At 43.6% G+C, this 121,896-nt stretch overlaps 5 protein-coding genes and 2 long non-coding RNA genes across 15 annotated transcripts in view; 5 read left to right on the top strand and 2 right to left on the bottom strand.

Moving 5' to 3' along the window:
- The first annotated feature begins 1,046 nt into the window (after window positions 1-1,046).
- Window positions 1,047-6,813, top strand: C9H11orf42 (chromosome 9 C11orf42 homolog). The gene is made up of 3 exons (XM_002822101.5): window positions 1,047-1,217; window positions 5,528-6,326; window positions 6,590-6,813. The coding sequence occupies exons 1-3, from the start codon at window positions 1,146-1,148 to the stop codon at window positions 6,718-6,720; spliced, it is 1,002 nt and encodes a 333-aa protein (XP_002822147.2). The 5' UTR covers window positions 1,047-1,145; the 3' UTR covers window positions 6,721-6,813.
- Window positions 6,814-7,008: 195 nt separating this feature from the next.
- FHIP1B (FHF complex subunit HOOK interacting protein 1B) lies at window positions 7,009-31,449 on the bottom strand. Of its 5 annotated transcripts, none has more exons than XM_024254544.3 (12): window positions 31,316-31,449; window positions 20,064-20,392; window positions 19,295-19,933; window positions 18,765-18,923; window positions 18,486-18,572; window positions 18,117-18,284; window positions 14,635-14,714; window positions 14,222-14,427; window positions 13,036-13,815; window positions 10,406-10,584; window positions 10,084-10,246; window positions 7,009-7,651 (listed from the first exon to the last, which is right to left on the bottom strand). In XM_024254544.3, the coding sequence occupies exons 2-12, from the start codon at window positions 20,199-20,201 to the stop codon at window positions 7,644-7,646; spliced, it is 2,607 nt and encodes an 868-aa protein (XP_024110312.1). In that variant the 5' UTR covers window positions 20,202-20,392; window positions 31,316-31,449; the 3' UTR covers window positions 7,009-7,643.
- Window positions 31,450-31,544: 95 nt separating this feature from the next.
- Window positions 31,545-55,613, top strand: CNGA4 (cyclic nucleotide gated channel subunit alpha 4). Of its 3 annotated transcripts, XM_054524791.2 has the most exons (7): window positions 31,573-31,629; window positions 36,155-36,256; window positions 36,435-36,541; window positions 36,817-37,462; window positions 38,182-38,531; window positions 40,703-41,089; window positions 54,885-55,613. In XM_054524791.2, the coding sequence occupies exons 2-7, from the start codon at window positions 36,213-36,215 to the stop codon at window positions 54,938-54,940; spliced, it is 1,590 nt and encodes a 529-aa protein (XP_054380766.1). In that variant the 5' UTR covers window positions 31,573-31,629; window positions 36,155-36,212; the 3' UTR covers window positions 54,941-55,613. The 3 variants fall into 3 exon arrangements, with proteins under 3 accessions (XP_024111370.2, XP_054380765.1, XP_054380766.1); XM_024255602.3 differs by lacking the exon at window positions 54,885-55,613 and having other exon boundaries at window positions 31,545-36,039; window positions 40,703-42,664; XM_054524790.2 differs by lacking the exon at window positions 54,885-55,613 and having other exon boundaries at window positions 31,568-31,629; window positions 40,703-42,658.
- Window positions 55,614-56,147: 534 nt separating this feature from the next.
- CCKBR (cholecystokinin B receptor) lies at window positions 56,148-68,409 on the top strand. Of its 2 annotated transcripts, NM_001135362.2 has the most exon segments (5): window positions 56,158-56,389; window positions 65,964-66,215; window positions 66,376-66,625; window positions 66,934-67,091; window positions 67,293-68,409. In NM_001135362.2, coding segments are annotated over 2 exon segments (645 nt in total). In that variant the 5' UTR covers window positions 56,158-56,389; window positions 65,964-66,215; window positions 66,376-66,625; window positions 66,934-66,979; the 3' UTR covers window positions 67,826-68,409.
- Window positions 68,410-87,231: 18,822 nt separating this feature from the next.
- On the top strand, window positions 87,232-111,847 carry LOC129048708 (uncharacterized). Its single transcript, XR_008511269.1, has 4 exons — window positions 87,232-87,410; window positions 87,561-87,721; window positions 110,835-110,869; window positions 111,606-111,847. It is a non-coding gene; the product is annotated as an uncharacterized LOC129048708 (long non-coding RNA).
- A 3,045-nt stretch (window positions 111,848-114,892) lies between these two features.
- Window positions 114,893-121,896, top strand: part of LOC129048706 (uncharacterized) — a 21,124-nt gene continuing 14,120 nt past the window's right edge. Inside the window, exon 1 of the long non-coding RNA XR_010135491.1 lies at window positions 114,893-119,977. This is a non-coding gene — a long non-coding RNA (uncharacterized LOC129048706). The remainder of the gene's footprint in view (window positions 119,978-121,896) is intronic.
- The window catches only part of CAVIN3 (caveolae associated protein 3), a 2,841-nt gene continuing 896 nt past the window's right edge, over window positions 119,952-121,896 (bottom strand). The window contains exons 1-2 of one of the 2 annotated variants that reach the window (XM_002822099.5): window positions 121,099-121,896; window positions 119,952-120,570 (exon numbers count right to left, since the gene is read on the bottom strand). The exon at window positions 121,099-121,896 is cut by the window's right edge and continues 896 nt beyond it. In XM_002822099.5, the coding sequence (XP_002822145.1) occupies window positions 120,169-120,570; window positions 121,099-121,482 (786 nt within the window). In that variant the 5' untranslated portion in view covers window positions 121,483-121,896 and the 3' untranslated portion in view covers window positions 119,952-120,168. The other variant, XM_054524789.1, reaches the window with a different exon arrangement.

Genomic DNA, 121,896 nt, shown 5'->3' with positions numbered 1-121,896 from the left:
GCAGGAAGAAATTTTTCCTCAAATTTACCTGGGTAATTCTGGCTTCCTGAAAATTCTTTCGTTACTAAGGCAACATTATCCCAATTATATTCTTACCCTCCACATTGTCACACTGCTCAGCACAGCAACCTCCTACACACACCTGGTTTTCATTGCAATTGCAACCCACCCATTAATAATGGTTTTCAACCTAAGTTATGCATTAAAATTGCCTGAAGAGCTTTCAGAAATTGTGATGCCCAGGCACACCCCAGATCAATTAAATCAGAATCTCTGGCACCAGTAATTGATCCAGGCAACAGTAATTTTTAAGCTCCCAGGCAATTCCAAAGTGCAGCCAAGGCTGGGAACCACTGCTTGGTTCTCAGTATAAGCCCTGATCTATATAGTCATGCATTGCTTAACAACAGGGTATGTTCTGAGAAATGCATCCTTAGGCAATTTTATCATTGCACAAACATCATAGAGTGTACTTACACAAACGTAGATGGTATAGCCTACTACACAGCTAGGCTCTAAGGTATAGCCTATTGCTCTTGGGCTACAAATCTGTACAGCATGTTACTGTAGTGAATACTATAAGAAATTGTAACACAATGGTATTTGTGTATCAAAACATACCTAAACATAGAAAAGGTAAAGTAAAAACATGGCATTATACTCTTATGGTGTCAGACCACTGTCAGTCACATATCATTTTCCAAAACACTGTTATGTGGCTCGTAACTGTATTTCTCCCATGTCCTTTAGGACCCCAATCCAACCTCTCAGAGAAGCATCTGCAGCTAAGATAGTAAATTGCTTCAGAGATGCTGCTGAAGGGAGGAGAGGCCTGATCATGTTTCCTTAAAGAACTCAGACCAAGAACTACACACACACATACACATATACAAACACACCCTAACAGACACCTGCATTTTCTTCCCCTAATGCAGGATGGATAGGTGACTCAAGAGTAAGAATTACAGACTGCAATGAAGCTAGGAAAGTCACTTTCCTCCCCCTATCCAAGGCACAATTATCTAGCAGGACCTCTATGATGTCATGCAGTGGCTTAGGGCCCAAGACCTCAGGTCTCACCTCCCTGGGCCGCCTGGAGTTCCTGCAGCAGCCACTGCCCTGCCCAATCCCTCCCATACCCCACCATGTTGGTGGGTACCCCCAACCTGCTGACACTGGATGAAGCTGATGCCACCTGGACCCTCATCAAGGATAAGGTAGGTAAAGTAAGGAGGCTAAAGAGGAAGTAACGAAGTGTGACCTGCATGGGTCTGAGCAGCTTGTGAGTAGGAAGGAGTGGGAAGCCTGAAAACAATAATAACCAACATTTACTCACTGCTTCCATATGTGCCAGGCACTGCAGTAAAGTTATTGGCACGAACTGCCCCATTTAATGACAACCGCAAAAACAGTAAAAAAGGTTCACTGAAAAGCAATGTATAGGGAATTATGAGCAAAGAGGAGACACGCTAAGTCAGGGGTGAGACAGGAGATCAGGAAGGCTTCCTGGAAAGAGTGACATTCTAGCTAGGCAAGCAGGAGTTATTCACACAAAGAGGAGAGGAGAACCTCACAAATAAAAAGTGCTTAATAAATACCTGAACTAATGAGCATGGGGGTGGTGAGTGTATAGTAATTTAATAGTAATTAAATGTAGAGTATTTGTAAAAACAAGGAGAGGAAAAAGAACAACTCATATTTGAGAACTCCTAATAATCTTCTAGAGCAGAGTTCAAAGAAGCAGTGGTAAAAATAAAGCCAAAGAGATATAGGGGATAGTCTTAGAACCTGGACTTCCTATAGAACCAGCTTCTTATAGAATCTGAACTTTATCTGAAACTCTTTCACAGATCTCCTCCACCTTAACTTCCACAAAATAAGAAATTTGGATTTTGAGGCAAATTTGTATATTTTAAGGAGCAGGACAATCTCAGCTGTATCTGAGTTGCAGATATCCAACAAATCCTACCAAATCACTTTTCAGCTGCAGACTGGAAATTTCAGATTAGAGAATTTAGAATCAGATTCTATGTGATTTGAAGGAAGGTGAATTTAAAACATTCATAGAAGTCAGCCTACCAGGCTTAAAAAAAAAAAATCTTAAAGCAGTGCCTACCACACTCAAAGAAGATTTAATGGCATGCTGCTTCCATTCCAAATAGGGTAGCTGCTTACCACAAAGGCCAGCTTCCCAGGGAAGCAAAAACAGGAGAGCTCAAGGTCTTCCCAAGTATTAGAGCAACTGGTTTCAGCAGTGTAGAAGGTTGGTCCTGGACTAGATCAAGCAGAATTAGACTGAAAATAAACACAGTCTCCCACTATTAGAAATCTATGCCATCTCTGAGTATCAGAAAAACTCACTATCCTATTTAAATTGAAAATTTTCAGGAAAATCGGGGTAGAGATATGCAGGATAAATCACTGGCATTACGGGGCAAATTCAAGGATTAGGTCACCTTTAAGTGACCTGGTTTCCTGTGTCCAAAACCACTGACAGTTTACTGAACATATGGTAAAAACATTTGGCTAAACAGAATGTGGCTCAAGAGCTCCACATTCAGAATTCGAAGCAACCAAGAGATATCTAGGAAAACAATATTCCACCATCGCTTTCCTGGGATGCCCCTGGAAAACCTAAATTTGTGGGCCTAAGGTCCACATAATTTCTATCCAGAAGCAGAAGTTCAGTAGGAGCACATAGTAGTCTTATATAGTGATTCTACCAAGAACACAGTCTCCCTAACAAAGAACCGAGCTCCTTATTTTTCCTATTTTAGGATAACCACTGGGGCTGTCAAGGTTAAAGAGGGTTAGAATTAGGCAACTTAATGCCTGTCAGCATATAGGAAGAGCATATGGGGAATAAAGAGCCTCCAGCTAAACCAGAGATTCACCCTTTTAGCAGAAACTTGGATAATAAGCACCAGGTATTTTAAATGTCACACTCCTATCAGAGGGGCCTCTTCTAGAGACACCCTCATTTGTCTTATTTGTGCAGGATCCTTGACACCAAAGGAGCAGTTAGTGTGAGATTCTGATGTCATGCTTGGTGCCTCTGATTTCATGGTCATGGGGCAAAGCATTGCATCCAAAAATGTCAACCCACCAGTGTTCTGCTCTCTCCTCTGGAAACGCAACTGGTCCTTCTCAGAGCCGCACCCAAAAGGAAGTGTTTTCCAGTGAAGGAAAGGAGAAGGAATGATGGGAAACTGTCCCATGCAGACCACAAAAGAACATCAGAACATTCCTTCAGCCAGACCACAAAAGAACCACAAAAGAACATTCCTTCTGGCTGAACATTCCTTCAGGCTGAACATTCCTTCAGCCAGACCACAAAAGAACCACATTTTTGCAGACCACAGAAGAACATTCCTTCAGCCAGGTGACAAGACAGTAGTCTACAAGCTACCTCAGCTTATCCAAGGTGCAGATGCAACTCCATAGTTAGCTACCTTCCTCTTATGCTAGGAGGCAGTACTTCCAAAACAGCTTTGTAGAAAAAGCAGATCAGCCTTAAGGAGCCACTGGTGAATTCTACCAGAAGGCCAATAAAGAGGGCAATGCCATCAGTAGGGGCACAGATGTGCGAAATTTGGGCCTAGAGGTAGAGAGTAGAGTACAGCACTGTAAGCACTGGGCTCAAATATAAGAGATGCCCAAAGAGGAAATTCTGTGTGCCCTTGCTCCCTAGTAGAGCAGAGAACCAGAAACGTCAGCCACAAAATCCTGAATGGGTTGAAACCGTACTTAAGTACAATTACTAGAGAGGCTCTTATAGGTTTCCCAATTAGTCATGAAATAAACTTTCCAGGGTTACCAACCCCAAAAAGGCCATGACGAAACAAACAAACAAACAAACAAAAAAAAAAAACCACACACACACACACAAGATTAACTAAAATCCCTGAAAGTATACTGTAACTAACATTATAAAGATGAGGCCTCAAATTCCCTACAAGAACTACCCCTTGCAGCTAGGGTAGAAGGTATATACTATGAGGTAAGAGATATGGTATAAGAGTGGACATTCCAAATCTATTTCTGTGTAACCTACTATTGATTAAAGACATCACCCATGTAACCAGTCACCTAAGAAGAATCCTTAAAGATTCTTTTCTCTTTTTCTTGAGACTGTTGAGTGCAGTGGTGCCATCTCGGCTCACTGCAACCTCTACTTCCCAGGTTCAAGCAATTCTTCTGCCTCAGTATCATGAGTAAGTGGGATTACAGGCGTGTGCCACCACACCCTGCTAATTTTTCTAGTTTTAGTAGAGACAGGGTTTCACCATGTTGGTCAGGATGGTCTCCAACTCCTGACCTCAGGTGATCCACCCGTCTCGGCCTCCCAAAGTGCTGGGATTATAGGCATAAGCCAGCGTGCACGGCCGAGGATTCTTTTTTCCCTGCCTCCTAAGTGACCAAGTTCTACTAATTCTATAACCTAAATATCTCTAATATCTTCCCCCACTATTTTAGTTCAGGACCTTATTATGCCTTGCCTGGAGCACTGCAATACTCTTAGCTGATCTATCGCCCCTAATTTTATGCCTTCGTATTAAAAATTAGCTTTCTGGCCAGGCGCGGTGGCTCACGTCTGTAATCTCAACACTTTGGGAGGCCAAGGCAGGCGGACTGCCTGAGCTCAGGAGTTCAAAACCAGCCTGGGCAACAGAGTGAAACCCCATCTCTACTGAAAATACAAAGAACTGGCCAGGTGTGGTGGTGGGTGCCTGTAGTTCCAGCTACTTGGGAGGCTGAGCCAGGACAATCACTTGAACCCAGGAGGCAGAGGTTTCAGTGAGCCGAGATCGCACCACTGTACTCCAGCCTAGGCAACGAAGGAGACTCAACTCAAAAAAAATAAAATAAAAATTAGCTTTCAGAAACACCTGATCCTGTTCCTCCTACCCAGAGCCCTTCAAGCGGCTTCCCACTGCCTTCAGGACAAAACTCACTTGATATACACACAAGCCTTTCATAATCTAGTTCCTGTGTGCCTTTCCCTCCCCATACCATACATACAAGCAATATAAAATTATGTGTTCCTAAATGTGCCCCCCTTGGTTTGTAAATTCAAGTTTTTTCACCGACTGACTCTTATGCCTGAATTGACCATTCTCCTACCTAGATAATTCCTTCAAAACTCAAGTATCACCACCTAGAAACCTCCCTTGATCCTCTTTCTATGAAAGGTAAAGACTGTTCAAGCACTTCTTGTCTCCTTCACACCTTGCTCTCTATTAATATTTTACATAGCAGACTGTTTACATTTTTGTGTTCTCCAGTAGACTAAACTATATTAGGACAAAGACAAAGTCTCATTCTTTTATGTTTTCCCAGTACCTAGATAGTTTGACACACAAACATTCAAGGTGTTGCTGCAGGAGAGCTGGGAGATAGGCAGAAAGCATAAATCTGAACACATTATAGAGATGTAACTGAACAGTGAACCTGGGGGTCAATTTAAAGTAGGCAACCAGTTAACTTCTGACCCTAAGTCCCTGACCTATAAACTGGCCACCTGCAGGTCATCGAGGAGCACTTTGGGCCCAACGCAGTAGCAGTACCTTTCCTGTCAGATGCAGCCTGCTATGACCTACTGGGTGTGCTGGTAAAACAGTCCCGCCCAGCCCATACCCGCCTGGCTTTGCCAGGTCGGCAGGGCCGGAGGGCACTGAAACCAGTGGGGCCACTACCAAGCCTCCTGGAGCAGGCAGGATCTGAGGGTGCCTTCGCCCACTGCACTCGGGAATACTCACCAAATGGCCGAGCAGAGATAGCCTATGAAGAGATGCGAATGTTGGATGGACAGCCCTGCAAGATCCGCCTACATATGGGTGGCCTGCGCAAGAAGGTTGCCTTCCTGTTGCTGCCACCAGGGCAGGTGAGCCTACAGCAGACTCTTCCCTGGCTCCGAAGCACCCACAGCGTCTATGTCATCTACCAGGTCTTCTCTTGTTCCTGGCTGCAGCTGGGGCTGATGTCTACAGCCCGTGAGCCCCAGCTCCTCCGGCTACTTCGGTCATTACCTGTTGCCTTCTCCTGCCTCAAGTTTTCACTGCAGTCTAAGGGCGTGCTGGGACCACAGAAGCCTCTGACTAAAGACCCATTGCCCCATGGGGCCAACTGGGTCAGACCTAACCTCAGCATCATGCCACCTCTGGCCCCCACATCAGCACCTGCTGATACAACTGAAGCTGCTGATGTGCCCCCACCTGTCCCAGCCCCACCTACGCCACCTCCCCAGGAAGGGCCAGAGGGCAAACCCACCAGATTCTCCTACAAGGGCCGAAACCCCTTCCGGAGGGGGCCCCAGATACTGTCAGGTACTACTAGGGGAAATGATGATGAGATGGATGGGAGGGACAAAGTGAAGGAGGGAGAAGGCATGAGAATTAAGTATGTGGGGAATCCATTACTCAGCACAGGGCTCTGGTGAAAGAGATGGAATGAGGGAGCCCGGGGAGGGTGAGATGGAATGAGGAGGCCCTAGTAAGGGGATTGGGATGGCACAGAGGACCAGAGGGAAAAGCTAGGGGGGGGAAAGACCAGCCATGAGTCAAGCTGTGACTATCCCCAACCCTGGCAGAGAACTGGCTCTTCAGCCCCCGCAGCCCTCCACCAGGAGCCCAGGGTGGGGGCCCCAGGGACCCCGACGGGCACTCCATGTCCCTGCCCCTGCTGCAGGGTCTATCCTCGGAGTTCGACAGCGACAACTGAAGCTGAAGCAAAAGATTCCGGGGGCAAAGCCCCCAAGATCTGGCATAGGGGTACTGGTCTCTAATAAACATCAGCTGCTGCTCCCCCAAACCATCCTGGGCCCATGCTGCTTATTCCTTCTGGGATCCAAAGAGGGAAGAGTCCCTTCACCCTCTAAGAGCATAAGGGGTACCTTGAAACCTTGGCAGCAATGTCCTCACCAAAGAGAAAATACTTCTGACCACCTCCCCGCTATGTACAACCTTTTCTGGGGCCCCAGCACCACAAAAAAAGAATGGGAAAGAAAAATGAGCAGAGAATAGAGATTTCCCTTTTATACATATTGCAACAAGTTCTCCATAAAACATTCATCTGAAATAAATTAAAAAGTCCTTTTGCCACTGCCTCCAAACACAAAAAGGAGCCTGTGCGCTAGCCCCAGCCCGGGCCACCCATGGCCCTGATTGTCCATGGAAGAAAGTTAAGGATTGAGGGGCCCACAGCCTGAGATGAGAGGGCCAGATCCTTCCTCTGAAGTCTCCAACAAGAAAGGCGAGGTGACGGCATGAGCCTGGGAGATGGCAGCCAACTCCTTGAGAAATTCAGGGAAAATGACTGCACAGTAGACAGCATTCTTGACTCGAAGAGCCTCACCTTGGCGTTCAGGGGCCCCGCCCCTGGCGGGTAGAACTGGAGTTGAAGCCCCAGGGGAGCCCCCACTTAGGCCAAGTCCTGCTCCGTCTCGCCCAGGCTGAAGGACCAATTGTGCTGCCTGCCGGGCCCTGGTTGGACTGTGTGCATGCCGCAGGAGTAACTCCCCCAAGGATGGCCTCCGGCTCTTCACTGGGAATAAACAGGGGTATCATGAAGGTGCTGGGATCAGGGAACCTCCCTTGGACTGAGAGGGGAGATTCCCCCACCCCCTAGGTTCTTGGACTTCTCCTTTAGGGTTCTGAGGAAATGGAAAAAAGGACAAAATGGACCAGAAATGAACCTCAGGTACCATTTCCTGTCCCATCCCTGAAGTTGACTCTGAGGACTAGAGGACTTCTTTCTCACTCTAACACCAAAAATACTGCCTGCCCAGCTTTTTTCCCTCTATCCAGCCTCTCCACCCAGCCAACCATCCTTCTCAGTCTTCATCAATCAACACTTTAGCCACTTCATTGCCAGTTAAGATCCATTCCTTCTCCATGCCCTCTCACCCTGACGAATTCTCCTATTTCCAATCACTAATCTACCACCACCAAGCTATTTCTCTTCTGTCTATAGCATGCCCTGATTTCATGCTTCCCATCACCCTTCCGAACTAGTCAACCACTTCCCTCTTCCCCAGCCTATCTACAACACCCAACCCACATCCTCTGCTCCTACAATATCCACAGGGGCTATATACGCAATTATAGTTCAGTGACAATTTCATTTCTGTCATACTCTATTGTCCCTCCAAGATCTGCTCTTCACCATTCACCACTTCACCATTCACCAGTCCCTGTCCTGCACCAAAGCCTCTCTCCCACTGGTTGCAGCCAATTTCAAGTCGGCTTAGGCTCAAGTGAGCCATTCAAAACAATGTCCTCTTGCCTCTAACATTCTGCCTAGATTTCTGGGTCTGGATCCATATCTACTATAAAGGCCTAGATCATAATAACAATTCCCATTTCCTATATCTAATACTGGCTACAGAAATACTATACCGATCTATTAAATTTGGCATTCAGAGCCCTTCACAATCAGGCTCACACTCCTTCTACAATTTCTTTTCAAACTCTCCACACCCCACCTTGCTTTTGCATCCACATCTATCATCTTGGAACCCTTCAGGCACTTTTCATGCGCCTGTAGCTCCCTCTGCCTAAATTTTCTTTTCTCCACTTTTTTCATCATTCTACGTGAAATTTTACTATCCCCACTTCTCTAGGAAGCCTCCTCTGATTTGTCTTCCACTGACTCCCAATTTTACTTCCCTTAACTCAACATACTTAATTTATTTCTATGTCTTCTACCTCATACACTAACCTGTGAGCTTAAGGGCTTAGACTGTGTCTTGTCTACCTTGTCCACCTGGCCCCTCTAAAGTGACCCCAGCACCAGAAATGTAGAAGGAAGAAATATTCACAATACTAGACCATGAAGAAACCATGCAAAAGAACTTTATCTGAGACTTCACAGCTGTGCAGTAACTTTTATGGTACTCTCTTCCCAACCCATACACTTTTCTCATTAAGCCTCCATCTCTGCTTTCAGCATATCATTTTGCCTTCTACTTTGATTAGTAAATAAAGAATGATGTGAAATCCCTTTCTCCTCTACACTTCACAACTACATTGGCACATGTCAATTCCTCCTTGCTCTCTGCTCATTTTCCTCAAAGGGAGAAAAACAAAAAGCCTTTTCCTGTCCAAAGTTAATCTTTTTCTATTGCTCTAGATCCCATTACTCCCAACACCTTTAGGACCTTGCTCCTTCTGGTATTACATTCCTCTAGTCACTCTCCAGATTGTACATTCTTTGAAGGCAGAAATTACATCTTGTACCGCCCTGAATTCCCTGTACTAAAGACAATGCCCGGCACACATGGCAAATGTTCAAGATACTTGTTAAGCAAAAAGTCTAGATTTAAAACTTCATAACCATATGTAATTCTTCCTCCTTCCTTATACCACTCACCAAACTCCACCAACACTTCCTTCTCATTTCTGCCTCATTAAATGCTTCCCTTGCATGTCCACTATTCTAATTCAAGCCTCCCTGGTAACTTCTACATTATAGCAGAAGCCTCCTGCTGCTTCCTGACTCTTTTCTCCTAGCTTGACTTCATCTGAGCTAACATACTAATCTCTCCACTTCCAGATTTAGAACTTCCAGTGGTTTTTCACTGCCTAAAACATCCCAACTTCTACTCTGAGAAATTCAGCTCCAGCCAAATCTCTCCAGCCTTACTGCCAATTATTCCACCATCTTTTAAATCCCCTACTCCAACTAAACAGTCCAGGACCTCTCCTGAAAAAAAAAAAAAAAAAAAAAAGATTCCCCACTCCTTTGCCTACCTAAGTCCTACCCATCTTACCCATCTCTCAAGGCCCATGTCAAATGTCATGTCCTTTACTAAGCTGTAATAATATCGCAACCTAGAGACTACTCTGTCCTCTTTATTGTCCCCAAATTCTAGGGTAGTTTTTGCTAGAACTGCTGATCTGACTCTTAATAGATAGAACTATGTTCTATCCCCTGACCAGAAGCCTGAGAACAAACATGAAGACTCAATTTTCTACAACTCTCTAGGTCCTGGCACAACATTTCACTCTTAATAAGAGCTCAATTAACCTGGGTTAATAGGCTATCTAGGGAGGGCAGGTACGGGTGTGGCGGGATAGGCCTCACCTAGGGGATCAGAACGGCGTGGGGCAGGTCCTGCTGCAGGGCCCTCAGCCCAGTCCAACTTGCCACGGGCAATGAGGTACTTCTTGGCTTTGGACAGCAGTGCTGGGAAGTCCTCCTGGGAAGCCGCAAAGTTCTCAATCTTATTCTTCACAGAGCCCAGCACCTATGAAGCACACCTTCATGACATTTCTGAGCAGCTCTAGACTGATACAGTCCTTTCTAGTCCCACTGGGCCTGTTCCCAGCCCACCCAGGGTCACTCCAGCTGCGGGCCTGGCCCACCATGGAGCCTGGACGCACCCATGCATGCATGCATCGCACACCTGCAGCAGGGACTTGACACTGGGCTGGAAGACCATGTTGGTGTTGAGCAGGAAAGAGCGGAGCAGGGGCTGGGGGTGACAGGCCAGCTGGGCCACCAGCCCCGTCAGCAGGAAGTTGACATAGACGGAGTTCTGCAGCATGTTCTCGAGTTTGGCAAAGAGCACAGCCATGAAGGGGCCTGGGTTGGGGGGGAGGTGGGCACAAGGATACAAAGCCTGAACACAATGCACATCGCACGCATTCCTCCCCAAAACAAGAGACCCCCACCAGATGAAAAGTATTTGTATGTCAGCCTCTGGGTATGTTTAAATATCCCATGGCCACTTATTCTGGAGGAAATAAGATGGCAGACACCATATGGACCCACAAGATTCCAGATGCCAGCTTTACACACATTCAAGCTGACGAGCCAGATCTTAGGCTCTGGACTCTGAAAGATCTGGTTTCATTGGCTTTGCCCTTTACTAGTTTGGACAGGTCAAAACTCTCCAAGCCTTAGCTTCCTAGTTCGTAAAATAGGAAAATATACCTACCTCATAAGGTGATAAAGAGGATCAAAGAGTTACCAATATAAAGCATTTAGCCTCAGATCTGGCAAATTTTAAGGGTTCAATTATAACCATATGCTACAATTACATATTGTTTTTATAAAAGATTCACCCAAGAGGCACAACAGAAGAACAAATAGGTTGAGAAAGTAATTAGGTCCAAAAAGAATTAGGTTCCACAAAAAACAGAGGATAACACTAAACCTGCTCAGAAAGAAAGCTAGAAGACGGTGTTGCAAAGACAAAGTAACTATGTGAGCCAATTTAAAGTTAGGGAAAAAAATCTTTGGAGGACCAGAGAAGACATCAGTTTTGTCTTTCAGAAGCTGGGAACCAAGACGGTGGAACAGAATATGTAGTAAAAGGATAGCTTAGTGCACAGGCAGAGAAACTGACTGAGGACAGACTATTTGGTGGGAGAGAAGGGAAGGGAAAGGATCAGCATTATCCACTGGGAAAACTGACCTCAGCTAAGCCAGATCACCAGCAGTAGGCCTCTATAACCATCACAGTCCTTCTGATTAGGGATTTTTTGGGGGAAAGGGAGTATATCTAAGAACGGTACTATGAATTGAGACAGGAGAATGATGGAGGGCAGGAGGGAGTGAATCCTGAAAAAGATGCTAAAACATTTTTCACTCCAGGTGCACATGTCTAGCATTAGTTTCAAAACAACTCTAGCTTAATAGAGTCCTAAGACACCCCATAATTTTGTCCTATTCCTTTCATTTCCTGGACGTTTCTTGGGAAAAAAAAAATTGAAAAGCTCAGATAAGTTTACCAAAGGAAAAAAAGACAAAAGCTTCAATTAATACTTCAAGACTGTGGTAAAACCTGCACGCTATCACCTAGTGGTATTGAGCTGAAAGGAACAGAGCAGAGGCTAAATAAATGGAAACACAGATTTTCTGTAGGAGGCAAGAGGAGGGAATTGGCACAACTCCATGGCAGAAGCCCTGGTGCTGTATGAGCAGGATGGCCAGCATCTCCCAGGCCCAGTCAGGACATGAACTTATCAAGGCATGACAATCTGACTATGAACAACTGGAAGATAAGTGTTTGCCTTAGTCAACTTAAATCTGCTATGTACCCAGAGATCCCGGTGAAAAGCTACCACTTGCTGAGTTCTCACAATGTGCCATAATTGTAGTAAATGATTTATATGCATCTATGGCAGAGATGGGAGGCTAATGTAAGGTATGCCTAATCCAAGGCCTGTGATCTTAGCCTCAGCCACTACTTCTCAGAGGTGGGTTTGTTTTTTGTTTGGTTGGTTTTTTGGTTTTCCCAGCCTGAGGTTCAGAATGGCGGGGTAAGCTGGCTCTCACACTAAAACAAAGAGGAGTTAGTCCAACCACTCAGATGGAGTCTAGCTCCAGGGCATCCTTGAGAGTCCAAATGAACTCAGTCAGGGAGCTCAGGGCCACGCTTTGTCATTTGCCTTCAAAGAAATTGCACTCTATCTGCTTAAGACAGTCTTAGTGCTAGTAGACAGTCACAGCAACCAAGAAGGTACAAGGAAAGTGAACAGGAAAAACTTGAAATCAAGTCCTTCTTTGAAGAGGTGGGGAGGAAGGAGCTGAGTAGGGAGAAAAATACCAGAAGGTTAACCTTAGGCCCCAGGAGAGCTGACAGAAAACCCAAGACCCAGACAGATAAACTGGAGGGAATGGCATAGAGAGTGTTTAGGTGCCTCTCCATACAGGACAGCACATATGTCTTCCATATGGTTCAGAAATATTGCTGTGATTCACCAGGAAATACCAAACACAGAATATCCTAATTACAAATCGCAGGAAATGGCCAGACTAGGGAAAGAGGAGGAACATGCACATAGGACATACATACAAGGCTCAGATATAAGTCAATACTCAAACCAGCACAAGCATGGAAGACGTACAGACAGACACAGGGACACAAGTATGACATGACACGTATCTGGAAGTGATGCAAGCAGGATGGATGAGGGGCTAGGCAAGTACACAGAAATGACATGGCCAAGAGGTCCAAGAAACCAGCACAAACATGTCAAGAACATGCAAAGAGTACACAGAAGGGAAGGCCTAGGCTAAGTAGCTTACCAGTGAAGGGTTGGCTTGGCAGCTGGTTGAGAGTCCGCAAAGGGCTGCTGAGGAAGGGGCCAGGGGGCTCAGGGGGACAGGTGAAGCTCTCGTAGGCCTCCTCCTCCTCAAGGGGCAGTGGAGGTTCTAAGGGGGACTCTGAGCCAGTTCCCCCATTGCTCAATGCCACCTCTAGCTCCCGGAGCTCCTGCCCAAAGCCCTCTAGTCCTGCCATGCCCTCGGAGATGCCCTCTAGCAGTTCCCCAGCTCCCTCCTTTGGCACCAGACGAACCTTCTTGGCCCCCTCAGGCCATGATCCTGGCACTCCATTGAGCTGGGGAGGGGGCAGGTGACCAGGGCCCTCCCCTGCACCCCCAGCCAGCCCCCTACTCCCCAGCTCTTCCTCCTCCCCTTCCCCCACATTGTTCCTGTCCTCCTCAGGCAGTAGGCTGCGTTTCTTAGTCCGGGAGCCAAAAGGACTGGGCTCAGGAGAGGGCCGCTCGCCATCATAGGGGGCAGACCAGGTACGACAGGCTCGGACACAGCGGTCCACACCACGACGTGCCTCACGCAGATACTCCAGGTAATTGTCTTCCAGCTCTCCAGCCTCCTCTGCAGGGGTAGGCCGTCGGCCAGGGCTGGAGGCTGGGGATGCAGAAAGCCCTGGTGAGCAAGGGGCTGGGCCTGGAGACTCAGAGCCACCCAGGCTCTGCTGCCGCAGGAAGAGAGCCAGACGAGATGGTGTGGAGGGCCGGGGTACTGTCATCACAGAAGAGGAGTCCACACTTGGGCTTCCAGGACCTGCAAAGGGAAAAAATAGAAGAGAAATCAAGGAGACAGAGGTTCAGAAGGAGAGATAAGACACCTCAGGAGACTAAGAAAGAAGATAATGGGGAGGCAGAAACATGGAATCTATTCAGACAGCTAACTCTCCAACCTCCTAATTAACCTTATCCTCATCCACCACCCCCACTCACCACCATCACCACTGAAGAAACAATGGAAACAGGAAGAGTATACGACTAGAGAGAAGAACAAGAATAGCTTTGCCCAGAAGTCCCACTCTAATTTTCTTTGGTGAGTGTTAAGGATCCTCCCTGCAAGACACCCTCATCAACCTCCTCAAAGACAGAATATCATTCATTGACACCTTCCTTCCCTCACCCCAGCCCCTCCTTGCTACACTCCCCCAGAACTCAGGCCATACCCGTGATGTCCTCCCTTCTCCCTGTCTCTCTGCTAGGCCCACCTCGTGCCCATGAGGCATGCTCTGGACGAGGTGGGCTGGGGGCGTGGTGCCGACAACAGCGTGGGATTAGGGAGAGAAACTTGTCAGCTGCTCGTCCATATAGGTCCACATCACGCACAGCCGGCTTCTGGCTCAGCATAACGTGGTTACACGGAACAAGATACCTGAGAAAGACATCAGAAAGGGGACATAGGGTAGATCAGGAAGGAAGGACAGGGCCTAGAAGAACATCAGGCCAATGAAACTGCATGGTTAAGCCAGGCTCCAAGTGGAAACTCATAAGCAACCCCTATATAGCCCATTGCCCCAGCAATGCACAAGACTCTGAGGCTTCAGGGTCAGCCATCCCTCAGCCCTGCCCCAACAGATACCTGAGAACCAGCTGCAGCAGGACATCCTCACAGCTGAGGTTCAGGAGGGTCCTGAAGAGACTCAGAGAGACCATGCAGAGCTGGGGGGGGTGGAGGGGAGGGAGGGAGTCACCATAAGAGCTCTCTGCCCTCCAAGCCGTTCACCAAACGGGAACCCCCCCAGCCCCAAGTTGGCCCAACCAACCACTCCTAGAGGAACTCCTAGAGGACCATGTACGACGCCCAGCACATAAGTCATTCAAGTATTAGCTAGATGATCACACGATCTTTGTGAGCAAGACTTTGCTATTCATACAAATGAAGCATCTCAGACCCAATGGACTTCTATAGACTCTCTAGCTATATATACTTGGTCAGCAGAGAGACTCCAGCAACACTTGAACAAAAATCCATGAGAAGAGATTAAGAAATACTGTGATTGAGTGAATGACTAACAGGAGACAACAGAAACATGGTAATTAAGTGAATGCCTGCCAGAAGGGACTGTAGCAACACAGTAACTGAATGCCTACCAATAAGAAACTAGAGGGAACCGGGAAGATTCCCAACTGGGAAGTAGGTGGGGCTGCAAACATGAAGTCTGAGTCACCTCTCTAACACTAATGTATCTCTCAGAAGGCAGGATAAAGAACAACTCAAGCGCAGCTGACAGGAAAAGGAAAAAGTAGGTGGGTCAAGATTAGAGGAAACCTTTTATTTTAGAAAAGGAAGAAGGTTGGTTCATCTCTGACTAGGCAAAGAAAACACACATGTAACCTTTCCCTCACTTCTCTGAATCTTCCTAGCACTTTCTCTATACTTCCCTTACAGCAAGTGTGTCAGACACCTTGAGCTCCCTGAAGACAACGAATGGCTCTTGGTCTAGGGCACTACCTGAACAGTTTAGGCATTCATTATTTGCTAAATGACCATGGGAGAATTAAAAGTCAACCACACAGCAAGAAAAACACACGACAGCAGTTCACATTTTGAATAGCATGGATGTTCAGGAGGCTATCCTAAATGACCACTTTAGCTAGCAATGAAAAAATTCAGACTCACTGAAAAGTAGTAAGTGGGTAGAAAAATGGTCCCTCAAAGATGCTCACATCCTAATCTCCAGACCCTAAAAATATTTCACCTTACGTGGCAGAGACGACTTCGCAGATGTGATTATCCTAGATGAGATTATCCTAGATATCCACAGATAATAGAGATCCATAGATACCTATTATCTATGGATGAAGGGGGGCCATCAGCCAAGGAATCTGGTTGCTCTACAGGCTGAGAATGTTCTTCAGTTGTCAACCAGCAAGAAAACAGAGATCTCAATCCCCCAACTGCTAGAAAATTAATTCTGCCAATAGAAATAAGTAAGGAAATGGATCCTGTCCTATGGCCTCCTGAAAGGAACACAGACCCCACCCCGCAAGATTTTGATTTTAGCCTGGCGAGATCCATGTCATACGTATGACCTACAAAACTGTAAGACAATAAATCTGTTTTAAGCATTAGGTTTGATAATCTGTTATGACAGCAATACGAAATTAACACAGGCTGGTTAGCCAAAATTAGTCACTTCAAGGCACACAAGACAGGCTATATAAGTTACGAAGTCAAGCCAAAGAATCAAGCTTGAAAGGACCACAGTGGAAAGGAAAGCATCTACATGTTTAACACGGGCATCCTGAAATTAGAAGAGATCTGTTCCTCCAAGAACCAGGAACCAAGAAGAAACATCCCAAGAACATGTAAGGCTCCTAAGACCAGGGGACCAAATGGGAGACTAATAGAAACAACTACTAAAAAAATGAAAGATAGTGAGTAAGAATCAAAGTTAGGATAAGTTAAGACAAAAGGAAGAAACAACAGATAAAACCTCAAAAAGAAAATCAACTGTCTCTAAACATGAACAGGACAATATGAGGCCCATCATGGCCTAATTTCAGCGTAATGAGGGAAAAAAATACCTTTGGTATCTTTGTAAAATTAAAGCTTTAATACCTATTCCCTATTGGTTCCAATAAATCTTAACCCAAGGCATCTATCATGATTACTTTTTGGAAAATTTTTAAAATACACATGTCCTGAGCCTACTCCCAAAGATTCAAGAAATCTGAGGTAGAGCTCAGAATCTGTTGTAGTTGTTAGTTGTCATCTTCAAAGATTCACAGACGTTTCTAAAGTATACACTTGGTTTAGAAACACTGGTTTAATCAGTCAGTCTGGAATATTTCTTATACACTCTAACTTAGCTTTAGAAACTGCACCTATACAAAACACAGCTATCCAGGAAACTGACCTGGAACTCTACTACCAAGTATCTCATTGTCTAGAAGTTTTCCAGAGCCCTTAGTGATGAAAGAACTTCTATTTTAAACACATGGATCCAGGAAACTTTAACTTATAATAAAACAAGGAAGCAAAAATGGTCCCAGAGGCAAAATAAATGCCATGAAGTCCATGGCAAAATTAATGCTTTATTCTCCTAGAGAGGCTTAAGTCTTTATAACTTGGAAACTATCCACTCCCATGTTATATATATTTCTATCTGTTAATATCCAAACTTCTTGCCATGGTCTTCCAGGTCATGCATGATCTGAATTTTACCCCTCTATTTTTATCTCATTCCCTTCTTCCCTTTGCTCACTACACCTCTAGTCTTTCATTTCCTCAAACATGTTAAGCTCTTCCCCCATTTGATGTCCTTTGCATGCTGTTCCCCTTGCTTTCCTGTTCTTCTACTTGATCAATAAGTTAACTCCTTTATAATCTTTACGTCTCAGTTCAATGTCACCTCTTCAGAGAGGTCTTCCTTGACCACCCTATTATTTCTAAGCACTCTAGTTTTTTCATAACCCTGACCACAACTTATTAATCTGTTTGCTTGTCTGTCTTCTCTACAAAGTAAGCTCCATGAAGTCAGCAACAATGTCTACCTTATTTATCACTGTATCCCCAGCACCAGCAAACAGTATGGCACACAGTGAACATTCAATAAAAATGTTTAGGAGGAAGGACCGAAAGTAGGTAGGTGGGTGGATGAGTGCTCCAAGTTGTAGTTCAAAAGCAGCAAATCCAAAGGAGAAAGAAGGTAAGCATATCAGTAGCACCTGGATCATCTACCAAAGCAGACACACAACCTAAAGTGCTCTCAAGTCACCCAAAGCAGGCCACAGAGTGATAAACAGTTTAAGAGAACTCAGGCCAATACTACATTACAAACACTGCACAGTAGCAAACCCTATAGTCATGATGAACAGCCAAAGTCATCCAGAAAAGGTGACTGTGTTCTAGATTCATCTATCATAAAAGCAGGGGAGTAGATTAAAATCTGTACCCAAAATGGTTAAAAGTTTAATGCTGGAAAGTTAATGCCACTTAATTTTGAGGTGACTGCTGGAGATACAGGCAAAAGAAGGGCAGGAATACCCTCCCAGAACAAAGGTCAGAGAGAGAAGATGGCTCACCCAGGTAAGCCAGGACAGGGGTAAGGGCCATACCCGGGAGTTGCTGCCAATACGGGCAACGAGGGTGTCGAGGATGGTGTGGGTGTCATGCCGGTGCAACAACAGGAATCGCAGGAAGGTACGGAGTAAAGCAGGCTCTGAGATACTCCGTAGGAAAAGTTCCAGATAAGCGGTACTGGCGATCATCTCCTCCACAGAGGTCTGGACAAAAAGAAGGGAAAGTCTGGAAATGCACGGCTTCCCTGCACATACAGGGCCATTTTCCCTGGATTCTAAGAGAAATCAGGAGCAGACAGGAGAAAAGGGAGGAGTACTCTACCCACCGCCTCCTACATTAGTCCTGGCACTGAGGTTACCACTGCAGCTTAGCCCCTTATATGCCTTGCCACCCATGACTCTCACCTTGTGCAAGGCAGGACCCATGACAGGCACCAGGAACCCATTATGGATATAATCAACCAACTGCTTCTGCACCAGGGGGTGAGCCACCTGTAGGAGTGCCAGAGAGAAGGGGGAGGGTTATGAGGAGACCACTGTCTGGAAGGGAGTAGAACAGTACACTACAGGGAGGCATCCTACTTCCAAGATGGAAAAATGACAGAACTCCAGGGAATATACCCCCTCCTACCTAATCTCCCAAAAATGACCAAAGGCCAGACTTCCAGGAAACTCCAGTCCTACCTGAATTACTGCATTGCAGAACTCCAGGGAACTCATGAAGAGTGCAAGGGCTGGCACTCCCAGCCAGTCTTCCCGTCTCAGACAGTGCCAATCATCCCCTGGAACCTCAATCTTTCGAGGCAGTGATGAGTACAGGGCACTGAGCCCTGTGGCCAGCACCTATGAGAAGTTACCAAAGGCTCATATATAAAATATATTTATAAAAGATAAAAAGTGGAACAGAGGAGCTAGTAATCCAGAGTTTTGATGGGAATAGGGGTATAAGCTATTACCAAAGCAAGCATTTGGCTACCCAATGTGCCTGAAACTCACCTAGAATTCACAGGCCTATGAAGAGATTTAGTATCTGCCCTATCCACCTAAGCCCATGATTCATCCCCACTACAACTCCAGGGGGCTGCTTTCAAATCCAGGAACTGTTTCCTAGAGGAACGGGCCCTGGAACATAGCCTCTCCCCATCTCCTGGATAGGAAGGTGCTGTTCAGTATCTACACGCCATACCCTACCCTCCAAGCCAAGGGGTGCTAACCGGGCAGAAGTAAGAGTGATCCGCGATGTAGCGGCCCACAGTGGGGCTCCCAGCTGACAAAGCCATGAGAAGAAGTAGGGCATCACGGGCCTGCTGGCCCAGGGTGCCCTCTCGATGCACAAAAGGGACAAGGCGAGAAAAGAGAAGAAGACGGGGAGCAGCTCCAGGCTCAGGAGGTGGCTGCAGGAAGAACTCGAGCAATGAAGGCTCCTGGGCCACACACACACACAGCTGGCTGAGAAGTAGCACCAAGCCTTCATCCAGTGCTGGGCTACTGGGCACAGGGCGGCCACAGGCATCCAGCAGGGTGAGCAGAGCCTCACGAACTGGACCATGCTGCAACAGTGGCTGGCGAGCTTCGCTCACTAGCATCTCAAATAGTTTCAGTTGTTCAGCCCGCCGTTCCTCGACCCCATCCCCAAGCTCATCCCATTGCAGCTGCCATGTCAACACACGGGTCAGCAGATCCTCGTGCAGAGCAAACTCCAGCAGGGGCCCAGGGCCTGTGGGGGCCGAGGGAACTGCACGATCCTCTGCCAGCAGTGTCAACATCTGGTAAGTGTGGTTGCGCACAGCACTGAGATCGTCTGCACCCCCAGGAGCTGCCCGAGGGCCTTGCCGCTCCAAGATTCGCACCACCTAGGGAAAAAGGACAGAAGGTGGAAGGAATCTAAATTGATAAGGTGACTAAATGGGATGGGGAGAATACAGAAGGTTGGGAGAACTCAGGTGATCAGCAGACGAGGCCCTTTGCAATACAGTCTCCTACCTGGGACCAGTGATTCTTGAAGACCATGAGGCAGGTCTCGGGATCAGCCATGACTGGGGTTTGGAGATTGGCCCCTTGAGGTATACGGTGCCCAGGGCCCCGGGAGGCCAGTCTGCTCAGCCAATTCATCCTCTCCATGAGGCAGGCTGGGCAGGACTGGCAGCCAGAGGCCTACACTCCGAGGATTTGCCAGCTGGAGGTTTTCTCCACTTGTGTCTCCAGTCTGCTTCATCCGGTCTGTAGGAGCCAGTAGCTGCCCATGGAGCCAGAGGTTATACCAGGCTGGAATGGCAAGCCCAGAGGTCGCTGGCCAGTCCAGATTTCTAAATCTAATTCAGAGAAGAGATAATGGAAGGGATAAATAGAAGCTCACTTTCCAGAACTTAAAACCACCACTCCACTGAAAACTCAACACACCTATATATACATACACACACACACAGAGTCAGCAACTGACATGTCTAAAACAGAACTCAGATTTCTACCACCAAACCTGTTACTCCTTCAACTTTCTCTATCTCAAAAGAAAATGATACCAAAATTAACCTAAATGCTCAAGCTGAAAATGTGCACATTATCCTTGTTTTTTCTTTTCCTTACTTCCAATATCCAGTTCATCAGCAAACATTATCATCTCTACCTTCAAAATATGTCTCACTATTGCAGTAGCTTCCAATCTGGTCTCCATGATTCCTTTATTATCCTCCTGAGAGTTATCACAACAACCAGAGTGATATTTTTAAAACCTAAATTATATGACCTGTCCTCTGCTGAATACTCTCCAATAATTTCCTAACACATTATAATAGTTCAAATTCCTTATCTTGGCCTACAGGAGCCTACATAATCTAATCTGTATTTCTCAGGTTTGTCAAAGATCAGATAGTTGTAGATATGCAGCATTATTTCTGAGGGCTCTGTTCTGTTCCATTGATCTATATCTCTGTTTTGGTACCAGTACCATGCTGTTTTGGTTACTGTAGCATTGTAGTGTAGTTTGAAGTCAGGTAGCATGATGCCTCCAGCTTTGTTCTTTTGGCTTAGGATTGACTTGGCGATGCGGGCTCTTTTTTGGTTCCATATGAACTTTAAAGTAGTTTTTTCCAATTCTGTGAAGAAAGTCATTGGTAGCTTGATGGGGATGGCATTGAATCTATAAATTACCTTGGGCAGTATGGCCATTTTCATGATATTGATTCTTCCTACCCATGAGCATGGAATGTTCTTCCATTTGTTTGTATCCTCTTTTATTTCATTGAGCAGTGGTTTGTAGTTCTCCTTGAAGAGGTCCTTCACGTCCCTTGTAAGCTGGATTCCTAGGTATTTTATTCTCTTTGAAGCAATTGTGAATGGGAGTTCACTCGTGATTTGGCTCTCTGTCTGTTATTGGTGTATAAGAATGCTTGTGATTTTTATAATCATGCTGCTATAAAGACACATGCACACGTATGTTTATTGCGGCACTATTCACAATAGCAAAGACTTGGAACCAACCCAAATGTCCAACAATGATAGACTGGATTAAGAAAACGTGGCACATACACACCAGGAATACTATGCAGCCATAAAAAATGATGAGTTCATGTCCTTTGTAGGGACATGAATGAAATTGGAAATCATCATTCTCAGTAAACTATCGCAAGGACAAAAAACCAAACACCGCATACTCTCACTCATAGGTGGGAATTGAACAATGAGAACACATGGACACAGGAAGGGGAACATCACACTTTGGGGACTGTTGTGGGGTGGGGGGAGGGGGGAGGGATAGCTTTAAGAGATATACCTAATGCTAAATGACGAGTTAATGGGTGCAGCACACCAGCATGGCACATGTATACATATGTAACTAACCTGCACATTGTACACATGTACCCTAAAACTTAAAGTATAATAATAATAATATAAAATAAAATCAAAAAAAAATCTAATCTGTATAACTTCCTACCATTCTCCTTCTCACTCACACTTTAGTGACACGGGCCTTCTTGAATACTTTTTGTTCCCTCTGCCTAGACTAGAATGTCCTTCTCCCGCTCTTCACATTGCTGTCATTGCTCGTTTTGTTTGTTTGTTTCAAATCATCTCCCCAGATAGGCCCTGCTTAACAATTCTATCTAAATAGCACATCTTCTCACCTTCACTCTCTAGCTTCCTAATCCTTTCTTCTTAGCAGTTTTCACTACCTGAAACTATTTATTTATTTGTCTATCTTCCCCACATTAGGTAGCTTCTTTGAGGGCAGGGTTTGTCTTATTGTGTCTGTTGTATCCCCAGGGCCTAGGGACTCAATAAATATTCATTGAATGTATGAATGCTGAAGCAAATAAGTGAGTGAATGAATGAATGAATGAACAATCAATCAAGAAATCCAGCCTTGATCTGACTCTAGCCCTCCGGGACTACTGAAGAAGAAATTTCTGTCTATCACAGATGCTTCCCTAGAAACCTACCCAGTGACCTATGGGAGATGAGCAAATAGACCCTTAACTGACTGAATACTCTTAAGAGGAAGAATTCAGAGCCAACCAATAAAGAAGAGCTGTTTCCTTTCCAGTAAGGAAGACAGATACATTCCCATCTCCACTCCTGCCAGACACATCCAAAACTCGCTCCCAAGAAAATGGTAAGACATCCTCACAAGAAAAAGGAAAAAAGTACCAAGTAGCTATTGAAGAAGGAACCACAGTTCCTTCTCCTTTACAGCCACCACACCCTCATCAGTGCTGTCTCTCACAAGCATAAAACCTTGAGAGGAAAGGGGTGGGTCAGTTGTCCTTCCTCTTTATACTCAACAAAGTCTGAAGGAATCCAGAGACCTGGCACCAGCCCCACATTTTGCCCTAAGGTTATATTAACAATATCTCCCTTCACCCAGATACTCTCTCACACAATTTCCAGCTCACAACTAAAGGAAGGTACCCACTATGTTTAAGGAAAATTTCTATAGAACAGGTGAGTCTTATAAAGGGAGGGGCCCAGTCCTAAAGAGCAGGTAGGGCTTACTCATTAACTTAATATATATCCATATGGATAAAATACTGGGCACTGTTCTAAGTAAGCACTGGAAATAACAAAGATGGATAAAAACAGTTGAGGTAGCATAAACATAAATCCAACAAATATTGTAAATAGAAGTATTTATAAAAAGTGTCATGGGGGCATGAAGGAAAGCAACTAACTCTGCCTGGGCTATTAGAGGGTTCCACAGAGTTAATATTGAACTTAGATCTTTAGTAATGAGATACTAATTAAGTAGAGAGCAGAGGGAAATGTTTTCTTCATATTAAAAACAGTATGTGCAAAACTATGGTACCGTGAAAGAACACGAAAAATTCAAAGAACAGTTGCAAATTTAGTGTGCCTTAATCACAGACTATTCAGAGAAGAGAGGCACAACATTAGTTGAAGGGTAAATGTGGGTGACGGTTATAAGTATCACTAAATATTATGCTAAGGAGTTTAGCTTTTATCTACTGACACCCTAGAAACAAAGGAGGTTTTTAAACAAGAAAATGGTAAGATCAGATTGTCCTTCAAAAATACATCAGGTAACAGTATAAGATGGAGCAGAGAGAGATGGATTGCAGTGGACAATTTATAAGAAGCTGTTTCAATAGTCCATTTGAAAATAAAAAAGTAATGTCATGAACTAAGAGAAATATTAGGAAAGATAAATCTGAGATTCACCTCTATCTTAATATGTTCCATGCAATACTGAAATTATTTATACCTGTAATACCTCTGCCAATCAATAGCAAGTTCCTTGACAAAATAAAAATAGCATTCATTTTTCTTTGAAATCCCAATGCAAACATAGAGCCTGAACTCAAATATGCTTGTGAAATTGAATGCTGAATTAGTAAGTATTACAGCAAACATGTATTTACTACATGCCAGGCTCCATTCCAGCACTACATGAAGTAGCTAATTTAAACCTCATAAAAACCCATTTAAGTATTATTATCCACATTTTACGTACGAGGAAATCAAGGCCCAGAGAGGTTAAATAAATTGCCCAACATTACCCAGCTGGTAAGTGACAGGACCAAAAGGCAAATGCAGAATATCTGCCTCCAGATTTAAAGTAACCACAAAGTAAAAGCAACAAGACCTGGAAAATAAATGGGGGATGAGAGAAGACTCTCATAGGAAGTACAGGAGATTCAGTAAAAGATAAAGCCATTAACAGACTAGAAACACATAAGAAGAGGAACTGTGTTTTAGAAAAGAGGTTGAGTACAGTTTTGAACATGTTAAGTTTTGAGACATCTACAGGATATTCATGATGTCCAGAAAGCAAATAGGAATACCATACTTGAGATAATGAATAAAATCAAGACAAAAAATACAAATTCAAGAGTTAGCAGCTTATAGACAACTATGAAGCTATGGAAGTAGATGGAATTATCCAAGGAGCACAGCAGATCATGAAAGGAGGTAAGGGTAAAATCCTGGGGAAAACCAGGATGTAGGAAAGTTAAAGAGGAGGAGTCTTTAAAGAAGACTTTGAAGGGAGCCAGAAATAAAAGGAGAAATCCAAGAAATAATGATGATCTAGACATCAAAGAAAGGAAGTTTCAAGAAACTGGAGGTTGCCCATAGTGTACAGTTCTATAGAAAGATCAAGGAGAATGAAGACTAAAAATGGCGCAATCAAGTTTTTTACAAACTTAGTCAAATTAGTTGGTTAAAGAATAGGAATCAAAATGTAAGATGTACTTTCAGGAAATTCAGTGAAATGAGAAAGGATAAAAATAGGGTAGGCCAGGCGCGGTGGCTCATGCCTGTAATCCCAGCACCTTGGGAGGCCAAGGCAGGTAGATCACTTGAGGTCAGGAGTTTGAGACCAGCCTGACCAACACGGTGAAACCCCATCTCTATTTTAAAAAATACAAAATTAGCTGGGTGTGGTGGTGCACACCTGTAATCCCAGCTGCTCAGGAGGCTGAGGCAGGAGAATCGCTTGAACCCAGGAGGCGGAGGTTGCGGTGAGCCAAGACCGCACCATTGCACTCTAGCCTGGGCAACAAGAGTGAAACTCTGTCTCAAAAAAAAATAGGGCAATAGCTTAAAGAAGTTATGGTAAGGGGAGTCAAGAAAAAGCCTTTTGATTTTGCTGTAGGATAGGGAGGCTCAAGGGTGTCTGTCAAGTGAGAGAAGTAGTCTGAAGAAAGTGACAAGTTATAAATAATAAGATAGAGATAAATGGCGTTAAAATCGGGTATACTCAGAAAAATAGGTAAGACACCTTCTCTGAAAAAGGAAGAAATGAGTAATAAATAAAGGATGGATGCTACTTCAGGCAACTCCGAACGTGAAGAAAGACAGAAACTAACATCCAATCCACCACCAACCCCACCCCACCTTCCCTCCCTCACTCACCTAGAAGAATGGGGGTGAGAGAGAAGAAAATGGGTGAGAAGGTGGCGAAGCCACAGAAGCACTGCTCAGTCTTTCATACATGCTTTCTTAATAAATCATCAACACAGCCACAAAGACTAGTAGCCATCAGCAGGGATGCACTGGAACAAGTACTTATCCACCCAGCTATTTACGGTCCCAACTAGGCGTGGACTGGAAAAGATAAAGTCAACGGTTGAGAAAAGTGGTAAGCACTCTCCCCTATGGCTAGCCCCTCTTACAGTTATTAGCCCTGGGATACTGTACCATCTCTTGTTGGTTTCCTTAAACCCTACCCATATCTTTGTAAATATAGTCCCTTTATTAAACTCTTCCCAAACCCAGCTTGAGCTATCTGCCACCTGCAAAGAGCCTCACTGAAAAAAGAGTATTACTGTTTATGGAACACTTTTCTCAATCGTATCTCATTTGAAGACTGAAAACAAAGACAATCAAACAAGAATAATAGAGAGTAGTAGGTAAAGTCTGAACTCTGGAGTCCCTCGATAGTTTGAATCCCAGTCCACCATTCCCCAGCTGTGTGACCTTAAATAAATCATTTCACATATCTGAGCCTCAGCTTCCTCATCTATAAATTCCTGATGAAATAAGTATTGCTAGTTTTAAAAATTAAGTCACATAATAACCTACGTAGCATTCCAACCATAAAGAAGGTACTCTGTAAATTACATGTCCCTTTCCTCCTTCCTTCTCCTGATCCTATTTGACCCAAGTGCCCATATCTCTGACTGACAAAAGAGATATAACCTGCTCTGATGTGTCCATCCTTATCGCCTCCCATGCATACCTCAGTCAGCTGAAGAAAGGCCAAGCATTCAGTCTCAGTAAGGTCTTAACATGTCCAAAAGTAAACTGCCTCCAGCTTCTGGAATTTAATTTCAAACATTAACTACTCCTACCTTGCAGTATACCTGAGGTGCCCATTATTGCTCTACCACTTGACCAACAAAGGGTACTGCTCATGGAACCAAGGAAGATTAGCCTCCAGGACCCTTCCTCACCCACCTGCCCACCCGTTCTACAATCCCATTTCAAAGACCTCAAGAGAAGATGTTAGAATCAGCATCTCAGATTCCAAGAGCCAATATTTAAACTGGGCCCTGTTCACATACAATAAAAGCATAAAAGAAAGCTATAGTTTGGTATTCCTATCACCTAATTAGACTCTCTGCAATGTTCAGAACAAGACAAAGAAGAGGTTAAAATCACCACCCTCTCATGGTGTCCTTTCCTCCCACAGCGAAGTCCAAAAAAAAAAAAAAAAAGCAGAACTCACCACTCTCCAGATTTACCTTCAGGCTCAGCCACAGAGTACAAAGGGGAACGAGCTGATCTCTCAGACCCAAAATGGCCAAGATCAGGCACTCACCTTACAGCCCAAAACACAGCCTTATAGCCACACACAGCAAGGGTGACAACCAACCTCGAAACAGCAGATACGGGGCAGGAAGTGGCTCAGCCTCACTTATGAACCTTTGCCCTGGGAGAAGCAAAGAGGAGGGAGCTGGGGGAAGGGATATACCTGTAACACCTACATTGGACAGGGAGAGACCAAAATGATCTTCCAAGAACAGGTCAGTAAAATTCTGTGGTTTCTCTCTCCTTACAGTGGCTCTTCCTAGGCAAGAAGACTAATTACTGACATAACAAGGATGAATGGGCTGTTACCCTAAATACTGAAAGTTGAATGACCTGATTAAAATCTCATAGAACTACAAAGGGAAAAACAAACCAACCAACCAAAAACACGACCTACTAGGAATTTACCAGAGCTCAGCTGACACATACCTTCCCTGCTTTTCCATCCCTCAGACAAATGGGATGTCAGGTTATGGTCCCAACTCATTCCCTTCCCTCCCCGCAATATCACTTCTGCTGCTTGCAGGGATCTCCTCATCTGACTCCAGCGGGGTCCATCGAATTCACAAAAGTGAACCTCTATTCTACAGTGACTCCTCTTTACAGTAATGAATTCTCATGTCACTAACAGTTATCTCTACCTTGACAAAGATGTCAAAAAGGAGGTGAAACTGAACTAGATCCTAAAGGATAAGGAAAGTTCACTGGGCAGAGAAGAAAAGGCATTCCTAGTAAAGGAAGCAGCTATTACAAAGATTTCAAGGCTCAAAAAAGCAGCATGGTTTTAGGGAACTGTGAACAATTTATTCAAACTAGAACACAGACTAGGGAGTGGCACATGAGACTGGAGAGGTAAGCTGAAGCTAAATGATGCCATATTAAGAAATTTGGATGTTGTCCTACAGGACACAAAGAGCCTAAAGTTTTTAAGCCGAGGAGTTCGGAGATCAGATGTGTATTTTCAGAAAAATCATTCTAGGGATGGACCAGAAAAGAGCAAGTTTTAAGACAAAAAATTGTTTTAAAAAAATCATATGAGGTGAGGGGGAGCTAAACTAAAGCTTTGACAGTGAAGATGTAGCAATGGAGATATAGAGAAGAGAGATAACACAGAGGGAAATGTATTAAGATTTTAGCAAATGATTGAATGCAGGGAGTAAAAGAGCAGAAAGTATGAAAGATGACAATGTAGTCCTTGCCTGGACTGAGATAGGGGATATGAGGGCAAAGTCGGGCTTTTGGGGCAAAGACTATGAATTCTGTTTTGGACATGTTAATTTTGAGATACTTGTGGAGATACACAGATCAATAAACATGTATACTTGGAATATAGGGAAAGACAACACTAGATACAAAGGAGTAATCAACTCATTATGATATATTTTCTTTTTTTTTTTTTTTTTTTTGAGGTGGGGCCTCACTCTGTCACCCAGGCTGGAGTGCAGTGGCGTGACCTCATCTCACTGCAACCTCTGCCTCCCAGGCTCAAGCAATCCTCCCACCTCAGCCTCCGGAGTAGCCAGGACCACAAGTATGTGCAACCACACCTGGCTAATTTTTGGTGGGTTTTTTTGGTGGTGGTTTTGTTGTTGTTGTTGTTTTGGTAGAGGCAGGGTTTCAAAATGTTGCCCAGGTTGGTCTCAAACTCCTGAGGTCAAGTGATCTGCCTGCCTCAGCCTCCCAAAATGCTAGGATTACAGGCGTGAGCCACTATGCCCAGCCTATTATGATATATTTTCACATTTCACATTATCTCTCTAAATTGAAATTATGTTTTCATGTGTCTATCTCTCCCTACTAGACTGAAAATCCCTTGAGAGCTCAGATAACCACGTTTGATTCATCTTGTTATCCCATAAAATGTGAGCATCACAAGCACAAACTACATGTTGAAGAAGTATTTGCTGAATGAATAAATGAATTCATTCTCCTAGCACTTAGTAGCGTGCCTCGCACAGAGCAGATATGGAATAAATGATTAACACAGTACCCTAAACATGTTTCTATCGCTACATCATCATCCTCATGTATGTTTCATCCTCTCAGAACTACCACGCACTATATGAGACAAATCAAAATCCATTATACTTAATGCACTACTATTTCAACAGAGTTTGGGATAGCAAACAATAAGCTTACCAAATCCAGTGCTTTCTCCATTATAACAAGAATTTAGACAGTCCCTAAGAACAATCTAATATTTGATTTGATTCATCCTATCACTATCATGATATGATCCACTATCAAGATGTGATCCAGGTATTACATATACCTGTTCCAATGTCACTGTGACAGCATTAAACATAACCTTCATCCCTATGTCACTCTCACAGTCCCTTTTCTGTATTTTGGAAATAGAACGATTACAAATCATTAAAAAATCCTCCCACATCACCTTCAGTGTCTATTATAAATCTTCTTTCCCAAAGTCTCTCTCACTCTGAGACAAAATTCTGGGTTCAGCTTTGCCACTGTATCCCTATATGACCTCTGGCTATTGAATTTAATTTCTCATCTATAAAATGAAAGTTCCTGTCTTTGTCTACTTTACAAGGCATCTATATAAATCAGTATAATAAAATTTGAAATCCCTATGTAAAGCATGAATGCTTTCAGATGTTAAGTTATACAGAATCCTTGTATAAATGTATGCCTCCTCAACCTAATACAACAGCCACAACATCATCACTTTAAATTTCTGAAGTTCATAAAGCCACAGAAATAATTTTTAAAATTAAAAATTGGGTTGACACTTTTTATTTGGGTAAATTAGATCTTTTTTTTTTAACCCACCATCTACTGTTACCATTACTGCATCAATGAAAGAGCACTTCAACACCAAAAGAATAGGAATGATAATCTCTGAGAATAAATTTATCTTCATGAATAATCATGCTGTCTTTGTTTCTCTCCCTCCATCTTGGATAGATGATAATTGTATCATGTACAGGGTCCTTGGTCCAGTGTTTAGGAACCACTACTCTAAACTCTGAACTGTAAGTTCTGACTGACTGGGCAAGTTTCCAAGGGTTCTACCAATATGGAGGCCTCTCTGGCCTCCAGAAAGAAGCAATGAGAATATACCACAGGATAGAGGAGTTGGCTCTGAAGCTAAGACTCTGGAAAAGAATGGGGACTGAGGCTGTCTAATTCTCAGGAAATGGTCTCTCCCTGTCCAATGTAGAGTTAAGGAAAGACTTAACTCTTTCTGAGTCTGGAAAGAATAGGATGTCCCAACCCCATGGCAGACTAGCAGTAGAGAGGAAAATTTAGTAGTGTGAAAGTGGTCATTATCACTGAATGCCAAACCAACTTTCCAGAATTTCACGTGCATTTGGGTTGGTGGGGAGAAGAGGACCTAAATGAATGCTAGTAAGATGAACCCAATTACAGGGTGTGGAAAGGAAGAGATGAATTTTCAGGTGGTTGAAATGTTCAGTATCTTGAGACTGATGATGATTTCACAGATGTGTACACATGTCAAAACTCATCAAACACACATTTTAAATATAATATAAACTAGCTTTTTTAAAAATCCAACTGTAAGAAAGGAGAGCAAGGCCATCCTGTTTGGGATCCTAAATATAGTGCTGTATAGGGCAAACCATATGACCTCCATAAAAGTAGAATTAGCAACTGAATATGGTCAATCCAATCAAAGACCCACAGTTAAGCACAGGTAAGGAGCAACAGTGGAATAAGGTTGTCCAGAAGCAAGTAGAGAGAAAACACAAGCTGTCACAGAGCAAAACCCTTCATGAGAGGGCCCATCTTCAACTATGCAGTCCAGAGAAGGAACTCGAAGGAACTGAAGTTTCTGTGATTACTCTGTTGAAGTCTGAGCCTCAAATATGATTTTCATTACCATAGTACTATTGCCCATGACACCTTCATTTTCTCGTCCTCCAGAATATGGAAAGTCCATGGGAGCAGAGGAGTCAGGTGCACAACACTTCCATCTAAGCTGCCCTACTTTGTCTAAAACTATTGCTCTCACTGGACAGAGCAGTCCATCGAAGGAGGCCTCAGAACCAACCTCTCACCTTTATCCAAGTCTCACAGCCCTAATTCCCTACTTCCATGCCCCGCCTTCAACTCCCTCACCAATTTGCCGCCACCCCGCAGGCTCCCACCTGCGCCTTTTACTCTCTCTCTCCTCGCGCAGGCCTTACCCCTCACTCTAGTCCCAGGGTATCCTTCACCCCAGCCTTCAGTAGCCCGAGCCCTAGGAAACCGCGTTCAGGAGTCCCTTCAACTTGGCACCTCCGAAAGCACCCAGCCTCTCACAGCCCCTCATTTATCCACTCACCTGTAAGCTCTCGCCCTCCTTCCCTATCTTAGACATTCACACCCGGACCCTCACCACCTGCCAACCCCTCACAACCAGTACACTAACCAAACCCGTCACCGTCTTTTCCCAGTCTCTCATCCCCCCAAACGCCTCTCCAGGCCCTCTGGCCCATGCGTACCGTTCACTCACGGAACGCCGAACCTGGCCGGGCCCGATTGTTGCAGCGCTGTTAGGAGAGTTCAGGCCGCCGCCATCGCTTCTCAGGCGCACCAGCTGCGCCCCGCCCCGCGCCACACGCAGCCCGCGCCCCCGCGCACCACACGTAGCCGCCCGGCGACGCACGACTGGGCAATGGCGTGCCAGCTCATTGGCTGAGCCCGACAAAACCCGAGCAAGGACGCCTGTTTCCTGGCAACGGCTAAACGCAGGGGCGGGGTCGCCGACGGCTATCCGAGGGAGGAGCACCGCCTCTCCTCTTGGTTCCGCCCCTTCGTACGTAAACCCCGCCCCTCAGAAGGACTCCGGCGTGTCATAGGGGAAGGCCTCTGGGAAGGTGGAGGCCGTCAGGGCGGAGGCGGAGCCCGGGAAGGAAAGGTCGAACCAGAGGGCAGAAGGCGGGACCTAAGGAGAGACCCGATTTTTACATGCAGGGAAAGATCAGAAGGGCGGGGCTTGGGAGAGATGGAGCCGGAAGAAAGACGAGAGAGAAAGGGGTGGGGCCATGGATTCCGGGAGACGCTTGGAGTGGAAGAGTGGGTGTGGAGGGGCGTGGCTATCACGAAAAGAGAGGAGGAATCAGTAGGTGGGCCGGGCCTGCGGAAAAGCGGAGCCCTAGAGAGGGCTGACTGCGGGCACTCTAGTTCATTTTGCTCCATCGTCGTGCATAGCTTGGGCTCTACTTTAGTACCCCAGCGGCGACTGCCCCTGGCTCCCCCAACACCATTGTGCTGTGCTGCTCCGTGACCCCTTGAGCACTTAGTCAAGGAACACGGAATAAGTGCCTGCATGCCCAGCTGGATTCCAGATCAATTAGAACCGGCCTCTGCTTTCCAGGACCTCAGAGAATTGCAACGTAGTGTAATAAGTGCATTACTACGGGGGCCACCTAGGAGCAGCACTTAGCATGATTTGCATGTATAGAGGATGAGAGGAAGATATGGTGAAGGAGCTTAGGGAAGACTTCCGGGAGGAGATGGTGTCTAAGCCGAGTCTTGGGAAACAAGCAAAAGTAAGATAAACTAAAATAGAAAAATAGAAGTTTCAGATAAGGCATGTAGTTTTAAAAGTACTTTACCGGCTGGGCGCGGTGGCTCATGCCTGTAATCCCAGCACTTTGAGAGGCCGAGGCGGGCGGATCACGAGGTCAAGAGTTTGAGACCAGCCTGACCAACATAGTGAAACCCCGTCCCTACTACAAATACAAAAATTAACTGGGCGTAGTGGCGCGCGCCTGTAATCCCAGCTACTTGGGAGGCTGGGGCAGAAGAATCGCTTGAACCTGGGAGGCGGAGGTTGCAGTGAGCCGAGATTGCACCACTGCATTCCAGCCTGGGCGACAGGCGAGACTCCCTCTCAAAAAAAAAAAAAAAGAAAGAAATAAAAAAGTATTTTGCCAATGTTAAATACCTGGTTTTTATCATTGTGCTATAGTTATATAAGATCATAACGTTAGGGGAACATGGATAAGGAATTTATAAGAACTCTGTATTATTTTTGCAATTTTTCTGTAAGCCTAAAATTAGTTCAAATAAAAAGTATTTAAAAAGAAATAGAAGTTTCAGACCAAAGGATCGGCATATACCAGGGAAAGGAAGAATGGACAGCATGTGGGAGGTGCTATAAGAACTGCAATCTGTACGGTGTGTCAGGAGCCTAGGGAACATGTGAGGAAACACTGTGAGATGAGGCTGAAGACATGGACTGGAGAACTTTATAAATCATGTTAAGGAATTTAGATTTTATTTTTGGGATGATAGCTATAAAGAATTTTATACATAGATTGATAGTTATACAGTAACTTTGCAAAAGACCAAACAAGCTGATAAGGCCCAAACTAGAGTAGCAAAAATGCAGAGAAGTGGACATGTGGATTTTTAGAAGGTAGATCACCATGGTTTGATGATTGGGTGGATATAAGAGGAAAATAAGAGGAAGAATTAAAAGCTAATGCTTAGTTTATATAAATTCAAAAACAGGTAAATTATTTTTTACCTGTGATATTAGAATTCAGGATAGTGATTATTCTTGGAAAAACATTGACTGAAAGGGGCAGAGTGGGGCTCCTGAGGCACTAGCGATGTTCTGTTTCTTGATCTGAGTGCTTGGTTATGTGGTGTGTTCACTTTGTGAAAATGTATTAAGCTATATACTTAAGGATTGTACACCTTTCTCTGTGTTTGTTTGTTCTGGTTACTATGCTATGTGACAAACCAACCCAAACTTAGTGTCATAAAAACAATAGCCATTTTATTATGTGCACAAATTCTGGGAATTTGGACGAGATGCAACAGGAATGGCTTGTCTCTATTCCATGATGTCTGGGGCCTTATTTGTAAAGCTTGAACATCTAGAGGTGATTTGAGGCTGGTGGCTGGAAGCATCTGGAGGCTTCTTCAGTCACACATCTAATTCCTAGGCTGGGATAATGAAAAAGCTGAACTCACTGGGGGAACTGTCAAACAGAACTTCTCACAATGTGATGGGTAGGTTCTAAGAGGGAACATTCTGAGAGGGAGCTACCAGACAACAAGCATTCCAAGAGAACCAGAGGGAAGCTGCATGGCCTTTTATGATCTAGCCTTAGAAGTCATACAACATCACTCCTGCTATACAAACTATCACAAGGGAGTGGTGTCGAAGAATTTGTGACCATTTTTTTTTAACTGCCACGACGTTATACAGTAATAATAATAAATGCTTGTCATAGGTTTTTTGCTGAAAGGGCATAGATAGGAATTCTAGAAGAAAAAGTGGAGGAAGATAATGAGCTTAGTTATAGATCCAATGGGTTGAAGGTGACTGCAGGATACCCAAGTAGGAACATCCAGTGAGCAGTTAGTCATATAGATAACCGCAACTCAGGGAGAGTTCTCGGGAGCCACTATATGGGAAAGGAAGTCCTGTGGGTGACTGACGTCAATCAGACAGAGTTAGGAGGATGGCAAAAGTAGAAAGCCTAGAACAGAATCCAAGAAAAAAAAAAAACACCATCATAGAAGGAATAGACAGAGGAGCTTATGAAAGACACTAAAAAGAAACAGAAAACCAAGACATTATGGCATCACAAAGGATTTTATTCATTTTGTTGCATTACTTTGAATGTTGTCTTTTTATTTTAACAAGTGTAATAGTTTGCAAAAAGAAATTACGAAGCCATGGGAAAATAGTTTTTCAAAATTTAATTAGGGACCACAGGTTTTTCTTCTAAAAAACACTCCAAAAACACAAACCTAATTTTATCACTGAACTGTGCAAAACTCCACAGGTTCTCTATTGCCGTTGGGTAAAATCCAAGCTTTATAACATGGCTGACAGAACTCCTCCTGAGCTGGCCTCTGTCTATCATTCAACCTCATCTCTCACCACTACCCGCTAGGCCCTCTAAAATAAGCCAATTGATATTTGCCCAGTCATCCATGCTTTTTGATATCTCTGTGCCTTTGCCCACTCTGTGCATTCTGCCTCTAGTGCTCTTCATCCTCCCATCTCTGTACCCAACTCCTATTCATCCTGCAGAACCCAGGCTCTGTAGGGACACTTCATGTGTACTATAATAGCCTTCTGTGTATCCACCTAACAGAGTACTCATCAGCAGCCTGGCAATGACTGCTGCTGTTTAATTACCTAATGTGTAATTACCTGCTAGCCTGACTATTTCACCTAGCAGACTGTGAGCTTCTGGAGAGGGGGGAGCATGTCTTATTCATCTCCAATTCCTAGTACTTAGCACAATGTTGGCCTGGCACACAGAACACCTGCCTATGGGTGTTCTGATTTTGATGTGTTGACTGAGAAAGATGATAGCACTGAAAGGAATATCAGGTTGAGGGAGAAATTGTAGGGTTTTTATTTGTTTTGATATAGGAGATATTTAAGCAGGTTCACAAAAAGAGAAAAGTTGAAAGATTGGGGACCATAAAACACATGGAATAGTTGGTAGGATCAGGCACTAGAAGTAACAAGAAGGAAATGAGGACAAAAGCACCATAGGATGGCCCCTATCACACTATCTATGAGAGTGGTGTGATGGGGGAAGGTGTATGTGGAGGTAGATATGGGTAGGAAGTAGGTTACAAAAATAGAGCTCACTTCTCATGTCAGAGGCATCTCTTTGTCCCTGGAGAATAGTTTAGCACCTGACATAGATAAGCCATTCAGTAATAGTTGTTAAATAAACAAATAGGGAGGCCCAAATAGAATTTGCAAAGATAAAACAGAGTGTTTGATCCTACACTAAAACTCAGGTCTTCTGACCCAGAGGACACCTATGTAGCTCAGTTGCTGTGGAAAGAGGGGAGGAGGAAAACAGAGACAAGACTCAGGCTTCCCTCTGAGGCATGCACCCCCACCTTCTCCAGGGATCTCATTAGAGGTGTTTAGCTGGGCAGGTGTAAGCCCAGGCCCTGGGAGACAGGGCAGAGTGCTAGAGCTAGACTGTCTCCACCCCTTCAGTAGCGCTAGCTCTGGTTGTGTTGCTAAGAGCCCCAAAGACAAAGAAGTCACAGCAGGAGCCCAAAGGCAGCCTCCTTCAGGCAGTCAGGCACTAGTCCCCAACTCCAGAAGTCCCCTACAGGCAGACAGGGTGTGGACATCTCACACCCCAGCACCAGACCACAGAACCATGAGCCAGGACACCAAAGTGAAGACAACAGAGTCCAGTCCCCCAGCCCCATCCAAGGACAGGTGAGAAGTCCTGGTCCCTTGTGTGAGATCTCTCCTCATTCCTCTTGGTGCCCCAGTCACAACTACAGCTTTGAATGCCTGGTGAATAAATGAAGCAAGACTTTCTTTCTTACAGGAAGTCGCTGCCAGTCCTGGACCCATCTGGGAGTTACTACTACTGGTGGCTGAACACAATGGTCTTCCCAGTCATGTATAACCTCATCATCCTCGTGTGCAGGTGTGGCAGGGGTGCTAAGGGAGGGGCTGGAAGCCAAAAAGAGGACTAAAGAGAGGTCAAGGAGAAGGGCAGACCCTTGGTGGGGCAGGGAGGAGGAGCAATTCCCATGGGAGGGCCTGAGGCAGAGGGTTAAGGGCCCTGGGGAGACGCCTCAATCATGCTTAACCCTGCCCTGCAGAGCCTGCTTCCCCGACTTGCAGCACGGTTATCTGGTGGCCTGGTTGGTGCTGGACTACACGAGTGACCTGCTATACTTACTAGACATGGTGGTACGCTTCCACACAGGTCAGTGAGCTTCTAGGAATGACCCTTTGTTCCACGTTCCCTTCCTAAAGATAGCCACTTAAGAAGTAACAAGAAAGGCACCCCCACCATGATAGCACCTTCGCGTGCCTCTATGCCTGACAGCATCCCAGTGCCCACCCCGGAAACCCAGGAGCAGAGTTATGCCCGGCTCCACTCTGTCCTTCAGACAGTCTCCCTGGCCTGCCCTGGGCAGCTCATGCTCAGCCCAAGCTTGACCACAGCAGGTCCCCTTCCTACCGGCCCCCTCTCCCCAGGATTCTTGGAACAGGGCATCCTGGTGGTGGACAAGGGTAGGATCTCGAGTCGCTACGTTCGCACCTGGAGTTTCTTCTTGGACCTGGCTTCCCTGATGCCCACAGACGTGGTCTACGTGCAGCTGGGCCCGCACACACCCACCCTGAGGCTGAACCGCTTTCTCCGCGCGCCCCGCCTCTTCGAGGCCTTTGACCGCACAGAGACCCGCACAGCTTACCCAAATGCCTTTCGCATTGCTAAGCTGATGCTTTACATTTTTGTCGTCATCCATTGGAACAGCTGCCTATACTTTGCCCTATCCCGGTACCTGGGCTTCGGGCGTGACGCATGGGTGTACCCGGACCCCACGCAGCCTGGCTTTGAGCGCCTGCGGCGCCAGTACCTCTATAGCTTTTACTTCTCCACGCTGATACTGACTACAGTGGGCGATACACCGCCGCCAGCCAGGGAGGAGGAGTACCTCTTCATGGTGGGCGAGTTCCTGCTGGCCGTCATGGGTTTCGCCACCATCATGGGTAGTATGAGCTCTGTCATCTACAACATGAACACTGCGGATGCGGCTTTCTACCCAGATCATGCACTGGTGAAGAAGTACATGAAGCTGCAGCACGTCAACCGCAAGCTGGAGCGGCAAGTTATTGACTGGTAAGAAGGCGGGGTTCCAGACCAGGACAGGGACCAGTGTAGGTGATGGAACCTGAGGGAGGTAACTGGGTACTTAGTGCCTGGTGAGCCAGGCAAGGCTGTCAAAATGTAGCATTCAGCCGTGGGTTTGCTGGCTGGGGCTTGGAAAGAGGGAACTTCTTTCAACTGAGGGAATCAGGACTTGGGGGAGGGGTAGGTAAGAGACTGATAGGGAGAGGAGCTCATACTCAAAAAAGGATAATATGGAGACCAGGGAATGGGAACTGCCACTGCCTGGTAGGGCTCAGAAGGCTCTGGAAGGAGTGGGTGAAGAAGGGCAATCCCCCCTGAGAATGGTCAGCAACAAGATCATTGACTACCTATGGTGATTCATACTGTGGACTGAACAAAAGGAAGTGTCACAAAGTTGGGGAAGTAGAGCAGAGGGTCTCCAGAGAGGAGGGGCCCTTGGTGGCTGAGGTAGCTAAGAGTAGGGGTGGAACAAGACATCACTGATTGGTGGGTAGGGTAGAGCCTGATAGGAGGTGAAGGGTTATGTAAAGTGGCAGAGGTGTCTATGCCCTGGAAAACAGATGATCCAACTGTCAGGTACTCCCATGACCCCTGTTAGATCTCAGTATGGTGGGATTCTTGGCTGGAGCTGAGCTGAGCCCTGATGGAAGGGATGGAGGCAGGCACATAAAGGGCTGGTAAGGAAATGGCACTGTCCTTACTCTCAGGTATCAGCACCTGCAGATCAACAAGAAGATGACCAACGAGGTAGCCATCTTACAGCACTTGCCTGAGCGGCTGCGGGCAGAAGTGGCTGTGTCTGTGCACCTGTCCACTCTGAGCCAGGTGCAGATCTTTCAGAACTGTGAGGCCAGCCTGCTGGAGGAGCTGGTGCTGAAGCTGCAGCCCCAGACCTACTCACCAGGTGAATATGTATGCCGCAAAGGGGACATTGGCCGAGAGATGTACATCATCCGAGAGGGTCAGCTGGCCGTGGTGGCAGATGATGGTATCACACAGTATGCTGTGCTCGGTGCAGGGCTCTACTTTGGGGAGATCAGCATCATCAACATCAAAGGTTGGTATCCCAGTATTTGTTCCAGGGACAAGGATGGGGTGGGGGAGGGGGGAACAGCAGAGCCCAGTGCTGGGACCAGATAGTACTTCAGGCCTAAACTTCTGATTGAGGAAGCCTGGCCCTTCTCTGAGTCACTAGATGGTTCAGGAGAAAAACAACACGTAGAGGATCCATTCCCTGAGAAGAAGCTGAGCCAAGGCCAGTGAACAGGGTGGGTTCGTGGAAGAGAGAGTAGACTTGCTCTGTGGATATTCACCTGAAGCACCAATAGACTAGTGGACAGTGATAGAGATAATAATAATAATAATAATAATAATAATAGCTAATATTTATTACCTGCTTACTGCATGCCCTTTTCTAAGTGCTTCACATGATATTAACTCATTAAATTCCTGCAGCAGTTCTATAAGTACTATTCTTATCCCAATTTTAAAGATAAGGAAATCAAACTCAAAGAAGTTGGGTAATTTGCCTAACGTTGCACAGGTATACACATGTGGGATGAGTGGAAATAACAACCTTTTTACAGCCAAGTGGAAAGAGAGAGGTAAAAGAGAAGTTCTCATTTACTGACCATCACCTCTAGGCCAAGCCAGGTACTATCTACTGGCTTACTTTTTCCTCTCATCAGCCCTGTGCAGTAGGAATTGTTATGCCTAATCACAGGTATTAGGCATGAGGTCGTGCAAGCAGGAAATCCTGCAAATGGGGTAAGCACACTGTCACGGACTGAAAAGCTGGATGTGCTCTGGCTCTCTCAGCATGAGGATTCTACCCTCAGGGATTCTGAAAGCCTCACATCTGTCCTCCAATGATCCCCTCAAGCTCCACATCCTGTATGTGGTAGGATGCTGTCTATTTGACTTTGGACAAGTCATTTCCCTATTTAGGCCTCAGTTTAATCACCTATCAAATGGGGATAATAATAAAAACCCAATGAGTTATTTGTGAGAATAAATGAGCTATGTGAGGGAGACATCCAGCGCAGTGCTTGGCATACAGCAAGTGTTCAACAAATAGTAGCTCCCTTTCCCTTGTCCAAGGTCCTTCTAGCTCTAAGACTTTGCAGTATTCAGCCTCACCTATCTCCCCACCCATTCTCCACCAACATCTTTCTAAACTGCAAAGGATATCATACAGCTCCCTGCTTAAAATATTTCAGTAGTTTCCTACTGCCCTCAGCATAAGGCCTGAACTTCATGTCATGGCTTATGAGACCCAGTGTGACCTAGATCTCCCCCCTCTCCACCCTCCCCACACTCTGCGCTTCTCCCACTCTGAACTGCTTACTATTTTCTGCATCCAACTGACTCTTTTCTACCCCCTTCCCTCTGTTCCTGCTCTTCCCTCTGGCTATATTGCCCTACCCCCACTTGTCCCCCTCCTCCCCCTAGTTACCTCCTACTCAGTTCAGGTGTATGAGACTGTTCTTGCATTTCTATAAAGAAATATCTGAGACTGGATAATTTATAAAGAAAAGAGGTTTAATTGGCTCACAGTTCTTCAGGATTTACAGGAAGCATGGTGCTGGCATTTGCTCAGCTTCTAGGGAGGCTTCAAGAAGCTTATAATTGTGGCAGAGGGCAAAGGGGGAGCAGGCATGTCACATGGTGAAAGCAGGAGCAAGGGTTGGGGGAGGTGCTACACTTTCAAACAACCAAAACAACCAGATCTCAACTCACTATCTCAAGGGCAGCATCAAGCCATGAAGGATTCGCCCCCATAATCCAATCACCTCCCACCAGGTCCCACCCCCAACATTGGGGATTACATTTCACATGAGATTTGGGCAGAGACAAATATTCAAATTATATCTTAGGACATCCCTTCCTCCAGACTTCCCTAAATTCCCTGCCTTACAGTTTGGTAGGGGCTCTTTGCCTGCCTTTCCACAGCACCTGATGACTATGTCTTCACTGCACCAGCCATACTGTTATATAACTATTCCAATATATGTGTATCTCCTCTAGACTGTGAATTATTTGAGGCAGGTCACTGATACCCACCCAGCATGGAGCCTGGTCCCCAGTATGTTACTAAATGAAAGAATTAATGAGGCAGAAGGAGAGGTTCAGAAGCACAAATATGGAGGTGAAGGTCCTGGTTCAGGAGTGAAATGCCACCTCCTCACTCTCCTACTAACTATCCTCCCATCTGCCCATGGGCCACAGGGAACATGTCTGGGAACCGCCGCACAGCCAACATCAAGAGCCTAGGTTATTCAGACCTATTCTGCCTGAGCAAGGAGGACCTGCGGGAGGTGCTGAGCGAGTATCCACAAGCACAGACCATCATGGAGGAGAAAGGACGTGAGATCCTGCTGAAAATGAACAAGTTGGACATGAATGCTGAGGCAGCTGAGATCGCCCTGCAGGAGGCCACAGAGTCCCGGCTACAAGGCCTGGACCAGCAGCTGGATGATCTACAGACCAAGTTTGCTCGCCTCCTGGCTGAGCTGGAGTCCAGCGCACTTAAGATTGCTTACCGCATTGAACGGCTGGAGTGGCAGACTCGAGAGTGGCCGATGCCCGAGGACCTGGCTGAGGCTGATGACGAGGGTGAGCCTGAGGAGGGAACTTCCAAAGATGAAGAGGGCAGGGCCAGCCAGGAGGGACCCCCAGGTCCACAGTGACCCCATCCCCATCCCCAGGATTCCCACCTTCTATGAATCCAGAGTTGTAGTAAAGCCTAACTGCTGCAACTCTGTCATCCTGTCTGCGAGATCACAGACACAGGAGCAAATTGGTCTGTAGATGCCCAGCTAGAGATATAGGAGTATAGCGCACATTCAGCCCCCACTTACCAGTACACACACACACGCACACACACACACACACACAGTTGTTCATAGACCTGTTGGCCCCAAGACTGTGCATTCCATCTAAAATGCTCTGGAATTTCCATTCTCAGAGCACACAGCACACATGCTTTCTCACAAGCACCGATGTATCTTACACCCACATAATATATACACATTCAGTCATGCACCTCCTAAACACACATATGCTGACAGTCATACACCGATAGACACAGATGCCCTTCACAGGTGTGCACACACTTGTGAAAACACAAAAGCACACCCTGAGCCCTCTAGGTCTAAGATGTCTTTTGAATGTTTCCCATATAGGCGATTCACAAGTATACCCTGAAAGTTGCACTTCAATAAAGTATTTGCCTCCTCCATAAGCGTTTATGGGGCTGGAAAGAAAAGGCAAAGTCAGTGGTGGGCCAGGATGGATTCTGTCTGAATTCTGAAGTCTGAAGCCTGAATTCTGAGTCACAGAGGTGATGAGCATGAACTGTGTAGTAGCTAGTGGGTTACAGTCAGAGACGAGGTACCTGAAGAATAGAGAATCAATACTCAGCCTAGGCAAAGCAGGCTCTCACATCACACTGCTGTAAGAGTGCCCATGCACACTGGCCTTTGCATCCCACACTGGAGCATATGTTCTCGATTTATAAGCTCTGAGGGGTTTCATCTAGTTAAATGGGCCACAGCAGATACTTCTTCTTTTTCTTCCCTCTGGCCAGCCCTGGAGCCTGGATCCAGGGCTTCCCTGTGTTCAGGGCTGATTCCAAGAGGAGAATAGTTCCATTCTCCCAACAGAAAGGAGGTGAATAGTTCCAACAGGACCATTCACCTGGCCCAGCCCTACCATGACAGTTGTTGGAACTGGTGTTGGTGCCGGTGGAAATCCAGCCCTTCTTCTTTGCACAGTATTCCAAAATATAGGGGAGAGTAGAGACTAGGTGCAGTGGAATATTATGGTCAGAGGCAATTAGAGATGAGGGTGTTGGGAATTTTGGAGTTAAATCTGGTGTACTTGGAAGGAGGTCTGCACTTGGGGCAGGAAAGATATCATAGGGTCTATGGGGAGGAGTCTGGTATCATGTCTGAACCAGATTCACCCTGAGTCACCACTGCAGCTCCTCCAGGGCCTGGCCAGTCTTGAAGTCTGAGCTGTGCCAGGTGGTAGTTTAAAATGTATCCAGGATTCAACTTATAGATATAACTGAGTGATGTGTCTCTACTCTCAGGAGAGATTATGAGGGTAATCACACTTTAAATCATCTTAAAATATGTAGTTTTTTTGTGATATGTCCTTCTCACAAAATATAAGATCCACAAGACCAACACTGGGTTTTTCTTGTTCATCTTCGTGTCCCCAGGGTTGTGCCTGGCACCTAGTAAGTACCCAAATATATATTTGGTAACCAAAGAAGAGAGAGTTGAAGCAGATAGAGGACAAATGTTGAAGGAAGATGTGTGTCAATTTCTTGAGCGGTTTTTCTATCATCTCTGCCCTCATATCATCTTGAACTAGAATGGATGGGTACATCGTAAAGGCCATTTGGGTGGCATCTGATGGACTTAGGGAGTTGAGAACAAGTTTTTCACTGACATATTACAATGTGCACACCTATCCCCAGTGAAGGCTCTCTTGGAAAAGTTGGCCTCCACCATGCCATCTAATCCTGGTCTATAGCACTAGCAGGATGATAACTGGTTATCTGGCATTTTACGGTTGCAGAAACAAAACTCTCAAAGGGCCAGCTATCCATTTTGCTCTGCCTCTGCTATTACAGGATGAGGAGATCAGAATCTTCATGATGGAGCCACCATATCATAAGACACCTTGAATAGCATCAGTTGCTTTCTGAGGTCCTCTAGTTGTAGAATTGTTTTTATCACTCTGTTGAAGACAATATTTGGACAATTTGGGATCAAGCTGGGTAAAATTAGATCAGGATGTTCAGAATTGAACACAATTTTGAGTTCCTGGAATAACCAAGAAATAATAATAAATTCTTTTAGTCTAAAGAATATTAACTAATGTGCATCAAGCACTAGACTATACACTTATAAATGTGGCCAAAAATTTTATTAAAATTTTCATTTGGGTTTTGTTGATTTTATCCCTCCTCCTATCATAAGAAAGGACCTAAATCTTTGCATCCCTTAAAAGTTAAAGCTTTTGGCCAGGCGCGGTGGCTCACACCTGTAATCCCAGCACTTTGGGAGGCCAAGACGGGTGGATCACGAGGTCAGGAGATAGAGACCATCCTGGCTAACACGGTGAAACCCTGAATACAAAAAAAAATTAGCTGGGCGTGGTCACGGGCACCTGTAGTCCCAGCTACTCGGGAGGCTGAGTCAGGAGAATGGTGTGAACTCGGGAGGCGGAGCTTGCAGTGAGCCGAGATCTCGCCACTGCACTCCAGCCTGGGCGACAGAGCGAGACTCTGTCTCAAAAAAAAAAAAAAAAAAAGTCAAAGCTTTTTGAATTACAGGATCAGAAACAGAAATTGACAGAAACTTTTTGCCAGAGATTTTGTGGGAGTCTTGGAGTTTTCTTTGTTTTGTTTTGTTCTGTTTTTGAGACAGGTCTCACTCTGTTGCTCAGGCTATAGTGCAGTGGTGCCATCTTGGCTCATTGCAACCTCTACCTCCCTGGCTCAAGCAGTCCTCCCATGACAGCCTCCCAAGTGGCTGGGACCACAGGTGTGCACCACCACGCCTGACTACTTTTTGCGTTTTTTGTAGAGATGGGGTTTTGCCATGTTGCCCAGACTGGTCTCAAACTCCTGGACTCAAGAGATCTGCCTGACTCTGCTTCTCAAAATGCTGGGATTACAGGTGTAGGCCACCACGCTCGGCCAAGATTTTGTTTTTGAAAAATAGGGCTCCTAGGATTTCAGTTAGGGGTAAAATGTACCCTGTTGTCTGTGAGAGCTTAAGAAGGGTTTAAGAAGCAGAAGTTTCTTCTGACAAGGGGAGATTCCCTAAGACAAGGAAAAGGAATGAGATTCTTGAGAGTTATATTAGTTTTTTTGTTTTTTTGCTGCTGTAACATATTACCACAAATTTAACAGCTTAAAACAGCATCCATTTATTCTCACAGTTCTGTGAGTTAGGAATCCAAGCCAGTGTCAGTCAACTAGACCTCTGTTCGGGGCCTCCAAATGCTGAAATCAAGGTGTCAGCTGGACTAGGCTGTTACCTGGAGACTGTAGGGAAGAATCTGCCTCCAAGTTCATTCACGTTGTTGGCAGAATTCAATTCCATTGACTATAGGGCAAAGATCTCTGATTCCTTGACACATGGCCCCTTCATCTTCAAGTCAACAAAGGCATATTAAATCTTCCTCATTCTTCAAATCTCTAATTTCCCCCTTCTACTACCAGGCTAAGAAAGATCTCTCCTTTTTAGGGTTCACCTAAATAATCCAGAATAATCTCCCTATTTTAAGATCAACTAATTATTAACTAACTTAATTACATTCTCAATGTCCCTTTTGCCATAACCCTGGGAATAACATCAGAGGGCAAAAGTAATAGAAGTCAAAATTCTACCACAGGATTTCTAAAGAAAAAAAGCAGCCTAGACTCCACTTTCTATAAGGGCCCAAAATAGGGAACACTAAGAGTTGAGTCTTTGGAAAGAACTGGAGAATGATCACTATGCCAGAACAGGTACTGGAGACTCAGAGCAGCATCCCCTAGAAGTGTGCAGGCTTGAACAAGGCACATACCAGCATTATCAGCATGCTCCAAAGACCAGAGGCCCTGCTCCAGATGTTCTGCTCAACATAAAAGCCCCAGAGACTTTTGCAAGGCCTTAAATTGGGAAAGAGAGTGGGAAGAAAGCCCAAAACGCAACTGAGATTAAATCTCCCACATAGTGAAAACAGTATGGAGATTCCTTAAAGAATTAAAAGTAGAACTACCATTTGATCCAGCAATCTCACTACTGGGTATCTACCCAAAGGAAAAGAAGTCATTATATGAAAAAGACACATGCACACACGTTTATAGCAGCACAATTCACAATTGCAAAGATATGGAACCAACCTAAGTGCCCATCAACCAACAAATGGATAAAGAAAATGTGGTATGTAAGGCCAGGCGTGGTGGCTTATGCCTGTAATCCCAACACTTTGGGAGGCGGAGGTGGACAGATCACTTGAGACCGGGAGTCTGAGACCAGCCTGGCCAACATGGTGAAACCCCATCTCTACTAAAAATTAAAAAAAAAATATCTGGGCATGGTGGCACACACCTGTAATCCAAGATGCTCGGGAGGCTGAGGCAAGAGAATAGCTTGAACCCGGGAGGTGGAGGTTGCGGTGAGCCAAGATCACGCCACTGCATTCCAGCCTCGGCAACAGAGGGAGACTCTGTCTCAAAAAAAACAAAAAAAGAAAAAGAAAGAAAATGTGGTATGTATACACCATGGAATACTACTCAGCCATAAAAAGGAACAAAATAATGTCTTTGGCAGCTTGGATGGAGCTGAAGACCATTATTCTAAATGAAGTAACTCAGGAATAGAAAACTAAATATTGTATTTCTCACAAGTGGAAGCTAAGCTATGAGGATGCATAAGAGTGATATAATCGACTTTGGGGACTCAAGGGGAAGGCTGGGAGGGTGTGAGGGATAAAAGACTATATACTGGGTACAGTGTACACTGTTCAGGTGATGGGTGCACTAAAATCTCAGAAATCACCACTGAGGAACTCAACCATGTAGCCAAAAACCACTTGTACCCCCAAAATTATTGAAATTAAATGACAGATAGATAGATCTTTCATAAAGTAAGTATTTAAAAGTTTAGACAAGAATTATCTGATTTAGATAATCAAATGTCTAATTTTTTACACACTGTTGTGCAAGAATTCACAAACTGCTCTACATGTATTATCTGATTTGGTTCTTAAAACAATGTGAAGAAATTTAAATTATTATTAATACTATGATGATGATCATCATCATCATCATCATCATCTTTCCAGATCAGGAATCTGAAGCCCACAGAGCCACTAAAGATATTAGATCGGATTTATTGAGAAGTTACTTTATGCCAGATGCTGGGTTAAGTGCATTGTCTCAATCCTAAAACTATATGAGAAAGATGTCATTACTACCCCATTTTGAAATGAGGAAACCAAGATTCTGGGATTAGATAACCTGCCCAATATCACAGGTCCCTAAGTCACATGGAATGAAGCCCAGGTCTGTCATATTGTTTCTTTTAGGGAGATAAGGAAAGGAATCACCTGGTTTGAGGGCAGGGCCAAGCAAGCTCTTCACTTCTTGAGAATGACTATCAGAGGCAGTAACTGCAGTAACCAGGGGGAAGAAGCCAGCTGTGCCAGGGAAAGCTTGTGAGTCACTGGCAAGGCTGCCTGCCAGCAAAGATAAAGGACTACCAGCTACTCTGGATAAGAGCTCCCAATTCCAGCCCCAGGGTCTGCACAAAATACAGCTGTGAGAGGAGGGCAGAAGTTTGAGAGTCACTGCTAGATTTCTACAGAGGTGTCAAGACTGTTCTAGGGCCTTCCTTCTGAGAGCCCCACTACTTCGGGCTTAGCTCTGTTCCCTCCTACAGGACCTGGGGCCTCACTTACTTCTTTCCTTGGGTCCTTAGGAAACCTCAGTCTGACTAAGATTTGGGATGTAGACTCCTCCTTGGTGTTCCCAGTTAGCTACTCCTCCACAGAATCTTCTTGGACCCACCACACCCCACCCTTTCTTTCTTGGGGTTTGGCTGCTAGCCCCGTAAGGCAGATGGAAATAAAGTATCAAGCTTGGGAGGAAATCAGATTCCTAGAGAAAGGGGCCATTCAATCCAGTGGAGTGTTTGCTCCTAGTGCAAACACTAGGAGCCAGAAGCAGGAGGCAGAGTGGGAGGATTCTAGTTTGGGTTAAGCTGGAGTTTGGCTTGAGGCTAAGATCAGAGGTGGTGGTCGAGCTGGGTTAGAGCTGGGATCAGAGCCATGACCCAAGTCAGGGCAAATGTTAGGCTGGCCTTAAAGTACAACATATAGAAAACAGCATGCATTAGGTGCCAACCAGACTTGTATTTTAGTTCTGGAACATCACTTCCTAGCTGGGGGACTCTCAGCCTCTTCCTCAAACTCTTTCAGGGTTGTTTAGAGAAATGCTGAAGATTTAAAAATCTAAACAAGATAATGAATGTAAACTGCCTACTAGTGCCTAGAAGATGATAATTTCTTAATAATTAACAGTAGCTATGACTATTACTCGTGTCCCTCTAGCAGCTATTGTGTCTTTGAGGGCCCTAGGCACAGGTTGTCCTGCTCTGCTTGTCCCAGGCCTCTGGCAGGGCCTCCAGGTTGTGCAGGCAATACCAGGTCTGACCAGCAGAGAGCAGAAGGCACTTCTTCCTTCCTTCCTTCCAGCTCCCTCTCAGGCCTTTGGATTGCATTGCCTTGAAAAGCTTGGAGAATTTCTCAGGGAGAAATGGAATCTTAGGGACAGGGAACAATGTTGGGGAATTGTGATCTCAACTGCTCTTGTTTAAGCTTTTTTCACAATGACAGAAATATATCAGTGGTAATGCTGAGAGACGTTACTGAAGAGGATGTGCTAATCAGAGCCTAAAGCAGCCCTGTCGCAGGCAGCACCACTGAATGACTGGGAACATTCAGACTGCCTTCCCCAAAGATTGAAAATTCTTTGTGCTTCTCACCACTAGCTCACATGAACCCTCTCTGTGTGTGTCTTCACCTTTTCAGTTCCCATACCTTGGCCTGTTGTCCTCAGCCTTTTCTTCACCAGTATGTCCAACAGACAGGGCCCCAGAGGCTATTAGCTTGTATGCGTTCATGGAAGCCTTCTCTCGGAATGATGTTCTGTTGGCTTTCTCAACTTTTGAATGAGGCCCTGACCTGGGAGATCTAGGCCTCTCTTGGCCTACCCGTGAGGGTCTACATCTGAAGTCAAGTATCCAGCCAGAGCCAGCCCCTGAATGGGTGCCTCTGCTCTTCCCCAGCACAAGCCCCAGGCTTCTGAAAGGCCAGTCCTTGTCCTGGTTTCTTTCGTCTGCTCAATAGCCCTGCCTGCTCTGGCTCTAGCCCATCTGCCTTCTCAGCTGGCTTCCTCTGTTTAATCATCCCAAGAGAAGGGCCTCCTGCATGGGCAGGGAATGTGTGGGCAGGAGCTCAGCACAGAAGCAAGTCTGCACATCATAGAAATGCAGAGAACAGAAGGCCTTGAAAGATATAAGGAGAAGGTGGCCTAATCAGACACAGAGGGCGGGGCTGAGCCAATGGGGAAAAGGGCAAACTGGGCACCCCAAGGACTAAACTGTAGCTGATTTCTCTCCTAGCACCAGACCTCAGCTGCACGTGTGTGCGTCAGAACCAGGAGTGCTGGTTGCAGAGCGTATTACATGACCCTCACACTACTGGGAATGTAAACACTGGGTTTCCTGGTTAAAGCACTGATATTTTGTGGACCTTGCAAGCTACCTAGAATAAGCAGTCCCCTTATAAAGCAGCTTATCTGGCACTGTGCATGAGGCAGTATGTTCTGCTCTCTGCGGTTGTTTCCCATGAATATTTACTGAAGTTTTATTTAAATGTTCCCCTGTTATCTCAGTTGTGATATAGAGTATTGAAAGAAGGATCATGTGCCCACATTTGGGCCAATGGGGCAGTACCATGGGAGATTGAGACTTCCCAAAAGGGAAAGTAAATTGTTCTAGCTACAAGAATCAAGCTAGGTGGTCCAAAATCCCCCTCTAAAAAACCAAAACCAAAACCAAAACCAAATAACAAACAACCTGGGCAGGTCAAAGCTTGAGTTAGAAAGACAGATTCCCTCAGGAGTGAGCCCGGGCCTACTTCAGGACCTCTTGCACGTGCTTCCTTGACCTCTTAGTTTTCTGACTTGTTCCTGGACAAGGGTCCAAGTCTCTTTCATATGGCTTTGCCCATGTTGGCTTTGCAATTCCTTCCTTACTCTGATCTAAAGCATCCCTATTTTCTTGCCCTAAGATATCCCATTCTCTCCAAAATGCTGGCTTATGTCTAGCAAAGGAAGTATAGATGGAATTTCATGATTTTGAGAAATGAGTTCTACACTTTTAGCACTACATTTTCATTCCTTTCCCCTCCATCCTCTGCTCCCCCTCCCTTCTTCACTATAGCTATTACTTGTTTTTTATTTTCCCTTTTACAAAACATCTTGAAATCAATCTACACATGCCATCTCCTAGCCCTCACCTTCCATAACCCATCTGCATTTAGTTAGATGGGAGAATATGAGCAAGATACAAAGATGATGAAAACATGGCATCCACAAGGAAAATATAAGATATTTGAGGCTCCTGAAGCCAATTATGACCATCCAGCTAGAGCCAGTGTTTGGGTGTGAGACTAAACAAAAGATAGAAAGTAAGTAATGACAGTAGTGTGACGAGAAGTCTGAGAAACTATTGGAGAAAGGGACATGCATTATTCAGCTCAGGCTGCCACAGCAAGACACCACAGACTGGATGACTTAAACAACAGAAATTTATTTTCTTACAGTTCTAGAGCCTAGAAGACCCAGATCAAGGTACCAACACATTCAATTTCTGGTGAGCGCTCTCTTCTTGGCCTGCAGAAAGCCTCCTCACATGGTCTTTCCCCTGTGTGTGGCTTGCAGGGGGAAGGGGTGGCAGGGGATGAAGGAAATGGTGGATCAGAAGATATCTAGTGTCTCTTCCCCATTTTGTAATGACAACAGTTCTAGCCCCACCCTTATAACCTTATTTAACTTTAATTACTTATTTAAAGGCCCTATCTCCAAATACAGTAACAAGGGCAGGAGCCAGACCCTTGGAATATAATTCTCTCTTCTCCATGTCCAGCTGAGATTTTATGGCCCATTTTTTCACACTTGTCCCTTTATTTTGCCATTCCAACTTTGGATGAACTGAACCATCAACATTCTCCTTGCTTGCATCCAACCAGCTGAGCTCTGCTGAGAAATTGATCCCACTAGAAATTTCTAGTCATCAGCCCTTAAGTGGGCCCTTAGTATTTTCCTATTACCTCACTACATTCCTCAGGTCTCCTTTTCCCTTCTCCCATTATATATTGTTTTCTTAAACCATCTTGACTACTAAAAATTTTCATCACACACACACACAAACACACACACACCACTCTCTGATAATCAGATTTCCAACTTCATAGCAAAAATAAAAACTATCAGACAGTAGCTCCCTACCAAATCTACAAACAACTGTCTTAGTTAAGATGCAGGTTAGGTTGCCATGACAATAGAGAAAAAAAATTGTAAGGAGTTAAGACTGCAGTTTCTTTTTCATGCAGAAGAATCAGGGATGATAAAATGGTTTGAGAGTATAGGAGACCCAGACGCCTTCCATTTTGTCATTCTGCCATCCCTAATATGTTACCCTCACTGCATGATTGAAGGTGGCTTGCTTTCCTATTTACATTCCTATTGCCCTCCCATAGGGGCAAAGAGGAAGAAAATGTCCATTTCTCTCCTTTAAGACCTTGATGTGGAAGCTGCACATATCACTTCTACCTACAGATACTACCTAGTCATAGTGTGCATTTTTTGCACTTAGCTGCAAAAAGGTCTAGGAAATGTAGCTGTTAATTTGTAGGCCATAACTTATTTTCATCTATAATCATCTTTTTCTACTAATTTCCTCTTACAATTGAGTCGCTACTGCAATCAAAAGCTAGGATCCTCCACTTCCACTCTGGATTGCATGCATCCCTGACTTCTCAGGAACCTTGCATTATTAATTAACCATTCTCTCTCTCCTGTATCTTTAGTCTTTTTATATATTGGAGTAATTCCATCTGCCAAAAAAATGAAAAAGAAAGAAAGAAGAAAGTTCAAGTCCTCCCATCTTAAAAAAAAAATCTTTCATTTGACATCCTCTTGCAGCTCTATCCCCTTTCCTTAGTAACTACACTTCTTAAAAACTTGCCTGAAGTCATTTACTCCACTTCCTCCCATCACATTCAGTTTTCAGGACATCTACCCTGCCTTCTGCCTCAACAACCTCACTAAAATGGCTCTTTCTAAGGTTGCCAAAGATCTCCAGGTTACTAATTTTGGACCACATTTTTCATTCCTCATTTTGCTTACCCAGGAGCAGCATTTGAATGAGTTCACCAGTTTCTTCTTGCACCTCTTCTCTTTTAGCTTTTATGATGCTTCACTCTCTGGGTTTCCTCCTGTCCCTCTGTCTACTCTTTCTTGGTATCTTTTGCAGGCTCATCTTTCTCTATCCAGTCTTTAATAATGACCTCTAAAAGTCTGACTTGATCCTTCATTTGTTCTTATTCTACACACTCTAATTCTGTGGTTTGCATTGCTTCCTATATGATCTGTATATTTAGCTTCCTAATGGAATTCTACTTAGATATCTAATAGATATCTGAAACTTAATATGTCCAAAACAGAACAGATTTGATGGTGGGAGTTTCTCTGTGCTAGTTACTATTTTCTCTATGAAGTTGGAGTCTAGGTTGAGAGTGAAGAATGCTCTGTGTGTGTGTGTGTGTGTGTGTGTGTGTGTGTGTGTGTGGTCAGGGTGGGAGAAGAAATTAGAGATTTTATGAGACAAGAAAATTTGAAAACAATATTGTGTAAAATGACAGAAAGAAGGTAATCAGAGAAATTTGGTAAGACATCTACTCATTCTAAGCAGCACAGTATGAACAACTGAATTCTGATTTCCAAAATCCCTGACTTTGAATTCTGGCTCTTTCACCTAGTAGCTTTGTGGCTTTGGGCAAGTTACTTAAACTCTCTCTAAGCCATAGTTCTTTCATCTAAAATAGTGATCAACAATATTGGACCTAAATTCATGGTTCTTCATGAGGATTAAATGTACTTACAGGTAATGTGCCTTGAACATCATAGGTGTTCATCAAATAGTTTATATTGAGTTACCAGAAACCTTATTCATTTTTTATCTCATCCTTCTTTCTCACCCTCCACATGCAAATTATCTTTAAATTCTGTTTCTACCTCCTAGATAGGTCTTAGATCAATCTTTTCCACTACGTCCATGACTTTAGGTCAAGCCACTACCATCTCTCACCCAAATTACTGTCATAGACTCCCAATTGGTCCCACCTTTTAAGTTGCTCCCCACACTAACTCCACTGCAATCTTTCCAAATCTTTCTAAATCTTAACAAATTTCCAATGCTCCCAATTCTTCCTTGCATGGCTTGCAAGAGTCTGCATTTGCTGCCTCATGAGATAGAAGGTGTATGATTTGTCTATTGCTGTTGTAATAAATTACTATGAATGTAGTGACTAAAAACAACACCCATTTATTAGTTCACAGATCTATTGGCCAAAGGTTTACACAGAGTGGCTGGGTTCTCTGCTCAGGGTAACAAAAATCAAGGTTTCAGCCAGACTGAATTCTCTTCTACAGACTCGGGGGAGGACTGAAGTCTCTGTTCTTTTGCTGGCTGTCAGCTAGAAACTGCTGTCAACTAGAGGCCACTCTCAGGACTTGCCCTGTGCCCTCCTTCACCCTCAAGCCAGAAAACAGCCACCTGCGTTCCTTGCCACATTATCTCCTCCATCTTCAAGCTATCAACAGTGTGTTGAATTCTTCTCATTCTTCCAATCTCTTTGATTTCCTCTTCTGCTACCAGCGAGAAAAAAAGAACCCTTGGCTTTTAAAGGACTCATGTGACTTGGTTAGGACTAGCCAGATAATCTGTCTATCTTGAGATCAACTGATTAGTAGAATTAACTCCATCTGCAAAATCCCTTTTGCCATATAACATAATTGTGGGAGTAGTATCTCATCATATACACAGGTCCATCCACACACAAAAGAAGATTATATAAGGGTGACAGTCATTGGGGGTCATCTTCTAATTCTGCCTACCCAAGGAGAGGAAGCCAGGGGAAATATCCCTGAAGAATCGTAGCTTGAGCTGAGATCAGATGGATGAGTAAGTGTTAATGAGGTAAGGAAGGAAAGAAGAAGCTTCCAGAGAGCATATGGAAAAGCCATGCAACTGAAGGACACATAGCAAAAAAAAAAAAAAAAAAAAAAAAAAAGAAAAGGAAAGAAAAAAGAAAAGGAAAAGAAAAGAAACAGGAGGTGACCAAAAAAAAGCTAGTGTGTTTACAGTGGAAAGAATAAGAATTACAGTGACTCATAGTGATTTGAAATAATGTGGCTAGAGAGGTAAGTGGGAGCCAGGCCACACAGGCTTTCTGAATTCTGTTAATATGTTTTCTCATTCCCTAAAGCAAAGGTCAAAAGAGTGGAATAGTCAGATTTGCATTCTGAGCATAGTACTTGGGCTATAAGGTGAAGTATAGATGTAGAGAGGCATCAGTAAAATGTGGTGGCCCATTTAGGAGGTTAGGAGTGCGGTTCAAGAGTAGGGTAATATCAGTGGACATATAAGCAAACAGATTCAAGGAACACTCAGTAGCTAAAATGAACAGGACTTTGTGATTGATTCAATATGGGAGTGATGTAGTTATGTTCCCCAGGAAGCAGACTCTCAAACAAAGATTACTGTGGAGGATGTTTACTAAGGAGCGCTCTTGGAGTTAACACCTGTGCAAGAGAGACGATGAAAATAGGATTGGGCAAAAGGAGAAGCTGAGCAGTAATTCAGTCCCAGTAAAGACCTCAGTCAACCATATGAAGAGTTCTAGGGATGTGAGCATCTTTCAGAGTTGTCCACCACGGGGTTGAGGGGATTAAACTTTTATACTTCTGTGCTGATCAGTCATTGGATATAGAATGCCCAAGAAAGGGAGCATAACCTTGGATGAGCTGGCTTTCTTCTGCTTAGGCAACTCCTGAAGGGTTATGACAGCTGAGGGCCATCTTTTAGCAGCACTCTCCACAGCTGGAAAATAAATCCTTCATTTTTGAAGAGGGTTCTGGGCATTGCATCACAGCATCCAGCATAGGGGTGAAGGAGCATAGGGGAGTAAGGCATCAATAATAATTCCTAAATTTCTGATTTGTACATCCTGGTGGGTGCACTTAACGACCACATATTACAATCATTGGCTTACTTGGGAAAATCCCCACTAGAATAGGTGCTACGCAGGAGCAAACTATATTGGACAACTAGTGCATACCCCTAGAACTGGCATAGTTTGCTAAATAAGTGAATGTCCATCTACTTCTATTTTCACTCCCCTCTCCCTTACATCCTTTGCTCCCTTCCCTCCTCATCCTACTGTCATCCAGTGTGGGAAAACTTGAGCAGGTTATCTGAGGCCCCACCTGTGCTGGAGTTGAACAAATAGCAAATCAAGCTCCTCTGGTCCAGGCTCTCTGATGGGCAAGACAGGCAGTACCAGGAGGAAGGAAAGGGGGAGCAGTTGATGACATCTCAGGCATAAACTGTCTTTCAACTCTCTTTCAATGCTTCAGCCCCTATAAACTCAGGGCTGGCTGAACCAGGTCCTCTCCAAAAGATTAATTGGATAAGGGCCTGCTGAATCCCCCATAAAGCCAGACTCCATTCTCTAATTTGCTCTTCCACTGATGCCCGCCCCCCACCTCTTACAGCTACTGCTGGGGATCAGAAGAATTTCACATCGTATTGGAGTTCATCCGGAATCTGAAGAATGGATAGGAATCTGGAGATAGGAATCTGGGGAAGAAAAGGAATGGATAGAAGAATGCATAGGGAGCAGGGCTGAAATAGTAGAAGAGGCAAATCCTGCCCCGAGAAGCTGAACCCAGTTCAGTCCTGCACCCTTCAGCCCTGTTCCCGCTGCACCGCAGTGACCCGGTCCCCTTCCAGCCCCCTCTCGTGGGAACCTGACACCCTACACAGGCAGCTCTGCCTGCACTGAGAGCAAACAGGGAGCGTTAGCGTGTCGGGTGGGCGTGGGCGCTGCCTGGAGACGGTGGAGAAAGCCAACCTTCTCCTCCTCTTTTGCCTGCGCTGGGCCGGCGTTAGAATTATATCCCATCCTCACCTTACTCTGGTTTATCCTTGTCAGTGCTTGCCACCATCCCCAACTGCCCTCAACACTCAAGTCAGAAGCTTCCTCCCGGGAGCACTTTTCCCTGGCAAGGCTTCCCTGGAGCCAAATCTCGGCCCCGGCCCCACCCCCACTCCCGCCCAGCTGTGGAGGGCTCCTTGGGACCCTTAAGTGGAAGCCTGAGTGTTAAGCCTCAGACAGGAGATGGAGGGTGCGGAGATGCAGGAGCTACCCCAGTCCCGCAGCGAGGAGCTGCAGGGAACTACGGTAGCAATAGTGTCACGGTCACTGCGGCCACTGCAACACAGTACGGTAAACGCGGCTCTAGGCTCAGAATAAAGCATCCGCGCCTCAGCAGGTGACGCACGCAGACCCGGTCTCCAACGCCACCTCCACGTTCCCTGATACACCAGAGAAAGATGTTGGATCCGTGGCAGCCGTCTCCACCCAACGCCTCCTACCCTCCCTTCCCCGAAACCTCCCCCTACGCTGCCAATACTCTTGTCTTCAATCTCTCTCTCTCTCTCTCTCTCTCTCTCTCTCTCTCTCTCTCATTCCTGGGAATCGGGGGTGGGGGCGGGTGATAAAGAGAGGTGGGCAGGAGAGAAATCTCTAAGAGGAGACGGGACACATCTAGGGAGGGGGCGAGCCTGAAGGACAGTCGCACAGGGAGGGCAGAACTCCCGAGCCGGGGAGGGGGCGCACAGTCACCTGGTGGGACAGAGGCTGGCGGAGGGACGGGAACCCAGGCGGGGCGAGCCGCGGGAGAGTGGAGGGGCAGGCGCCTGGGCTGGGGGCGGGGACCAGGCGGGGCAGTGGGGCGGGGGAGGAGGGCGGCGGGAGCCTGAGCCGGAATCGCAGCGTGAGCAGGTGGAGCCGCGGTGGGAGCCCGCCGGGTCGAGCTGAGTAAGGCGGCGGGCTCGGCGGGGTCCATGGAGCTGCTAAAGCTGAACCGGAGCGTGCAGGGAACCGGACCCGGGCCGGGGGCTTCCCTGTGCCGCCCGGGGGCGCCTCTCCTCAACAGCAGCAGTGTGGGCAACCTCAGCTGCGAGCCCCCTCGCATTCGCGGAGCCGGGACACGAGGTGGGTGCCTCCCTCAGCCCCCTCCACAAGCTATTTCTCACTGTACCCCAGAACACTAATAGAGTCCCCCCAACGAGCTCCACACTACCTCCTCAAATGCCCACACCGTGCCCCTCATAGTACTCGCTCAGCCCCCAAACAGCTCCCCTCACACCTTCACCCCCACAGCTTACAACTTCATCATAGCTTCACACCACCTGGTCGGAACTCCTTCACATCCTGGTCCCCTGATTACACCTAGAGCCGCTGCTCACCCCAAAGCACAGCCCCTTCCCCAACACGCAGCCCCTCCTAGACACCAGTCAGAAGGCGAGGACCTCCTTTTGCCAACCCTGCAGATCTCCTTTTCCCTCTTACATCCAGTTCACAGAGCCACAACAGAGAAGGGAAGGAAGAAAGGAAGGCAGGATTGGGAAAAGAAGGGGGCTGGTTGAGGGAGGGAGCACTCTGGAAAGCTTGAATGGGAAGCTGAAGTTGTGATCACATCTGACACCCCAGCCCCCAGCCATCCCAAAAAAGATCCTCAAATCTGAATTAGGCTGGACACTAGGGGATGCTCCTTAGAGCTGCCTTCCTCCATTTCACTCCTTCTCAAACCCCTCTGCCTTCCTAGTTGGAGCTTTCAAGGCTCTATGCCCTCTCTCTTTGTCTGCAAGTAATGTCTCCAGCTATCTTCCAAGCTGTCTCTCCAGCCCTAGGCTAGGTGCTGGGGGCACAGGGCAAACTAGACCCAGTCTGGACCCTCATGGCCCATAGCCAAGTGCAGAGAGAAAACAAGCAAATGGAAAAATCACAGACACAATGGAAGTCCCATGAAAGGGTCTAAACTGTGGGCACCAAAAGAACTTCACAGAGGCTAGAACCTTAGAGCTGGGTCTTGAAGTTGAGTGGGCAGAAAAGGAAGGAGTGGGATTCTAGGTGAAGGAGCAACGTTAAGCAGAAGGAAATTTTTCTAAACTCAAGAAGGGAAAGTTGAAATAAATTGTAATCCCAGTATTTATTTACCCCACGAAATAATCTATGCTTTCTCAGCCGAGTTGTTACACACTCACACTTGGATTCTGTCATTCAGCCAATATTTATTGAACCAGAGATTGTGCTAGGCAGTGGGAATGTAAGTTGAACAAAACCAACACAATTCCTGCTTCACAGAGCTCAAAGTTTAATGGGTGAGACAGACAAGCAGGGGATTGCAGCACAAAGTAGAAGAGCCTTGATAGGGAAAAGATAGTGGGAACACAAGTGGAGCACCTCTAGCTCAGCCTAGCCTCCTTGAGAATTAAAGTTGGCCTCTTGAGGAAATGAGATACAAAGTCAAAAAAATTAGGGAGACTGGCTCTAAGCTTCCTGTTGGCAAAAAAAAAAAAATGTATATATATACACACACACACACACACACACACACATATACATATGGGAGAGCCAGCCAAGTGAACAGGCAGAAGAGGCAGAAAGCATCCCAAATAAAAGGACAAGATGTATAAAAAGCTCAAAGTTTGAATTCATGGCACTTTTATCCACTGTGACATAGTTTTGAGTGGCTAGAAGATATATCTTAAGAAGGGAATAATGAACAGGCTGGAGACCAGCCTAGAGGGTTTGCAGAGAGCCTGCTAGGCCTGACCATGGAATGTGGACTTTATCCTGAGGGCAATAGGAACTGCTAAAAGATTCAGTAGTACTACCAGGATTAGTTCTATAATGTGGAGAATGGATTGGAAGACATAAGATGGAAGGCAGGGGGATACTTTAGAAGGTTACTATATTACACTGGTCTGGGTGAAAGATGATGCTAGCTGAGACTAAGGTAATGGCAAGGGGGATGGAAAGAGGTGGATAGATTTGAGAGCCTCTTCTGGAAATGGAATCAACAGATTAGAAGCAGAGAGGATGGAAGAGGTCAAGGGATGACATTCAGATTTCTAACTTGGACAATTGAATGGATATTGGTGCTATAGCAATTGTATACAATGAGAAAGATAACAAAACAGCAGAAACAAGTTTGGAAGAGGGAATTATAAATTCAGTTTGGAACCCATTGAGTTTAAATGTTAGTGGGACATCCAGGTGAGGTTACCTAGTAAGCTGTTGAATCCAGGGGTCTGGAACTTACAGGAGAGGTCTGAGGTGGAAATACAGACTTGAAGAAGGTCTTTGCCTACAGGAGGTAGAAGCCCTAAGAATAGTTAAATCATAAAATTTTGTATAGAATGAGAAGAAAATAGGTCCTAGGTCAAGACTCTGCATAAGACCATTATTTAAAAGCCAGGCAGAGAAAGGAGAATTTATGAAGGAGATTCAGATGAAACTGTCAGAAAGGCAGGAGCTATGCCCTTCCAGAAAGCAAGAAAAAGAGAGTTTCAAGCAGGCTGGGGTAAGTGATATCAAATGCTATTGACATAAGTTACATAAATAAAAAACAGGACAGTCAGAACAGCATCCTTCACATTCAATAACAAGAAAATATTTAGGAGTTGTAGGTATTGAGGCTTGACTATGGTAAGTTAAAGATTGGGCTGGTGAGAGAGGGAGTTATGAGAAGTGAACCAAGGTATGTAGCCAAAACTTTGAAGAAGTCTGGTAGGCAAAGAAAGAGAGAGAAAGAGAAAGAAAAGCAGGATATTGCCAAAAATAGCAGGAGATTGAGGAAGTGGGGGGGCGGGGATGTGCGTACGTTTGTTATGTGTGTGCACGTGTGTGCGCACGCATTTTAGAACAAGAGCTTTTTAAAATGTTTGATGGTGATTGGGCCGAGAGAGGAAGATTGAAGGTACAGATAAGAAAGGGGATAGTCAACAGAGAAGATTCCCTGTGAAAGCGGGATGTGACGCAATTCAGAGCACAGGTGCAAAAATTTGCCTCACTTATCTAAATGCTCCTCACACATTTGGATGTTACCCAGCCAGTCACATGTTACACACAGAGACCCTGTTAGCCACACTCATTCAGATATTATCCCTGCAGATGCATAGGTTACCCAGGTTCACTCCAATGTTACCAATAGGAATTTGGATGTTACCACTTTATTCTTCTTATATAATCCATGTAGACTTGAGTATTACCCATGTTCACTCAGATAGTACCCACAGAAAGACAAATGTTACCACACTCACTTTAATATCGTCCGAAGTCATTTTGGTGTTACCCATCCATCAAACACTACTCACTTTCATATTATTATTATCCACACACAATCAGATATTACCTATGCTCACTTAAGTAAGCTTTTCCCAGATACTACCCATAAAATTACAAATACTACTCTCACATACTCAGATAATACCCACAAAAGCTTAAATATTACTTACATTCACTCAGGTGCTCAGTTATGTCATTTACTCAGATTAACATCTTTTTTTTTTTTTTTTTTTTTTTTTTGAGACAGTCTCCCTCTGTTGCCCAGGCTGAGGTGCAGTAGCATGATCATGGCTCACTGCAGCCTTGACCTCCGCAGGCTCAAGTGATCCTCCCACCTCAACCCCCTGAATAGCTGGGACTACAGGCATGTGCTACCACAAGTGGCTAATTTTTTGTATTTTTTGTAGAGATAGGGTTTTTCCATGTTGCCCAGGCTGGTCTCTAAATCCTTGGCTTAAGAGATCTGCCCACCTCAGCCTTCCAAAGTGCTGGGATTACAGATATGAGCCACCATGTCTGGCCCAGATTAACATCTTAATTTAGTTAACATGTTAACATCTAACATCTGTACTCAAATACTACCCATACATACTTGGATATTACTTCTGCTCAGTCAGCAATTTCTATCATTATTTGGATATTCCACTATTCACAAGTAGACCTCTGAATGTAATCTATGCTTCCTGAAGATGTTACCTACAAAATGTTATCTACAGAGAATTGGATATTAACCCTTGCTCTTTCAAATGTTACTATAGTGACTCAGGTATTATCTAAACTTAAATGTAAGCCATATTCAATCGGATATTACCTATAAGCATGTAGATGTTACCATTCTCCAGATATGTCCCACAGAAATAAGTGTGACTTTCACCTACCCATATACTATTTCAAAGATTAAAGTATGCCCAACACTCACTCTGATATTACCTACACACCCTTGCATATTACTTCTGCTTCCTCAGTACCCACTATGTGGATTCCCCCATTCACCCAGCCACTACCCACAGTCAGTTGGATGTGATCCCTGCTTATCATAGAGACAAGGGTATTACTTTGATGTCTGTGTGCATGGGTGAACAGATCAAACATGCCAGTAGAATGCAGAATTTAAGGCATCAGCTTCAGTGTGCTGTGGAGTTTTTCCTTAGAAAGGCTTGGTTTTCATTTTATGTCACGTTGTCTGGATTTTTGTGCTCATACTTCTCTGCCATTATCTAGACAGAACAAATACAGATCTTCTAAACACCAGAAGAACTGAACTGTCTCAATCTTCTGAGTCGCCTGGTCTGATGCCAGTTTTCCTCTCATCCCCAGGAAGATGATGAGATGATGCTCACGGGTAGACTAGCAAGGCACTTGTGGATGTACCCCAGCAGGTGCTATCTCCCATCCTTCTACCTATGCCTGTTTCCTAGTCACTGAAGCCACTGTCATCACTCATATTCCACCACGCAAATACACATCAATACACACACACACACACACACACACGCATACAAGTCTAATTCTGATTTATTTTGTGCATGACTTTTTAAACTAATGGATTATTTTTAGAGCAGTTTTAAGTTTACAAAAAGTACAAAGTGCCCATACACACACAAACACACATATACACAGAATTTACCCTATTATTAACAGCTTACATTAGTGTGGTACATGTGTCACAATTTATGAGCCAATATCAATACATTATTCACTAAATTCTAGAGTTTACATTAGGGTTCACTTTTTGTGTTGTATGGTTCTATAGGTTTTGACAAATGTATAATGGCATGTATCCATCATTACAGTATCACACAGAATAGTTTCACTGCCCTAAAAATCCCCTGTACTTCACCTATTTATCCCTCACTCTGCCTCCCCAAACTCCTGGCTCTAAAATTGCTTTTAATTAGAATTTTTCACATTTCTGAACTGTTCAACAGCAAAGACCTGTGGAGACAGTGGTGGCTGGAAATAAGATAATAGCTAGGAATGTCCAGTAAAACAGCAAAACACTGCACAGTTGCTGGTCATTTTTACTGGGACTTTGTCTTATAAATTTCAAGAGTCCCCAAGCATATTGTGAACTTTATAAGGGTGAGATTTAGCTCCATCTTTATGGTCCATCACAATTAGCCAAGGTCAAGGGCACACACATGGGACATCAGCTGGATGAATGAATGAGAAATTGCTTTTCATGCTTCACAGTACTGTACCAATTTGAGCTGTGGCAATTGCATCAATAATTAGTTAAAGAAAGACATCCAGAGGCAGATGTAAGCAAGATAATGGAACTAGAAAGATTAAAGAGGTGGAGGCTGGGGGTGGGAGGACAATGGATTTGGAGGAGAAACAGTGAGTCCAAGGTAAACCACCAGCTCTATTCTGAGTCCAAGGACCTCTCTGACAGAGGTCTCCCTCCTAAAGGTCCTTTATTCTCCACCATACACACTTACTCCCCTCAAATTTTGTCACCTATAAGCATTCCGTAATCCTTCCTTACAGAAAGAGGCCCAGCTTCTAAAGGAAATATAGATGGTATGCATATAAAAAACAAAAGTTATGCATCTGAAATCATAACCTCTCACTGACCCCCACAAGGACCTTCCAACATGTGTCTCCAAAAAGACAGAGGCAAAGAAGAAGAGAGGGCATGCTGGAGCACCTCTGCAGAGATGACGGATGGATGAGGAGGGGGAAAGCAGGTGCACTTCTGTCTTGAAAGACAGAATCATCCAAGATTCATTAACAAGCGTGTGTTGCCTGCCTCCTCTGTGCTAGGGATGATGAGTGCTAGGGATATACTGTTGAGCGAGATGGACCTTGCCCCTGTCCTCAAGAAGCTCTTCGTCTAGTGGGGAAGACAGAGAATTACATACATACTAATACAGTGAAAAATGCCATGGTTGAGTATAGAGAGAGGGAGAAAGAGGCATTTAGATTGAGATTTGACTAAGAAGGAGGCAGTATGGGCCGGGTGTAGTGGCTCAAACCTGTAATCCCAGCACTTTGGGAAGCCAAAGCAGGTGATCACCTGAGGTCGGGAGTTCGAGACCAGCCTTACCAACATGGACAAACCCATCTCTACTAAAAATGCAAAATTATCCGGGCGTGGTGGTGCATGCCTGTAATTCCAGCTACTCAGGAGGCTGAGGCAGGAGAATCGCTTGAACCCAGGAGGCAGAGGTTGTGGTGAGCCAAGATCATGCCATTGCACTCCAGCCTGGGCAACAAGAGCAAAACTCCATCTCAGAAACAAAAACAAAAACAAACAAACAAACAAAAAAAAAAAAACAAGGAGGTAGTATGATGAATAACAGAGTACTGCAGGAACAAACAGTAGGAGGCAAAGCACATTAGGGATCAGGGACTTGGCTTCTATTCTGATTCAGCCCCTTATCAGGTGTGTGGTCTTGAGCAAAGAATGTTACTGCTGAGTTCAATTTGGAAGTTTTTATAAATAGCATTTATTTGATGCCTACAATTTCTAAATAAATTGGTTTTTGTTATGAGAAAATACAGTTGTGCATTAACTAATGATGGGGATACCTTCTGAGAAATGCATCATTAGGTGATTTCATTGTGTAAACATCATAGAGTGTTTGTCACACAAACCTAGAAGGTATAGCCTACTACATACCTAGGCTATATGGTATAGCCTATTGCTCCCAGGCTGCAAACCTGTACAGTATATTACTGTGCTGAATATTGTAGGGAAGAGTAACACAATATTATGTATTTGTGTATCTAAACATAGAAAAGGTACAGTGAAAATACAGCATAAAAGATAAACCATCATACACCTGTATACGGCACGTACCATAAATGGAACTTGCAGGAGTAGATGTTGCTCTGGCTAAGTCAGTGAGTGAGTGGTGAGTGAATGTAAAGGCCTAGGACATTACTGTACACTGCTGTAGACTTTATAAACACTGGATACTTAGGCTACACTAAATTTATTTAGTAATAAATTAAACTTAGCATACTGTAACTTTTTACTTTATAAACTTTTTGACTCTTTTGTAATAACACAGTGTAAAACAAAAAACACATTGTATGGCTATACAAAAATATTTTCTTTTTTTATACTCTTATCCTATAAGCATTTTTCTGTTTTTAACTTAAAAAAAAGAAAAAAAAAACCTTTCTGTTAAAACAAAGCCACAAACACACACATTGGGCTACACAGGGTCAGGATAAATATTGCCATCTTCCACCTCTACATCTTGTCCCACTGGAAGGTCATCAGGGCAACACCACACATGGAGCTGTCATCTCCTATAATAACAGTGCTTTATTCTGGAATACATCTTAAAGGACCTGCCTGAGTCTGTTTTATAGTTAACTTTTTTTAAAAAATAAGTAACAGTATACTCTAAAATAATGATTGAAAGTATAATGTAGTAAATACATCAACCAGTCACACAGTCATTTATTATCACTATCAAGTATTATGTACATCATTGTATGTGCTAGGCTTTTATATGACTGACAGCACAGTAGGTTTGTTTATACCAGTATCCCCACAAACACATACATAATGCATTATGCTGCAATGTTACAATAACATAACTAGGTGATAGAAACTTTTCAGCTCCATTATAATCTTTTGTTGTTGTTATTTTGGGTTTTGTTTGAGACAGAGTCTCACTCTGTTATGCAGGCTGGAGTGCAGTGGCACTATCATAGCTCACTGCAGCCTTGAACTCCTGGGTTCAAGCAATCTTTCTGCCTCAAACTCCTGAGTAGCTATGACTATAGGCATGTGTCACCACACCCAGCTAATTTTTTATGTTTTGTAGAGATGGGATTTTGCTATGTTGCTCAGGCTGATCTCAAGCTCCTGGCCTCAGGTGATCCTCCCGCCTTGGCCTCCCAAAGTGCTGGGATTACAAAGATAAGCCACTGCACTCAGCTGTTCATTATAATCTTATGAGACCACCATCGTATATGAAATTTGTCATTTACCAAAACATCGTTATTCAGTGCATGGCTGTAGTTTTCAATTTGGGAGCTAAAATGAGAATCAGTCAAAGTATGGGGCTCTGGAAGAGAGGGCTGCAGCTTTGAGGCTTTCCTTCTCTGCAATCTAGGAGGCTCTGTCCCCTGCCCTCTCTGCCTTCCAGCTCTAATCCCTCTCATGCTGAGGCCATAGTTGTGAGTGATTCAGTCCTGTTCAATCCAATTCAATTTTATCTAAATCTGCTTGGCTGTGATGTGGTGGTCCAAAGATTAATCCATCTTTTAATAGACAATGACACAAAAGAATGGGGTCAGCCTCCCAGCCCCTCTGCCTCACACAGGTGTCCCTCTTATGAGCTCTGACAGCACCTTATACATCCTTCAGCCTCACTCCTTATCACATCTGTTTATGTATCTGAGTTTACTTCCCCACTGTGAGCTCTCAAATGGCAGGGATCTTGTCATGTTCATCTCTTTGTCCCCAGTGCCTAGCACAAAGGGAGTCCTCTGTAAATGTTTATAGAGTGAGAATGAATGTTTGGAGAGAATTAAAATACAAGGCAGAAGTAAAATAGGCTTTAACAGTTGTGTAAGAAACAGTCATGGGTCAGAGAAAGAGGAGAGTAATACCAAATGAGGTGTCCAGAAGGGCCTTACAGAAGAAGTAGCAGTCAATTTGAGTCTTGACCAACAAGGGATGAATAGGAATTCACCAGATACAGAAAATAAGCTTGTGATGAGGAGTGGAAGTTGTGAGGAGGGTTGGTAAAAGAGTATTCCGGTCTGAGAAACCAGCTTGAGCAGGGAGAGAGTCACAAGTGCAAATGATGCATTCAAGAAATTGAGTCATCCAGTGGCTTGCTTAAATGCCTGCAGTACAGGGAGGGGGTGGGAGAGAAAGAGGTCCCTTCTGGGAGGATCTTGATGATATTCTGAGGGGTTGCAGACAGTAGAGAGTGAGTGAAGTTTTTTTGTTTTTTTTTTTTTTTTTGCTTTTGTTTTTAGAGAATAAAGATATGATCTGATGTGATTCAAAAGGTAGTGGGTTGTCAACAGTGTAGAATACTCTAGGGGGGTCAAATAGAATAGGCTAAGAAAGGACTTTTGAATTTAGCAGTTAAAGATTAGTGTACTTGGGAAGAAGTATGCACTCATAGGGTACAGAATATTGTATTGTAATGGAATGAAGCGCAAATGAGAAGACACAAATGTCCTCTTAAGAAGTTTGGCTGCAAAAAGAAGGAAAGATTTGGAACAAACCTTGAGAAGAGACAGGCTTTCTTAAGGAAGGGCAGAGTTGGGCCAATTTAACCAAACCTCAAAGGGTTAGAAGGCTAAAGGATTCAAGTTCACCATTTACTGAGCAGTTCATTGGTGGGGAATGTAGGCATCTGGCTGGGTAGTGAGGGTTGGGGATAAGAGGGAAGGAGGGGGATTTGACTGAATGAAGGCTGACCCCCTACTGCCACCTCTCCCTTTTCTTACCCAGAATTGGAGCTGGCCATTAGAATCACTCTTTACGCAGTGATCTTCCTGATGAGCGTTGGAGGAAATGTGCTCATCATCGTGGTCCTGGGACTGAGCCGCCGCCTGAGGACTGTCACCAATGCCTTCCTCCTCTCACTGGCAGTCAGCGACCTCCTGCTGGCTGTGGCTTGCATGCCCTTCACCCTCTTGCCCAATCTCATGGGCACGTTCATCTTTGGCACAGTCATCTGCAAGGCGGTTTCCTACCTCATGGGTGGGTGAGACAACCACCCCACCCCCACTTGCCACTCTCCCCTCCTAAAGCTCTTGTGTAGGGGTCTTCCCCGGTTGGCAGGGAGGGGTGTGAGGAAGTCCCATTGATGGTTGTGTAGTGCAAGTTTCCTAGGTGACTCCCTCTCTCTTCCCTTGCTTAGGGGTGTCTGTGAGCGTGTCCACGCTAAGCCTCGTGGCCATAGCACTGGAGCGGTACAGCGCCATCTGCCGACCACTGCAGGCACGTGTGTGGCAGACGCGCTCCCACGCGGCTCGCGTGATTGTAGCCACGTGGCTGCTGTCCGGACTACTCATGGTGCCCTACCCCGTGTACACGGTCGTGCAACCAGTGGGGCCTCGTGTGCTGCAGTGCGTGCATCGCTGGCCCAGTGCGCGGGTCCGCCAGACCTGGTGAGCTTGCCCACAAACTATCCTAGGAATTCCTTTCTCACCCCTATTAGATGCTTACGACCATTGCCCAGAATCTTCCTCCAGCTTCCCGGAGAATTACCATGCCAATTCCTATTCCGCATCCACCACCCTGGAGTTCCAGTTTGGGTCCCCTCCCCAGTTCTCTCTCCCTTCCCAGTGGCACCCCCAAATCCTACTCTTACTTCAGGTACCTGGCCACAGCCCTAGAAACACTAGTCCTTGGCTTTTTCTCCATCTGTGATTATAGCTGGACAGAAACCCGAGTGATCTGTCTGTGTTGCCTGCAGGTCCGTACTGCTGCTCCTGCTCTTGTTCTTCATCCCGGGTGTGGTTATGGCCGTGGCCTACGGGCTTATCTCTCGCGAGCTCTACTTAGGGCTTCGCTTTGACGGTGACAGTGACAGCGACAGCCAAAGCAGGGTCCGAAACCAAGGCGGGCTGCCAGGTAGGGCTGGACCACGTGAGCAAAATCTGGGAGAGGCGGAGCTTTGGAGGGCGACGGGGCCTGCTGGAGTGGGTGGGGCTAAAATGAAGGTGAGAAGAAAGCTGGAAATGGGGTTAAGCTGGGAGCGGAGGTCAGGTGGGAATTGGGCTGGAGATTGGGAGGACTCGCCTTTTTCTCTGACCGCCCGCCCTTTGTGCTCAGGTGCTGTTCACCAGAACGGGCGTTGCCGGCCTGAGACTGGCGCGGTTGGCGAAGACAGCGATGGCTGCTACGTGCAACTTCCACGTTCCCGGCCTGCCCTGGAGCTGACGGCGCTGACGGCTCCTGGGCCAGGACCCGGCTCCCGGCCCACCCAGGCCAAGCTGCTGGCTAAGAAGCGCGTGGTGCGAATGTTGCTGGTGATCGTTGTGCTTTTTTTTGTGTGTTGGTTGCCAGTTTATAGTGCCAACACGTGGCGCGCCTTTGATGGCCCGGGTGCACATCGAGCACTCTCAGGTGCTCCAATCTCCTTCATTCACTTGCTGAGCTATGCCTCGGCCTGTGTCAACCCCCTGGTCTACTGCTTCATGCACCGCCGCTTTCGCCAGGCCTGCCTGGAAACGTGCGCTCGCTGCTGCCCCCGGCCTCCACGAGCTCGCCCCAGGCCTCTTCCTGATGAGGACCCTCCCACTCCCTCCATTGCTTCGCTGTCCAGGCTTAGCTACACCACCATCAGCACGCTGGGCCCTGGCTGAGGAGTAGAGGGGCCATGGGGGCTGAGGCAGGGCAAATGACAAGCACTGACCCTTCCAGACACACAAAACACAAACCACAACTGACACAGGACACCAACACCCAAAGCATGGACTAACCCCAACGCACAGGAAAAGGTAGCTTACCTGACACAAGAGGAACAAGAATAGAGCAGTACACAGGAAAGGAGGCATGCCTCTGATATGGGACTGAGCCTGGCCCATAGAAACATGACACTGACCTTGTGTAGACACAGCATCCCTAGCAGTGAACTATTTCTACACAGTGGGAACTCTGACAAGGGCTGACCTGCCTCTCACACACACAGATGAATGGCACTGATTGTTATAGAGACTGTGGAGGCCGGCACAGGACTGACTCTGGGATGCTCCTAGTTTGACCTCATGATGCCCTTTCCCAATCAGCACTGAAAATACCATCAGGCCTAATCTCATACCTCTGACCAACAGGCTGTTCTGCACTGAAAAGGTTCTTCATCCCTTTCCAGTTAAGGACCGTGGCCCTGCCCTCTCCTTCCTTACCCAAACTGTTCAAGAAATAATAAATTATTTGGCTTCCTCCTGAACTTCCTGTCTGGATTCTTTTGGGGCAGGTGAGGAGGCATAGGATTTTGCAGTATCCTTCTGTCAGGTCTCTCCCACTGTTGCACACTGCTGTGCACAACCCCTTCCCAGAAAGCCTAGCCTCTGAGGTTCAGTGTGGCTGTGCATATTCTTTCTGAGTTTTCATCCTCTACCTACATTCCAATGTTGTAATAGCTGTGAATGGGGATGGAAAATGGCATATTCATAACATATCATGATTCCTGATCACATTATCCCAAAGTGGTGCCACTGTTAAGGTATTATATTAATGGATGCTTATTAAATTTTGATGAAAAGATAAAAGAGGAAGCACTGTATAATAAGACCAAGTTTATTCAATGTGTGTTTGAAACACCAGAGATCAGACCATGACAAGTATACAGAAGTTAATTAAAGCGTAGGGATTTTTTACTGTACTGTCTTCCCCGGTGTCAAAACCTGGCCAAGATTCTGCCAAATGGAAACACTTTTAGTAGCTACAACAAAAAAATCTGAATAGGAGTCTGAGAACCCAGTCTCCCTTTTACTATAAGAATGATCTAGCCCCAGAGACAGGCAAAGACCAACAATATCACCTCTCCACACACAATGACAAATGAGGAAGAACAGGAACTGAGGACCTCACTAAGGGGACATACATGGATAATCAGAGGCATAGTATATTGGAGGAGGGGTCTTTTGATGCTTCATCTTGTAAGAGACAGGGGAAACTGAGGCCCAGAGCAGGAATGTAAGCTGCTTAAGGTCATACAGTAAGTTAGAGCAAGATAGAATAATGGTGTTGAAGTAGACACTGGGCTGGAGATGGGGAAGAAGACCCACCCATGAGGAGCAGAGACAAGTTTTGTGGGGCCTAAAGTTTATAAAATTGGTGCTCTTTTTTTAAGAAAGAAAAAGAATACAAAGTTACAGATACAAAATTACTGGGACCCTGACCAGGGCCTTGAAAGGGGCCTGTGCAAGTGATGAGCCCTCAATTTTAAGCCTCATTCACTTCCCAGCCAATATGCCTCTAAAGTACACCCATTAACTATCCTGGAGAAGGCTGCATGGAGTAGAGGACAGTGAGAAAGGAGAGTGGTTCTTCTGTTTACCAGTGATGGGGTTGCTTCCATCCATTGTCTCTACAGGATTCTGGGCTGCAAGAGGCAGGAAGAAGGAAGAAAAGGAGGGAGAAGGCGTTCCAAGCTGTCAACTATGACAGGGATGGTTAAAAATAGAATCCCAGCTGGTCTGAGGAGCTGCAGGCAGATATTGGGCCTTTCTTTCTCATGCCAGCTTCTCTGTGGGGTGGGAATAGGCTGGCCCATAGGCTCCCTAGCACTCCACCGTTCCTTCTAGAGACTGCCTGGGGCTGTTAGCCCCCTCTGGCTGGAGCCTGGGCTCCAGATGACCACGAAATGGCAGCCTGGAGCTGGGTAGGGGAGGACTGGGTCTACAGAATATTTTTACCTCCATCACCCCACTCCATGCCCTATCCAGCTGTCAGATATGAACTCTTGAGCTCCTTCCATCTATTTTCCGTTTCTTGGAATCTGATAAAACATTTCAGGTCTAGATTTAATATCACTGTCCCCATGAAGTCCTACTTTGTCATTCTGACAAAGCTTGTATGCTCATATGGTACTTACTGCTTTCTCTCTTTTGTCATAGTCATCTGTGTTCCTGCGTAATTTACCCTATCATCCTGAGAGCAGCATGATGTAGTAGGAAGATGACTGAGCCTGGTCGGGTGATAGAGGAGGGTAGTGGTAAGATCTAATTCTAAGCGATAGGCATTTTATATACACTGATTCATTTCATTCTCTGAATACTTCCACAGAACATTTCTCCTCATTCAAAAGACAAATAAAGTGAAGCTAAGAAAGCTTAAGGGAGTTATACGAGGTCCTACAGCCAGAATACAGCCAAGAACTGAGCTCGAGTATCTGACTTCAAAGCTTTTTCTCTTTCCATTATACTGTGTTGCCTTCTTTCAAGTCTTTCCAGTCCTAGTTCTATCTTTTAAAAGTTGTATGATTTTGTGCACGTTATCTAAATGAGTTTCAGGCTCAGGTGTAAAACGGTAATATTATATTAACCTTACACTGCCATTTTGAAAATTAAGTAAAATAATGCATATAAAGTGCTTATCATTGTATCAGGCACATAGCATAAGAAGAGTCAGATGCATCAAGACTGGGAGAAAGAAAAAGCACCAGGAAACAAAGCCTTCTGTAGACAGGTAGCCACCCATAATTGAATAGGACAGAACTCTGGGTCCAAGGGGAGGCTCAGAGCTTGCTATGGGATGATATTAGAAAGTGATACCTGTAGGCAAATAAATGGTAGGAAAAAAAAGAAAGTGGTGTACACTGGAATGAAACTAGAAATCAAAAACGATAAAAATTTTGGAAACTATACAAACACATGGAAATTAAACAATATGTTCCTGAATGACAGTGGATCAATGAAGAAATTAAGAAAAAAATGAAAAATTCCTTGAAACAAATAATAATGATAATGATAATGGAAACACAACATACCAAAACCTATGGCATACAGCAAAAGCAGTACTAACAGAGAAGTTTATAGCTTGCCTACATTAAAAAAGAAGAAAAACTTCAAATAGACAGCCTAATGATACATCTTAAAGAATTAGAAAAGCAAGAACAAACCAAACCCAAAATTAGCAGAGGAAAAGAAACAATAAATATCAGAGCAGAACTAAATGAATTTGAAATGAAGAAAAAAATCAAAAGATCAATGAAACAAAATGTTGGCTTTTTGAAAAAATAAACAAAATTGACAAACCTTTAACTAGAATAAGAAAAAAGAGAGAAGACCCAAATATATAAAATCAGACATGAAAAAGGAACATTGTGACTGATACTGCAGAAATTCAAAGGATCATTAGTGATGACTATGAGCAACTATATGCCAATAAATTGGAAAATCTAGATGAAATAAATTCCTAGATACATAAAATCTACCAAGATTGAACCATAAAGAAATCCAAAACCTGGCCGGGCACGGTGGCTCACACCTGTAATCCCAGCACTTTGGGAGGCCGAGGCGGGCAGATCACCTGAGTTCGGGGGTTCAAGACCAGCCTGACCAACATGGAGAAACCCCATCTCTACTAAAAATACAGAAGTTAGCCAGGCATGGTGGCGCATGCCTGTAATCCTAGCTACTTGTGAGGCTGAGACAGGAGAATCGCTTGAACCCGGCAAGCAGAGGTTGCAGTGAGCCGAGATCACGCCATTGCACTCCAGCCTGGGCAACAAGAGCGAAACTCTGTCTCAAAAAAAAAAAAAAAAGAAGAAGAAAGAAAGAAAGAAATCCAAAACCGAACAGACTAAAAACAAGTAATTATATTGAAGCTGTAATAACAAGTCTCCCAGAAAAGAAAAGCACGAAACCCAGTATCTTCACAGCTGAATTCTACCAAACATTTAAAGAACTAATACCAATTCTACTCAAACTATTCCAAAAAACAGAGGAGGAGGGAATACTTCCAAACTCATTCTGTGAGGCAAGTATTACCCGAATACCAAAACCAGACAAAGATACATCATAAAAGAAAACTATAGGCCAATATCAATGATGAATATTGATGCAAAAATCCTCCACAAAATACTAGCAAACCAAATTCAACCATACATTAAAAAGATGATTCATCATGACCAAATAAAATTTTTCCCTGGGAGGCAAATCAATCAGTGTGATACATCATATCAACAAAATGAAGGACAAAAAACATGATTATGTCAAGTGATGCTGAAGAAACATTTGACAAAGTTCAACCTCCCTTCATAATAAAACCCTCAAAACACTGGGGATAGAAAGAACATACCTCAACATAATAAAAGTCATATATAATAGACCTATAGCTAGTATCATACTGAATGGGGAAAAACTGAAAGTCTTTCCTCTAAGCTCTGGAACATGACAAGGATATCCACTTTCACCACTACTATTCAACATAGTACTGGAAGTCCTACAGCAATCAGACAAGAGAAAGAAAAAAAGAACATCCAACTTGGAAAGGAAGAAGTCAAATTATCCTCATTTGCAGATGATATGATCTGATATTTGGAAAAACCTAGACTCCACAAGAAAACTATTAGAACTGATAATCAGATTCAGTGATGTTGCAGGATACAAAATTAATATACAAAAATCAGTAATATTTCTGTATGCCAACAATGAACAATCTGAAAAAGAAATCCAGAAAGTAATCCCCCAGTTAATAGGATTCCTATTTTAAAAAAGAAGAAAAGAAAAATATTAAAAGAAAGTAATCCCATTTATAATGGCTACAAATGAAATAAAATACTTAGGAATTAACAATAACAAGTGAAAGATTCCTACAATCAAAACTATAAAACACTGATGAAAAAATTGAAGAAGACACAAAAAAATGGAAAGATATTTCATGTTCGTGGATTGGAAGAATCACTATTGTTAAAATATCCATAGTACCCAAAGCAATCTACAGATTCAATGCAATGCATATCAAAATACCAATGACATTCTTCACAGAGAGAGAAAAAAATCCTAAAATGTATATTAAACCAAAAAAGACCTAGAACAGCCAAAGCTACCTTAGCAAAAAGAAAAAAACTGAAGGAATCATATCACTTAACTTTAAATTACACTATAGACCTATAATAACCAAAATGGCATGGCACTGGCATAAAAACAGACACATAGATCAGGGGAACAAAACAGAGAACTCAGAGATAAACCCATACCTCTACAGTGAACTTATTTTTGACAAAGGTGCCAAGAACATACAATGGGGAAAGGACAGTCTCTTCAATAAATGGTGCTCGGAAAACTGGATATCCATATGCAAAAGAATGAAACTAGACCCCTATCTCTTGCTATATAAAAAAATCAAATTAAAATGATTAAAGACTTAAATCTAAGACATCAACCCATGAAACTACTATAAGAAAACATTGGGAAAACTCTCTAGGACATTAGACTGGGCAAAGATTTCTTGAACAATACCCCACAATCACAGGCAACCAAAACAAAAATTGGCAAATGGGATTACATCAAGTTAAAAAGCTTCTGCACAGCAAAGGAAAGAATCAACAAAGTGAAGGGACAATCCACAGAAGGGAGAAAATATTTTCAAACTACCCGTCTGACAAGGGATTAATAACCAGAATATATAAAAAGCTCAACTTTATAGGAAAAAATCTAATAATCTGATTTAAAATTGGGCAAAAGATCTGAATAGACATTTCTCAAAATGTACAAATGGCAAACAGGCACAAAAAAGGTGCTCAATATCACTGATCATCAGAGAAATGCAAATCAGAACTACAATGAGATATCATCTCACACCAGTTAAAATGGCTTTTACCCAAAAGATAGGCAATAACAAATGCTGGCAACAATGTCGAGAAAAGGGAACCCTCATACACTGTTGGTGGGAATGTAAATTAGTAAATCACTGTGAATAACACTTTAGAGGTTCCTCAAAAGAGTGAAATAGAGCTACTATAGGATTCAACAATCTTGCTCCTAGGTATGTACCCAAATGAAATGAAATCAGAGGGGCTGAGCTCAGTAGCTCATGCCTCTAATCCCAGCACTTTGGGAGGCCAAGGCGGGTGGATCACCTGAGGTCAGGAGTTCGAGGCCATCCTGACCAACAAGGTGAAACCCCATCTCTACTAAAAATACAAAAATTAACTGGGCGTGGTGGCGTGTGCCTGTAATCCCAGCTACTCGGGAGGCTGAGGCAGGAGAATCGCTTCAACCTGGGAGGCAGAGGTTGCAGTGAGCCGAGATCGCGCCACTGCATTCCAGCCTGGGCGACGGAGCAAGACACAGTCTCAAAAAAAAAAAAGAAAAAGAAATGAAATCAGAGAGATCTGCACCCCCATGTTTATTGCAGCACTATTCACAATAGCTAAGATTTGGAAGCAACCTAAGTGTCCATCAACAGATGAATGGATAAAGAAAATGTGGTACATATACACAATAGAGTACTACTATTCAGCCATAAAAAGGAATGAGATCATGTCATTTACAACAACAATGATGGATGGTCATTATGTTAAGTGAAATAAACCAGGTACAGAAAGACAAACTTTGCATGGTCTCACTTATCTGTGGGAGCTAAAATTTAAAACAATTGAACTCATAGACATAGAGAGTGGAAGGATGGTTACCAGAGGCTGTGAAGGGTAGTGGGGGAGCGGAGGGGAAGTGAGAATGGTTAATAAGTACCAAAAAAAATTTAGAATGAATAAGACAGTATTTGCTAGCACAACAGGGTGACTATAGTCAAAAATAATTTAATTGTACATTAGAAAATAACTTATTCAATTGTTTGTAACAAAAAAGATAAATGCTTGAGGTGATAGATGCCCCATTTATTCTTAAGTGATTATTACACATTGCATTCCTGTATCAAAATATGTACACCTACTATGTACCCACAAAAATTAAAAAATAAAATTTTTTAAGTGGTAGAGTCAGGATTTGAACCCAGGTCTGCCTGATCCCAAAGGCCATGCTCTTTTCACTATATATTCTGACTCTGCCTAGAGTGCTCATTCAGGGCTGGAAAGAAATGAACTGGTGGGGAGCAGTTTGGAATCACTCAAGACTCTTCCCTGAGCCCAATGTAGAAGAAAAGAGGTTTAAATTTATAGCTCTGCAGACTTCAATCCCTCAGCAAGCCCCGGGTGTACTGTCCCCATCCCTGCAGGGAAGTCCCCATCTTGTTTATGGATTAACATCCATAAACACGACAGGGAGTAGCCATACTGGAACTCTCACTCACAACCTTCTAAGAAAGCAGGTTTCATGCTAAGATTCAGAAACTCTGGGTGATATGGCGACAAACCAAAGACAGGGAAGTGTCACAGTAAACATGCACAGGGTGAACCTTAGGCCAGAAGCTGGCACCTCTCACAGACACCCCCAACCAGAGTCTTGAATGACCGCACACTCCGATTAGTTATTATATGTTTGACTAGTAGGGAGAAAGAGACACTTTATGGAAAAACTTTGTTCCTTCAAGCTAGCTATAGGAGAGAGCAGGTGGGAGGGAAGGAAAGAAAATAGAAGCGGTGGGGAGAAAGCAGGTACCATTTGGGGTCTAAACTTTGTTGCTGAGACACACTGCCTACAGGTGGGGCCTCCTAGAGACTGTAACCCTTACTACAGATGCTAGCCATCATCCTTTGGCTGCTTCCTGCTCTGTGAGCCTCATTTACTGCCTCTCAACCCTAGGAAGCACTTGGTCAGCCAGACTCTTGTTTCATCACTAGCAACATGCACAAAGATTAGCACCTCCATCTCAATAGGTCCCAATCCTTTGGAAACAAAATGCTAACCCAGCCATATAGCCACATATTTAGGGCAGGAAATAGTTAACCAATTAGTCCCATTGACGTAGTACCTTGTCTTAACCAGTTTTGGGCACCAGAACCCTAATTGGGCATATAAGTAGTGAGAGATAAGACATGGAGGGCTCTTGAAAAATGTACATTTGAATGGTAAGGCTAGTTTGAGTGATAAGGCTATCCAATTTTCCAGGTTGAAATAAGCAGGCTTTGAGTAATATGGGAGAGGCAGAAACCTGAGACATTCCCTACTAGGATATATGATCCCAAGTATAGTTCAAGAAGCAGAGCTGTAACACTGAATGTGGGCAAGTAGGGGCAGGTGGAAAGGCCCAATCTGGAGAGGGGCAGATCCCTCCAGGTGGAATCCAGCTTGTGGGAAGGGGGAAAAAATCTCTTTATTGCCTAAAACCAGAGATAAGTCCTTGGTCCTTCCAAATTTAGCAGTATCAGCCCTCCCTGAAATAATGGGGTAGCGTTTTGGGGCATTTGAAGGCCAGCCCCCAGGTTGCCCAGATATGCAGACCTGCAGTTCAATTCAGCCCAGAAAAGGCAAGAGCAAAAGCAATGGGGTGGTTGACTTTGGAAACTTTAAGCATGGAATTTTTAGCTACTACAACCAGAGAGGTGGTGAACCCTCACGTATGGCAGGAAGGAGCTGCACCCACCAACTTGAAAAGGTAATGCACGTCAGATCAGAACTAGACAGCAAATGTGGGGATCTGGCCAGAGGAAACCAATATGCAGCTACAGTGTAGGGAGCTAACACCAGTGTCAAGGTATGAACACTGGTATGTCTCATTGGCAGAAGGCTGTAGGACCCAGTCTACTCCAATGCCACTTGCTAACTGTGGAAAGACTAGCTCTGACTGGTTATTTTTCCTTTCTTAGCCTCAGTTTCCCTCATCTGTCCCACATCTCTGTGTAGATATTTCATGGCTTGCTATGTAGTTGTAAGGGTTATGGGAGATGGACTAACTGTCTCTCCTGGAAAGATTGGTAGAGACTCTAGCACTGAGACAATTCTGGCACCTACACCCATATGTAATTCAAAGTAAAAATGATACCGAAGTGTAACATCCATGCAATGAAGTTCAATAAACTTCTGCCTTTCCCATGATGAGTACTTCAGACTAGTTTTTTGAAATGCCAAACACTGATTTACTTATTTTATTAGTCATAAATGCACATAGTTTAAAAAGTCAACTAGTTACACAATATTAAGACAAATAGTAGTCCCCTACCTTGTGTCTTGCTCTACCCCAATTCTCCTCCCCCAGAAGGAATCACTTTCCAATCTTCTATCCATTTTTTTAAATTTATCTCCATGTCTTTGTATAACATGTGAATATTACTTCTCATTTGTTTCTATTTGGTATTAGTTTCTATTGACTACACACCATGGAAGATAAAGGTTTAACTCTCATTCCCACCACCAGGCCACTATGCACTCTACTGTCCTCTTTCCTCCAAATTTAATCATATTGTAATTTTTGTTATGTGACATCCAGGCACTCCAAGAGGGCCACCAATGAGTTTCTCACCTCCTTGTATTCATGCCTCTATGTAGTGCCATCCCACTTTAATAGGGCTGACCTGTGTAATCAGTAAAATGTCCAAATATTTAATAAAGTCAGGATTCAACCCTGCACTTGGGTGACCTAGCCTCACTCAACTCACTTTAATCCCTGCCTGTTATATCCTGTTTTTAATATTTTGATATTTTGTTTACTGTGGATTTTTTGCATTACTTCCAATTTTTTAAGTATTTATTGAACTATTCTTTATATTGATTACCAAGGTTTTTTTATGATTATTAAATTGTGCACCCAAGGCAAACACCTAACTCACTTTACATTAGTCCTGGCCCTAACAAATTCTAGCAGCTTCTTGAGAAAGGGTGCAAGTTTACTTTCTTGGGAAGGTAAATTTTTGATACCTTGCATGTCTGAATAGGTCTAATTCTACATTAGCACTGGATTCATAGTTTGGCTGAGTATAGAATTCTAGGGTGAAATTTTTTCCCAATTTTGGATTTTGTGAGATCGCAAATTATTTGACTTCCGATCCTTTGCTTTGCTTAATGACCAGTATACTCTTGTAGTCAATTTTGAAATTTTGTTGTTTGTACAGGTCAACCCTATTCAAAGTAGGATGGGGTAGTTTAACAATAGAAGAATAAAAGCTAATTGGAAGTTCCGGCCAGTGAATGGAGCTTGTCAACTTGGAGCTTCATTATAGGGTGCTCTGGTTAGGCTGTTTGTTGGGTAACTCCAGATATACAGACCTTTAGGTCTTTCTTCTTGGACTGGTCAGATCTCCTAGGGAAAACTTTTCCAATTTCCTGTGTAGAGAATAAATGCCTTGGTTCCAGCATTTGGGGAGCAGTGGGAGAAGTAGACTGAGGAGCGGGGTGGACTGAACAGGCATTTAATGTGCATATGTGCACTTAAGCTTCTAGTTGGTTTATGGCATCCCTGCTCTCAACTATGCCTGCAGGGCCCTCTATTTTACCTTCTTCAGACAGGAGATCATCAGTTGTCTATTTGTTGAAAGAAGCAGTAGAGAGTTAGGGCTAGGACCTTGAATTCTACCTTCTTCTCAAAAGCTTTCAAACAATCTCATTTTTCTTCCACTCCCATTTCCAGAAATACCTTGAACCACCAATTCCTAGGCCTCTTGAGGGATCTATCATTTAATCATGGTGGTTCTTTGCTTATCCTATAGTGTTAGGATTCTGTTTACATGGGACTACTAAGAAAGTAGCCACCTGCCCATCTATTTCTCAATTCCCAAAATTTTATCATCTCTTCTTTTTCTCTCAGCATCTGAGGATTTATACCTCTAAAATAATAGCCCCTTTAGGCCGGGTGTGGTGGCTCACATCTGTAATCCTAGCACTTTGGGAGGCCGAGGCAGGTGGATCACCTGAGGTCAGGAATTTGAGACCAGCCTGGCCAACATGGTGAAACCCCGTCTTTACTAAAAATACAAAAATTAGCTGGTTGTGGTGCACACCTGTAATCCCAGCTACTCAGAAGGCTGAGGCAGGAGAATTGCTTGAACCCGGGAGGCAGAGGTTGTTGTGAGCTGAGATCCTGCCACTGCACTCCAACCTGGGAGACAGAGCAAGACTCCCTCTAAGAAAAACAAACAAACAAACAAAAAACAACAACAAACAGTTATTTTTATAAAAAGAGAGCATGGGCAAGAAGGATACTCCCACAGATGGGTACTGAGTCTTGCCTGCTGGGTCCTTGCCTTGTCAGGCTGCCTTCCAGTGAGTGTCTTAAGCATAGGGCCTGAAGGAAGGACCTACACAAGACAGATCAACAGAAGATGTAAAGACGCAATGCATGCTCAAGGAAGGCAGTTCAGTGCAATCCCGAGACACAAGGCGTGCAAAACTTTCGGTTCCCGTGGGTACTGACCTATAGGTCGCCTTTCCTTGGCAAGCCCCAAGGAAGCCAAGGATGTGCCTTCTCAGGTGCCTCTCCACACCCCTGGAACCCCCATCCACATGCTGAAGGCTGTATGCTGCTGAGAGCTTTGCACTTCCAATGCCTGACTGGGAGAACCTGAGTGATGCACGGAAATGGCTAAGGCCAGCATCAGCTGAGAGGAGGGAAACAGGCCGACACGCCGTAGTGTCTCAGGCTGAAATGGGCATTCAGGACAAGGAGGTGGGAGAGAGGGGAGGAATAAGTGCAAAGAAGTGTGGCTAGGCTAGGAGGAGGAAGGGCTGGAGAAAAGCCTGTCAGGTCAATGGGACCAAGGAGGGGTAATGAGAGGAAGGGGGCCAGGGTGAGGGGAACGGGCAATTTGAGTGAGTGATCAAAAGGGAGTGGGAAATAGATGGACAAGAAGGAGAAAGAGGAAAATGAAATCGAAGATGGACATTTGTCTTGGGAAAAAGAAAGAACTTTGGAGGAAGACCAGTGTACTCACTCCAGCAGGGACAGGAAAGACATAGTGTTGCTGTGGAACCCAGAAGTAGCAGGCTGCCTAGGTAAGGCTTGATTCTAGTATGTGTTGATGATGGGATAGGGCTCTCAGCAACCTGGCCGACATTACTGTAACTTTTGGGTTTCCCATGATCTGGCAAATGCAAGTAACTGTACTAATTCCACCTCCTAGTCAGATAACCTTTTTTTTTTTTTTTTTTTTTTTTTTTTTTCTGAGACTGAGTCTCCCTCTATCATCCAGGCTGGAGTGCAGTGGCACAATCTCAGCTCACTACAATCTCCACCTCCCAGGCTCAAGCAATTCTCTTGACTCAGCCTCTGGAGTAGCTGGGATTACAGATACCCGCCATCATGCCCAGATAATTTTTTTATTTTCAGTAGAGACAGGGTTTCACCATGTTGGCCAGGCTGGTCTCGAACTCCTGACCTCAAGTGAGCCACCTGCCTCAGCCTCCCAAAGTGCTGGGATTACAGGCGGATTACACTGCACCTGGCCAGATAACAACCTAAGTGCTTTCCCTTGTTCTCATCTGGTCCCTGCAACACTTAACCAGTATGATGAGATGGTCCCATTATCCCCATTTTACAGGGAAAGAAATTAAGACTCAGGTGAAACAACTTGCTCAGTCATAGATCAAGTACGTGACTGAACAGAAACAACAGGTTGGTTGTGATTTTACCAAAACCATTATTGACCAGTCTGAGATTATAGGCCACGGTGGCTCAAGCCTGTAATCCCAGCATTTTGGAAGGCCAAGGCGGGCAGATCACCTGAGGTCAAGAGTTCGAGAGCAGCCTGGCAAACCTGGTGAAACCCCGTCTCTACTAAAAATACAAAAATTAGCCAGGCATGGTGGCAGGCTCCTATAATCTCGGCTGCTCAGGAGGCTGAGCCGGGACAATTGCTTGAACCTGGAGGGCGGAGGTTGCAGTGAGCCAGGGTCGTGCCACTGTACTCCAGCCTGGGCGACAGAGTGAGACTCCATCTCAAAATAATAATAATTATTATTATAGCAGGAAGTGACTCAGTGACAAGAAGTAACATACAGGTGATGACGGGCTGAGCCCACCAAAAAATATCCCCACCCTCAAAAACTATTCCTTCTTTGTCCATAAAGTCAACGAAGGCAGATGCTTCTCACCCTAGACCTCAGGTCTCCAGGTCCCTCTGTAGCAGCTCTGAGAGTCCTCAGTGTGGAGCCCCGTGTCAAGCATTCCCTTAGTGAAAACAATAATCAGTTTAGTAATTTGGGAGCCATCAAGAACTCATTCATGGCTTAGATATTGTCAAATATGTGCAAGTGAAATTACTGCTCCTTGTTCTTCAGGAGTGAGGTGGTATTACACACCTCTATCTTATCTCTTAGGCTGCTTTGCTTGCCCTATTGTTTTAGAAGGTGATTAGCTTTTTTTCTGGTTGGTGTGCAAGACCCATATAACAGGTGGTCATTTTGTAATGCCCAACCTTGTTTTTTCCTTTATTCACCTAGCCTTGTTTCTCCCTTAGCTAAGAGAACCAGACAAACTCCATCTTGGCTCTTTCACTGGCAGCCCCTTCCTCAAGGACTTAACTTGTGCAAGCTGACTCCCAGCACATCCAAGAATGCAATTAACTGATAAGATACTGTGGCAAGCTATATCCGCAGTCCCCAAGAATTCGTCTGATTGATAACGCCCAAAGCCCCGCGTCTATCACCCTGTAATAGTCTTAAAGCCCCAGCACCTGGAACTGTTTACTTTCCTGTAACCATTTATCCTTTTAACTTTTTGACTACTTAACTTCTGTAAAATTGTTATAACTAGACCCCCCCACTCCCCTTCCTAAACCAAGGTATAAAAGTTAATCAAGCCCCTTCCTCGGGGCCAAGAGAATTTTGAGCGTTAGCCATCTCTTTGGCCGCCGGCTTAAATAAAGGACTCTTAATTTGTCTCAAAGTGTGGCGTTTTCTCTAACTCGTTTAGGTATAACAATTTGATCTATTGATGCTGAACACTAGGGATTCCAAAACTTTTGATTGCTGGGAAGGAATCAGCTACCTGAAGGTCTGGCGGAAGAGTTTTCCAGGCAGATGGAACAGAGACAAAAAGGCTCTAGGGCAAGAGTGATCTTGGTGAGTTCAGGAAACAAAAGTTTGGTGAGGCTGAAACGCAGGGAGCAGCGGGAAAATGGCATGAAAAGGCCGGATGCAGTGTGGCTCATGCCTGCAATCTCAGCACTTTGGGAGGCTGAGGTGGGCAGATCACATGAGGCCAGAAGTTTCAGAGCAGCCTGGCCAACATGGTGAAATTCTGTCTCTCCTAAAAATACAAAAATTAGCCAGGCATAGTGGCACACTCTTGTAGTCTCAGCTACTCAGGAGTCTGAGGCACAAGAATTGCTTGAACCTGGGAGGTGGAGGTTGCAGTGAGCTGAGATAGCGCCGCTGCATTCCAGCCTGGGTGCTCTGTTTCTGAAACCAAAAAAAAAAAAAAAAAAAAGAATTCAGAGAGGAAGGTGGGGTTCAACTATGGGATCCTTGCAATGTAGGGTATGAAATCTGGACAGGGATGTGCTGCCAGAAGAGACAGGAATGTCCCCTTTGAGTCCCCAATTTAATATTACAGAATGGCAGAGAAAGTGAGACTGAGGAAACCCATTCCAACCATGCTGAGCCCCTAAACAAAGGAGACTGTTAGAAATGAGGTGGGTGATTGGGAGAAAACACAAAGACCACCAGTTTGCAACACAAAAAGCAAGTGGCCTAAATAACTTTGTTAAGCACCACACCAACTTCTCCAACTTAGAGAACAAGGGTGGTTCAAGAGGATATTTGAGATATAATCCTGATTTAAAGCTGCAGATTGTCCCAGGCGATTTCCCTCTAGAGGGTGCCTCTGGAGCGGTACTGTACCTTCCCATTGTTTTGTTTGCTTTTTTGTTTTGGGGTTTTTTTTTTTAGAGTTTTGCTTTTGTTGCCCAGGCTGGAGTGCAGTGGCATGATCTCGGCTCACTGCAACCTCTGCCTCCCGGGTTCAAGCAATTCTCCTGCCTCAGCCTCCTGAGTATCTGGGATCACAGGCACATGCCACCATGCACAGCTTATGTTTTTGTATTTTTAGTAGAGATGGGGTTTCACCATGTTGGCCAGGCTGGTCTCGAACTCCTGACCTCAGGTGATCCACCCACCTCGGCATCCCAAAGTGCTGGGATTACAGGCTTGAGCCACTGCAACCGGCCCCATTGTTCTCTTAATAGAAAAATTGGAAACATTTTATTGGTGGCAGTACATGAAAGTTTATTATTACACAGTAGCTCAGGACTTGTTCTCTAAAAATGTGTAGCTAGAATATATAGGGTTTTAACATGTTGTCTGATGGTAAGTACGGCTGAAACGGAGGCTAAAGTCCTGAAAGGCAAAACAAACAAAATACTGAAAGGTAACACTACCCTGTAGATCTCAGTTGTGTCACTTGAGAGAAAACTAGGATGTTAAACTCTTAGGTATTTGTTTTTAGAGGGCTTATTTGAAAATTATTTACCTCTTGCATCTGGGGTTTCTGTATACTGTTGCCACTTTAGATGAAGCCGCCATCATCTCTCAACTGCATTATTGTAATATTAATAACTAACTTATCTTTCTGCTTCCATGCTTGCATCCTTACATGTGTTCCCCAAACAGCAGTCTCAGTGAATCTTCTAAAAACTACTAAACAAGTTTTTAGAACTTTTAAAGCCCTAAAATCAGGACTTCTTTTTCCTAATAAGTGGTTGGCTAGGTTACTTAGATCAACCCTCCTGCTGAAAATAATTTTAAAAAGAAAAACTGGACAAAATATAAGAAATATTTTCTTAAAATCAATAAAGAGATGACAAAACAGTAAGGAATTATCATTTCAAAAAGTGAAGGGAAAGCTTAGAGGGTTTGGAAACCATGGAAACCACTTTTGCCCTGAAGGCACTTGCATATTCTCCCATTTCTAATATTTGACAACATCACTGGGGGTCTCAGTGTACAGAAATCAAGGCCAGGAGCTGGCAAAGTAGGGAGTCTCATAGAAGACTGTGGTGGACAGGCTCTAAGCTCCCTCTACCCCAAGTGTCGGGAAAGGGACCTGTGACTTTCATGTAACTGACAGAAAGTGCCAAAGTGATGGGATATCACTCCCAGGGTAGTTATGTTATAAAAGACTAGGTTTTGTTAGTAAACTCTCTCTCCATTGCAAGCTGTGAAGAAGGAAGCTGTCGTAAAGTAAGTGGCCATATTGGAGCAGCCCACATGGCAAGGAACTTAGGGCAGCTTCCAGCAAGAAATTAAAGCTACAGACTCAAGACACCCCATTGTCAGAGGCATGTGAACCAGAGCAACTCCATCTTGAATAGGAGCTGGGTAAAATAAGGCTGAGACCTGCTAGGCTGCATTCCCAGATGGTTAAGATATTCTAAGTCACAGGATGGGTTAGGAGGTTGGCACAAAATACAAGTCTTAAAGACCTTGCTGATAAAACAGGTTGCAGTAAAGAAGCTGGCTAAAACTCACCAAAAGCAAGATAGTGATGAGAGTGACCTTTGGTCATCCTCACTGCTACACTCCCACTAGCACCATGAGTTTATAAATTACCCTATATGGTCTAAAAAGGGGAGGCATGGAAAATCTACCCCTTTTTTTTTTAGCATATCATCAAGAAATAAACATAAAAATGGCAACCAGCTGCCCTCAGGCTGCTCTGTAGAGTAGCCATTCTTTTATTCTACTTACTTTATTAATCAACTTGCTTTCACTTTACTCTATGGACTCGCCCTGAATTATTTCTTGCGCAAGATCCAAGAACCCTTTCTTGGGGTCTGAATCAGGACCCTTTCCTGTAACATCTTTCTGGCAACCACAGAAGGGAATACAGTGTGGAAACGCCCAACCCAAAGGGTAACTTTGGGTAAGTGGTGGGGTCCTGTGGCATCTTTCTCATGAGCCACAGAAGGGACAAAACTGAGGAGACCCACCAACCCAAAGGAAATAGACGGCGCACTGATTGGACGACTTTGGGTAAGTGGTGGAGTACCCAGGTAAAGAATGGGATTGGGTTAGAGGCCCACCTTAGGCTAGTTAGAGTCTCTCCCAAAACAGAATGAGTTAGAGACCCCTCTTAATATAAAAGGCAAGGATACCTGACTGACCTTGGGTTAGAGGCCCAACTTAAGAGGGTTAGAGTCCCTCCTAAGATTTAGGGGGTTAGAGGCCCCTCTCAGTAAAGTCCCTCTCCTCTAAGAACGGATTTGGCACTATGGGATGTTAACTGCTATTTTCTTTGGATTAATCTGCCTTGCATTCTTCGCTGATGGCTACGAGTGACAGAATTCGGCACGTACAGGATCGTGGGACATGGGGAGCTTTTTGCTTCCTAAACGGGGAAACTTGAGAGTTGGTGGGACTGCTGGAAAAGATCCCCTCACAACCAACAAGCGGCCGCCTGAACTTTTCAGGGTCGCTGCAATGGGTGGGTCTTTCTCTGGCCTCCCTGAGAGCCTCGCCTTCCCCACACTGCCACAAGCAATGCTTTCCTTTCTCTCCTTTCTTTTTTTTTTTTTTTTTTTTTCTATTACTCAGGGTGACCATCTTGTCCAGAGAACACATGTTGAAACTCCTGGTCGGAGGTTGGATTTACGATGATACGGGCAAGTTTGAGCCTTGCCAGTTTGATACTGGGTGCTAAGCAGAGTGGTTAATGTCTATGTTTTGTCACACGTTTTTCGCTCTGACCAGAACAGAAAAAGATAATTTTCCTTTGTGTTGCGTCTTGGCCCCTAGGGCTGTGGTGCAGCCAGACGGGTCACTAGAGACACTCAGGGAAAGGGAACCCAGAAACCTGGCATGCCAGCAAAAGGATAAAAATGTTTTACCAGTCAGACTCCTGGCCTCTCTCTCTCTCTTTCTGTGTGTGTGTGTGTGTGTGTGTGTGTGTGTGTGTGTGTGTGTAAACTGGATGAGGTTTCCCTCTGGTCAGTCATGTCCTTGGGAGCCTGACCTTGTAACCACATGGCTGTGTTTTCTCTTTTCACAATGATGGCCCAAGTTTAGGGTGCAATTCCTGGCTTAGGGATGAATCCTTTATCTTCTGTCTATCTGTGTATTTGTATGTGTTGTGTGTGTGACATTTATATCTAAGCCAATTTGATTAATTGGTTTAATAGTAATAAAAGCTTAAATCAAATATTTTGTCAGAAAAGTAAAAAGTATAATGCCTTTTAGTTCATGTGACTTAAGTAATCCTCAGAAAATAAAGACAGTTTTAAAGATTATTGGTAAAATAAAAATATCTTCAAAAATGTAAACGTTTGGTCTAAATTACACAGGTTAGATATTAAGTTTGCTAAAGGCTTTAAGGTCATAAACTGCTTCTTTGACGTTTAAAAATTGTTCAATTTACCTACCTTGGAGATATTAGATTCTAGGTAACACCTGGACACATGTGGAGTTAGCCGTGTCCCCTAGCTATACTGGAGGGTCAGCCCTTATCTGCACTTCTGCCTGGTGTGTCCTAGGCTAGGCTCCACACCTAGTACATCATTAAAATCCCAAACTTACCAAGGTTTTCACCAAAAATAAAAGTTGCCAGGAGTTAACGTTATAACATGTAATTAAGACTACTGAGGAAACGGTTCTACATGTAAGGCATGTAAAAAAAAGTAAAACGTGTTTTTGGTAAAAGATTATGAGAAGGCATAGGAATGTGGATTTTTTGCCTAAGTTTAAAGGTTCAAAGGATTGTTTTAAGTTAAATAAAATAAAGCTAAAGGTTTGAACAAGTTATCGAAGGTTTGTAAAGAATTAATTGTAAAAGAAATTCTGTGTGTAAACATGTTGGCTAAAGTTAAAGTGGCATTATTCAGTTTTTCTGTAAACTGAACATTGGAACAAAAGCACAACAGGTTTTTCTTAGAGCAAAAACCTGCTTATAATCTGCTCTTTAACAAAAATATTTAAGGGTTATAAAAGGTTTATGAGAATCTTACCTTACGGCCAAACATTAAAATTTGGTAGATTTGTCTATAAGGTTTTATTAAGAACTGGGTTTGACATCAATAATGCCCTAATGCAACAGTGACATTTGGCTTTTTTGGCATAAAAATCATACAGGAAGCATTATTAAACATAAAATAGTGTTTAGCTTTCTTTGGGCTGTATTTGTATAAATGTGCTATTGGTATGTGTTCCAAAATTATTTTAAAACTCCTGTAATTCTGATAGGACTTAGTGTATGATTGTTACATAAAATCCTTGTGTGCCACAAAGGTAATCAAAATTTCCTAGTCAATTTTGGCTTCAATAGTGGCTGTACTAAAACTTTTTGTCATCCACAAAAAAACTGTAGTCTTGTTTTGTTCCTCTTTAGAAGGTGGTTTACAATCAGCTATAGAGCTATACAGGTGTTCTTAAATGCAGGTTTTCTGGTAACTTCGGAGATTGTGACATCAGAATAGAGGAAAAAAACTTTCAGAACTCTCACAGGGAGCTGAAATGTTCATGAATATCAAACAAAAGTTAACTGCATAGACTAAACTAAAGAAGTCTGAAGTATCTTCTAAACTTTTTGCTTAAAATGTTTTTGCTTAAATCCTTTGTTTTGTTTTTCAGCGTCAAGAAAAAAATTTTTTTTTAGCTATTTACAGCTTTTAGCAATTAAGTAAGTATACTCCTCTGAACAAAATTTGGAGCTTATTTGTTTCTCTCTACCTGATTTCTCCAGAATTTGGAAGCTAGTTGTGAATATTCTTAAGTTATGGCAATATAGGTATTTGCATAAGTGCAATAAGAATGTTTTCTTTTGCAACAGGACACAATTGAAGAAATTGGTTATTTTACCAACACTTTGACTGGAATGGTGTGCTTTTCTTTAAGGAATCAAACTTGACTTGTAAAGCCAATAAAAGCCCCTTGGGGAATTGGCCTCAGACCTTGTCTGCAACAGTCTCCATACAAGGTTTCTGACCTGTGGTAAGTAAAGAATGTCACTTTCTAACAGGTCCAGAAGCCCCAGGTTATCTTGCAACCCCAAGAGGAGAGGAATTTACTCAACTCATAGGTATTTGAGGGTACAAACCCATGGAAGGGCTCAGCTCTAAAAAAAGTCTTATGTAAATTCCTTCTATGGAACAGAGTTCCATCAAAGCCAGTGCAAAAAGAGCTTATGAAAAAAATAATTATTTTTGCTGCACTTTATACAAGTAATCAGGCCAAGCAAAACAAAGCAAATTGGTCTTACCATAATTTATCTTTAGTAAAAATGGGACATTGGAGAGAGAAATTATGTTTCAAGAACTATGGTACACTGGTTATTAAATTCTAGTCTCATCAGTTGTTTTTAAGTTTGTTTCTGCAATTTAGGCTAACCCTGCTTATTTCTGTGAACCAACCAGTAATCTCTGACTGCTGCTCAGAAGAAACAAAAGGGAAGTGTAATGTGAAAATCTGAATCAGTATTCTAATTCTGGGCATGTACTGGAATCATCTAGCACCCCTATATCAGCTTGGTTCCAATAGTTGCCCAATTCATAGAAAGCTTTCTAATTTAGTTTACTTGAGATAGTTTTACTTATTTTGCTTTACTGTTGTGGAATATATTGCTGTTGTACTCTTTGTGTAGGAATGTAGGATAAGCTTACTGAATGTTTTCTTAAACTAAATACGTATTAATCTTCAAGATATCACCTTTTCTTGGAACTCAAAGTTATGATTGGCCCTCCCCATACCAATGCTTTCTGATTGAGTTCCTCTCTACCCTAAACATAAAAGGCTCTAATAGCTAGGCAGGAATATCATCACCCCTATTCAGGTGAAGCCGTTACAAAAGATGGATCGTCATCTTTCTGCAACCTTAGGATTAAGGGTTCTCTTATAAAAGGGAGAAGGGACATGTCAGAGGCATATGAACCAGAACAACTCCATCTTGAATAGGAGCTGGGTAAAATAAGGCTGAGACCTGTTAGGCTGCATTCCCAGACAGTTACGGCATTCTAAGTCACAGGATGAGTTAGGAGGTTAGCACAAAATACAGGTCATAAAGACGTTGCTGATAAAACAGTTTGCAGTGAAGAAGCCAGCTAAAACCCACCAAAAGCAAGATAGTGATGAGAGTGATCTCTGGTCATCCTCACTGCTACACTCCCACCAGCACCAATGACAGTTTACAAATGTCATGGCAACATGAGGAGGTTACGCTATATGATCTTAAAATGGGAGGCATGAATAATCCACCCCTTGTTTAGGATATCATCAAGAAATAACCATAAAAATGGGCAACCAGCAGCCCTCGGGGCTACTCTGTCTATGGAGTAGCCGTTCTTTTATTCTTCTACTTTCTTAATAAACTTGCTTTCACTTTACTCTGTGGACTCGCCCTGAATTATTTCTTGCATGAGATCCAAGGACCCTCACTTGGGGTCTGAATCAGGACCCCTTTCCCGTAACACTATGAATTCCAGCAAATACAAAAGAAATACACACATAGAGCCATCATAGTGAAAATAAAGAAAAACAACGAAAAAGAGAAAAGCTGGAAAGCTGCTAGGGAAAAATATAAATTATGTTTAAAGAGAGGTATATAACATGTGAGAGACACTCTATTTGTTGAGTGAATAAATACTCGCACTGCATTTGGGAGCTTTTCTTCTTACTTGCCCTATAACTCGAATCACTTGACCTCTTTGAAACTCAGTCTCCTAATCTGCAAAATGCAGTAACAATATCTACTTTATGAGGACAATTGTGAGGATTAAATTTGTATTGAGTTTTATATAAAGCACCTAATAGTTTCTACTATAATTTAGGTACTCTTGATCTATGCAGATTCTTTCCCTAACAGGTTTTTGATATGTGCGAATTTACTCTCCAGTCTAGGTCTCCAGGCCAGGTTTCTTCTCAGTTCCAAAAAGTCATCTTGAAATACCTACATATCTACCACATATTTCCTTCCAGTATAAAGGGCAGGAAGCTTCAGCAAAAGCAGTCCTATTGCAATAACACCTGCTCAGCCACAGCATGGGGAAAAAAAAGTCAATGAACAATACCTAGCTTAGGGTACGCCTGATAATTCCCGGAATTAAAATGTACTCAGCAGTACTTTAGAAATTTTTATTATGGTAAGAATTAACTGAGGGACTTGTTAGTAATAAACTTATTGATTCTCATCTCTGAAGAATCTGATTCATTAGGTTTAGGGCAAAGCCCAGGAATCTCACTTTTTAACAAACATCCAAGTGACTCTTACCTTTGTGGAATATTGGGAATATGGCTAGGAGGTGAGGATTACAAACTTGGTCACACCACTGATCAATTTGAGTGAACAAATATTCCCCACTATAGGAAAGGAGAGGAGGAACTGCAGTCAAGGGTCTAGATCTGGGAAGATGAATGTAACATGGTCCATAACTAGACAGGTTCACTCACGTTTGGAAGGCACAGATGTACAGGAAATAAAATTTTAAGGGAAGCCAACTATGATCTCCTTGAATGGGCAATAATGGGCAAAATCGAGGTTTTGACTGTGGGGGTCTGAGAAAGCTTTTAGGAGGAAGTACCTTCTGAGCTAGACTGCTCTCTACAGCTCTAAAATTCTTCCCAGGTGAATATGAAAAGAGAGTCAAATTCGAAGAACGACAAGTAGTTTTAAGCAAAGGAAGAAAGGTACAAAATGCCAGAGCTGGTTTGAGTAAAAACAAAAAAATTGAGCTATTTCTTCCACACCCGAAGAGAAAATGCTGTGCTAAGTGGATGGAGAGGTAGAAAAGGGCCAGGTGGAAATGAGTGGACAGTTTGAAAATCCGTTGCAGAGGTCTGACCAAATTGTGGGAGAGAATGGGTAGGTAAGAAGAGAACGTGGACCCTGAAAAATCTACTGAGACCAGGAGACCCTGAGATAGGCAAAGCTCAAGGTCAGTTCCTGCCTCAGGAGCCCCAATCCCCACACTTTCAAGGGTCACTTTCTGACTCCATAACTGACCAACAAATTCTGAGACTTTATCTTCAAAATGCCAAAACCCTCTGCTAATTCATTCCAGTAGTAGGGACCCTGTAAGTCCCATCCTGAAACTTTCAGCACTTCTCTGCCTGCTCTAACCCCTGCCTACTGATCCAGCATCTTTCACTTGTTCAAAAGTCCTGTTTGTTCTGTAAAAGGAAAAAATAGAATGGGTGGCAGGTTTTCCCAATGCAGTTCCCAGCTTGACTTTTCCCTTTGGCTTAGTGATTTGGGGATCCCGAGATTTACTTTCCTTTTACAGTTCCTACATCAGGAATGATTTCTCTCTTTTCATTAGCAATTTCTTCTTTTCCCCTCCTCTTCATTTGACTGACCTATTATACTCCTTTGTCAGGTCTCTATTTAAATATTTCTTACTCAGAAGAAGCCTTTCCTACTCCTTTAGTCTAAACTGTCCTCCACCCGTTACCTGTTACGCCCTTCTAATTTTTCATCATAGCATGTACAAGTATTTAAGATTATATGCTTATTTTTGTTGTGGCTCTCTCCTTTCACACAGTAAGCTCTGGGACCTATCTGTGTCCTTCACCACCCTTTACTCGGTACCTAGCCCAGAGCTCACTCTCACCATTAATATTTGTTTTAAAGAGAGAGGAAGGAGAGGATTGTGACCTTAATAACTCTTAGCCCACAGCCTTGGCGTACCCCCTTCTCAGGACCCTCTGAATTCTCAAGAGCCTCTTGCCTTTCCTGTCTTCTTCTCTGAGTGTGTGCCTGGGTTCAAATCCTGGTGTTAATATTCACTAGCTGTGTTACACTGGATAAGTGGTCTATACTGTTTAAATCTCAGATTTCTGAGGTGATAGCAGTTACCTCGTAGGGTTGTTAGGAGGATTATGAGAAAATCCATGTGAAACATCTAACAGAGTACCTGGAAAATTATTGATAAAGATTAGCTGCCATTATTATTGTCGTTAATAACTGGCAATCTCTAAGATTCAAGCTATTGGGCTTTTTTCCCACAAGAAAGTTCTCATTATATATATAAATCTGTGTATCTTTATATATATAATATATACACACACATATATACATATATACACACATAATATACGTATATAGATATGTATATAAAGAGTTCTTATAAATCAATAAGAAAATACAAGCACAATAGGAAAATGAGCAAACATTATAAACATGCAAATTCATAGAAAGAAATATGTTTAAAAATCATAATATTATTATCAGAGTAAAAAGGAGAGATGGAGTATAGTCTGACTCTCAGATACTCCCGTAACTTTCCTGCTACAGTTCCTCCCACTGGTGTTGGGGAAGAAGGAAAAGAGGAAAGGCAGCATCCCCTTCCTTGGCCAGGTGACGCTGTGCTCCCATCTCTGTGGGTGATTACTGCTTCTCTGGCTAACACAGACTGGCGTGATGGCCTCTGTGAGGCAGGTGTCCAGATGCTGGCACTTCTGGAGCATATATGTAGTTATCTGGAGGTCACATATTTGTCTAATTCTTCTCATGCCCCCTTATAATACCCCCCACCAGAAATGTATTTGTAGGAATACTTAGTGATGCCTCTGTATGCCTTCCATGAGATCCCTTGTATGCGCTCCCTCGTATGCAGTCTCAGTGAGATCTCAGTTCCATTCCTTGGAGTACTTCAACTGCCCTGGAACACTGCTGCCACCACCACCAGGGTTTCACTACTCTAGAGCTGTGAAGTTTTCCTCCAAATGCAGAGGGAACACCCCTCCCCACCCCCAACTCTATACAACAGAGATTCTAAATAAGCAAGGTGGTGCAGTTATTGTAAGAGAATTCTGCAATAGACTCCTCCACGGAGATTTGGTGGCTGAAGAATCTAAAGGTCTTCCCCTGGAAGTGATCCCAGAGCATGGCCCTGGGGAGAGCACTGGGGCTTACATTGCTCAGTTCCACCTTCATTCCCCTCTTTTTTTTTTAATCTTTCCCTCAATTTATTTCCTTCTTAAAAAGATGATTTAGCAGGGTGATCCCCTGGGAAGTTGTTAGAAATGAAGGCTCTCAAGCCCATCCCAGACCTTCTAAATCAGAACCTGTACTTTAACAACACCCCTAGATCATTCCCATACAGATTACAGTTTGAAAAGTACTGATATATAGGACAGAACTTTTGGATTCTCCCACCCCAGTTATTCATACTTAAGTTCATTTTTAGCCCCACAGCTCCATTTCCCTGCCTTTGGCCTGTGGTCTTCACTGCCAGCAAGGACTCCTTGCCTAATTAGCTAGTCAGCCTACAGGGTCTACCGCAGTAGTGCTGCAGGGATTCCATTTAGGCAGCTTTACATCTGTTCATTTTGAAGCAATGTTGGTATCATCTGCACCAGTCACTCCATAATACTCTCTTCTTCAGGTGTGTTTTAAGATATTTCAGCAGGGTGCAGTGGCTCATCCCTGTAATCCCAGAACTTTTGGGATGCCAAGGTGGGCAAATCACAAGGTCAGGAAATCAAGACCATCCTGGCCAACATGATAAAACCTAGTCTTTGCTAAAATACAAAAAATTAGCCAGGTGTGATGGCGGGCACCTGTAGTCCCAGCTACTCGGGAGGCTGAGGCAGGGGAATCACTTGAACCCAGGAGACGGAGGTTGCAGTGAGCCAAGAGTGCATCACTGCACTCCAGCCTGATGACAGAACAAGACTCCGTGTCAGAAAAAAAAAAAAAAAAAAAGATACTTCAATATATTATAAAGAAGGAATTGATTATAATGCACCTACTCGTTAGCAAATGCACACAAACATTCACTGTACTTAGAAATAAAGAGCACAGCTTACACTGAAATCACACATGTGCATGGTCCTTAAAGATAATTCTGTCATCAGCTCAGAACTTATATCAAAGATTGGTAAGGACAGTACCACTCTCAGCAGAGAGGCAGAAAAGGGCTCTAGCTGGTGTCTACCTGCCACTCTAAGGGGCAAAGCCTCTAGAATTCACTCAGAGGTTCTTTGGCATGCTTCCTAAGACATAAGTCTCAGAAAATACAAAGACCTGCCTTGGAAGGTTTTAGAATTCATTGTTTCCTCTGTCTAGTTTGCTTTCTCTATGGTTTTGACCAGCTGAATGAGCCAACATTGGGGTATTATTTTTCTCCTCTAAAAAGCCCTTATCTCCAGAACTTTCTGACTGATAAACCCCGTGACATATTAAAAATTTGAAGCCAAAGCCTGTAATCCCAGCACTTTGAGAGGCCAAGGTGGGCAGATCACCTGAGGTCAGGAGTTCAAGATCAGCCTGGCCAATATGATGAAACCCATCTCTACTAAAAATACAAAAACTAGCCAGGTGTGGCAGCATGCACTTGTAATCCCAGCTACTCAGGAGGCTGAGATGAGAGAATTGCTTGAACCCAGGAGGCGGTTGTTGCAGTGAGCTAAGATTGCACCATTGCATTCCAGCCTGGGAGACAGAGTGAGACTCTGTCTCGAAAAAAATGAAGCCAATGTTAGAAAGCTCAAGTCAGAAAGTTATTTTCCAGCTTGATTGTTTTGTCCTTTGTAGTTGACAAATTTCTCAGAGACTGCAGGGTATTTTTCTGATTCAAATATCCTCAGGATAAAAGTTTCTCAAGTCCTGTTTAGTTACCGGAGAGGGATAGTAGTTTGTTCACTAGAGGTTAGGAAAGAGAGACTGTCTTCTTTGGAGCAAACGTGTATAGTCATTATGTTAAAAGGGTAGTGCTATGGTTTGAGTGTGGCTCCCAAAAGCACATGATGGAAACTTAATCACCATTGTAATAGATTAAGGGGTGGAATCTTCAAGAGATGATTAGGCCATAAAAGTTTTTCTCTTATAAGTAGATTAATGCTGTTGTTGCAGGAGTGGTTTCCTTAGTTGGCCCTCGTTTGCTCTCTCTCTCACCCTGTCTTTGCCCTTCCAACATGGGTTAACACAGCAAGAAGGCCCTCACCAGAAGCTGGCCCCTTGATCTTGGACTTTCCAGCCTCCCAAACTCTGAGCCGATAAATTTCTCTTCATTGTAATTTACCCAGTCTGTGGTATTCTGTTATAGCAGCACAAAAAAGACTAAAACAGATGGCATTTAATAGGATGCAATCATAAGGCAACTTTATTTTTTAACCTGCTCCCTCTGCTCAGGGGCTAGTTTCTTCCTTGCCCCTTAGTAAAACCTCGGGCAGGTGGGTTCCTGTAGCTTCTCCAGACACTCAGAAAAATTAAAAAGTCCTCCAGTCATTTTTAGTCATAAAATAGTCTCATAATAGTGAAAACTCTGAACTTTAAGGCAAATTTTTCTTCTTTCTCTCCTTCCCCAGCTCAAGCCGATTCAGGCTGGAAGCTGAATATACTCAGAGGTTCACTCAGGAAGCCTGAACTGAAGAGAGGGAGGCAGGGGCGGGGGCAGGGGTGGGGGTGTGGGTAGGCATTGGCACAGCTAGCTTCTTTGTTTTCCAACCTAATCCTTCTACTTCTCCTCCCCTATTTTCTCTAGGGTACGGATCTGACAGGGTTTGGGGGAGAGGTGGGAGAAGGAAAGAGCGAGAAAGGAGAAAAGGCCTTAGTTCAGGGGAGCAGTAGTACTTGGTGGTAGTGTTCCATGATCTTTGCAGATGCTTAATATGGACTCCTCACACAGGGCACTTATGTGGGGCCCTTACAGATGGCTCCACTGAACACATTGGTCTGTAACAGCCCCTCCTGCTGGCCACTTACTCCATACGTTTCTGCGTTTGATTCTAACCCCCTGCTGCCTAGCACCCTTTAGGAGGAAGCCGACTTACTAAAGTGGGATCTCTTGGAAAACAACCCTCATGTTTATTTTTTCCCTTCCCCTATCTGGTTCACAAGAAATACACCCTCCAGCCCTACTCTTAATCTTTGCCTTTGCCTTTAATCTTCTCCAGCATGGGTCAAAGACCAGTCACTTTGGCCCTGTCAATTCTACAGACATCGTTTTCCAGCTTTTCCAGCTGATCTTTTAAAGCTCCATCTCACGAGACTCAGGGTGAGGAGGAGCTCACCACCTCCAACCTACCACAAGGTGAGAAGGTGGAAGAAAAATGCCACAGTGTCTCAACCTTTTTTCCACAGTCTCTCTTCTGGAGTTCTTTTTTTTTTTTTTTTTTTTTTTTTAAGACAGAATCTTGCTCTGTTGCCCAGGCTGGAGTGCAGTGGCACGATCTCAGCTCATTGCAACCTCCGCCTCCCAGGTTCAAGCAATTCTCCTGCCTGAGCCTCCTGAGTAGCTGGGATTACAGGCGCCTGCCCTGACACCCAGCTAATTTTTGTATTTTATTTAGTAGAGCCAGGGTTTCACCATATTGGCCAGGCTCATCTCAAACTCTTGACCTCTAGTAATTCGCCTGCCTAGGCCTCCCAAAGTGCTGGGATTACAAGCATGAGCCGCTGCACCCGGCCACTCCCTCAGTTCTTCAACCTCAAACCATGAGGGACTGAGGAATGGATATCGACCACTAGCTCACAAAACCTTTGCTGGTCCTGCGTTGGTAGTCCAACACTCCACCTTGAAGTAGGGGGCTTGCCACCTTCTTTTATTTACTTTGCTTCTGGGCTGCAGCTGCATCTAAGACAGAGATAACTCATTTTAATATCATGTCATACTTTCTATAGCTCCACATTGTGCCCTTAAAGTTTCATTTTAAAGCTCTCGGAGAAGGGAGCATCTCCACCTTTTCTGAGCGCTATTTTAGACATGTGAATGATAGACCGCCTTCTTTCTTCTTTCTGTCCTCCTCATTAACAGTTTATTACAGTACTTTTTTTTTTTTTTTTTTTTTTTGAGACGGAGTCTCGCTCTGTCTCCCAGGCTGGAGTGCAGTGGCGCAATCTTGGCTCACTGCAAGCTCCGCCTCCCGGGTTCACGCCATTCTCCTGCCTCAGCCTCCCGAGTAGCTGGGACTACAGGCGCCCCACACCACGCCTGGCTAATTTTTTGTATTTTTAGTACAGACGGGGTTTCACCATGTTACCCAGGATGGTCTCGATCTCCTGACCTCGTGATCTGCCCACCTCGGCCTCCCAAAGTGCTGGGATTACAGGCGTGAGCCACTGCGCCCTGCCTCATTACAGTATTTTTGTGAGGATTTCTCTTTTCCTTTTTTTTACATTGGGAAATAAAGTTGAGCAATTCACTATAACTCTGAGTCAGAAAAAATTTTTATTTAGGAGCTTCAGAGAAGTAGGAAAAGCCTGCTGTTTTTCTTGTTGAAACAGTTCAAGAAAATCCCTTTGGATTTGTGAGTGGGTTTTTGGTTTGTTTTACTTTGCTTTGCTTTGCTTTTTACATTGGAAACTAAAGTTAGGGAGATTTTAAACAAATTCAAGTTTTAAAAAATTATTTTTAGCTCTTCACATCTGGATTTCAAAAACATGGAAAGAGCGTTGATTTTTTTCTCCCCATTGTGTGTGGCCTGGCTGGTGATATTGTGAGTGCTACGAGAGGGTGCCTGCCCTGATTGGATGAAAGTCGTGGGGCTGGTTGGGGTTGGAGAAGAGTTGTAAACAGAATCCTAGAGTCGTGTGCTGGGGCTCAGAAGTGACTGCATTACAGGCAGGCCCAGTTAGGACCATAGCTTTCTAACACTGAAAATGGCATCAGCATCCCAACCTTAATGATTACCTTATGTAGAGTAGATTTTGAGCTTCAATAAAATCATGCATTGTCAATAGCCCACACTTCCTATTATCTGTTTCTGTTTCTATGGGAGCTCTTTTGCAACTCTAAGCTGTAAATAACAGCAATGCAAAACACCATTCCCTCTTACCTCCCTACCCCACCCCACCCCCAAATAAAAACAAGTTTGGGCTCAATTTACACATGCATCTTTGCTATTTTTGTAATTTTAATTTTTCTCTTTACTAATTTTGTGTTTTGGTTTTGGTTCATTTGTAGGCAATAATCATTAGCAGCAGCAATGATTGAGAATTGGGTTTCATAGTCTGACCATTTGGTGATCTCTATAAATAGATGAATGACTTATAGAGATATATTCTCTTTCGTGTGAGAGAAAATGGAGAATCTGGATTATTAGTTCTTTTTGTTTGTCTATTTGTTTACTTTGAGCCCAAATGAATTAAGAATCCTGGGCTCACTGGGAAGGAGAACAAATCTTTCATACTGAGACTGGTGAGTTTTGGGGTTTCTGTATTACCCTTAACCCATGATGGAATTTTTAATTGAAGTATAGGTTTTCTTTATTTGTCTCTGTTTTTCTATGTGTCCATAATTTAGAAAGATCTTTACCTTTCGCAGTGTAAGTAGGTAAAATTTTCCTACCTCTAGATAATACTAATAAATTAGATTATCAATCTCTTCTTAAAGAGGCCCTTTTCTGATTGGCTGATAGAGATAAATAAGCACTTATATAAAAAGAACATTCTTAAAATTCTCAGAAAATAATGGATTTGAACTTCTAATACTTTAAATATGCTACATTTTAAAAATATCCTTATCTCCTTCTTTAATATGCTTCATTACAGACACAAAGACCTAGGGCCATTTCTTGGTACTCTTCTGTGTCCAGGTGACTGCAATACAGCTAAACAGCTTTTTTGATATGATAGCCTCTGCCAGTTTAGTTAGAAACTGTGCAATATGAATCAAGTCCATCTGTAGGAAACTATCTTCATACAGATGAAGGGTTCCTAGTCCAGTTCTAAATAAAAATTTCTTCCTGTCTCTTCAAAACATCTCAGACTGGATAGAACAGATCAAGTAGAGTAGTGATTTATGATACAGTGTGAAGATCCTGTCTATTAAGTATGTGTCTGGTGTAAGGCCATAAGACTTGAAGAAACAATTTGAAGAAATTGTCTTCAGAGAATACTTCAAACGTTGCAAAATATCTTAACATCTTGCTGTGATCCACACAGAAGACCAACTGGCATGGCTTATTTATGAGATCTTTGCAAATGCAATGAAGGCATTGGTCTCTTCCAAATTGAGAATGAGCATTACCACAACGGCATGCATCCTTGGACATAACTAACATCAGGACTGTAATATAAATATGCTGCTACCATACTATGTAAAACATCATGAAATGGCCACTCTTCTAAAAGATGTAGGTAGAGAGATGGCAATGCATAGGATCTGTCCAGCTTAATTCCAGACCAGCACCAGGATCACCAACAGGTACACCTTCTCTTTCAGAGAGAATGATGTGTTCAGAGAGAACTTGTTTCACCAAAGTTTTTTCACCACTCCTTTCCTCTTGAGAGGAATAGTTCATAAAGGTCAGGAATGATAATCCATTCATTTCCTACAGTTAGACTACATTTGCCCAGGAACACTAGGGGGCAACCCCTGAACATAATTTACCTTTTCTCCTACTATGCCTTATTTTTCACTGGTCCAAATAACCACTGCAACTGGCAATATTTTCTTCCTGTTTAAATTACTGTTTTCTCTCTTTCCTTCTTTCTTTCTTTTTTCTTTCTTTCCTTCTTTTTTTCTTTCTTTCCTTCTCTCTCTCTCTGTCTTTCTTTCTTTTGATTGCTTTAATTTCTTGATTTTGAGACTGAGTCACAGTCCCACATTCTTGTTGGTGACCTAAAGCTTCTTCTAATAATTTGACAAGATTTCCTTGGAGTGGGCAAAGATTTCTTAAGCAGAACATAAAAGCAGTAATCAGTCATATGATGGCTCATACCTGGAAATCAGAGTACAGGTAAAAATGGCTCAGATTCAAAATTCTTATGTCTTGAAGCCTGACATGGTGGTTGACAGGTCCTTCTGTTTGTGCTTCATATTCTTGCTAAATTATTTTTGAAAGTTTTCTAAAGATAATCTCTGGGATAAACTTTGCCAAGTAATTTGTAACCAGGAACACGAGGAACAACTTGTGAGCCTCTTTTGTCCTTTTTAGAAAAGATTTGAGACAAGCAGGGGCAGGTGGTGGTGGGCTCATCTCCAAAGAGTTGTGAGAGTTAGCATTAAGGTAGTAAGCCCACCAACCTCACCCTACCTCATCCTCCCCAGTCCTCTCCGCCCTCTGCTGACCAGCACACCAATGGCTCCAAGTGACCAGCACACCAGGGAGCACGCCCTCTGCTGACCAGCACACCAATGGCTCCAAGTACCCAGTCTTTGGCATCAGTAGCCACCAGGCTGCAGCTCTGTGAACAGCAGCTGCAGAGGATCTTCCTGCCAGCCCAGGGAAGCCATAGCCTGTGCATGATCAGCCCCTTTTAGGAAACTAAGATTGATTTGATGGAGCCAGTGCTGGCATAGCTCTCCAAGGAAACCTGTCCTGGTACCTGGATTTATCCAGGATCCAGCCTTGGAGGTGGTAAGGGAGGTCACTTTCGTGGCAGGCCAGGAGCCTTGAGAGGTTTTGAAAAATTCAAGAAGAGGCTGGCCACAGTGGCTCATGCCTATAATTCCAGTACTTTGGGTGGCCAAAACTAGTGGATCACCTGAGGTCAGGAGTTCGAGACCAGCCTGGCCAACATGGCGAAGGAAGGAAGGAAGGAAGATTCAGGAAGAAAGGAATTAGGCCAAAATGTATAGATACTACAGATGAAATCTTATGGAGAAATTTCCTTGGACTTACCATCTTAGCTTCAAGACAGCAAATGAATAGAAGCTTGTAAAAGATCAAGCTGAGATTTCTTAGAGAACCTCCAGCAGAACAAACTTAAAGAAGGCCCATTTGGTTAACATTCTTGCTGCACCTGTTTAAAGAACCAGGCCAAATCTAATAAGACCATACTCATTTTGTCATCAAGAATCTTTGAGGTTCTTTGTAATAAACAGTGGGGAGACTATAAGGAAAAAATTGTGCTTAAATTGAAAATTACGTGTTGTCATTCCAGAGCACACCTGACTTGTCTGATTCCAATTCTGTGGGAGCTGTTTTGCAGCTCTATAAAGTGTAGATAACTGGCAGCAATGCTAAATCATTCTTGTCCATAGACATGCAAATGAATTCTGTCCAGTAAAACAACAACAACAACAACAACAAAAACCCCATCTGGCTGTATTTGCACAGTCATTTTAATATTCCAGATCTATAAATGTGTCTGTCCTTGGGATTCTCCTTTCACCTGGTTGTAATAGTTCATTGCTTTCCTCATGAATTTTAAATAAAACCTTTAACTCATGTTTATTCTTACATCTGTATAAGAGTACTGATCTTACCTGTTTATGAAAATTATCTTTTAATGCCTACTTAGAACTAAATTATCCTTTAATGGCTTGTCCCCGTCTTTGCTTTAGCCACAGCGGGCCTAGAGACTTTAAAGCAAAGTATCAGAGACTTTTGAGGCAGCCCAGTCTGGCGACCTTCCCAGCAACCTAGCGCAGAAACTTTCTAGAAGCTTTATGATGACAGCTCTGTTCAGAAGCACTTGGTGTTTTTTCTGTTCTATTGACTGAGGTGTCCTGACACTATTTTGGCAGACATTGTAATGTGCTGAGAAGTTGTACCAGGTATCTGATCATCAAAATGGAAATTTCAAAAGGCTGTCCTGAGTAGCCCCTGAGATTGTGCACCCCACTTTAACGATGGCTAATATATCCTATTGTCAATGCATAGATGACAGTAATGATAATGGCTTGCTGGAAAAATGCTGCGGATACTTGTCCAGTTCAGAAAAAAAGCCTGCATCTTTCACCACAGTATATGCCTCCTGGGTCTTTATGGCTTGCTTGAATGTGTGTAGGACCATCGTCATTATCAAAACATGTATTCCTAACAGCAGAGAGTGAGACCTTTTCTTAGGACAGTTAATAAACAAACCCAGAAGTTAATGTTACCTTGGGAACACGTCAAGTTTCTGAGTCATAAAGCCCCAAGTTAGTAGCTGGAAAGTCCATCATCAAGGTTAAGGGCACCCCCCAGAATGCTGGAACGATTTTGACAATTTGAAAAACTTTGTTTAATTATTGCTCAGGGAAGAAACATCCACAAACATCTTTGTTTAGCAAAGGACTTCTGTGACAGATGAGTCAAAGTAAGTAAAAAGAACAAAACAAGCCAGGCGAGATGGCTCACGCCCGTAATCCCAGCACTTTGGGAGGCTGAGACAGGCGGATCACCTGAGGTCAGGAGTTTGAGAACATCCTGGCCAACATGGCAAAACCCCATTTCTACTAAAAATACAAAAAAATTAGCCAGGCATGGTGGCACTCGCCTGTAATCCCAGCTACTCAGGAGGCTGAGGCACCAGAATCACTTGAACCCGGGAGGCGGAGGTTTCAGTGAGCCGAGATCGGCCACTGCACTCCAGCCTAGGCGACAGAGTGAGACTCCGTCTCTGAAAAAAAAAACAAAAGAACAAAACAAATTAAAAAGTTTTACACAAGTGTGTCATTGTTAACAGTTTGATATATAGCCTATCATGACTCAGTCCTTTGTTTCTGGATTATCTAATTTAGGACAAAGCTATTTTGAGCTGGGGAAAAGAAATTTCTAGAAAATTGAGAAAATACTGTTAGCAGAGGAAGGCTCCTTTGCAGTACCTATTGTTTTCATGAGAAGGATTTTTCCCTAAACCCTCTGACTCTAGGTCTTATGCCTCTCAAGTGAGTTACCTGACTTGAAAGGGAAACTGGGTGTGTGTGGCCCAGCCCTGTCCTCCTGCCCTCTTTCTCTCCCTCTGGGAATCTTCCTATCTACAGAGCTGTAGTGCTGATGGCTGCTTGACTCTGGTTTTTCAGGTCAGACTATAACTTGGCAAATCTCTCTGATACCAGAGGAGTTCAGGATTGGGAAGTCTACTGTTGCCACATACTTCTATTCCAACTTTATTAGGGAACAGAGATGCCATTTATTGGGCCGTCTAACACCCCAATATTTATTATCAATGTTTCTTTAGAAAATTGCCTGGGGACTTTAGCTTCTGGCAATCATCGTACAGGGAGTTACAGTGTCATTTAAGGGTATCAAATTAGAAAACAGCTGTGGAAAATTATGTGAAAACCCAATTTCCATGGACACTGTGGACATGGTGATTGTGGATGTGTAATGAACAGGGCCCATGATAAGAATGTAATTGAACAATGCTTTTCCACATTCAGCACATCCAGAATCTCAGAATCCTTTACATCATTCAGAATGTATCTTGCCAGAACAAGAGAAACCACATCATAAATGTGAATTCTAAATACATAGCTCTTTTTAAAATCAACCATGACTAATTATAACTGTTGGCTCAACAGATGTACCCCCATTCCATCACCCTTCTTTTTGGAGACAGAATACCACTAAGAGCCCCTGCTCTTGATGGGTCTAAAAAGTCCTTCTGCTGACAAGTACCGCCTGAGAATGAGTCTTACACACCTGCTTGGCAGGCTGTGCACATCTCAAATATTCAGGGAAGCAAGGAGGAAGGGGTATGGCCCTCCAGGGAGCTGCTGTCAAGCACCGTAGCAGAGTAACCTACTGGAATTACTTGTAAAACCATCCCCACAAAAGCAAAAATCCATGTGCTGCTTCTTGTCGTTCCAGAGGCAATAGTTAAGTTGTACACACAGAAAAGACCCAAATTTGGGGATGTCGCTTCCTGATCATTTTTGTTCTTTTTTGTAACTGTGCCACCCAAATGAGCAATGAGCAATATACCAGAAACCCGAGGCTGTCCACATGGCAAGATCTGATCCGAGTTCCATTGCAATGTTGTTCAAAGGTGATTTGTTTTCCAGGGTTGTAGTCTCTTACAGCCATAGGGAGATGGAGGAGAACAACCACTGAACTCAAAGGCAGCCCTGGTTCCTTTGATCACTGCAAAGCCGTCTAGGAAGTAGGTCCTGACAGACCCTTCCCTCCCTGGAAGGCACAGCCTGCTAGATAACCCCTCAACTGTGGGCCAAATAGCACAGTATTTGGATGGAGAGGAGGCTCCATTAGAGGGGTGATAGAGGCAGCTCTCTTTCTGGTAAAAATTAAAGCTTATATAGAGCCATAAGGATGAATGGCAGCATAACATACTGAAAGTGGTCAGTGTCTTGTGTTTTATTTTCCTTATCTGCTCAGGGCTGTTGTTTTGAGAGCTGGCCCAGAACCCACATAATGCTGGCTCAGAGCCATATTAAAAGATGTGAGGAGTCTCCCCTTATTTTCCAGAAAAGCCTTAGCTTCTGTAAGCTTCAGGGAAGATTAGAGTCCATGAGGTAGCTGTTTAAGATTTTGCCCATATGCCCAACAGCTTTCCACTGTAGATGGTGTTAGCCACCTCAATCCCCAACCCCCAACCTCAGATAATCGAAGTCCACAGGACATGTTGCTGCCCATTACCTGACCAGAAAAATGCTTTCTTTGTCCTGTGTTTAACTCTATTCTTTTTTTCTTTTTCTTTTTTGAGATGGAGTCTTGCTCTGTCACCCAGGCTGGAGTGTAGCGGCATAATCTCAGCTCACTGGAACATTTGCCTCCCAGGTTCAAGTGGCTCTTCTGCCTCAGCCTCCCAAGTAGCTGGGATTACAGGTGCCCACCAACTTGCCCAGCTAATTTTTGTATTTTTAGTAGAGATGTGGTTTCACCATGTTGGCCAGACTGGTCTCGAACCCCTGACCTCAGGTGATCCGCCCACCTCAGCCTCCCAAAATACTGGGTTTACAGGCGTGAGCCACCGTGTCTGGCCTACCTCTATTCTTTCTAATAGTTTTTGTTAACTTTGATAACATGTCTGCAATAAGCTTTGAATTACTGTAATGTTTGAAACGTACACTGGGAGAGTTCCTATATACAACTCAACTGCCATCCATACCATGAGAATAGTGATTTGTTTGGCTCTTCTCTAACCCATTAGAGTTGAACAAAATATTCAAGACTCGCTTTTGGTTTTTTCAGGAGTCTCTGGATATCCCCTCTTGACCACCTTCTGGGGTATTAAATTAAACAGAAACAAAATTTATGGAAACATTCAACAGCCTTAATGATCTATGAGCCTTTGCCAGTGCTTAATCTGTTCCAGAGATTCAAATCATTCTTAAGGGGCCCCAGGTACCACCCAGCTTCTCCTAAGCATTTTAGTACTTTTCCCTGTCGCAGAAGCCTTCTCTGCCCCCTCCACTTTGTCCTGCCTAAGCTGAAGAAATCACCAAGCCAGGCACTATGGACAGTGACTTGGCTGTACAGGTGCCCTTTCCATAACAATGATGTTCGTGAGAGGCATGACTCTTAAGCCGACGTGAGTCTCTGGGACTTTAAATCCTCGTTACTTTCAGACAAACTGCTGACAAGCCTGGTCAGCATGCAGTGACCTGAATGCCCTTTTCTACATCATTAAACGCCTTTTTAACTTCCCGCTGTGGTGATGATGTGTGTCTGCACTGGATCCACTCTATGTTTCTTCCCCCTTTCTGTTTAATCACACCTAAATCAAAAGCAGAAAATCACAGTTAAAGCTAATTTGTATGCATATTAAATATTAAAATTAATGACATGGTGTTATGGTGAGACCCCTTAGTAACACTACCATGTGACAGTTTTCTATTTTCACTTACTATTGCTATTAACTTCGTGTTGGCATCAGTTGTTCTCTACAGGTGAAAAGTGCATTTGATAGCAGCATATATATGTAAATAATTTACGAATGACACAATTTTTATAATTATTTTTAAAAATGAAAAATTAAACTCTCTAAAAAACTAATTTTTAAGATATCTCTGAAAAATACACACATATATACATACTCCTACTCTTTTGTATCTTACCCTAAAAATTACTTTTTGCAAATCATCTTATATGCTTTCACTCCCTTTTATTTTGCTTTGCTGATGGCTCTGATGTTATATGTTCACTGGTGCCTTTTTGGGGGAACATTCCAGAACCCTGTTCTATTATACCATAGACACAGAAAGGTGTTCTGATAATGAGTACTAGTATTTTGGAAAATAAAACAAAAAACAAAATTTCACCATATCCTTGTGAAAATATTTCTACACATTCCTGGAGTTTGTCTGATGTACTATCGTTGGCAAGGTAGAAGGTCATCCTAAATTAACTTTGCATATTTTTCCATTATGCACCATATGCAGAAGCATGAATTGTAGAGTCTTCACAACATAAATAGCTTGTTCTGTATTACAAGGACTCCAGATTGAGTGAGGGATTCATCTTGACTAACAATAAATATTGTTACATTAATGCTTCAACAGTCTCTTATATTGAGTACTGTAGAGAAAGAGGCATAGAATAAGTTTATTACTAACTAAGAAAAAAATAATAAACCCAACTTTGTCTTTACCAAACAATTTATCCGGAATTACAACCTGTATCATTGCAGTGTTTTTATGAATTCTAGGCAATATCTTCTCTCTAACTTAAAAAATAAGTAAAACTAAAAAAAGAAAAGAAAAAGAAGTGGTAAAACTTAAAGCTCCCCCATCTCACCCTTCATCACATGCTAGGAGAATATCTTTCACCAATTCTTAACTATAGATACCCAAGTAAGAAATAGTCTGTTTAACGGTCACATCAGGGATCAATCAAATGTTGAGGTTTACCAACCTCGGCAATATTGACATTTTGGATAGGCTAATTATTTGTTGTAAGGTACTATCATGTGCATTGTAAGAGGTTTAATAGCATCCCTGATGTCTGTCTACTAGATGCCAGTTGTGACACTAAAACGTGTCTCCAGACATTGGTAAATGTTCCCCTTGGGGTTGGTGGTGGAGGGGATGCCTGCAGTTGAGAACAACTGGTCTAGAGAAAAGATGGTAATTGACCTAGTTTAGATGGAGTGCATAGTGCTGGGTCAGTTAGCTGTGAATCAAGGAGCAAGGATCAGTAAAGTACAGCATAATTCTATTCGAATCTATGTGGCTGCTCCTTTAAGCAGTGCTGAAAAGTCATTCTGCTAAGTGAGTGTTTACCACACTGCGGAGATTCCCTCTAGGGTTTGGCTTTTGTAGCTTTGCTCCTTGTTGAAGTTGTGCTATGGTCTGAATGTTTGTGTCCCCCAAAAACTCATATGTTGAAATCTTAACAGACAAGGTGATGATATTACAAGGTGGCACCTTTGGGAGGTGATTAGAGATTAGATCATGAGAATTAAAGGGATTAATGTCCTCATAAGAAAGGCCTAAGAGAGAGTCCACAGCCCTTTTACCATGTGACGACATAGAGAAAAAGCACCATCTGTGAATTAGAGAGCAGACCCTTACCAGATGCTGGATCTGCCAGCATCTTGATTTTGGACTTCCCAGTCTCCAGAAGTATGAGAAATAAATTTCCATTGTTTATAAGCCACTCAGTTTATTGTATTTTCTTATAGTAGCCACAACAGACTAAAACATGCTATTAAGCTTTTTAATTTATTATATTTATTTTTAATTTTTGCCTGTAGTTACTTCTTATTTGTTTTTGAAGTTTTTCCCCTGTTTTAGGTATTTCTATTGTCCTTACAGTTTTAGCATTCTGCCATCTTCAAGTAAGCTTTAAGTTGATTTTTGTTCAATCTGAGTTAGAATGTTGTTTTTTTCTATTTACTTTCCTCTCATTAGTATAACCTGAAATCTGCTAGGCAAAATGTATGGGTTGTATTGTGTCTGTATTTCAGGAAGAAATAAAGGGTGGATGGTCATGACCATATATTTGAGGCTCACTTGTTTATAAACCTTGGAAGTCGAGAGCCAAGTTAGCAGCTAGTTGAAAAGGATTAGAAGAACAAACCCCTCACTATCATAAAGTCCAATGTATTTAACAGTCTGGCTGGGTAATTAATGCTTAAACATCAAAATGAGTCTGCTTGAAGTATTCTCTTAGATCCCCCAACCCACTGATCTAGAGAAAAGATCAAGATTTCAGCCCTTCCCTTGAGAGAAATGTTGCAAGCTGAGTTTGAGAAACTCAGAAGAGAAATCCTAAAACAGGAGAACTTTCTTTTGAAATAGAATGCTTGAAAGAGCTGAGAGCTTTCAGAGACATTGTGAGATCAGCAAGATTTCCCCTTTGAAATCTTGCATTCATCCCCAAACCTAGTTGGAGCTAGGGCAGAGAGGCCCCACTCTATAGCAGAGTATCAAAGCACTGGCAATGGTAGAGTGGGAGAAAGCTTGAAGAACACAGATTCCTAGTGACAGAGCAAATTGCTTCCAGGAAAGTAAGCAGAGCAATCAGGGTGGTGGTGACAGTGTGACAGCAGTCATCTCAGAGTTGGGTGCAGTCAGGAGCTTGTGTCTATGAAAGTACAAGAGGGACATCTACTTGTGCCTAGTAGAAAACACTTTATAGGCATCAATCCCCAACAAAGATGGAGGTACTAACACCTATCAGCAAACAGCCAATTATGAAAGAAGGATGATAAGCTCAGCCCATTTTGAATGGACTGGGAATTAATGTATTTCCATCACTAATTGGTGATTTGGGGAGAAACAGAGGCTACAGAGGTAGATTTTGTGGTTCAAAGAGGACACATCAATTCCATTTCTTTTACCTAAGGCATGCTTTTGGAAGGAACTTCTTCTTACACAGGGGAGAGGAGAGGGGATGCTAAGTTATATACCAAGGGCCCACTATGAAGTGGAACAACCATTTTATGACTTCTGAATATACATGTAGCATTGTGAAGTTCTGAAAGATAAACTCAGTATGTCCTTACCCTCAGGGAGCTTACAATACAGTGAAGAATGGAACAATTGCACAAACAGAATATATAACAAATGTCATACAAGAATTCTACTTTGACTAAAAGGAAGAGAAGTTCATATGGTTTTAAAAATCAGGAATAGCATTCTGACCAACTGAGCATATAAAATAGATTCAAGTACAAACATTTAAGAGATAATTTCAGAAGACCATATGAGAATCAATGAGATTCTGTGCTAGGATAGTGGCAATGAAGCAGAAATGAAAGAACGGATTTGTGAAATGTATACCTAGCATCTTCAAGATTTGTTGACTAATTGCACATGGGAGATAATTGAGATGGGGAGAAAGGAAGCACTGGGAATTGGGACAATGGAGATAGGGTTAGCTGAAGTAAGGAAGAAAAAGGAAATTGGATGGAAGATGGCAAGCTTGCTTTTTGAGATGCTGCTGTAAATACAAGACATTGAGTATACAAGAGGCTGGTGATTATATAGGCTGGGACACTGCATACATAAGAAGTTGGTAATTACATAGAGTATTGTCACCTCACATTGTTTTCCCCTGGTGAGGACTCCTGTCTTTTGATTCTGTCTGTTCACAGTCACATCCCTGCTTTAAAGATACTCTGAGAAGCCTAAGTATGTATGCCTTGAAAGCACTTGAAAGTGCTTAGGATTCATACCATCACCACCGCCTCTACCCTGTCACCTCTTTATTTAGCCTTAGCTCCCTATGAGTAACTCAAATGCCTACGGTTTTATTTTCCTGCATGTGCTGGCGCTGACGTGATTGGGATGAGCCCGCTCAGCTGGAATGGAGGAGTACGCCATTATGAAGCTCTGTCAGGGGAGGAATGACTGACTGCAGAAACTCAGGGGCTGTCTCTCTCTCTCTCAATCTCTCTCTCTCTTTCTTTTTTCTTTCTTCCTTTTTTTTTTTTTTTTTTTTCTTGCTTCTTAGCACAGTCTGACAGAACCTGATGTGGATGCTGGAAGGATAAAATTTACAGTCTCAAGACACGATTCTCTATAAATCAAATGAAGCATTTTTACTAAATTGAGTCTCTTCAACTCTTCTCTGAATTCTCCATATGTCAGCATAGAATTGCCTCAATCTTCCTTTCTCTACTACTTTATGCTCATAAATTTCATTTTCACTTCTGACAGCTTTTATTTGCTTGGGTCTATTTTTCAATGTTGCTGAACATTTTTTGATATTTACTCTTTACTGTTTATAAAAGGAATATGTACTCATTGTGAACACAACTTGATTTGGAAATTAAGGAAAAAATATAAAGAAGAAAGTATGTGACCTAAACTCTCATCGCTATTAACATTTTGATCCAGTCTTTTTCCTCTTATGCACATTTTAATTTTAAAACATAGTTGGAATCATACTATGTAAATTATTTTGTTTTCTGGTTTTGTAACCATTATATTATTAGAATTTTCTCACATTATTAAAATTAGTTTAAATCATTTTTGATAGCTGCATGAAATTTTATTATTGTGGATGTTGTATTTTTCTTTATGATATTAGCTCCTATGCTGATTGCCTAACTCTTTACGGTAAAAATTTCCTGGGTTATGCATGTGTCTATACGTAGCTAAAAGAGAAAAATGAAAGAATAAAAACCAAAATGATATAAAGAAAAAAATGACATAATTTTTTTTTTTTGAGATGGAGCTTCGCTCTAGTTGCCCAGGCTGGAGTGTAATGGTGAAACCTCTGCTCACTGCAACCTCCACCTCCCGGGTTCATGTGATTCTCCTGCCTCAGCCTCCAGAGTAGCTGAGACTACAGGCATGTGCCACCATGCCAAGCTAATTTTTTAAAATATATTTTTAGTAGAGACAGAGTTTCACCATATTGGCCAGGCTAGTCTCGAACTCCTGACCTCAGGTGATCCACCCGCCTCAGCCCCGCAAAGTGCTGGGATTACAGGTGTGAGCTACCGCATCCGTCATGTTCTGCAAATTTTAAAAACAAATTATATCAAATTAAAGAAGTAATAGTTTCTACTTTACGTAAAATGTTCCTGCACATTTTACAAAAAGTTGGCATGTAAAATGTCAACTTTAAAATGAAGATGATCTGAAATAATGAAGAATCTTAATTTAGCAAAAGAAATTGGATAGAAGTCAAGGTTTTGGACATGAAAGAGGGTGACAAGGGAGATATGTATATTCTCCAAATTCACCAACCATCTCTAAAGGAATGGCAAATAAAAGACTGGAAACAAGTCAAAACATTGAAATTGTAAGTACTTATTCCTTTGCTGGTTGTAAATTGGTAATTTTAACTCTGATATTCTGTTTGAAATGTAAATGTTAATCTTTCCATCCATGGTGGAAAGGAATGTCTTCCAGAAGTGAGGAGTAAGGGGAGAGGAGATGTATTCTGACCTCAAAATTATGTGACAGTGTCTCCAAAATATATTTGCTTGAACAGATGTCTTCTAAGCAAGTGTTATAAAATACTTAATTGGGGACATGAAGTTTCCATTCATAAACATAAGAAACTTATTTTTGAAACTTATTTTTGTTTATTTCCATAGGTTATTGGGGAAACAGGTGGTGTTTTGTTACATGAGTAAGTTCTTTAGTGGTGATTTGTGAGATTTTGGTGCACCCATCACCTAAGTAGTATACACTGCACCCTATTTGTAGTCTTTTATCCCTCGCCCCTTTCCCTCCCTGTCCCCCTGAGTCCCCAAAGTCCATTGTGTCATTCTTAGGCCTTGTATCCTCATAGCTTAGCTTCCACTTATGAGTGAGAACATACGATGTTTGATTTTCCATTCCTGAGTTACCTCACTTAGAATAATAGTCTCCAATCTCATCCAGGTCGCTGCAAATGCCATTAACTCATTCATTTTTATGGCTGAGTAGTATTCCATCATATATATATACATATATATGTATATATGTATATATGTGTATATATGTCTATATATGTATGTATATATGTATATATATATGTATATATATGTCTATATATGTATGTATATATATATCACAGTTTCTTTATCCACTTGTTGATTGATGGGCATTTGGGTTGGTGCCACATTTTTGCAATTGCGAATTGTGCTGCTATAAACATGCACATGCAAGTATGTTTTTTGTATAATGACTTCTTTTCCTCTGGGTAGATACCCAGTAGTGGGATGATGGATCAAATCGTAGTTCTTTAAGGAATCGCCACACTGTTTTCCATAGTGGTTGGACTAGTTTACATTCCCATCAGTAATATAGAAGTGTTCCCTGTTCACCGTATCCACACCAACATCTACTATTTTTTGATTTTTTTATTATGGCCATTCTCGCAGGAGTAAGGTGGGATCGCATTGTGAAACTTATTTTTTGAAGAGCGTGTTTTGACCAGAATAAATATGTGAATTATACATGTAAGAAGTTGAAAAATTGTAAATCTTATCAGCTTCTGGTTAAATGTGTGATTTGTCTGTGAAGACATTTAAAAAAACAACAACTATGAACTTTGTCTACTCCAGAATGATCTACGGTTTTCAAGTATACTGAAGTAAGATGGACTCTATTTGAGGAAAGTAAACTGCCACCATGAGTTAAAATATGTCTAAAGCCATGGCTTTTTATTTTTTTTATTTTTTTCCAGAATGAATTTTCCAAGAAACTTCACTTTCAGGGATAAGTAAGATCTTGACAGGCTGAATTAAGCAACATATCAAGGAGGGAAAAAAAGATACCTAAAATGAAACATACCACATATAGTTTCTAGTGGGAGAAATGAGCATGGAAGGAGTCTTTTGAGCCAGTTCCGCCTTGAGACAGTGCTTCAGAATCAAGAAGGGGAAGAATCTATCACAATTCCCATTTTAGTAAAGTTTCTGCATGAAGTTTCTTAAGTTAATCTGTATAATTTTAAGTTTGGCAACTTTCATACTAAATGTTTTGTTTCAAATACAAAAATATAGCAGTGAAAGTATATAAAGTAATATCATATAATATAGTAAAACTGAAAGACATAATATCTCTCAATTTGGACATTTCCTTATTAGATGCTGCTAAGTAAAACAGAAAAATGTTTACTGGTGAAATAAGCTGTGTCTGGATCTTAATTTTTAAAGATGGCCACATGTTTTATCTCTGGCTTATATAATCATGCAAATTATTATAAAAAATGCATTTGGGAATATGGAAAGGGCATATTTTAACCTATGCAAAGAGTGTTACCCTGGATGAGGTTATATTTTCCTTTAATTTTCAGAGAGATTTTTGTTATGTTCAGATGATGCTGAAACCCTGTTTGGATCTATATTCTATAAAATCAATTTTAAGTTGCTTAAACAACAGGAGAAGGGAACATGATACATATTTATTATACTACACACAATATTTGCTATACCCATGCATTCTTATGCATTTTTACCATGTTATAGAATATATCAGTTCTCCCTAAAGCCCAAAATGGGTATTCTTTTGTAATATGCTTGGATAAAGTAAAATTATGTTTTTAAAAAGAAATAACAAGTTTCTAATGTTTTAAACAAGAATGTAATAAGCAAATGGTTTGATCTGGGAATATCTAATATTGGCTTATCAAAGATTGTGAAAGGATGTCGTATTAGAGTAAACAATAGTTGCTTTGAAAAAAGAAAAATAACTAGAAAGAGTTAAAGCGAGGAAGAATTTGAAGTTAGAAACATCAGAATAAGGCTGGGCACGGTAGCTCACAGCTGTAATCCCAACACTTTGGGAGGCTCAAGCAGGCAGATCACTTGAGGTCAGTAGTTCAAGACCAGCCAATATGGCAAAACTTAGCCTCTACTAAGAACACAAAAATTAGCTGGGCGTCCTGGTACACACCTGTAATCCCAGCTACTTGGGAGGCTGAGGCAGGAGAATTGCTTGAACCTGGGAGGCAGAGGTTGCAGTGAGCCAAAATTGCGCCACTGCACTCCAGCCTGGGCAACAGAGTGAGACTCTGTCTTGATTAAAAAGAAAAAAAAAATCAGAATAAACTCATGATTCTAAAAGACTCTGATTGTCATAAGAACATTTGAAGCAGCTGTTGATGTCACCCTCCCCGCAATGGAAGCATGGGAAGCAATCTACTCGATAATCAGATTTGGGTCTCTTATGCTGGTTTGCCACAGAAGGTATCACCAGATAACTTGGGCCAAATATTAGAAAATCAAGATAAGTATGGAATAGACTATTGTAACAAGAAAACAAGAATACCTTCATAGATGATTCAAGTATTTAAGAAAAAAAAAGACAAAAAAGCTTATTCTGTTTTGTGCTGCTATAACAGAATACCTGAGATTCAGTACTTTATAAAGAACAGAAATTTATTTCTCACAGTTCTGGAGTTTATAAAGTCCAAGATCAAAGTTCTGGCATCTAGTGAGGACTTTCTTGTTATGTCCTCACATGGTGGAAGGCAGAAAGGGGTAAACCCACTCCCACAAGCACTTTTTATAGCAGCATTAATCCATTCATGAGGGCTGTGAAAATTGTCAGAATCAAAATGGAGTCACTTGTGTTAAAAACCCTGACAAATAGAGCTGAGGAAGGGTATGAAGGAGGGATTCTTGTGCATGAATTCTTGATATCACAAAAGACTTTGCAAAACCACAGCCTGCACAAAAGCCATCACAACCTTACCCATAAAAAAAATGCTTCTGGCCAGGCACGGTGGCTCATGCCTGTAATCCCAGCATTTTGGGAGGCCGAGGCGGGCGGATCATCTGAGGTCAGGAGTTTGAGACCAGCCTGACCAACATGGAGAAACCCCATCTCTACTAAAAATACAAAATTAGCCAGGCATGGTGATGCATGCCTGTAATCTCAGCTACTCAGGAGACTGAGGCAGGAGAATTGTTTGAACCCAGGAGGCAGAGGTTGCGATGAGCTGAGATCACACCGTTGCACTCCAGTCTGGGCAAAAGAGCAAAACTCCATCCCAAAAATAATAATAATAATAATGCTTCTGAGAGGACATCTGCCTAGCAACTCTGTCCAATCTTGGACTGGCACAACCTTTGTTATTAATCCTTGTAGTCAACAATAATTATCTCAAAACAATTATATAATCCTCCTCATTTTTCCTTTAAAAACCTTTGTCTTCCTTTACCTCCCTGAATATATACATAATTTACTGTGGAAGACGTACATATTCCCATTGTAATGCCTATTCCCGAATAAACATCATTTTCTTCTAGAGAGTCTTCCTCTCCTTTTGTTATTTAGGTTGACAGGTCAGAGTTCTCATGACCTGAACAACTCCTATTAGGCCTCATTTCCCTCCCAAAACTGTTGCAATGGGGACTAAATTTCCAACACATGAATTTTTGGAGACACATTCAAATCATAGCAAAAAAAAAAAAAAAAAAACACGTTGAAAAGAGCTCCCATATACCAAGAAGTGACAGGTAAGCATCAGGAGAAAACCTACCAGCCAGCAATTGATACCAATTGAGTCTTTAAAAAGAGCCATGAATTCATAACTATTCTAAAAATGAGAAGTAGGAGAAAGGAAATCATACTAAAAAGTAAGATATGTATCTTTCAAATTAGCTTTATAAAATTATGGAATAATGATCAAGTTAACTGAATCAAACATTCGGAGCGTTGGTCAACACAGATGTTAACAATTTCAAATGGTATGCAAACATAAGAAGGGTACATTTGTAATTTTTTTTTAAGTTCAAGAGTATTAAAATACATTTTGACTAGCCAGATTTAGAGATATCTAAAGATTAGGGCAAAACAGGTAGACTGTTGGGGAAAGTGGGTAAAGAAATAAGAATAAAACAGGCATGTAAATACATAAGGAATACAGGAAGTAATAATGATATCATAAAATTAATGCTACATTCAATAATCCACATTACTTTAGAATGGTCTAGTCCATGAGTGTCTGTGAAATAAAAGGAGTTGTTTAAATTGGGTTGGACTGCACTGTCTTCATTCTGTGTTGCAGAGAGGAAGATCTATAGAAGTCCAGAAACAATATGACTCATAATATGGGATCATCTCAAACCTATCTTCTCTAATAAACCAGACTTCCTAACAAAATGTCCATGCTCAAGACACAGGTTATGGATTAAAGAAAATAACTATCAGGATAATTAAACTTAATCTCATAGGACTGGGGGTAGGGGATGATTGTTGGACTCTTGTTTTAAAATGACTGAATAAAGACTGTGCTTTCCACCATCATGTTAAAAATAATTCTAAAATAGAAAAGAGACCATGAATGCAAACTCTGTCTGTCTTTGATGAAACTAAGAAATATCTGAAACCACAAGGACAGATGTCAAGACAGTACAGGACGCTTTAGTGTTGGAAATGCTTGTGGAATAGACAGCATTCGAGTTCTCTTCAATGCTGAGGTTATATGACTCCTCTGCTCACAATAAAGGAAAATCAAAAGGACTTCTAGTCCTTAACTAGGGAAGAAGTTTCCTGCCAGGAATGTATATATTTTTGCCCATGTAAGAGGCATGTCAAAGCAGAAAGTGGGCATATAAGATTAGATTATTCTGCCCATTACCTTTATCCAGTTTCTACTATTCTATTGCATTATACATAGTTTAAGATCTTACTTTGGCTTCCCATGTAGACTTTGTTGAAGGATGAAAAATGTTTTGAATAGCTAGCTAGACTATTCCAGTCACTTGGCCATTAGATTTCTTTGGGAAATTAATGAATCCAGCAATCAAATTAATCAGTTTTCTGAGTGCAGTTATTGCAGATCAGCCTAATCTTGCTGGAATGCAAGATAAATTTGTGTTTCCGGCCTGAAGAGTTGAGAGCCAAAGTGAATTTTAATGATCCACTAATGTACCTTCCACCGGCTTAAACAGCTGCCTAAATGCCACACATGCTGGATGACAAGTTGGTATTCTGTCATTGTCTCCACTTCCTTTATTTTACTTTTTTAAAGGCAAGGTCTCATTCTGTCACCCAGGCTGGAGTATAGTGCCATGATCATAACTCAATGCAACCTTAAAATCCTGGGCTCAAGCAATCTTCCCCCCTCAGCCTCCCAAGTAGCTAGGACTACAGGTGTGCCCCCATGCCCAGCTAATTTTTTTTAAACTTTTTTGTAGAGACATCCATGTTACCCCAGGATGGTCTTGAACTCCTGGCCTCAAGCTATCCACTCACCTCAGCCTCCCAAAAGGCTAGGATTACAGGCATGAACCACTGCACCTGGCCATTAATGTTTAACAATATTAATAATAATAACCAGCAGTGATAATGGAGAACATAACAATTTGAGCTATTAAGAAATTTAACTAATTTTGTTTTAACTCGATTTTATTATTTGCTGTTATAGACAACTCAGGAAGAAATAAAAAGTAATATACCCTTCCCTTGCAAAATTAGTCAAGCCTTTGGGTTTCTAGGGGTCAAGATGTTTTATATGGAAAATGCACACTTAGGTTCTTAATTCTAATTGTGGGTTGAAAGGGGAAAATCAAGTAGATTTCCAGGAATTTGGAAAAACAAGAATTTATTTTTCCTTAGGGACAGAGAACTGAGCCTGCTCATATCAGTCCCATTGAGACGGCCAAACCTTGAAAGGGGCACAGTCTGAGCACCAGGGTTGGGAGCCTGCAGGAGAAGGGTTGAACTTCCCCAGACCAAATGGAGCTACTGCAGAGCCGCCCTCCAAGGAAGGACCCCTGCCCCCCACACCTCCTCTACCCCTAACTGTCCCCAACATATTGCCGGTCAGGCCGACATCGGGGAAATTAGAGGAGGCACCAACTAGGACACTGGCTCCCCGACACTGACATCGTGTGGTCATAAGGAGCAAGGGCACCAGAGACATGCAAAGGCTGAGAGATGGTGTGAGCCCCCTGGTACTGCACAGTCTCGAAAATGGGAAGATAACTAAAATTACTAATCATCAACTTCCCAACAGCATGGCAGGCATGTAGGGGCTTAAACTCTTCTTATTGAATCCACAAAAATAAAAATGTGACACCACTCAAACTCAACTGTCAAGGAGTAATTCATACGTGTAACTCTGGTCCCAATATTACTCCCCAATGTCCTTATCTAAAGAACACCCCCACAAACCTTATCTGTATCCTTAGTCTGTTTTTTCTTCAGAGCTCATAACCAGAATGCCCTTGTGGTTCATGTGTTTACTTATTACCTGTCTCTTCCTACTGGAATTTAACTCAATAGAGGTATGGATCTTGTCTTTCTTATGTGCCACTGTGTCCTCAGATTTTATTTACTTTATTTATTATTTATTTATTTTATTTTTTGAGACAGACTGTCGCCCTGTTGCCCAGGGTGGAGTGCAGTGATGCAATCTGCAGCCTCTGCCCCCTAGACTTAAGCAATTCTGGTGCCTCAGCCTCCCAAGTAGCTGGGACTACAGGTGTGCACCACCACATCTGGATAACTTTTTGTGTATTTTTAGTACAGACGGGGTTTTGCCATGTTGCCCAGGCTGGTCTCAAACTCCTGGACTCAAGCGATCTGCCTGCCTCAGCCTCCCAAAGTGCTGGGATTACAGATGTGAGCCACCACGCCTGGCACTCTTCTCAGATTTTAAAATAGCACCTGGAAGACCCTAAGAGTTCAGTAAGTATTTGTTGAATGAGTGGACAAATGAATTATATACCTGAAGTTTATGGAGCAAAAACTATACTCCGGCACTGTGCTAGGCACTTGATTTATGTCACTTAATCTTTCCAACAACCTAAGTAGGGGGCTATAATTATCTCATTTTATAGATAAGGGAACAGAGAACCCAAACTACCCACCGCTGAGCTCTACTGCCCCTCACCATTCCTGTTTTCCATCTCACTATTTACCATTTCCAAGAACAATTCCTTATATATCTCCCACTTTTCCTCCTTCAGGTTGGGTCATGCCCCTTCCCCATTTGCTCTCAAAATAACTTACATGTAACCATCATTCATTACAATTGGTGATGGTATCTCCCTCTAAATCCTGAGCTCCCTGAGGTGTTCATGAGACTTAGCATAGGGCCTGGAACAAAGTAGGTATTAAAAATGTTATATGATAGTGACTGAATGAAGGAGTAGGTGACTGTGCTCTTCATCCTTAACCACCACTCCCACTTCTAGTTTTTTTTCTTTCTTTCTTTTTTTTTTTTTTTCTTGAAACATGGTCTCATTCTGTCACCCAGGCTGGAGTGCGGTGGCATGATCTTGGCTTACTGCAACCCCTGCCTCCTGGGCTCAAGTGATCCTCCCACCTCAGCCCCCCAGGTAGCTGGGACTACAGGTACAAGCCACCACATCCAGCTAATTTTTGTAATTTTTGTAGAAATGGGGTTTCATCATTTTGCCAAGGCTGGATTCTAGCTCCCAAGGTCAAGTCCTCCACCCATCTTGGCCTCCCAAAGTGCTAAGATTACAGGCGTGAGCCACCGTGCCCAGCCCCTTCTGTAATATTCTTGCTTTACTGCTGCAGGGAACTCTCCTCAGCCCCTCAAGAAGGTCTACCGTGTGCCAGACACAGTATTTGGTGTGGGAAATACAGAAATGAATAAAACTGTCCCTACTGCAAGGGAGCCACAATCTAGTAGAGTGGAGGGGGGTGTAACCAAAAACCCTCACAATCAGTGCAGCTGGCACTAGAGGTGTGCAAGTGGTGCTTTGAGAGAAGGAAGAGAAATACCTGGCCCTGAAACAGGTGTGCTTTACTGAGTCTGGCAGGATAGCAGGGATGAGAGTGAGAGCACAGAGCTCAGTGTGACTCAATGGTAGCACAAGGGGAAGTGGTGAGAGATGAGGCTACAAAAATAGGCAGGGACCAGATCACAAAGGGCCTTGAAAATAATTATAAAGAGCTTGGTCTTTATTCTGAAGATAATGGGGAGACACTGAAATATTTGAATCAAGACAATGATGTGATGAGATTGGCATTTCAAACACTGGTCAAGTGAAAGGCCTGAAATAAGGCAGTGGCTGTATTAGAAAAGTGGACAGATTGCAGAGGTAAAATCAATAGAATAGCTGTTTCCATGTGGGAGGGGGATGAGAGAAAGCCCTTGAGCCGACAAGGACTCCCAAGTTTCTCTGTGGATGATGGTACATTGATTTTTTGTGTCATCATTGGTAAAGAAAACACAAGAGGGGGAAATATTCTGAACCATATCTAATAGGGCCTGCTACATAGTAGGTGTTCAATAAATAGCTGTTGAACGAAATGGAATTTAAAAGGTAGAAGATACTTGGTACTTTTGAAGCACTTTTCAACTGCGGCTCAAGACAGTGGTATGGGGTGTATGCAGCTGGTAGGGGAGGCCTAGGCATGAATGTCAACCGAAAAGTACCCTGAGTAAAAAGAGGGCCAAGAAAGGAATCCTGGAAAACTCAACTTTTAGGAGGAGCTAAGGAAAGAAAAGACTAAGAGGAAAACCATTAGTTGACACTGAGTAAGCACCTACAGCAAGGACTGTACTGGATGCTAAAAAAAAACAAAAAAAAAAACTGCAACTGTGTGTTCCCATGAGGAAAGTGTTTAAAGAGCAAGTGGTCAGAAGGATATTTCTATGTGTCACTGGAGTCTAGAACGCAGGACTCCGTGGAAACTGGAGAAATCGTACAATGATTCCAGGTTCCAACATTTGTCTTATTCCTTGTAACTGCCTTCCCACATCCAACCGCTTCCCCATCCCTTCTCACGGAGTCTGGTTCGGGTGAAATTACTTTTATTGATGGTGAGCGCAAGCAGGTGTGAGTGGCTGCACCTCTTTCAGAGGACACAGGACTGGGCTTAAGGAAGGGAGGGCCAGAGCGCCCGCCTTGGTGGATGCAGGATTCGCTCCTTATTAGGGCGTGAGTGCTACATTCTGAAAGGATTTATTTTGGGACAAGGCACAAGCACAGGGTAGGCAGGCAACACCAGCCCTCAGGCTGCACTCTCCATTTGGAGCAGAGCTTCTTCGGCAGCCCCAGGTCTCCCGGGATCTTCCTCGGTGTCCTGCGGAGGCTCTGGCTCCAGCGTGGGCTCCAGTGCAGGCTGGGCTTCCGGCTGGGCTTCAGCGCTCCGGCCAGGCCCAAGGCGAGGCGGCTTGACCGGGGTGGGCGGTGGCGCTGCAGGGCCTTTCCGGCCCGAAAGGGCCCTTCGGAGGCTCTGTACCTTCTGCAATCCGGTGCGCCGCAGCCGCTGGGCCCTGGACTCCACCGGCTCCTCGTCCGAGCTCTCTCCAACTTCGGCCTCCAGCTGCTCTGGGCCCAGCTCGGACTGGTCCGCCGGGCCCAAGGGCTCTGGTGCCTTCTGGAAAGCGCTGGCTGGGACTTCACCCTCCTCCTGCATGTGACGGACACAGCACTGATCCTGGCAGCTCCTTACCCCCAGCAGCCCGAAACTCACTCCTTAATTACACAAGGGAAACCTTTTACCTCCGCAGCCAGAGTCTGGGGGGAAAGGCAGGCGTGGGAAGGTAAGAGGAGGGAAAGCTCCCTGCGAACTGCAAAACCTTGTAAAGTAGGTGAGGCCCGGTGAGGCGCGAGAAGAGGATAGTGCCCGCAGTCACGGAATGCCCTTTCAACCACCGTTATTTTAGGGATTGGCTGGGACTTAGACCAAATTCTGCGGACGTGGCCTGAGCTACAGCTGGGCGGGCTTGGATTGGCCAGGCGGGGCTCAGGCATGAGAGGGAGGGATGGGGCTGGATCTTGGGAAGTAGGTGCGGCTCTGTGAGTCTGTTCCACAGCAACAGACGGCGGGAGGGGTCAGGAATGTGGGTGTGGTAGGTGGATGGAAGCGGGGAGCCCCCAGCTGGTGGCCCAAAGGCCGGCAAAGGCCCCGGATTGGGGACCGTTTGAGGTCACTGACCTTGAAGAGCAGAACGTGGAGCTTCCCGCGCGCCACCAGCAACCCGTGGTTGGCCTCCAGCCGCTGCACCTGGGCTGCGCGGCGCACAGCGCGCTCTTGGGCGGCGTTGGCGTGCGAGCTCACGCGCTCCGCCTTGGCCAGCAGCTGCGCCAAGGTGTTGCTGGTGGTGTCGTGGCTGCGACTCAGAGCGCCCAGGCCGCTCTGGATGCGGCGCACGGACCCTGCCAGGCCTCCCTGCCTTCGAGCCAGGCCTCCCTGCCGCTCCCGCAACGTCTCCAGCATGGAGGCCAGCTTCTCCAGCAGGGTCACCACCGTCACGGCGTGCACGGGACCCCCCGCCGGCGCCTCGGGCACAGGCCCCGGCTCCAACGCACTCTCCCTCATGATCCCTTACCGCTCTGCTCCGTCTGCCTGTAACCGCTGGCTGCACTACGGTCAGGGGCCGCCTTTCCCTGGCTCCTCCCCAGCTCCAGCTGTGACTCAGGCAGGCGGAGTTGGCCTTCTGGGGCGGCGGGAGGGTGCGAGGGCGTGGGGATGTTGGCAGCGGGGTCTCTTGAAAGCGTTTCGCCTTCCGCTGCCCCGCGCCGGGGACCTGCTGGGAAGCCTGTTGGCCCCAAATCGGCCCCCTGCAAACTCTGTCACTCTGAGTTTGAGTTACCCTCCTCCGCTCCAATTCCCTGGTGTGCCTGTTTCAGGTCTCCACTGCAAAGGGCGAGTCACGGAAATTTTTATTTCATGCATCTTAGTGGGCGCAGAAACTGTGTTGGCACGGCAGAGAGATAACCAGAGGGGCCTCCG

Source organism: Pongo abelii, chromosome 9 (genome assembly GCF_028885655.2).
Source record: "Pongo abelii isolate AG06213 chromosome 9, NHGRI_mPonAbe1-v2.0_pri, whole genome shotgun sequence".
Classification (NCBI taxonomy): Eukaryota; Metazoa; Chordata; class Mammalia; order Primates; family Hominidae; genus Pongo; species Pongo abelii.
This window is presented reverse-complemented; position numbering and strand designations above follow the sequence as displayed.

Bases quoted from the DNA above. Each gene is read 5' to 3' on its own strand.
- CCKBR (XM_024254698.2), top strand. From the start codon at position 56,239: ATGGAGCTGCTAAAGCTGAACCGGAGCGTGCAGGGAACCGGACCCGGG. The intron at 56,390-65,963 runs GTGGGTGCCTCC...TTTCTTACCCAG, and splicing joins TCGCGGAGCCGGGACACGAG to AATTGGAGCTGGCCATTAGA. The intron at 66,216-66,375 runs GTGGGTGAGACA...TCCCTTGCTTAG, and splicing joins GGCGGTTTCCTACCTCATGG to GGGTGTCTGTGAGCGTGTCC.
- CNGA4 (XM_024255602.3), top strand. From the start codon at position 35,978: ATGAGCCAGGACACCAAAGTGAAGACAACAGAGTCCAGTCCCCCAGCC. The intron at 36,542-36,816 runs GTCAGTGAGCTT...CCCTCTCCCCAG, and splicing joins GGTGGTACGCTTCCACACAG to GATTCTTGGAACAGGGCATC. The intron at 38,532-40,702 runs GTTGGTATCCCA...CATGGGCCACAG, and splicing joins CAGCATCATCAACATCAAAG to GGAACATGTCTGGGAACCGC.
- FHIP1B (XM_024254543.3), bottom strand. From the start codon at position 20,201: ATGGAGAGGATGAATTGGCTGAGCAGACTGGCCTCCCGGGGCCCTGGG. The intron at 18,285-18,485 runs GTGAGAGTCATG...CTTTTTGTCCAG, and splicing joins TGGGTCCTGCCTTGCACAAG to ACCTCTGTGGAGGAGATGAT. The intron at 13,816-14,221 runs GTATGGCCTGAG...TTCCCTTTGCAG, and splicing joins GAGAAGGGAGGACATCACGG to GTCCTGGAAGCCCAAGTGTG.
- C9H11orf42 (XM_002822101.5), top strand. From the start codon at position 1,146: ATGTTGGTGGGTACCCCCAACCTGCTGACACTGGATGAAGCTGATGCC. The intron at 1,218-5,527 runs GTAGGTAAAGTA...GGCCACCTGCAG, and splicing joins GGACCCTCATCAAGGATAAG to GTCATCGAGGAGCACTTTGG. The intron at 6,327-6,589 runs GTACTACTAGGG...CAACCCTGGCAG, and splicing joins GGGGCCCCAGATACTGTCAG to AGAACTGGCTCTTCAGCCCC.